Source organism: Cnephaeus nilssonii (assembly GCF_951640355.1).
Source record: "Cnephaeus nilssonii genome assembly, chromosome: 1".
NCBI classification, from domain to species: Eukaryota; Metazoa; Chordata; class Mammalia; order Chiroptera; family Vespertilionidae; genus Cnephaeus; species Cnephaeus nilssonii.
Genome location: NC_137072.1, coordinates 103,916,972 through 104,061,150, shown reverse-complemented (window position 1 = coordinate 104,061,150; position 144,179 = coordinate 103,916,972). Strand labels below are relative to the sequence as shown.

Here is a 144,179-nt window from a genome sequence, read left to right as displayed (position 1 = left end):
GTGTCGATGACGGAAGAGTTTAAGAATTTCCCAGTCCCGCATAAGAGACGTGCTTTGTGGAGTCATTTTGGAGTGTTTGTCCAGGTACAGGCCGTAGAAGCTTTATAGGCTGTGTGAGCTTAGTTGAGTTACTAAACCTTTCTGAGCCTCAGTTTTTCTTCTATAAAATAGGAATGACAATACAACAAACACTCTCATGGTAAGAGGGGGTCTGTACTTGGTTGACTCCAGCTCAGACTCCTTTGCAGGATGCTTGGATTCTTGGAGAGAGATTGACTGAAACCTGTGCTCTTTCCCACTGACCAAGCTGTCTGTGTCTCTTAGCAGGCCCTAGAGCTCAGGGAGAAAATCCTTTCTTCCTTATTGTAGAGCAGGGCTGAGTCAGCTTGGCCTAAAGGGGAAAAAGGCAATCCCATGTAGCTTCCTTATCGGGGGACATATGGGGCCTTTCTGTTGGCTGCAGAGCAAAGCTGATCTTAGCCCCAAAGCAACAGAAGGGGAAGATGAGCTGTGAAGGATGCCTGGCCCATCAGAGCTATGAGCTTTTTTCTGTGTTTCACTTCACTGTCATTGCCTCCACAGCTAGGCTAGGTCTCATTTAAAGTGACAACCTGGTCTCTGATCCCCTGTGGGAACCAAGTGGAAAGGCCTACCTTTATTTGGGATTCAATGGACATAAGGAGCAGAGCCCTCGCTTTCTTGAAGTCACCAGCAAAGAATCATTGGGGGCAGGGACACTGTATAGTGGTGACATGACGAAGAGGACTGAGTGGCAGAACTCAAAGGTCAGTGCCTGAGCTCATGGGAGAAGGCACCCAGAGAACTGAAGTAACAGGAAAACGCTATGGTGAAATAGAGTATTTTCTGCTAAGTAGGCAGGGCCTTGAATATAGTACCTTGGGTTACTGACCCAACACCGACCTTTGATGGAACCCACATCCCTCTATAGCCATTGGCCATAGTCACTGTATTTAACCACTACTGAACTGACAGGGACCAATCCCAAAGGATGTAGCTAGCCTTGGTGCTGAAGCTTCCAATCATTTGTGGAAGAAAGAAAATCCTATTGCTGATGACATAGTAAAGCCCCCAAACTCTTTTATAAAGAAGAGCGAGGATCATTGAGTTGTCCATGATTTTCCCAATAAAATATAGATTTCTTCCTCTTGAGACAATAGAATTCTCATGACCAATCTTTCCGAATTCTAGATTTTGATACTGGAGTTCTTTCAAGAAAACAGAGGGCATCTGATTTTCTGGATGTCCCAGTGTGCCAGGAATTAACTCTTTAGTTGCTGGACACTGGGAAAGTCTCTGAGGTCCCAGAGGAGGGGCCAGGATAGCTGGTAATGAGTAGGTAAACAGAGGACTTGGATCAATGTCTACTTACCAAGGAGCATGAAACTATCCCAATGTTTTAACAACTAGAGCAGCTGGGTACTGATGCACACCAGTTCTACCTATATGCACTATACCTACACATAGCAGAGGTGCCCTCACCCCGATATAATTTCCTGAGGGTTTAGATAGCCAACTGAGGCTCTCAGTCCCCTGAACTTTACTTGGGACTTGGATAGGAAGGACAACCCTGCTTCAGTTCAGGGTACCTCCCATGCTCAGGCAGGTCTTTCCACATACCCTCCTGCATAGATAAGAAAGCTACGTGGGATTGCCCTTTCCCCCTGTATCTTCAAAGCGAGGCAGGTCTGCATGCCCCAATTACCATTTTAGGCTTGTGCTCTGCCTCGCCTAAAAATAAAAGGTTGACTTATTTTTAACTTTAGCTCTTCTCCTTCTGGGCCTGCTTAAATGCTAGTTGATTCGTAGCTGGCAAATGAAACTGTTTTCATGACCACAAAAACCCACCCAAGGTCCTCACCAATTCAACCAACACCCTCCTACTCCAAATCAATGAGGCTGACTCAGTGTCCTACTGACTCACAGCAGTCCCGGCTCTATCAGTCAGCTGGTTCTATAGGTTAAAAGTGGCTCAGGCGGAACCCAAGATCCCAGAGAACCAGAGCAATTGCATATGGCAATGCTGTGAGAGACTCAGTGTGAGTCCTCAGACCTCCTCCCCGCCCCCCCCCTCCCCAGCCCTGCATTGTACTCATGGCCTGGGTCTTCTCAAAGGGTTGAATCTCTCCAGTTTGCACTCTGAAATGGAAGCCTGAGCAATAGTAGGAGGTTCAAGGACAGCTGGAAGCACAGAGCTGAGGTTGCTGCTGAGCCAAAGGCCTTCAATTCCTCATCTGTTACTTGATATCAAATATTTTGGGATATTCAGGCAACCTGATGGTCAGGTGTAGAGAAAATCTGGGTTCTCAACTAAACTCCAATTAGTTGTGAAAGAAAGTAAAGCCTCTGCTGGTGACCTGGAAAGGCTCTGAAGCCCTTTTTTAAAGGAGAGAAAGGATAATTAGGCTGCCCATGATTTCCCCAATAAACCACGTTTCCTTCCTGCTGAGACCTATACAAGTCTCACCACTAATCTTTTTTAATTCTGAGTTTTGATACTGTGGTTCTTTCAAGAGAGCAGAAGGAATCAGATTTTCTTAAAGGAATATCTCCATGGCTTAAGATCAACTTTTAATATCCACTCTAGTGAATCTCCTTGCACAATTAACAACACTCACTCTGCTAACGAAAAAAAAAAATTGATAATCTTCTAATAAAAACAGACAATTCCAAGCTGATGGAACAAACTACTTTATCTTCTCATAATTCTTAATTTTAATAAAATCTGTAAGCTCTGGGAGTAGGGCTTACAAGTGACAAGTGCATGGTTCTTCTTGGGGGAGCAACCGAGCTACAATTTCAAATAACCACCAAACTCCTGTATTTACTCCTTAAAGAGAAAGTTTTTGATATCCCCAAACCACTGTTAAATTGTGATGGTCAATTTTATATTTCAACTTGACTGAGTCATAGTACTCAGATATATAGCCAAACATTGTTTCTGGATGTTTCTGTGATAGGGATTTTTGGACGAGAGTAACATTTAAATCAGTAGGCCAAGAGTCAAGCAGATTGCCCTCTATCATGTGGGTGGGCCTCATCCAATCAATTGAAGGCAGGAATAGAACAAGAGACTGTCTTCCCTAAGCAAGACAGCAGACAGCCTTTACACTTGAACTGTAGCATCAGCTCTTCCCTGGTCTACAGCCTGCAGCCCACCCTGCACAGGTTGGATTTTCCACTTCCATAACCACATGAGCCAATTCCTTAAAGTAAAGCTCCTTCTCTGTGTATATGCATCCCATTGGTCCTGTGTCTCTGGAGAACCTCGACTAATACACAAATGTTCCTCTATGTCCCTGATTTGATTACCTCCTTCTATTCTCTTCTCAACCTTGGCTGAGCAGTGGAATCACCAAGGGAGCTTTAAAAAACACAGATGCCCGGGCCCTTAACTCCAGAGTCTGATTTGATTAGTCTGGGCTGTGGCCTGAGCATCAAGATTGTAAAAGCTTCCCAGCTGATTCTAAAGCATAATCACTGCTGAGAAACATTGTCGAACTTGGTCAAAAGTTCTAAGTAAGAACTGGGCTAAAACACTTTAACTATGCTAAGTTCCTCATCAGCTGATTGGCTCCCTCTCCAGCAATCTTATCTTTATGAGACTCGAGAGTAGGAGTACAATGTGGATGCATTTTTTCTCACCAACCTACTGTGAGAGCTCTTTGTCACCAAGTATGAACCGTGCCACTTTGTATTTACACACAAATTCCTATCTTGAAGAAGAAAAACGTGCTTTTCAATTTCATTTCAAGGCTTTACATTAATTCTTCAATGCTGGCAAGAGCTAGTTAATTTGCATCCATTTGACTCACAAGGAAACTGGGACAAAAAAAGACAATTTCTTTGCATAGAGTGCTTCCTCGCAGCCATAACTGTCCAGTGAAGGAATAAATTGCCTTTTGAGAATTTCTTCCCTTAGCGATGCTTATGAAGTCATGGAACCATGTCTACTGCTATATTTGCACATGAGCAAAATGACGTGCACACAAGGTTATCCATTAAAGCCTGGTTTGTGGAAGTAAAAGACTGGAAACAACCTAAGTGTCTACCACGAGGGACTAGTTAAAAAATTATAGTACATCCTAAAATTACATGCTCTGGAGTCATAAAAAGGAATGAGGCTGCTCTGCGGTATGGAATGATCCAGTCGTTTGCTGGAGGGGCTTGGACACATTTGTGAGGGCAGGTTATTAACATCTCCTCCTAACTCCGCAGCCAGAGACCTCACAGAGTGGCCATGGCCATGGTAGGAGTTACACTGTGGAAATCATAAATGCTACCAATCAGGGCACTTCCTAACCTACGAGAGCTGGTTATTAAACATGTACTAGTGCACCACTGAGAAGATCCTCCAAACCCATTGTCAAGTGAATAGAGCAAGGCACAGCACAGCGTGCCTGGTATGGTAACAACTATGCAAAAATAGGGGGAGTTATAGACAGCTCTAACGACAAGGAAGACTCATAATGTGCTATTTGCAGTCAGATTCACCTGCTATTTTCATTCCAACTTCATACACCCTGATGAGGCCATCATTAAGATGCGCTCAGCTGAAATCCTGAGCTCCATTACCTCCTGGACTTGCAGTAAGGCCCCTCACACCATTGCCAAGTAAAGTTTCTCCAGCACATCAGCAACGCAGACAAAGCCATGAAAGGGATGTTGATTGCTGCTTCAGATGAGTCCGGGACAGGTGATTATCTCTTCCTGAGAACAGGTTATTCCGGATGGGATGCATTGCTACCCAGGATAGAGGTATAGCATATATTGCAGAAGTTTAAAATAACCAGCGTCGTGTGTAAGCAACACAATTCCTTGGTTAATTAAAATGCTGCGAAAAGCAACGAAAGCTGATTTTTGTGCGTCTCCCTCTTCCTGGTTTTCAGCTTCTCTGGCAGTTTTCTGTTGACTTGAAGGACAGTCAGTTCTAAATGATCCAAAATGAGCTCATGTTGCTAGCTTCCTGCACGAGGAGCCTACTGTAAGCTCCAATAACTAATAACGGAGATTAAAAATGGATACAAATTTACAAGGGGGTATTCAAGGTCTTCCCGGCGTGTGAGCCAGGCTCATCTGCTCCTCTGCAGGGGAATTGTGCGCCCCGTGGGAAACTGAAAGATGCCAGGGTCAGGAAAGCAATGCGACTCCTCTGGGAGTTCAGGTGGCAAATAGGAGGGAGAATCTTAACTTTAATGAAGACAGCAAAAATCACATAATTAACACACACTGTTAACACCTCATTAGTCTCCCGGGGCTTCCATTATGCTAAAAATAATCAACACATTTTGCTTAAATAAGCAAATAAATTGCTCTTACAGGTGGTTGTGAAGACTGCCTTGGTCAGAGCAAAATGAGGCCATTTCTCTGCATTTTCTTCAAATGCTTTAAAGCTGGCCTTCTCTTCATTCCGAGGGCAGGATTGTTCAAAACATGTGTGGGACAACGGAGTAGAAATGAGTGTATTAGTGAGAGGAAATGACTGTATGAGTGAGAGGAAATGAGTGTATTACTGAAAGACTGTCTGACTCCGAGCTTGACTCCAAAATCTTACACAGCCCTATTTCACAACCCAGGCCCCTCAGCCAGGGCTGTCTCCTAAATCAGTCTGCCAGGGAACCTTGCTGATTGCCCACAAGTCAAGCTGTGAAGCAGTTTTGTTAGGTGCCTTCTCTTCTCTTCTTCGTGGCATTCTAAGCATTAAAACTTCTCTGTTTATTCCTTCCTTCCATGTAATCTGGGTTTGGCCTGTGATTGCTTTGACCAATGGAATTGGAAGGAAGTGAGGTTTTGGGATTTCTGAGCCCAGGGAACCATTTGCAGTGCCTTGAGCCACCAGAGAAGACATCTGAGTGTCCCTGCTGTAGAACAAGGCCACACAAAATCTTGGAGGGAGAGTGGCCACATGGAGGAACATCTGAGGCTCACATGTCCAGCCCAGTGGCAGCTATCCACATGGGGTTAAACCTAGTGCTTAGGAACTGGGTGGCGGGCTGGTTGGGAAGAGGGATGAAAGTCGTTGCTTAATTATGCTTCACTGGACATCCCCCTAAATTCTGGAGAGTCAGGGAGAGCTCTCTAAGGAGATCCCCTCTCCCTGCCAAGATATACTCAACTTGAAAGTTTTTCTGTTCCTGTCAAAAGCGAGGGCAGACAATGAAACTGCTTCCACCCCTACTGTGAAGAGTGGAGCTTGCTCAGAACAGAGATAGGCAGAAAATAGCCACACAGCTCTGAGGGTGAGGAAGCAAAGCAAAGCATTTTGAGAGCACATTGAAGGAACACGCACACAGACCTGTGTGGTAATAGCTCGGCACTAGCAAAACTAAAGTTATGAAGCTATTGTAGACAAGACACTATATTTTGATTGAGCCCAGAAAACTTAGATTGAATGAATAAATAGTTGGATGATGGGTGGATGGAAGGAAGGATGGATGGATAGAGAATGGGTGGATGGAATGGTGGATGTATGTATGTATGTATGTATGTATGTATGTGTATGTATGTATGTATGTGTATACTGGATAGAGAGAATACAATTATGCCCACAAGCTCTGCTAGAGGGAAACAACCATTTATCATTGTGGGACCAAAAAAAAGGTCTGTGAATGGTACAGAACCAGAACGAGGAGGGATGAGGAGGATCTGGGAGAAACATTTTCCTTAGCTCACCTGGTTAGGGTTTACAGCCCTCCCTTCAGATAAGGAATATAGAAGGTGTTATTGTTATTAGTTTGGGGCCTCTTTCTTTATGCTTAAGTTAACCGTCAGCAGTTAATTCCATGAATGAGCTTAGTCCTCCTGATCTAATCTTCTGTCTTTATAAAATCCCAAATTAAAGAACCTCCTTCGTTTCTTAAAGGACTAAAGATAAATATCCGAACAAGCGTGGAAGGCATTGCTAGCTGCCTACCTAATAGACATTCTCTCCTTCCTTAACAAGGAAAATTCCATTTTGTTAGGGTTGCCATATGTTCAGACAAGAACACTTGCTCCGCCAGGTTCCCATGGGTCTGGGGAAGCTCTGTGATACATTTCTGGCCATGAGACATAAGTTAAAGTCATCTGGGAAATAGGGTACTCTTTCTTCTTCCTTTCTGCTTCCTGCCTCTGAAATGAGATGCCATGTCTGGAGCTGTCACAGCCAACCCACAGCCATGAGGCAACATGTGTGAGGGCAGAAGTCTACACACTGGTGATAATGGAGAGGAAAGATGAGAAGGCCCTGAGCCCTGATGGTATAATGAGCCTCCCTGCCAGCAGTAGAGTTTATTTTTCTATGTTTGCACCATGTGACAAACATCTATATGTTTAAGGAACTTTTTATCATAGTTTCTGTTATTTGCAGCCAAGAGTATTCCTGGCAGTTACTCTTGGGTTGACCCAATTTAAAATTGTAGTCTGGGTTCTAGGGAAAGGAAAAAGCATCCTTTATTGAGCATTATCTGCATAAAGGCCAGTTCCTCACAGGGGATGGATGGCACACTGTATTAGTCTGGGCTACAAATAAAAGAAACCCCTGGCTTGCACTAATGTATAGAACAGATCACATAGTGGGAAGTCCAGAGGTAAAGCTATCGTCACAGAGCCATCACAGCCTCAGGGACTCAGACTCTCTGCTCGGCCAGCCTTGGAGAACCCCATGTGCTAATTGAATTAGATTCATCAGCAACTTTCTTTGGTGACCCTCTGAATCCTGTTGGGTAGCCTTAGATACCTGAACGAACTGTATACCTGTTAGAAAGACAACCAGGGGTTGATAATCACGGGAAGCCCCAAGTGTCCATGGCACACATGTGTAAGGACTTTGCAAAATGTGGAAGCCCCAACATGCAAAATGATGATGACAATTCTGCCAGCTGTGCACCAGCATTGTTTTGAACACTTTCTGGCTACCAGCTGAAAAAGATGGCTTGTTTTCTTGTTCATTCAGCTAACATTCATGGCTTCCAACTGAATAGTCTGATTCATTCATCCTATTTGACTGGTCTCATAACAGGAAGCAATTAAAGTGTCCCAAGGGACCAAGTCGCCCACTTAAAAAAATGGAATATTTGAAAAAACAAACAACCCCTCCCATCTCTTCCTCCCAACAAAGCCACTTTCACTGTACGAAAGGGTGGTGAAAGCCTGGGTTTACTTCAGCACCACCCTTTCGTACAGTGAAAGTGGCTTTGTTTAAATGAAAGGAATTTCCAAAGTCTGGTCAATAACAAGACAATGTCATGAACACTTATTAGAAATAGTCTGCTTCCAGCGGGGGGCTAATGTTCTCAGGACTTTTAAGAACCGGTGCCTCACTGGGAATAGATGTGAAAACTGAGCGGCAGGATCATATGATGTGCATGCAGCTTCACCGGAGTTCCTTTCTCCCCAGAACACTAATCAGCTTGTGCATAATCCACTGTGGCATTCAGTGTGGCATGCGCGGGGGGACTGATTCGTAGTGCTAGGAAGCACCTGCCAGATGTACAGAACTCGTCCAAAACAGAGCAGCACCTGTGTTTTCCTTCTGGGAGCCCTGTCTCTGCCTCCCTCCTCTGCAGTTCTGGGGGTGCTGACCCCACCACGCCTGGCTCTCGGGATAGGCCTATGACAGAACCGCATTCCATCCTCATCACAGAGTAGTTGGGTCAGATACGGGAGCATGACGCACAAAGGTCCTATGAGACTCAGCCTGACACTTCTGTTGGAGGTACTCAGGGTTGTAGAGCTACTGGAATATAAGATTCTGGATTTTTCAGTTATATGAACCGATAAAAATCCCCTTTTTGCTATAATTGGCATGAGTGGCTTTTCTGTCCCTTGCAACTTAAGGAGATCTAATTAATACAGAAGCAAAACATACTAGTATCTTGAGTCTGAAAGAGAAATAGCCAACTGTGATGATATAAAGAAATTCATTTTATATTCACAACTATCTTCCCACCCCCACCCTGAGATCTTTGTGTATTTTCCTAGCTCAATTCAGAAAATGAATTAGCCTCACAAACAAGTCATGAAATTAGAAAAAGTGGTGGTGACAATATGCCAAGCATTTTGCTGGTTACTTTTACACACATTTCTCACTTAAACCTTACACAATTACTGTCTGGTTTTCACAGGGGAGGACCGAGGACCCTCAGGCTGGAGTGGATGACCCGTGTGAGGGGCCTGCGGGTTAGTTGGCCTGAGCTCAGGAGCAGCACTCTCACCACTCTTGATGTCTCCATCAGTGGTCAACTGTCCAGCAGCCGTTGTCTCAGGGTTTGTTTAGGACCTCAACAAGACAACCATCCCAGCAATGAATAAGAAAGCATTCTCTGTTTATTCTAGAATTCTTGCTCCTTAGAGGTCTGATCTCAACCTCTGCAAAACTGAATTTCAAGGACCAACAACACGTGATACAAAATTCCATTTAAATAACCTTAACTGGAAAGAATTTGAACTTGAGGTTATCCTCACACCATGAGGTCAGCCCAACAGCTGCCAGGCAGCCTTGTTACTCTGCTAATGTTTGCAAATGTCTCTGCTTTTCAAATTTATTGAAGTACAATTTATAAGCAACAAAATGCATGATCTCAATTGGGGGAAAAGGAGACATATGCAAAACTTTAGACAATAAAAAAATAATAAATAAATAAATAAATAAATAAATAAATAAATAAATAAAATGCATGATCTTTGACAAAAGCAAATCCTCATGTCGGCATCCCATGTTCAATGTATAAAACACTTCTATCATCCTAGAAAGATTTCTCATGTCCCTTTGGAGCTAATTCTAGCACATACCCTGGCCCCCAGCCAATGCCCCTTCACCTCATCCTAGGAAGCCATTGTTCTGATTTCTATGACAATAGATTAGCTCACCTGTTCTGGAATTTCATGGAATAGTCGTGTAGTATGTATTATTTTGGGTCTGGCTTCTTTCCCTCAGGGCAATGTTGCTGAGATCCACCCATGTTGTTGTATGTAACAGTAGTGTATTCCGTCTTCTGAATAGTATTCAGTTGTGGGACTATAACACAAATGATCTATTTACCTGCTGATGGACAATCTGTGATGTTTCCAGTGGAACTACTAGGAATAGAGCTGTTGTGTATATTCTTGTATAAGTCTTGTGTGGGCATTCATTTTCAGTTCTCTTAAATAAATCCCTGGGAATGAAATTATTGGGTCACATGTTAAGGGTATATTTCACCCTATAAGAAACTTCTGAACAGTTTTCCAAAGTGGTTGAGCCATTCTAAACTCTCACCAGTAACATAAAATCTAGTTACTCTACAACCTCACCAATATTTATATTGTTAATCTTTTTATTATTAGCCAAGCATATTGATGTGCAGTGATATTCAGTTGTGGTTTTGTTTTCCATTATTCTGATGACCAATTTGTTTATTGACAACTTGTATATCTTTATAAAGCATTGGTTAAATTCTTTCATCTGTTTAAAAAATTGCATTATCTTATTATTGTGTTGTAAGAGTTCTTTATATATTCTGAAAATATATTAAAAATATTTTCTCCCAGTCTGTGGTTTGCATTTTCAGTTTTGTAAAATTGTCATTTGAAGAGCAAACATTTTTACTTGTAATAAAGTCCAATTTGTCCATTTTTTCTCTTATGATTTATGCTTTTTGTGTTCAATTAAGCAATTTTTGCCTACTTGGAGATCATAAAGATTTATCCCTTGTACTAGATTACTAAAGTTTTATAATAAATTTTGAAGTCTGGTAGTGTAAGTCCCCTAACTTTTCTCCTAAATTATTTTAGCAATTCTATAAAAAGTCCGCTGGGATTATGACTAGAATTGCATTAAATTTGAGATAATTTGCATCCTAACAATATTGAATTTTATAAAATACCTCTCTATTTATTTAGATCTACTTTAATATTTCCCAGAAACATTTTTACTTTTGTACATTTTATAATTTTAAGTGTATAGGTCTTAAAATCTTTTCCTAAACTTATTACTAAATATTTTATTCTCTTTGGTGTTATTATAAACTAGAGGTCCGGTACACAAAAATTCATGCACTGGATGGGGGTCCCTCAGCCCAGCCTGACCCTCTCACAGTCCAGGAGCCCTCAGGGGATGTCCTACTAATGGCTTAGCCGCAGTCTGGCCTCCTTCTGAGGGAGGCAACCGGCAGATTAGGGGAAGGCAATGCCCCCATCATACCTCTACTGCTGCCACTGCTGGACACCACGGCCTGCCTAAGCCCCAGCTTTGTCCAGAAGGACGTTTGCCCTAATTAGCATATTACCCTTTTATTAGTATAGATAGTATTTATTTCAATTGTTTATGCTAGTATAAATATACAATTGTTATTTACTAACTTTTTACTTTGTGACCTTGTTAAATTTTCTTATTATTTATAGTAGTATTTTTTTAATAGTTCTTAGAATTTTCTATGTAGACAAAGATGGTGTTTATATGATGTTTACTTTCTTCCCACTCAATATTCATGCATTTCATTATTTTTTATTCCTGTCTAACTGCACTGGCTAGCATTGCCAGTACAACATTGAATTGGGGTAGAAAGATAATATATTCTTGCTTTATGCCCAATCTTAAGTGGAAAGCAAGCAATTATTTCTTTATTAAGTATGCTATTACGTGTAGGTTTTTCACAGCTGTCTTTAATAAAATTAAGGAAGTTTCCTACTATTACTAGTTTGCAAAAGTTTTTACCATGAATGGGGGTTGAATTTTAGCAAACACTTTTTCTTCATCTATCAAGATAACCATGTGATTTTTCTTCTTTTTTTTCAGTAATTTTTGTTTTTAAAATTATAGCTATTTTTCATGAAAATATTTATGTTAACATGTAATAAATTTATTGTTCCTTAGAAATAAATTAAACATTTTTCAATTTTAATTTCTAATACAGTAAATTTTTCTTCTTTATTCTGTTAATGTGGTGAGTTGCATAAATGAATTTTCAAATAAATGTTAAACAAATGTTGCATTTTTGAGACAAACTACTTGTTCATGATATATTTTCCATATGATATATTTTCTGGATTTATTTTGCTAACATTTTGTTGAGGAAATTTTCTCTATGTTTATGAGAGACATTGGTCTGTCAATATTTTTGTTATGCTACCCTCAAAATGAGTTGAGAAGAATTTTCTCCTCAATTTTCTGAAAGAGTTTGTAGAAAGTTGGCATTACTTCTTTCTTAAATATCTGATAACTATTTGGTATAAATCACCAGTGAACCCATTTGGGCCTACACTTTTTTTGTGGTAAGGATTATTTAAATTACAAAATTAATTTTAAAAAATGTAGGGCCATTTAAACTATTTTCCTGTGTCAATTTTAATAAATTATGCTTTCCATCTTATCTCAGTTATTGAATTTATAAACATAAATTTGTTTAAAATATTTACTTATCCTCTTGAAAGCTATAAAATATGAGGGTCATGCCCTCTTTCATTTCTTACATTGGTAATTTAGATTTTTAAAGAAGTCTTGCTAGAGCTTTATCAGTTTTATTAATCTTTCCAAATAATCCACTATTAGCTTTTCAAACTTTCTGTAATGTTTATCTGTTCTAAATCTCAGTGTTTTATATTTTAAATTATTATTATTTTTTTCTACTTACATTGGATTTAATTTGCTGTTATTTTTCTAGTTTCTTAACATTTAAACTTTCTTTTTAAAAAATATAGGCACTTAAAGTTATATATTTTCTCCTAATACTGCTTTGGCTGCATCCCACAAATTTTGATATGCTGTTTTCATTATGATTTACTTAGAAATATTTTTCTAATTCCCTTATGGTTTCTTTTTAGACTCATGGATTACTTACTGTGCATTATTTAATTTTCATATATTTGGGGATTTTCTAGATATCTCATTATTGATTTCTATTTTTATTTTATTGAAATCAGATAACATAGCTTGTAGGCTTTAACTTTTTTAAATTTAGTGAAATCAGGATAGACTAGAATATGGTCTATATTGGTGAACATTTCATGAAAATGTAAAAAGAATACATTTTGCAACTATTGGGAAAATATTCCAGTCATGTTGGTTGATAGTGTTGCTCAGATAATCTATGTACTAATTGATATTTTATTTATTTCTTCTATCAATTAATAAGAGGGTCTGTGAAAAATGTACAACTGTGATTATGGATTTATTTCTCTCTGCAGCTTTATATGTTTTTATTTAATGTGCTCTAAAGCTTTGTTATTGTATATGTAAATCTTTAGGATAATTGTCTTCCTAATAAATGTGGCTTTTATCATTGTGAAATGTCCAGTAGCTGTGACTATGTACACACACTACCGCAATAGACTTTGTCTTGATATGTACTTTGTCTGATATTAATATAATCATACTCATCTTATGTTTAACTGCCTGTATGGTAAATATTTTTTCATCCTTTTACTGGCTATGTACCTGTGTTTTATATGTATCTCTTATAGGCAGCCAATAACACTACTGAGCCATCATTTTTAAAAAATGAGTGATGTCACATAGAAATCTGAATCTCTGGCCTCTCTTGAGAAATAGAAGATCTGGGAATAACAGGTTGCATTCCATATGGCAACATCCCATTGAGCAGCTGATGCCCCCTATAGATTTGGCATGCTCTCTCCAGTTCCCACTCTTCTCTATCTTCCAGGCACTGGGGCTGAATTGCCATTTTTCAATGGGCTGTTGTTATTTTCATTGAAGTCAATTATTTCTTTGGGTAAATATCCCCATTACATGGGAAGACAAAATGTAGATAACAGGCTGTCTGTTCAAAGACAAAAAGGAGACAATGTATACCTGGCCCATTTTATTCATTATGTGGCCTGGTTGGCATCCATAGACATTTGAGCTTCACTTTCAGTTGTAGTAAATATTCAAGTTCTGTTTGAGATTATCTAACTCTGAGGATTAGTATTTTAAAAAAGAGACAATGGTTTTAGCCCATGCACAGGCATTTCTTTTACAAATGGCTGTTCTCTCCTTGTAAATGCATTTTTTTAAAAAAAAATTCAAGTTTATACTAGTGTTTATATAATGCATATGTGCTTGTGAATGAAGATTTAACTTTATCCTGGTCCATAACACCCAATCAGAACAATGGTCTAGTTATTAAAATATGTCTCTATGAGTAAAATCAAATAGTTGAGCCAATAGTTAGCTTCCATCTCTTCTGCTCTGGCTTTTGAGGGCAACAGACCAATAAGAAATAAATGTCTGCTTCTCATGTGACAGTTGTGTGGAAAAAGACCAGTGTGAACATTTCTTATGCTGAGACGAACTGAAGGTGGGGGAAACGTTTGCAAAGTTCTGTGCCTCGACCCCCAGCTGGGGGTGCCAGCAGCTCCTGCTCCATCCCCACTGTAAGGAGGACGTCCTGAGACCCAACCCTACTCCTATATTCTCTCCAGGAAGGGCGAGATGTTGCCCTGCACAGCTGGGCCAGGGCCCAGAGCACTGGGAGGAGCTTGCTCGCTTTGTAAGATTGCTCCAACATTCTGTGAAATGAAATTCAGAATATGCTACCAGGGCAATAACACAGAACCTTCCAATCTTCCAGATGCTGCCGTCCTGTGGCTTTACCATCTGGGAGGACGTAGTGGGTGATGGTGGTTTGGAGGCTGTGATGAAGGTGGTCACCCATTCCATTTAGACATCATTTAACAGTGGCCAGAGCCATATTGCATTCATTTTCTGAGACCCACGGCTGCTTTCCTGACAATTTCCTTCCCTGGGCCTAGAATCTGAAGCTTTGGAATCCTGTTAGCACTTACACATCCTAATTCATTTTCCACAATGGAGGCTGAATCATAAGACCTCTCCTTCCTCTGTAGTTTCTTTCAGCAATGATTTTCTATAAACCTAGGAGTAGAGAAGTTTTATCACCTTGTCCCTACATTCTGTTCTCCATATGTTGTGAGGTTTGTGCATTTTTCACACATTCCCTGAGGTTTCTCTGCCCATGTTTTCTGTTTGTTTGGCCATGATGGGGCTGTGCAGGCAAGGGACTGGGCCAAGCTGGCTGAGTGGGGAGAGTATTTCTTCATTATGATGAGGTTGCAGGGTGTGTGTGTGTGAGGGGTCAGCAGGGGGAAGGTGAAGAGGTGGCCAATAGCTTTTCAACTTCTGCAGTGGGAGACAGCAAGAAGATGGGTAGATGTAGGCTGTGGGCTCAACAAATATATACATTTAAAAATATATTTTTATTGATTTCAGAGAGGGAGAGGGAGAGAGAGAAACATCAATGATGAAAGAGAATCATCGATCAGCTGCCTCCTGCACGCCCCACATTGGGGATTGAGCCCACAACCCGGGTATGTGCCCTGACGGTGAATCAAAATGACCTCCTGGTTCATAGGTTGATGCTCAACCACTGAGCCACACTGGCCGTGTTCACCAAATATTTTTAAATAAACATGACTAGAAAGTAGGCTGGAAAAGGCTTCTCTTCTTCCAAGCAGAATGTACTGTGCAGTTATTTTGAGGAAATCAGTACCACCTTGGATATGCTTTTGAGTTACTCATACTGCATCTTGCTTTTGAATGACTTGAGCTTCCTCTCGAAGGTCCAGCCAGGAAGCAGACCTGGAGACAGGGTCAGGGTCCATGAAAACTTAGCCTAGAGGGATTTCACTCTGTGTTTTCCTGAGAATGCTTTGCACACACTCACCTTCTGGTCAGAAAAGGTATTGCTTTTGTGTCCAACCTTTGGTCACTGTTCTCACATGGCCAGCCAACTGGACCTAGTTGAGAAACTCCTGGTTCTGACTGGTGTTCATTACTCTTTGATTCAAACACATTGTCCAGACACTTGAATGGAAGGGTGATGTGAAAGGGACACTTGCCAGAATGTGACGTGGACACAGAATGCAATCTGTCTTTTTCATTGAGGAGCAGTGCCATTAACTCGGATGAAAAGGTGCCTGTAAATTGCTTAATAAGTGCCTGGCACACAAGCAGCACTTAATAAATGTTCGATTTTATTACTTTATTATTATTAATAAGAATGATGCCTTTTTCCTTCCTGCCCACCTTGCCAAAAAGGCTCTCTCCCCCCCGCCCCCCCCCCCCCCCAGATTATCCAAATGTGTTTTGGACAAAATGAGAGGATCCAAGATTGAATTATGCAGTTACCTGGTTCCACTCCCTCCCCCAGGGGTTTCTGGAAGAACCATAGGCAGGTAAGACACTCTTAAAGTCTCCTGGGGCATGTCTGAAGGGCTCTGGTTGGGTAGCCTGTTATGACACAGAACTTAGCCTTTTAGAGAGGCAGCCTGGAACCCTAATTGTTGCTTGTATGTTTTTTCTCTTCATGGTAACCACTTATTTCCTGTGGACTTTCACTCTACTGGTTTTCTGAACACAGTGAGAGGGAAGCTATTTACAACTGGTATCCTACATAATAAAAGGCTAATATGCAAATCAACCGAATGGCTGAACGACCAGTCACTATGATGCGCACTGAACACCAAGGGGCAGATGCTCAATGCAAAAGCTGCCTCCCAGGTGGTCAGTGCACTCCCACAGGGGAAGCGCTGCTCAGCCACAAGCTGGGTTGATTGCTGGCGAGTCCAGCAGCGGTGGTGGGAGCCTTTCCCACCTCCGCAGTAGCGCTAAGGATATCCGACTGATGGTTTAGGACCACTCCCTGCCTAAGCCGTCAGTTGGACATCCTCCAAGGGCTCCCGGACTGCAAGAGGGCACAGGCCGGGCTGAGTGACCCCCCCTCCCCGAGTGCACAAATTTCGTGCACTGGGCCTCTAGTTTCTGTATAAAAGAAGAACAAAGTCCTCTAGCAGAGATTTCTTCTATGTACAGGGTGGGGCAAAAGTGGGTTTACAGTCGTTCATATAGAAAATAATACAATAATGAATAAGTAATATTACAAGAATAAACTCTCTTTTGCATTCTCACAGCTGGAAACCTACTTTTGCCCCACCCTGCAGATATGAGTACATCTGCATCTCCTAATATGGCTGCTTGCCAAGGCTCTCTTAGTTTCCTGTTGTACAGGGTGGGGCAAGAGTTGGTTTAGATGCCAACATTTCTATGTCTCGAGTGCAGGGCAGGCACTGATGTTGCAGAGATAACTACACCTTGTAGACTTACGTGTTGTTTCTAAGTTTTCTTTCCTCTGTAGCCTGGGAGGTAGTAAAGTGTAATGATTGGGAATCAGAGAGTCTTGAGTTGAAATCTTGACTTTGCTATTTCCTAGTTCTGCAACTTTGGGCCCATTACTTATTCCCTGTGAACTTTATTTCCTTGTCTACATAGTGAGCAAATAAATAGCCATTCCACACAATCATTGAAAGCATCGAATAGCATATCATATGAGGACGTGTTTTATAAAGTGTTCAGTTCAAGTTCAGAAAACCCAATCCAAACAACTGAAGCAAAATAAAAATGTATTGACCCTCATAATGAAGAGTTAGAGCTGTAGGCATGGCGAGATCCAGGGGCTCAAACACTGCTGTTGGGTCCAGACTTCACCTTACTTTTATTCTGCTCCCCTCCACATTGACCCTCTCTTCAGACAGGTTCTCCCTTATTGAGGCAAGGTGGCTGCAATATCATCATTCTTTCTCCTCCAGTTTCAAGTCTAGGGGGTAAGAGAGGATTCCTCTCTTCCAACAGTCCCAGCAAACATGTCAGTGCATCTCATTAGCTCTGAATGGATTATCTAGGAACCAATGCAACCCTGACATGAGCCCACCTCGGGAGCAAGGGGTGGAGTCAGTCCCCCCTGCATTGCCTGAAAGTGCAGTGGTTTCCAAGAAGGAAATCGGAGTGCTATTGCCAACGGAAGGGGAATTGGATGTTGCCAGGGTCGGGGTGAATTTCCCCTAGAAGGCCCTAAAGATGAAAGAAAATAATACAATAACGAATTTAACACCAGTTCTAGAAGTCCATATGGAGATCTTTCTTGGACCTTAAAAGAAAGAAAATCAGATTAAACGAAGAAAGCACCACTCCATGCAGTAATCGTGAATTTACATAATTGTTATTATTTCAAGAACTGAATGAAAATATAGAGTAAAAAAAAAATGGATGAAAGGTTCACAATGAGACACCAGAACATTGTGGAGTGGGGCGGGGTGGGAAGTGGCGGCCGGAACTCTGGAAAGTCCATAGCCAAGGACAGACACTCCGCCCAGCTGCAGAATGCAGAGCGGCAGGGGCGGAGCTGAGGAGTTCCCGGGAGCCTGAGGATGGATGGCGGGGCAGAGGGCTGGAGTCCTGAGTTCCCAGAAGTTTCCACGTTATCATCTGGACTGGCTGTCCCGGCCAAAGATCTTTAGTTCAAGTTCTTCCTGCCAAGTAGTGGTTCTCAGACTTGGCCGCTCACTAGAATGACCAGCATTTTAAAAGATGATTCCAGGAAGCGCCTGCTGGCAAGCGATTCACTCAGCCTGGGTGGGGCCAGAGTCTGGGTGTGGAACCAGCTTTCCTGGGGCCAGGACTAGCGTTTGGGCCTCTAGGGGCCCTGTCCATCCCTCCCCAGCTGCACGCCCCACTCTGTAATGGAAGGACCTGTTGACACTGCTGTCTCTCCCCCCCCCTCCCCCTGTCCGCCAGAGTGTGCGTCCCCTGAGGGCAGGAACCCCTGCTGCTTTGGACACCTGCACACCGTGCAGTACCTGGGGTGCTGTGAGCACCCACTAAGCGCTTGCTGAAGGAAGGCTGGAGGACACATAGTCTGTCAGGCCAGCTGCCTTTTCCCACGTGAGCTCTTTTGGGGAAGAAAAGCTGCTGTTTCTGGAAGAGCTCTGTGATTGAGGAAAGATCACAGCCGCAAAGGAAGCAAGGCCGCTGGGGCGGGGATGGGCTCAAGGTTCACGCAGACTCCACACTCCATACCGTCTCTGATAAAGCGACAGCAACGCTGGTGACGATGGTGCCGGTTAGCATGCTGTCCCCATTTCACAGACGCAGATGAAGAAGGGAGGCACAGGGAGCCGCCGGCCCAGGAGCCCATCGCTAGGACGGGCCACAGCTGGGACTCTGCCACCCGTGCGGCCGCACCCGCCTCTCAGCTCTCGCAGGGGGGGCGGCGCAGCTCTGAGAAACACCATGCATGCCTGTCAGGTGCCCACTTCCACCGTGGAAGCGTCCAGCAAAAATGAGTCAACAGCTAAGGAGATCTTGAGAGCGCAAAGGGCCTCTCATTAAAGAAACCATTGTCCACCTTTCCAAACAGGCTATTTTCGGTCTCATTTTTATTCCCCTGCTGCCGCGTGCTGAAGGTCACTGGCTACGTCTGTACAAACCAAAGAGGTCATTGACAAGGAATACTTGGCCGGGAACCCCAGGGCTGGGGAGGGGCTGGGGGAGGAAGGAACAGAGGAGAAGGAGGTGAGGCAACTCCCCAAGGGCCAGCTCGGCCTGCTTTCCCTCCCCAACCACCCAATGACCTTCTTTCCTCAGGGTGACCACTCCCCTGGGCTGGCTTTCCGGCACACCCATAGCCAGCGGGGCTTCGGGAGTCAGTCCACATTCCAGGGACCAGACCAGCTGCGACTGCAGGGCGCTGCTCTCCACTCCTCAGGCGGGGAAACGCTCTTGGAAGGGCTGGAAAGGTGGGTGCCAAGTTGAGGTTCATTTCCTTCTTCTCGGAGTGCGCCTATGAAGAGTTTAAACCGGGGTGGGGCATCAGGCCTCCTCTTGGGAAAGTGTTTGGTCATCTTCTTGAGACAGAAACAGTGGCAGGCTGGCTGCTCCGAGGGGATGAGCGGGGAGCTGGGGAGAGGGGTGAGGAAAGCAAGTGAGAGAAAGAGCTGTTCTCCTTTGGACCTGCCAGGGCCAGACGGAGAGGACCTCAGTGCTAGAAGGGATCAGTCTGGAGGGCGCAAGGCTGCCCTCTCTGGGTGTTGCATGGCTCGGGTGGCGGGAGCTACTGAGAAAAAGCCACCTGCTTGGGGGAGGCGGCTCAGGCTCCCAGCCAGACTCCTTCTAGGAGTGAGGCGAGGCATTATCTTGTCCCCCCAGACCAGATCCTGAAAAACCACTTGGCCACCCACAGTTCAAACGAAGGGGGAGACTGTGTCGGAAGGCTGAGCCTCGTGGGAGCTGGCCTCAAGGGACAGAAGTGGAAGAAACCAGGAGTCAGGGCTTGTCTGGCGTTCAGGACGAATTTGCTTTTTGTTAAGAGAAAAACATCTCCATACCATGTTAATTATTAGCCGAGTGTTCTCGAGAGAGAACAGTCTGTTTTTGCTCTATGCTTTTAAGGAAGAGCTTTCCGGCTGGCAGAGCCCTCCTAAGGGGCAGGACTGCCTCAGAGGGAGGGGTCGGCCCCAGATGATGGAGAGTTGAGGCTGAGGCCTGGCAGGGAGGGTCCCATGGCTGCGGTCACTTCCCGGGCTATGTCACGCCGGGCCATGTCAGAGGTGGTTCTCTGGATGTCACTCTCTGGGCTTTCCCCCTCACCTGCCACTCCTTCTTGGAGCCTTTCCTGGGACCCTCTGCCCACGGCTTCGGTATCAGCTCTCATCTGACGGGCCTGAAATCTCTATCCACGGTCTGTCTCTGATCCCTGAGAAAAGAGCTGCCATTCACTGAGAACTTTCTAGGCCTCCGCTCTGAGCTCAGTGACCCTCGATGAGAGCTGTGCAGGGTGGGGTCTAGGCCAGGGGCCCAGAGCAGACCACACGCTTTCCAGTCTTGTCCTCCACTGTTACTGAATGTGTAACTTTGGACAACACACTCGCCTCTCTGTGCCTCAGTTTCCCCACGCTTCAAAATGGGGATCACAATACCACCTACCCCACAGAGCTCTTGTGAGGCTCACGTGAATTGACACGTGCCAACTGCTTTTAACAGTGCCTGGCACGTGTGTTCAATGTATGTTAGCAATTCTAATGGTCTCTTCCGAGCGTCACAGCAAAGCCCGAAGGGAAGTGTAATTGTCCCTAATTGCGGATTAAGAAAACTGAGGCTCCGAGAGGAGGTGGAGCCCGGCTAGAGTTTGCAGTCCAGCCACTCTGCTAACAGCAACAGCGAAGCCTCGGAGAGCACAGAGCAGAGTCAGTTTCAGACCTAGGCAGGGATCTTCAGAATTTATTATTAGATCTATTATTATTTTTTTTTACTCCTCACCCAAGGACACATTTTTGTTGTGTTTTTGTTTTTTTTTTAATTGATTTTAGTGAGAGAGGAGGGGGTGGGGGGAAACAGCAATGTGAGAGAGAAACATCGATCCGTTCCTTCCCATACTCGCCCTGACTGGGGATCGAATCCGAAGGCTAGGCATGTGCCCTGGCTGGGTATCAAAACCCTTGGTGCCTGGGCCGAGGCTCCAACCAACGGAACCACCTGGCCAGCGCTCAGAATCCATTCTCTTCATCACCCTCCCAGACCACCTTTCTGTAATGGTTGTGGAAAGAACCAATACTCGACCCTGGCGTTGGCTTTTACAATGACGCTTGCTTTGGGGTTGGAGAAGGCCTTTGAAAGTGCAGCTGACCCTCAAACCAGTTTTTGGGAGGCAGCAGTGACCCCTGTGGGCGGACTGAAGCATGTGAAGGGGGCCTGGAATATAGTAACTTATTTAATCCTTCCCGGGACCCTTGGTAGTATTACTGGGCTTATCTTACAAGTAGCTAAGGCAGAGTCAGACCTCCCCGATGATGTCACAGTTGTTGGGATTGGGATTTGAATCTGTGTCTGACTCTAAAAATCCCTGGCTGGGTCCCAGAATCTTTGATGGAGTTTTTTTTTGTTTGTTTTTTTTTTTTTAAAGACAATTCTGGCCCACGGGATCAGAGTTTCTTAGGGTGGAGCGCAGGCCTCTGGTATTTAAGAGCCAGAATCTCATGTGCAGCCAATCCTGAGAACGCTTCCCAGCTGCATTTCCAGGCCTCTATTGAGCGTCCCACCTGGGCACTCACCAGCATCTTCCCCTCTCTCCTCATGGCCTTGGACCACCATCCAGGCACCCAGTCTCTCCTGGGAACTCAGTCATCCTCAACTTCTCCCCTTCTTCCCCTCAGGGTTCCCCACGGTGTCTCCCCAACCTATGCCCCCTCTACCTCCGCTGCCTCCACCTTGGAAAAAGCCTTCATTGTTGCTGCAACAGCTTCCTAACTCATCGCCCTCTGACTATCTTCTCTGTTTCTCCTTCTCTGTGTCTCCATCTCTCCCTCAGCTATTCCCGTTTCTTCTCCCCTAAAGACCAGCCCACATCCTTCCCCTGCCAGACTTAATGAGCTAAAAGCTATCTCATCACCCACTTTTCTGCTTAAAAACTTCCATCCACACAAGCCTCCCAGCTAATATCCACGATCAGCACAGCAAATCCATCCCCTCAATCCCTGGCTCAAAGTTTACTCTTGAGCTTCGACTTCTCCCGGTGGCCCAGGCCATGTTCCAGCCACACTGAATCCCCCCCCCCCCTCCTTTTCTAAACAGTGTCCTTTCACAGCGTGTGAACGTGCCATGCTGTGCCTTCTGCCTGAAATGAGCTTTCAACCTGGCTTGGCTGAAAAACTCCTACTTGTCTTGTAGAACCCAGCTCAAAAATCACCTCCTCCGGGAAGCCTTCCCGGAGTTCCTCAGAGACATGGACACTGCTTCCTCCATCCATCCCTAGCACAGGGTGAAGCTGGAATGATTTGATGACATGTCTGTCCCTCAGTGGACTCCTCATTCAACAATCACCTATTAAAGGTTTCCCACTGCCAGGAGCAGGCCCAGGCGCTCGGGGTACTGACGAGTAAAAGAGAGTTTCTGTCTTCACATCGACTGAACCTGGTTGAGAAGGGGGACAGGGCACTTCAGAGAGAGGGCACCACATGGCAAAGACCCAGAAGGCAGGGGCAGCAAGCCTTAGGGATGCCTGCAAGGGGGGGGGGGGGGGGTGCTTAGAGTGGCAGGGAGGGAGATGCAGACAGGGAGGCGTCTGGAAGGGCCACGAGCTTCCCTCTCATGCGCCCTGAGACTCCCCACCCAGGAAGCTAGGACTTGGGAGAACCATGATCAGATTCGTGGCTCAGAAAGATCCCTACGAGTTAGTTTCTTGAGATTTTCGTGTTTATAAGCACAGTTTCTGGAACACAGTTTCTGGACCTGGCGAAGTAAGGGCTGTCGGTCGGAACGACTGGACAAGGATGTCTCTCGGTGGGGATGGGTTGGATCCAAGGACTTGTGGTCCCTGAGATTCCCTGTCTCTATTGACTAAGCCTCACTCCTCCCCCCCCCTCCCCCGGGGGTGCCCGCAGGTGCCGGAGTCCAGCCATGCTGGCGCTGCTGTGTGCCTGCTGGTTCCTGGTGGCCTGCGCCTCGGGCGCCTGGGTGGGCTCCGATGCCAGCTTCGGGGGCCCCGAGGAGCCGAACCGAGACGTGCGCGCCATAGTGACGGAGACTCGGGAGGAGATGGCCCGGCGGCGGGCGGCCACCATGCTCTACGCGGCCTGCGCCGTGCGGCCGTCCGCCAGTCTGGACGCCGCCCAGCCCCAGGTGAGCGGCCTCGTGCTGTTCCGGCAGCTGGCGCCCGGGGGCCGGCTCGACGCCTACTTCGACCTCAAGGGCTTCCCGACGGAGCCCAACAGCTCCAGCCGCGCCATCCACGTGCACCAGTTCGGGGACACGATGCAGGGCTGCGAGGCCACCGGGCCGCACTACAACCCGCTGGGCGTGCCGCACCCGCAGCACCCGGGCGACTTCGGCAACTTCGCGGTGCGCGGCGGCGGCCTCTGGAAGTACCGGCCCGGCCTGGCCGCCTCGCTCAGCGGCCCGCACTCCATCGTGGGCCGCGCCGTGGTGGTGCACGCGGGCGAGGACGACCTGGGGCTCGGCGGCAACGCGGCCAGCGTGCAGAACGGCAACGCGGGGCGCCGGCTGGCCTGCTGCGTGGTGGGGCTGTGCGGGCCCGAGCACTGGGCGCGCCTGGCGCAGGAGCACCAGCAGCGCAAGGAGAGCAAGAAGCGGCGGCGGGAGAGCAAGGCGGCCTGAGCGCGGCCGCCCGCCCCTCCGTGCCGGTGCCCTGACACCCCTCCAAGCTCCCCGAGATCCCCTCCATGTGCCCCAAGACCCTGCCCCGCCGTGATTTTCTCCCTCTCCTTCCAGAGACATCCTCTACCCTGAGATCTCCAGCCAGGCCTGCTGGGACACCCCCCTCCATGCAGAGGGTACACCCCCCTCCATCCAGAGGGTACACCCCCCTCCATCCAGAGGGTACACCCCCCTCCATCCAGAGGGTAGCCCCCCCCCTTCGGAGCACCCCCACCCTGCGCTCTAAGAACCCCCAGAGGTACGCCCCTCCATCTACCACATACTCCATCTACCCCGAGGGCCTCCTAGACTCCTGAGGTCCTTTTCTACCCTGTCACCCCGGCCCCTCACCCCATGAGCCCCGAGATACCTCTATGCCCTCAGGAGACCCCCCTCTAACTCCCCAGCCCCCTAGATTCCGCCAGGCTCTCGGAGGAGGGGAGGAGGTCTGTCCTGGGGTTGCCTCGAGTCCCCACCTCCCCACCCACCAGCAATGCGTGGCCCTGCCAGCCGCGGTGCCTGCAGGAAGGAGCCTTCGGCTATTTGGGGCACCTCGCCCCCCTGCAGAGAGATGCCCTTTGGGGCGGCCTGGCAATCTTCACGTCGCACATTAAAAACGCAGCAGCTCAGTACTGCATCAGGACCTCGGTTACTTTGTTTGTTTGAGGCTTCTCTCCCGGGCTCAGTTACTATTTGAAAATAGCCAAGATATTTCCCAAACCCCTGCAGGACTTCCCCTTATTCCCCTCGTCCCAATTCTGCCGGCAAGGATTGCTGTGGGAAGGGAGAGAGGAAAATTCCGTTTCCTGGGCTTCATGCCGGAGCCGCGGAACCCAACCGGAGAGAAGAAAATCCGTTTGCAATAGGCTGCCGGCGACACTGGAGCCGCGGCCTGGGCCCTGGGGCTCCTCACACCTGCCTCTCCGTGGGGCATGAGGCCCATTTCCCGGGTGGCTGAGGTCGGGCCAGGGAAGCGGGGTCACTGGGCGAGTGACAGGAGGGTGTGCGGGCAGACGGCATTGTCGGCCTTCGCACAACCAGGACGATGCTCTTCTCCACACAAAGGCACCTGGAAGCAGCGGGGCCCGGAGGCGGGCTGGTTTTCATTCAAAGCGTGGAGTTTCAGCCTCTTTTTGAAAATCACAATCTACACACAGACTAGATCAGTCTTGCGTATCCACCTTCATTTACTGAACAAAAGTTCTCATAATAACTTTTCAACCTCCTGGTGTAGACCCACGCCCTGGCCATGGCGTTTGCACCCCGGTTAGCTGGAGGCAGCTTCTGTGTCTCCCCGACTCTTAAAACAGTGAGCCACGCTGACCTTAGCCAGAAACCCATCCCCGGTGGTTATTTTTACCTCTTACTAGGACTAGCTTGTCATTGAAAGTTCTTCCTTTGAACCCAAGTGACAATTGGGGAGAAAGGCTATTCTTGTCTGGTGACTCTGCTCCACCAACTGGTTCTCACTGGTTTGAAACCTTAACTCGAACTGTACAGGTCAGCACTGAAAGGGGATGAGCAAACCGAGTCTTTAAATATCCTGATCTCAAAGAGATGGGCTCACCTATCCCCACAATTAAAAGTTCCAAGAACGGCCAGGCAGCAATTACAGAGGACTAAAATGCCAGACACGTCATCTTTGACTCTGCTGCCAGATTGTAGGTTAATTCAGGATCACCCAAGGAGGTGTGGGTTTATTTTTCAGGAGGAGACTGGTGCTTTTCACCACTTACCTTCTGTCTACCTCTGTTGGGGCTGCTATCACTCACACACACACACACACACACACACGCACACACACACACACACCACCGTGTAACTTAGAAACAACAGGAATTTATTTTTCACACTCCTGGAGGCTGGAGGTCCAAGATCATGGCACCAGCATGGCCAGGTTAGAGACCTTTTTTGGGGTTCACAGCCAGGGCTCTTTTGCCACATCCTCACATGATGGAAGGTGCAAGGCATCTCTCTGGAACCCTTTGGGCACTAATTTCATTCATGCCTCTCTCTCTCTCTCTCTCTCTCTCTCTCTCTCTCTCTCTCTCTCCTGATTTTGGGATCTCCCAAAGGCTCCACCTCCTACAACCATCATCTTTGAGGGATAGCATGTCAACATGTTTATTTTGGGGGGACACATTCAGACCATAGCACCTTCTGTTCTTAGTTTCTCTCTTCACTACCCTCAGCCCCTCCGACTGAGGAGAGACCCCAGCAGACCTACTCCTTTCTGTTCTGTCCACTAATGGGAGTGGAATGGATACACTATTCCATGGGGCTCCAGAGCCAGGAAACAGAGGAACTAACACAAGGGCCAATTACAGTTCCCTGCCAGGGCGAAGGAACGCATGGAGTGTGATGGCTGATGGCTCGGGCTTGGCTAGAAAAGCCGGTTTGGAACCCCGGCTCTGCCATACTCACACGCTGTGTGACCTGAGCAAGTCACCGCACCTCTCTGGGCCTGGCTTTTCTCATCTGTAAAATAAGGCTATCCTGTTGGGTTGTTGTGAGGGTTAAATCAAGTCTTATTCAGGAAAGCTGTAGAGCATCACATGAAGACCTCAGGATCTACTGAGTGTCTCATTAATAACCCTGGCTACGGTGAGAAAAATAGCTACCCCTCATGGATTGGACTCCCTTGTTAGGTACTGAGTGCCACACCACTGGAAAGATTCAAGTAAAGGGAAGGGTGCCACCTCTGAGGTTGGTTAGAAGAGAACCTCTGCGATCCCAGCTCTTGGGGGGAGGGGATCGGAGATGAGGGACAGATTGTGGGCCAGAAAGGCAGGCCTTTGCTCTTGGCCCAGAACCTGTCACCAAACCTGTCCTTTGGCCCCCACTTGGCCCTGGAGGCTATTTTTAGCCTCTCCCTTTACCGTTCTATTTTGTTAATCTCTTTACATTTGCTGTTTTGACTTCCCAGCCAGCTTGCTAATCAGCTTGCCTATTTGACTCACAGGGTTTGCATTTGTCACTGAGACTTCAACACACACTTGTTTTGATTTCTTTTTGTAAAATTAGAAGCATTTGATGTAATGACTCTACCTAGACACAGCTGGTAAAGTGAGAAGAATGCTCAAGTTTGCACAGTTTAAACACAATGTAGACAATAATTAGAAATGCTATCTTTAGATGTTTAGGATAAGCTTTTTCTCAGAATTGCAGTGAATTTTTCTGAGCTGGGCTTTTCAGTGCATATATATATATATACAGAAATACTAAAAATGTGAGAAAATAGAGCAAATCAGTGAGTACTTGGATCAACTTGAAAGATTGCAGGAAATAAATGAACTGATTTTAGATCTGGCATTTTGGACTGAATGCATAAAATCTTTACATTCTCCTTAATTTTCATGATGAGCACATGAGCTAATAATTTTAGGTGATAGATTTGTAACTGATAAGTTGCTACAATATGGAGAAACGCTCAGCCAATGTTTGGCCTGCAGCGGGGGTGGAGAGAGAAAAATGACCCAAATAATAAAGATAATTAATCATCCGTATAAGGAAAATTACCACATATTTATTTCAGGTAACAAAAATGATACAGACATGATACATGATGATCATAGAATCCAATAAAGCAAAGCCTGTAAATGAATAGAAGTTACTTCTTTTTTTTAAATTAAACTACAAAATAGCAGCCGTTTTGCCTTTTTTTTTAAAAAAAAAAAAAGCCAATTGTTTTAAATTTAATAGGCTACCACTGGCCTTGGCTAAGATTCCCAAAAATGTATCTTCCTGGGCTCACATAGGTTCCAGAAAGTCAGACTTGTCAGTGGTATACAAACATTCGCTGTGCATTCCAAAGCATTCTCATTTAGTAAAGAGGTGATACAAAATGTAAGGCAGCACATCAATATCTATCATTTTAAATTGCCTTCATGCTGTATCAACGTGGTTTGCTTTGTTTTGGTGAGCAATCATATCGAGAGACGGGTCCTTCTTATTCTTTCTGCTCCTCGTTTCTATTTAGATTCACTACTGAGCTCTCTATTGCATCTCTCTGATCTTCACATTTTTCTTTGTTCAGAAAGACATCTGGAAAAAAGGGAATATATTAACCTAGTGAGTTAAGGGGACTCCTCTGCCTTTTTGACATCCTAAGGTACCCTCCATATTATTAAGGAGACTTCCCGAAAGAAAGCAGAGGGAGAAGATGCTCAAAGAGAGACCTCTTTCAAAGAGAAGTGGGGTACCAAGCCAGCCGCAGGGCTGCAGGAAAATGGTCAAGCCAGGAGGAAGTGTCATTTTTTTTTTGGAGGAACAGAAAACCAAGAGGAGCCAAGTCATGCTGTAATTTTAAAGAGACAGGGAAGTAGCTGGTCTTTGAAATTCCTTAAAGAGGAGACTGGACCTTTTATATCCCATGGGGAATTGGGGTGCCCATCCTCAATGCTCCAGTCGGAAGAACACATCCGAAAATGCACCCCAACACATGAATGACAGATACCAGAACCCTTTTTTTTAGAATTTCCCAACGTGATGGTGCTTGGGAGAGAGGGCGCAGAAGAACAAGGACGGGAAAACGAATTTGGCTTATTTAAGGTTGCCAACTGGGCAGAGGTTCCAGCAGGGGTTGAGCTGAGGGCCCCGAGGAGCCCCCCGTGGAGAGGCTTTGGGAATGGCTGTGCCAGCGAAGAAGAAGGGGGGAGGGGGAGGGACAGAGAGGCTTGGAAAGGGAGAGGCGTTAGAGATGAGAAATGCCTGGTTTGCAAAAACCAATCCATTTCCATGGGCCTTAATTAAAAGAACGACAAACACTCATATGTAAAAATCCTCACCTAAAGGCTCCTGGGTACAGAGAGATCGCCAGAAATGCAGCCCGTGTGAACAAGCTTTCATTAAGAGACCTGTCAGCTCTGTTTCATTTATCCAGACTGCTGTGCATTCTGCTGGCATCCAGGCTGGAAAAATAATGGCAGGGCAGACACACTTGAGGAGGTAAACAAAGGTGGGAGCGTTCCAGCTTCGAAATAGGACGGACGATAGAGAAGCCGGGGAGAGGGGAGAGGAGGTGGCATGCTTCTTAACTGGCAAAACAACACACCACCACCACCACCCTCCCCCCAGGGCCACCCTCATCAGTAACATAATATTCTGGCTTTTTAAGGAGAAACCAATTTTTAAAACACCAGACGTGGGGTTCAGTGACAATGCTGTTGATGGCCTACTACTCAAATCTATTCTCAACTCACCTCTGTTTCTCAAGACCTGATTTTGTTTTGGTGTTTACCCTTGTGGGGTCTGCATGTTCAGGGACAGGGCCCCTCCCCAATCTGTGAACCTAAACCCAGGACATACTTTCATCTCCCTTGCCAGGGATTGGTTTAGACATAGGCAATGCTCACCAATGAAATGTGACAAGAACTGAGTGTTTTGCTCTTACACACACACACACACACACACACACACACACACACACAAAAGGGGAAACTTCCTTTTGCCTTTGAGCACAGCTGTGAGAGGTGGTGATGGCTGGAGCTGTTGCAGCCTTCTTGTGAGCTTGAGGAAGCAGCTGACACCGAGGCGGCCAGAACAGGACAACAGGAACCCAGATCCTTGATGACTTTCTTGAATGAGCCAGACCTGGAAGGCCCTACTTCTAAAGTTCCTGTTACGCAGTATAGTTCATTTTTCTATTGCGTAAGTTTCTTAAACAAGAAGTGTGAATTACAGATGGGGAGACCCTGACTGACGCAGGGTTATCTGGTGGGATAGGGGAGAGAAGGCTGCACCCTTTCACGGTGCCTCCTAAACAGACAAAAGGCAACCATCAGTAATGGCCGAAACTCTCTGTAATGCTATGGAACAGAAGAACCATGTTGGGTTGGGAGAGCAGAGGTGGGACAATGCCACAGGTGTGTATGGGGCACGACAACAGGATCGACTCACTGGCTCCAATGCCATCTCATAACACAAAGCCTTTCTAGGCTGACCGCCCGCAGGGGGTTTAGGTGATCGCTCTCTATGACCTCCCTGCCCTGAACCCCAGACGCCCTGGGGCTCACGGCAGTTTCCTGCCCATGATGGAATGTGTTGGCAGTTCACTATAAGCTTTGCTTTCTGGAAAGTCATGAACGGGCGCTAAAGACGTGCACCTGGCCGACCGTGTGTCCCAACCAGAGCTTCTGCGGGGAGATACTGCCCCTCTGATTAGGATTAAACCTGCCTGTGTTTTCCTTTGGTGACTCTGTGCAGCAGGGCTGAGCATTTGCAGGCGATTAAGGCCCAGTGCAGCAGGAAAGTGATGTCTGTGGCTGCTGGGCTGTGCGGGCTCTGCAGCTGTGGAAATGGCCTCCCCGGAGAAGAAGCTGAGGGGCGGGCCTGGGGAGGGGGGAGAGGCTGGAGCACAGAGCGGGAAAGGGGCACTCCAGCCTGGCTGACTTGGGGGGGGGGGGGCAGATGGTGTGTCCAGCTCACCAGGAGCCACAGTGCGCTGACTCGGGCATGCCCCCATTCCACCAGCAGGGGAGACCTCCCGTGAGTGGAAAGAAAGCTGCCGGAGGCTCCCCCTTCACGCACGTGGCAAAGGACTGGGCCTTCTTGTCTGCGCGGTGCCCCTTTGGAATGAGACAGCACTGATCCCTCCGGGCTCCTATGTGGCGGGGAAGTGTCAGGGTGGGCCGGCCACGCTGGTGTAGGTTTCACCCCAGGATTGTGATCATCGGTTTTTAGGGTGAATTTTCAACCTTTCCCACCCAGTGAGCCTCTCTCTTTGTCTGAAGGAGTGATTCTGCTGGTTCTCAGAGTGTTTTGAGCTTTGGGATCTGGTATCGGGTCTTCCTGGGAAAAGAAACTGAGTTCGGCTCCAAGAAAGTCCTGTCCTTGGATGAGCCTCAGTTGTCTGCAGGGCCAGGTGCTGCCGAGAGCAGCTCATTTTGTCCTCAAGGACGGAACCGGCTGGGGCTGACCACGCCCCCGGCCCCACAGGTGGACCTAGTACTTGGTTCCCCAGCCCCCTCACGGGCTGGAAGGGAGTTGTTTTCCTCTCTCTTTCCACTCTAGGGTCACGAGCTCCGTGTCTTGTCTTTAACATCCCTGTTCGTGGGGGCACGGAGGAGGCAGCCTTCACATTCTGTTGGAGGAGGGATGGGTTCGCGGGTTCAGGTGGGGCGGGAAACTGAATGGGCCCCAAGCAGCTGTATCCTGCCCCCAATCCCACACGGCCCTAGGACAGGCTGAATGAGAGAGGCGGCATTTGCAGGTCCCGGCCCTCATCTCACCTCAGAAACAAAACATAAAACAACCCTGGAGTGCCCCTCCTCCGGTCGATTCATCCTGCAGAATCACCGGCTGGAGCGCGGGTCTCCGCAGGGGCTGTGGCTGCCAGACCCGAAGCCCCACCTTCCCAGCCCGCTTAAGCCCCTTCCACCTGCCAGTGGGTGCCAGGACGGAGCCTGCTGCGGGCAGGATGCCAAGAACACACCTGCCGGGAGGTCCTGCGGGGGGGGGGGGGGGCCGCCAGGATGCGGGGGCGCGGCGGGCCCTCTGGACCCGTTATGCTCAATTACACCTTCCTCCCCAGCCGCCTACCCATGACGAAGACGGAGATCTGATTAAAAACCCCATCGGTGTGAAGCCCTCCCATCATTTTGATGGACATTAAACGCTAATAAAAAACAGCTCTCATGGAACAAAATGCCGACAGAGAGACGGATGCCGGGAACCAGCCAGATGGCGGCCACGACGCCGCGCGCCCGGCCCGCCCTGTTGGCAGCGGCGTGGCCTCGGCGGGGAGAGAGGACACCGAGAAGCGTGAGGACCCGCATTTAATGAACCACACTGCGCGGGCACCCCCGGACCCGCATTTAATGAACCACACTGCGCGGGCATCCCCGGGACCCGCATTTAATGAACCACACTGCGCGGGCATCCCCGGGACCCGCATTTAATGAACCACACTGCGCGGGCATCCCCGGGACCCGCATTTAATGAACCACACTGCGCGGGCATCCCCGGGACCCGCATTTAATGAACCACACTGCGCGGGCATCCCCGGACCGTCACCGTGTGCGCAGGAGCCGTGTCTGTCCTCGCCGGCAGGCCGGGAGGGGGTTTAGGGGACAGCGGCTCCGCAGAGCTGTCCTGGCGGCGCATCCTGTCCTGTCCTCGGTGCCGCCCAGGGGTCCTCAGGCCCCGTCCCGCCGCCCTTCACGTGTTCACGGCGCTCCTTGGGCCTCCATCCTCTGGCGGCTCCTGGGCATCTTCCCGGGTGGGCGCTTCGGCGGCTGCTGCCTGGCTGGATGCGGAGGGGTCCTGGCCAGACCTGGGGAGCGGCCGCTCCGAAGGCCCCGCCTCGTCCCTCGGTCCCTCCAGGGGACTCTCCCCGCTGACCCCTGCTGATTCTGCGGCTGCCAGCTCCCCTGTCAGTGTCATGGCTTCCCTTCCAGGCCCGTTGACTTCTTCCTCCACCGCAGGTAACGAGGGTAATGAAGGATGAAAGTGCTTGCGTCGGTGCCCGTGGCTCTGGTTTGCTGGGGAGTTGACAGCCGCCCTCCCGGCGTCCTCCGGCGCTGTCAGCACCTCGGCAGCCGCACAGCTTTCATCTCGCTCTTGCGTCTGAACCTCCCCTGGAACAGAGCGAGGACGGCATCAACCCTCTGGCTGGAAGGCAGCCCTCACCCCCCACCTCCCCCCACCTCCGCCCACTGGCACGGGGCCTCTGAGACAGACAGTGCCCCTGGCCCCCCACCCCCCTCGCTGACACTGGGGGGACACCGGGCCCGAGTTCAAAGAGAAAGCAGCAGGCACTCGGGTGATGACCGTGTCATTGAGGGAGGGAAAGGGAGCACCAGGGCCATTTCGTAACCCATCCTGCCCAGGCCCTCCCTACCTCCCGCTCACTCTCTAGCCTTGGCCCCTTAAGTATTTGAGGACAAAGGTTTTGTGCTCTTTAGAAGGGAAAAGGGATTCTGTCTGCCTGGGGGGGCACAGAAGTGCATTCTCCATCAGCCCCCCAGTCTTTGATGTAGATGCTGAAGTTTCCTCCATTTCAAATAAAACGACTATATGCAAAAGCAGCTTCAAGCTCCCTCTGTCCCCAGCTAAACTGCCCCCGAAACCCCTTCTCTACACAATAGAAATTCTCCAGCTGCAACTGGGTGGAGGCAGGAGAGAGGAGGGTCCCCAAGAGCCGGTGTCAGGCTCCCATTTTCCTACTCACTGGCTTTGTGACCCGAGGACCTGTCTGGCCTCCTTCTCCCAGATACAACATGAGGCAGGACTCTCCGAGGTCCCTTCCCGACCTAACAAGCAAAGGTGGCGCTGCATGATTGGGAGGCAGCTGGGGAGCGAGCTTTTGGGTTCCCAGAAGTCGAGATTTTCTTAGCCCCGGGGACACACAGTGTGAAATGCATGGAAGAGGCTCCTGGGCGGGTGCCTCCAGGGGCGAGGGGCCTGGGAGCACTTCCTGGTCCCCCCAATGGAACCAGAGTAGAATCCCGCTGCCACCGGGCCTGAAATACATGCAGGTGCGCTTCAGGCTGGAACACTGGAGAACCGAGGGTGAACTGTCGGAGGGGTAGAAGGAAGTAGACCTGTCTGACCATGTATTTTCCTGTTAAAACCATCCGCTGGCGTCTTGTGGCTTTTAGGAGACATTTCGATTCCTTTCACGTAGGTCCTTCCCAGGGTCCTACCTGGTCTGCCCTGCTCCGCCCTGCAGCCTCATTTCCCACGGTTCGCTTGCCTATAGTGTCCTTCTGTCCATTCTGCGCTGCCTTTCAGTCTGCCTGCGCCATCTGGTTTCCCCCCTCTCTAAAGGGAATTATACCAGCTCATGCTTATTAGGTGCTTTTCTGTGCAGGCTTGGTGCTCAGCATTTTATATGTTTAACTTATTCTAGAATATATGCAGGTATTTCACCCGACTTGTTTACAGTGCTTGGAACATTCTAAGCATTCAAGAATGTTAAAAAAAAAAAAAAAAAAGCTCTAGTTGGTTTGGCTCAGTGGATAGAGCTTCGGCCCTCTGACTAAGGGCTGCGGGTTCGATTCCAGTCAAAGGCATGTACCTGGGTTGCAGGTTTGATCCCTGGCCCCCTGGTCAGGATGCGTGGGTGAGGCAACCAATTGTGTGTCTCTCTCACATCAATATTTCTTTACTAATCGCTTTTCTCTTGCCAACAGCAACCACTATCATACTTCAGATGCCAAGGATGTGTTTTGCCTGGTCTTTGAACTTCAAATACTGAAATCATACTGTATGTTCTAGTCTGTGTCTGTACTGGCAGATAATAGGTATATGGTGACTTTTTAAGAATTATATGAATTTTTGAGAATTATTTATATAATTTAGAAAGGTTTGGCTCAGTGGATAGAGCATCAGCCTGTGGACTGAAAGGTCCCAGGTTCGATTCTGGTCAAGGGCATGTACTTTGGTTGCGGGCACATCCCTAGTAGGAGGTGTGCAGGAGGCAGCTGATCGATGTTTCTCTCTCATCGATGTTTCTAACTCTCTATCCCTCTCCCTTCCTCTCTGTAAAAAATCAATAAAATATATTTTAAAAAAGGTTACATATTTAAAAGTGCATAAATCTAAATAGATATAATCTAAAAAAATAATGTATTCTAAAACATTTGAATTAAAATATAGCTTAGAATTTCTGCAACATGTACCAATATTATTATATGTATCGTGATCCATTTATATTTTAATATAATACATAAAGGTATTTCTTAAGAATAGAAACAGTTGAAAGAGAGTAAAATAAAAACCAATAACAAAGATCAATGAAACCAAGAGATGATTCCTTGAAAAGATAAACAAGATTGATAAATCTTTAACCAGACTCATCAAGAAAAAAAAGAGGATCCAAATAACTAAAATCAGAAATGGAAGAGAAGTGACAACTGATACCACAGAAATACAAAAGATTATAAGAAAATACTACTAAAAATTATATGCCAACAAATTGGACAATCTGAAAGAAATGGATAAATTCCTAGAAACATACAATATTCTAAGACTGAATAAAAAAGAAACAAAATCTGAACAGACTGATTACAACCAACAAAATCAAGGCAGTAATAAAAAAAAACTCCCAACAAAAGTCCTGGACAAATGCTTTCACAGATGAATTTTATCAAACATTCAAAGAAGAACTAACACCTATACTTCTCAAATTATTCCAAAAATTTAAGAGAAAATTCCCAAGCTCATTTTTATGAGGCCAGTATTATCTTGATTCTAAAACCAGATGAAGATACTACAAAGCAAGAAAATTATCTAATCCATGATGGACATAGATGATAAAATCCTCAATAAAATATTAGCAACCCGAATTTAGCAATAAATTAAAAAGATCATACACCATAATCAAATGGGATTTATCCCTGACATGCAAGGTTGGTTCAATATCTACAAATCAATGCATGTGATACACTGTTATTCTAATAACTATGTATGGTGCCAGGTAGGTACTTAAAATACTGAGGGTATTACTTTGTAAATTACATGATTGTTTAGCCACTATGCTAGACAAGTAAAACTAATATAAAAATATTAAATGTCAACCATTATTGAAAAAATAAAGAATAGAATGTGTTTTGAGCTTCTATTTATTTAATTTAAAAGCTGGGTGTGTTTTTTAAAATATATTTTTATTGATTTCAGAGAGGAAAGGAAAGGAAGAGAGAGATAGAAACATCAGTGATGAGAGGGAATCATTGATTGGTTGCCTCCTGCACATTGGACTAAGCCCACAACCCAGGCACATACCCTTGACCAGAATCGAACCTGGGACTCTTGAGTCCCCATCCGACACTCTATCCACTGAGCCAAACTGGTTAGGGCTGGATGTGTTTTTTGGGCATTTAGTTACTTAAAATAGTATTTAAAGTTTTAAGAAACTTAAAAATTGCTGAACCCTTAGAAATTAACTCTGAGAAACTTTAGAAGAAATGAAATGTTGGTGAGATTAAATGGATCACAAGACTGAAATGAAGCCACTAAGGTGAAGAAGGGTGGGGCACGGTGAAGGAAGAGATGACTGTGGACAGAGTGGTGGCTGTGACAGTCAACGGGCTGGCATCATTGGAGAAGACAATTGTGGGTCTCAGCCAGGGTCTCTTCACACCCCGTGCCTCTCTAGTCCTTCTGATACACATTTGCTTCTCACCTTCAAAAGAAGCCGTTTTCTTTCTGTTTAGCCTTTTTGATATCCACAGAAAAAGTCTCAGGGACAGAAGTTCAACCAATCCACATTGCACTTTCTAAAGCGTGTACTTAGTCACGAACAACTATCACTCTCCTGAGAACTCATTGACCTCAGTAAGTACTGTACCTGAAAATGAGACCATTACTTATACTTACAATGGAACTCATAATGTATAAATGAGTGACTAAAGCAAGCCTTGATTTAAAAAGAGTCCAATCTGTTCAGCCAGGATAATTAGGTTAGTTCCTAATGGGTTCCTTTGCTTCTAGTCCCCTGCTCTAATCCAACCTGTTGGGAGAGGGGCCTTCCCTAAAGCTTTGCTACTCTAAGTGGGGTCCCTGGCCCGGCTGTGGTGCATCAGCTGGGAGCTTGTTCAAATGCAGGCTCCCAGGCCCCACCCCAGACCCACTGGTTCAGAATCTGCATTTTAACGAAATCCCAAGCAATCTGGGTGCACACTGCAGTTTGAGAAACATTGTGAGTTTAAAACACAAACCTGACCGTGCCTTTCCCAGCTGTCAAACCTCCAGCCTGCCACGGCCACAGGAACAAAGCCCAGGCCATTAGCCTGAGATTCAAGGCCTTCAGTGACCCAACATCCATGGACCTTTCTAGCTGAGTCCCAACTCTTCTCCTTATAGCCCTAGGCTCCAGCCACACGGAACCTTCACAGCATCCCAGCCCCACCCGCTGCACCTCTGCTTAGGGGGTCTATGCCTCTGGACCATCACTCCTCTATGTATCCAGTTGGCCACCTCCTCCACGAAGCCCATCTGATTAAATCTGGTCAGAAGTCATCTCCCCAGTGTCCTAATCCCCACGAGGTTGTTTCTGGACCCCAAGAGAACATAGTACTTCTTGTTACCCTTGAATGATTATCCATGTATAGTTAGCTTATAAAAACCACCTGAGGTATCAAATCTTACCTGGTTAATTTTTTAACTTTGCCAATGTGCTATAGTAGGGGCTCAATAAATAGCTTGTTAAATGTTTGAATCTATGGACATATACATTAACTCGTGAATCAGTGAATATATTAGCATATTTAAATACCAGGCACTAATTAATAAAGCAATCTTGAGTTTATTGTGTTTGTTCCCGATTGTATTCAGGTTGCTACCCAAAAAGTTCTTAAAATGGCATTTTCAGGGGGTAAAAAGAGAAAGATTTCTAACTCACATAAACATTTAGCTACATCTGAGGTAGCCCAGGGAAGCAATTACATAATTTTCACACTAACAAATAAAAATTTTATAGCGGTTGTGCAGGGGACATGGGAAACACTGAGTCAAAATGAGCGAGTTTCCAGAACAGAGTGAGAAGCCTTATCCTAGAGGAGTAATAGGTAGTCTTTTCTGCAGCCACACTTCCCACCAGCCTGAGGTGAATAGACTCCTTCTGGAAATCACTCCTATGATGTGACTTCTTCCAGGACACTTAACAGTATATTCTGATGGCCCTGAAAAAATTAATTAACCTTACCAGTGAGAACCTAACCCTTACACCATTTGTAGTGTTTATACCATGGATCAGGTTAATCTCCTCAGCCTTCATTTACATCTAAGTGAGGGGGGTCTAAATTAACGCAGGGGACTTTTGGTCGATGGCGCTTTGCCTTGTAGCATTTCTTTAGGTGACAGTCTGCTCATAACCAACTGTAAGAATCTTTTTGAAAATGGCAAGCCTCTGAGATGAGCAGGGAGAACTTTTAATCTTTGCTTCTTGGGTGCGGGGAGGGGAGCAACACTGTGGTCATCATCAGAGGTCGAAACGCAGCTGCAAAAGGGAATGGATGAGGCAGAAATTCTACTGTTTGGTTCTATTGGGGATTGTTTTCTGAGAAAGGCTAGCTTTTCAGAGCCTCAGGACCTTAACTATACAGGGGCTAGGCTCCAGGAGTGGCTTATGGATCTGCAGCAGATTTACCAAAACACTCCTCCCCTTTGTTTATCCAACAGGTACATAAAAAATATACTCAAGCCATTGACAAAGAAAATTTACTGAAAATGTCACAACTGTTGAGCCAAAACAAGGACCTTGGCTACTTGCCGTGGGAACAAAATCTTCCTTTCATTCAGTGATTCTGGAACGTTAATGCTGAAGTTGTGGGAATTCCATCTTCCCTGTGAGAACAAAGGCATAGCATTGCCATTTTCATACAAGAGAGATTTCTGAACTGGTCCAGAGTAGGAAAATATTATTATAAATAATAGTAATTATTCTGTGCTGTTTTAGCCAACAGAATTAGGATCATTAATACTTATTAGTAACAATACACATATTAATAATGACGAGGCAATCAACGGATACAAATGCATTATGACACAAATAGTGTGGAAAGAGAAATGTATTTTCTCAAAAAAAAAAAAATGAAGAAACAGTAGCTCTTTGAAGGAAAGATTGCTAGGTCCCTAAAAATGTGCTCCACACCCCCTCCATTGGCCCAATGGGGGCATTCGTCTCCTTTTGTTAACTGGTCTCTGATGGGCTTTGTCCTCCGAGCGTGAGCTGCTTTCAGTTGGAATTAATCAGAGATGCCGCAGTGATGAGGAGGCCATCCCAGACATGACAGCCGCGACATAAATGCTTCCTTGTTCCACCGTGCTGGTGCAGGACCGGCTGGAACAATGAGAGCTAATGATGGAACCCGGGAAGCGATCATTGTGAATCAGGCCATTACATATGCCTTCCTGGTGAAAATCAAGCCAGGCTCAGGCTCCCTTTCAGTGTAGCAGCCCGGGTCCCCCTGGGGGTTCAGCAGCCCAGAGCAGACAGAGGGCTTTGCTCTCCATGTGGATATCAGATGCCGGTAGGGGATGACTATCAGCTAAGACATGTTCTGGACTGCACAGCAGGCCACGCTGTGTTTCAGACCAGCCTTGCAAACAGCCACGTGCTGCTGGGCTGGGAAAGACCCAACCTTGCCTTCTGGCCAGCTGGGTAACCCACCCAGGTCAGGGGCTCTCTCCAGGCATTCTCCCTGCATGTGCATGGGGGACCACTCTTGAAATCCCAGACCTGTCCTAGCTCCTATTCTTACTATCCCCCAGCACTATGATGAGTGATTAGCACAGGCTTCAAAACACAGCTGTCCAGATGTGTGAGTGAGCTTGTGGAGCCCATCTGACCCAAAGACTTGTAATAATTAATACATAGTTGCTTCTTTCAGGGTAGTTTGTTATACAGATAGCTGACTGGTTCAGCTGGTTAGTACAGTTTGATGGAAGCACAGTTTTCATATCAGAGAAACCTAAGTAAGATTAGAAAGGCAGGCCAAGTCGCAGAGCTGTGACTTTAAGTGGAAGATAGCTGAGAGTCACTTGAGAGTTCTGAGCAGGGTACGAGCAGGATGGAAATCAGTGCTCCAGAGGCTTCATGTTAAAGCAGCAGGATGAAGATGGGATGAAGTCAGGAGAGTCTGGGAGGCAGGAAACCTAGGATAGAATCCCTGCCAAGGAGGTAAAGTGGGCCTGCACCAAGGCAGAGGTGGTAGGAATGGAGGTACGAGAAACTCTGAAGAAAGGGTTTGGCTAAAGACCAGGAGTGGACGGGGAAGTGGACAGTGGTTAATGATGACTCTAAGGTTTCAAGCCTGGAGAGCTGCTGAGAGGGAGACGACAAAGGAAGGAGGCAGGAAGAGTTGGGGATGTCATACTTGAGGAGTCCAGGGAGTATTTCAGTGGGAAAGATTAAGCTTTGAGAAATGTGGTACTGTGACATTTCTTGTAGAGGGACCCGGGCGTGGGGGCAATTTTGAGAGTATTTTCATAGAGGTGATGGCTGAAGGCATGGTTCTGAGCAAGAGAAAATGGAGAGGAAATGTAGATGTTCATGAAAGAATCTTGACACCGCATGCAAGGTGTATTAGTCAGGTACTGCTGTGTAACAAATTACTTCAAACCTTAGCAGCTTAAGACTCAAGAACCTGGGAGTTTATCTGGGTGGTTCTGGCTAATGGTTTTTCATGAGGTTGAATGCCAAATGTTGTCATCTGAAGGCTTGACTAGGGCTGGAGAAGCTGCCTCCAGGGTGGCCCCTCACATGGCTGATGCTGGTGGCTTCAGCTCCACACCACGTGAATAGCATGGAAGGCTGCTTGAGTACCCTCCTGACATGGCAGCCAGCTTCCTCCAGAGTGAATGATCCAAGACAGAGAGAGAGCAAGGCAGACACTAAATGTCTTTTATGACCTAGCCTGGGGAGTCACATACCATCACTTCTGCTGTATTCTGTGAGTTACACAGATCAAACCTGACACAATGCAAGAGAGGACCACAGTAGGTCATAAATACCAGCAGAAGAGGATCATGTGGGGCCATTTTGGAAGCTGGCAACCACACTGGGAATGGAGGAAGACGACAAGCCAAACTTAGAAAGATGTGAAGGATAGTTGAGTTGGAGAAACAAGGCTGCCACGTGGGAAGAGATCTGCCCTCACACCTGCTGGCTCCTCTGGCACCCTAAATGGTCCCCTTCAGAACACCCTGCCTCCAGAAAGTGCGCCTGGGAGTGGATACAACTTTTTCTCCATGCAACTGATTCCCAGGCCACGTACCATGTGCCAGGCAATGTGCCAAGATTTCCCTGAGGTTGGCACCATTACTTATAGGTAGGAAGACTGAGGCTGAAGTTACTAGCCCAAGTTCTCACAGCCAATACGACATGGGGCTGGAATAGAAACCCAAGCTGTTCAACAAACTGAGCCCTCACTTTTAGCCTCTGCACCACCATCCAGAGAGTGCAGGGGCCTGAGTTTTTTGGCTGGAAACTCCAAACAAGATGAACCCATGGGAGCAACAAGAAAGGATAAGAAAGAAACACAAGGAATGACCCAGCAGTGCCACAGAGATGGACGGGACTGAGGTCCACTGAGCCCTCTTCTGTCCCAGGCACAGGCCAAGCAAGGACCAAGAAATCGAGGTGTGCTTACCGTCCTTGGGGTTCGCTTTGTCCTCAATGGGCTGCTCAGCAAACTTTAGCAGTGGAGACCTGGACCTCTGAGTGGTGGGGAGAGTAGGGTCGCTGAACATTATGGTGTCCTTGCCCCCTGTTGTGGAGAAGGGGAAAATTAGTCCTCAATGGAGTTGCTGCTGCTTTCAACCCCGGACCCTCCCACCCCCGCCACCGCCACCCACAGTGGACTGGCTGGTGAATAAGGCACCTTCTTCAGTTGTAGGTAACACTGGGGAAGGGGCAATGGAGAGCAGGTGCTTTCTCTCGTGTGAGGACAGGGAATAGCTGTCTCTGAGTCCTGAGAGTCTGCTCAGGGGATGGCTGCCCACAAACGCCTGTATGTTAGCTGAAAACTGAGTGGCACTGATCAGGGTGAGATAATAACAATAATAACAATAACAACAGCATCACCATGCTTAGGAGAGCAGGCTTTGGAACTGCCCTACAGTGTTTGTGTTCTGGACTCCATCACTTGCTAGCTGGGTGACTTCAGGCAAGTCACTTAACCTCTCTGAGCCACAGAAGCCTCATCTGTTAAATAAGGACAAATAATAGTACCCACCTCACTAGGTGGTTTTGATGAATTAATTCATGTCAAGCACTTAGGCATTTAGTCAGCACTCGGTAAATGCCACCTATTCCAATTATTACTTTAGAAGGCACTTCCATAGCACTGTCATAGACACTCTATCTGATTTAATTTGATTTGGTCATTAAGATTGAATAATAACTCGGTCATAAGTCAGGTAGTATCAGGTTCCTCAAATTATCATAGCTACTAGTAAACTTTCATTTAGAACATATAGTCCCAGACCAGCCGCAACCTTGGATCAATTTGCATGAACTCCCTAAGTGGACAGAGAAAGTCTGAGGCAAAGAGAAGGAGGAAAGGGAAACCATTACAACTTTGTTCTCAAAGCCAGTTATGGAGCGAGGAGCAGGGAAGTATGGCTTTGAAAATGAGCACCTTGAACACAGACACAAAAGGTGTGGACAGAAAGCGATGCTGCCATGGCAGTGAAGACAGCCCAACAGGCAGGACTGGATCCCAAACTTGGCTCCATGAAGCCTTGGGACCCCCTCAGTGGGAACCACTATGCCAAACCCCAAACCCCAGGGGCCATGTCCCAGCCTATGTTCCAACCTTAGCTGTCTAACTTCACATAAGACTCTTTCTAAAGCCGTTGTTAGTTGTCTCTGGGGCTCAGGTCAGAGGCTCTAAAGTCCTACTATCTTGGTCAGCTTCAGGTTCAACGGAGCACAGAGTGAGATTTGGGTGAAGACTTCCACTGCTTTGGTGAACTAGACTCTACCTTGGAGTTCTCATCTATAAATATAAAAGCCTAATATGCAAAGTATCTCCTCGGGAGTTCAACTGACTGGGAGTTCGATCACTCGCTATGACATGCACTGACCACCAGGGAGTGGCGCAGAACGAAGGGAGGCCCCGGCTGGCAGCCAGCAGCCACTCGGGACCCTACCCATGCATGAATTTCATGCACTGAGCCTCCAGTTTGTTTATAACACTATCTTCCCATGAGGTCCAGTCTTATTAACTTGATTTCCAAGACTATAGTAGAGAGTTTATACATGTTAGGTGCTGAACAAGTATCTGATAAACGTGTGAATAAATGGCAGGTACATGCTTGGGAACCCTGATGTCCTGGAAGCAGGGTGCTTGCTGCTACCACAGGTGGACGGCCTATGTTATTAGAGCCATAGCACTCTGGTTTCTCTGGTATCTGAGGCTCATGCTAGAGAAATAGAAGTCTGATAGGAGCTGACCCTGAGGTTCTCCAGTGGCACAGCTATTCTTCGCATATGGAAAAAACCCAGAAATCTTCAGTCTAGAGAGGTTTCCCAAAGAGAACCATGGGGTATTGTTAAGTGACTCTCAGAATGAAGTCAACGTAATTAGGTCTCCCTTTGAGCTGCAAAGATACCATCTGGAATTACCTTGAGGGCTTAATGGTTACTATGAACCCTCAGCAGATACCTCAGGATGGACTTTTGTTACTGTCCTCAAGTCAGGGAAAGGACTGCAATTCCTAACCCATTTTTTCCCAGTGGGCAGGCTGGCAGCTCCCCAGCCTTAAGGGGACTCAGCAAAAGACACACTCTGCCTCTCTGTGTCCCAACCAGCCTTCCAAGTCCCCTCTGCCTTGGTGGCCAAAGAATCAAAATTTTGGGCCAAATTGGGAGCTGGCGGAGATCCTCAGCCCTTCCTGTCACGAGGAAATGTCTAGGGTGGAATGTCTTGTGGCCCTCTCAAACCACAGGGCATCATCCATTCCACATGGCCCCTCCAAAATGCTGGCACCAGCAACAGTAAACCTCTTCAGGAACCCGAGTAACAAGCGTGTAGAGAAGGGAAACAGAAGCCACCACTCATTAATGTTCAACCAAGGTGGCGCCTGGGGAGAAGATAACTACCTCCCCAGATGCCTGCCTGGGGAGATCATTTCCTAATCTTAAGGCTAAATGCCAAGGTTTGGTCATTCTTGCAAAATATTTGAAGGATTCAAAGATCTTTCTTAGGAGAATCCTGGTTCTATTGTTTCTAACTCAGTCCAGATTGCATCTATAATGACTACATTGAGCTCTAACCTGATGGCCTGCTGTTGCACAGTTTCCCTTTAGTTTGTAGGACTGGAGGATGAGGGACCCACCAACTAGAGTCAAACCACAACTGCTGTAGAAGATTCCATTGAACCGGTGTTTGGACTTCTGGAAGCCCCCCTGATTCCTTCTAACACAACATCCCTCATCTCCTCCTCTAAAATTGGCCAAGAACTTTCAAAATGCACATTTTCCTCCTTAGGCTGATACTTAACATGGAGAAGAGAGAATTAAAATGAAAAGCTCTAAGAGCCAGGCTCCATTCTTGCCATATTTGTTCTGGCTTATCGTGTCTCTTTCTAGAGTATGAACACACACAGGGCACCTCCTTTCCGAGCTCCCCAAGCACCATTCTCCACATAGAGGCCAGCACAGGGCTGGGAGAATGAGGCGGACAAGGAGGGGCTGGGGAGGGCGGACGGTCATTCCTTCCCGAGGGGTGTGGTCAATAGGGCCAACCCACCCTCTGGCTTCCTCACAATAGCCCCATACCTTTTCCACCTCTCAGAGATGGGATACACAGTGTGGAATATGCTTTGCTATCCAGATGATTTCTCCACGGGCTGTGACATTTGTCAGACTTGTCTACTTATCTACTTCAAGGCAAGATCACAAGTTTGCCCTAACTCTATCAAAGAACATCAAGAGCTACATACTGTTGACTGAGAGAGTGGGGAAGGAGGGAGAAGAGAGTCAAAGAAACATCACAGCATGCTCCATGCCCTGCAGTAATTCTGTCTTGTAGCAACGAGTGGTTGGTTCCTTCACTGCTGGCCTTTGGTGTCTCAGAAGAGACTGTTCTGGCTTCTGACTTTCTCTTCTCCAATCCAGCTTGCTTTGTGAACCATTCCTCATCTGACCTACCCTATGGTCTCTCCTCCGAATTGTAGTTCCTAGGACAGGTGGCGCATGAAATGATGAGCGGAACACCTGGGTTCTAACACCAGCCACTGTGGCCTCAGGTATCATCTAACTTCCTGGGCTTCCTTAAGAAACCTTCCTTACCTAAAGTGAGGGGATCGGACTAGCTCAGGAAAGGGGAAAATGTTTTCTCTCACATGTCAACTCTGACCAGGAGGTGGCTTCCTGGAAAGCCAACACGTGAGATCATCAAAGAAGAGCAATGCGATTGATTAGCAATGTCTGCCACTACCATGGGAATGGGTGTGGTGTAATATACACCATGTATCTTAGTATTTGCCATCCTTGAACGTTTTGCTCTCCACTGTCCTTCCAGGGCTAGTATTCAGTGACACCTTACACACCAACATCTTTCTTTATCCCTCAGCACTGAATTATGTGCCATTTCCCTCTTTCACTTCTTGATATACATTCCTCTTGCCTCTGTAATGGGACTGTGGGTTCTTGGAGTGGGTGAGGGGCATCTCTAGAATGGCTGATACAGAACTAAACTCACAAAGTGATGCCCAAAAAGGTATCAACAGGTTGAAGGGCTGATTTACTGGAGGAAACCCTGATAATTTCAAGACGATGGTGAATAAGAGAGTTAGCAACTCTCTGAAACCATTGAGACTCATTTCCCTCCATCTGGCTGAAACATTATACTTTGGCTCCCACTTGGGGAAAGGAAGAGGAAGAGGAAGAAGAGGAGAAGGAAGAGGAAGGATGAAAAGGTAGAAAAAAGAAGAGGACGACCAGGAGGAGGAGGAAGAGGAGGGGGGGAAGAACACCCTGCTTCTTGCTCCATAATTGGAGCCATAAAACAATGAGCAGGCAGAGGGACTGGTCTGATTTATGCTGGAATAGGCCCACCCCTTACTTTCACACAGCTTTGAGAATGATCATAAGGCGCTGCTTCCTTGTAACATCCTTCATCACTGTGCCAGGGCAATGCTATTCCACTGGGAAATTGCCATTCTTTTTTCTTGCCCTCCCACTTTGTATCTACGTGGAGGCCAGAGATGAGAACAAACATGGCCCGGCATAAAATCCATTCAGCCGGGTTCCTCAAAGCTAATTTCACCATTTAATATTTGCTTTGTGCTAATTAAATTCTCCATTTCAATTGACTGTTCTAATCAGGGAAGTGCAAGGATACATAGAGAATGCATTTCTATTTATTTACATGCGGGGCGGATATTTATGCACTAATGATGTTAGCCACAAACACAAAAATGTCGAATAGAACATACTCCCAAATCCTACTGAAACGTTGTAGCTCAGGCCTTCAGGCAGCAAAAGGAAGGAAAGAGACAATTGTTATCGCACAATAGCCATTCGAACCTAGACCAAACATCACCAGAAAGAGAAAATTCTCAGCATTCATTGTTATTCAACTCCCAGCTTTTTACATAAGTTGTAGAAATAAAACATTGTGAAATTTCACTAAGTCATTTGAAGAGGGGGTGGGAAATCCAAACTTCAGTACAAGCACAGAAATAGCAATCTGACTGCACAAATAAACGACAAATGTGCCCGACTGTGTTGAAATTCAATGCAATAAAAGAAAGGCCTTCAAAGAAGATAAGGTTTTAACCGCATCAAAAGGTTTTTGTGCAAAATGGATCATTCAAATCCCCAGGATGGCACTCGCCACTAATTAGTTTTGTTAGGTCTTTTGACATCAAGTTCAAGGAATCGCTGCTCAAAATTCCAATTTATGAAACACACTTCCAGGCAACCTAAGGCAGCAATTCAGATTTACATTAACAAACATGCTGTTGTTCATATCCCTGTGGCAATGTTCATTCCCCGGACATTATAGGGAAGCAACAGATAGGAATCAAGGGTAGAGGAGACTAGCTTGTGTAGAAAGGTTAAGTAACTAAAAATATATGTACAACGTTGCTTCTAGGGGCAGAGGAGGCGATGGGAAATGTTTAAGTACAAGTTTCTGGGACGTGTAAAGGAAAAGGGGGAATAGCTGACTGGGGTCGATGAAGGGGTTATTTTACCAAGACAAGCAGAATAAATACAGCTAATTAATACTGTGTACAACTGTGAAAAAAAAAACCTCCACAGGAAATTTTGATCTTCAAGCTACATTAAAAATGGGATGGGTGAAGAGAGGAGGAGGAGGTTGGTAAGTGCATGGGGGTTAGAATATTTGTTTTTTCTTATTTTCACTTTTAGGGTTTATGATTAAATTGAACAAATCTTTATAAGACACCTATGGTGACAAAAATGAAGCAATTTACTATATTCACAAAGTTTACAAAAAACATATAGCCACATGGAGAGACTGTTTCAGATTTATGTTAGCAAAACTTCATAGTTATGTAGATGAGAACCTGCATATGTATTGTACTTTACTGATTTCCCTCCAAAATGATGGTTTCTAAGTTTAAAGCACTTGTAGATTTCTCAGCACTTATCTTAGAATAAAAAGACATTGAATAGGTAGAATCTTCTTTGCAAATTATGAGAGTGCTTCCTTTTAAAAAAATAAATAAATAAAAAGTTTTATGACGTACTGCTTACCTGGAAGACTCCACAAACCAGAAACTTCCAGAGTTCTTAATTTTTTCTCCAGTTCAGCCACCCGATTCCCTAGGATTCTGGAAAAGGGGAGAATATTGCAGCAGACAGATGTGAGCAGGCTACTTGGGAAACCCACTAGTACACTAATAAAAATGTTTTGAGATTTAAGATACATGCTAAAAATTGAATACACACACACACACACACACTATTGGAAATACATATAAAGTGCATAATTTTTTAAAATATTAAAACGTTGCCATTGAAGTGACTCTTCTCCCAAAAAGGTAGTTTCTCTGAGAAGCTAAACAATTATCCAGCCATTGCCCAAACATCTTACAGAATTTCTATTTAGGAATTGCTCATTGCTAAAAATGACTATGCATTTTGAATACCCTTAGTAGTATCACACCTTGACTCTTTGAAGGTAGATCTGAGTTTTGGAAATAATCAAGTCTAACAAATACCATGCATGAATATACTTGGTAATGTTGCTTTGAGTCAATAAAATAATATCTGCCCTTTTAGAACTAACCTATGTTGGACTGATGTCTTGCTATCTAGCATAATGCCTGGTAGATGCTCAAAAATGTACTTGATTAAATGCTTTTCTCATGGCTTGTAATTATCAATGTAGAGAATCCTATATAATAAAAGGCTAATATGCAAATAGACTAATATGCAGAATGACCTGTCACTATGATGCACACTGACCACCAGGGGGCAGACGTTCAACACAGGAGCTGCCCCCTGGTGGTCAGTGTGCTCCCACAGGGGGAGCGCCGCTCAGCCAGAAGCCGGGCTCATGGCTGGCGAGTGCAGCAGTTGGTGGCAGGAGCCTCTGCTGTCTCCGAGGCAACACTAAGGAGCAGGCATAAGCCATCAGTGGAACAACAACCCCTCCCCCACCTCCCCGCACCCCCTGGGCTCCCTGACTACACGAGGGTGCAGGCAGGGCTGAGGGACCTCCAGTTTAAAGATATAGACATTTCTAAAGAACTCTCAGTGATTGCAAAAATCACTAGAATAATGATATTGCTTCCCAAGGTGACCATTCTGACTCATTGATATGTGAGTTCTGGAATGAGTATTTGAATTAGACTACACTACTTACCCGGAAGTCAAACTTGGTATATATGCATGGAGAGACATAAATGTGGGCATATATTTCCCCTCCTTTACACAAAATTAAATATGTTGGGAAATAATTTGATAGTCATCTAAAACTTCAATCACTTCCCATTGGTCTGGGAATTGAAAAAAGTCTTTATTGGAGAATATTCTTGGCACTGCTGTGCTAAAATGATGCGGAAATATCCCTTAATAGCAAAGTTTCAGTTCTTTTCAACAGGAGAATTCAGAACAGCAGAATTGTTCTCCCAGCTCTTTATATTCCAGAGATAGCTGAGCACACCCACATATACACAGAGACATGAATATGTATATATCTGCACATATATATGGCTTTGAATTCATCCTTATTTTATCTAAATCAACTTACAGCATCTTAATTAATATTCCCTCCGAGTTCATGAAAAACTCTTTGATATTACTACGTGTGGTTTTCTTCATCTGGGTACTTAGAGCTTTTCTTTGCCTCTTTTCCTTAAGTCTTAAATTCTGCATAGTCTTGATCAATTACTTTCAATTTTCACTCCAATTGTTGGGTTTATTCTGCTTTCATGACTCTGACCCTTCAATAAACACCATTATTCGTAATCTCATTTTCAATATTTTCTCAGGCCTTCTGATCCAAGCTCCCTTTTCACCAGCTGATGGGTTTGAGATGCAATCGCAGCCGTGTTCAAGTTGACGCCTGTTTCTTAACGAGATCAGATCATCTGTATGTGGCTGCCTCTTGGAAACAAACAATAAGGCTTAACTCTTCCCTGGACACTGAGGGAGGCCTTCAGGGCAACGTTGGAAGGCGTGGTGGAGAGACATTTGGCTGTATTTTTTCTGATGTTCCCAGAGAATAGCCATGTCTCCCAGAAACGGAGTGAGGTGAATTTGCTGGTGTCCCCAACAATCTACTTCCTAAGTTTGTCAGGGGTGACTGCTTTTATGGCCTGGCACTGGCATCTGATGCAGGGCTGCAGGCAGTAAAATGGACCCAGCGGGAGTTGTGGTAGTAGTAACAGTGTCAATAGCAATAGCAACTGCAATACTGTTAACACAAACAGCAAAACTAACCTTTCCCAAGTCCTGGACATGAATTGGGGTCCATGCTGAACACCTATCAGACTTGCATTGTCTCATCAGACCTGACAAAACCCCTGCAGTGCACATTGTTTTTTTTTTAATCCTTCTTTTACACATGTGGACCCTAAGGAACAGAGAGGTAACCAACTTGCCTAAGGATGCAAAGTTCATCTCAAAAATCTGTCTTTTCACAACACTCAGTGCTCTTACCCACCATACTCTACTCCTCCCATTAGAAAACATAGGCATGGAAGTTAGTTAACTTGACTAAAATCATTTGCAGGACTCAGCTGGTGATGAGTCTGGATTTGAACCTGTCAACCCATGGTCATTGGCACCAATTCCAAGGCCAAAAGGAACCCTTGATTTGGGGTGCAGTGAAGAAGGAAACTTTATTTAGTGCAAACAGCTCAATGGCAATATAGCAGGGCTCTGAGGCTGCCCCAGGTCCTGGACCCTCTTCAGCTCTGCAGCTCTGCTCCACTCACGGAAATAGGATTCTTTAGTCTTCCCTGAAAAGTGTGCTCCCTAATACAATGCTGACTTTATATAGACAGAAGTCCCTGCCCCTGGTCCCTGATTAGTTCACTGCCATGCAAATGAGGATGCCAAATCAATCCTTGGTTTGATTGGTCCAAAGGCACTGTCCTGATTGGTCAGAATAGAGCTGCTCTGATTGGGCAGAGTTGTGCAGCTCTGATTGGCTGCGGAAAGCCTCAGTCCCTTGAAATGGGACGCCAGGAACTCCTTTATAAGGGCTGGCTCAGATGGCAGGAACACAGTGCAGGCAGAAAGACAGTTCAGTGCAGAGGCAGGCATTTTAATGCAGAGGCTTCTCCCCAAAGTGCAGCTTTTGTGGGAGGCCCCTGTGCAAAAATGGCTACTAGATTCCCGTTTTTTTGTTTTTTGTTTTTGTTTTTTAATTTGAGCCTAGTTAGCCACCAGGTGCTCTTCTTAGTCCTCTAGGTTCACAAACCTAAGCCTCAGTTTGCCTCCAAAGTGCATACTGTTAACCAATATCGAGTAATGGCAATAGGAAACAAGATTTCTTGTGTTTGGAGCAAATTCTCATTAAAACTGTTTATATTGAAATATGAATGTAACCACAGCTGACTTGCCAAATATAACCCAAGATGTTTCAAATGACAAAGAGGGACCTCCTGATTGGCTTGACACTGAAAGAATATGGCAGGTGGTCTACTGAACGGCATGATGCGGCCCAGGAAGAGAAAAGGGCTATTTGGGTCTTAATAGCTGGCTGTATTTATAGATAGAGATGGTGGAAGTAAGAGCAGGGTCCATTCAATTCAGTTTGACCAAGTCAACAAACGATTACTGAGGCTGTAGGGGATAATGAAGAGAAGCAGACCCTGTCCTTGTATTTGAGGGACTAAAAGCCTGGTGGGAGACAGACACACAGATGTGTGCAGGCACGTGCAGTGCCAGTGGAAAGCTTTAATAACAGTTGATATTTATCAATCACGTGTTCTGTACCAGATATCACCCTAAGCACTGCACAGTAATTATCTCAATCCCTTGCCACAACCAATGAGGCAGCTCTTACCATCCTAATTTTGTAGATGTGGGAACTAAGTTCCAGGGAGGTCAACTAATACGCCGGGGTGACACAGCTGCTAAGTGAAGGGGCCCGGGAATACACAAGTCCTTCAGTAGAACTGTGCAGCAGAAGCGAAGAGTGAATGAAAGATGAATCCAGAGAGGCTTGTAGGGACCAAGATTTAATTATCTTGTTGCCATATTGACAATGTTAAGACTTATGCACCGGGGAGATATTGAAGGGTATTGAGCATAGAAGTAGCATAATGAGGTTTAGGAAAAGTATTCTTGATGCAGAGTTGAGAAGGGACTGGAAAAAACCAGTTAGAAAGTCGTTGTCCAGGTCGGCGACGATGGTGGCCTGAAACAAGCCAATGGGGATGCAGGGAAGCTAAAGGAATGAGGCAACAAGCAGGAGGCAGGTGAGGAGTGTGCGGCACCTACAACATCTCCATCCGGACATACGGGAGAGAGGGAAGATCTGGGAGTGCAGAGATGAGAGTGTAGCCCGGGGGAGTGGATCTGCTCACCAACAGCATGGGAGAATTCAGAGGAACAGGGGACTAGACTGCCTCCTGTGCAGGGCAAGAAAGGACCAGAGAAGCACTCAGCTTCTCATCACATCAACACTCATCACACCATCACACCTGGAGACGGAGGAGGGCAGCGAGGGCAATGTGGGCCTTGGAAGCCAAGGGGAGAGAGTTCCAGGTGTGATGGTGTGATGAGTGTTGTCTTATTCTAGAAGTGGTCATACTTCTACATGAAAGTTTAGAGGAGGTCACTTAGAGGATGTGCCTGACCCTGGAGAGACATGTTTCAGTGGAGGCAATGAAATCCAGAATCCAAGTGACAGGCTTGAGACAACAGCAGACTATGAAAACATTGAGGCGGTGACTTTAGATGACTCTCCAAGTAGCTGAGCAGGGGATAGGAGACAGCCAGGGCAGTAGCTCAAGGCTAAACAGGCTGGAGAGAGGATTTTTTTTTTTTTTTTTGTAGGATAGGGGAGATTTTAAACAAAATTTGTAATTAGCTACAGTTTGTTTTAAGATGGGGAGATTTCCGCATATGCCCACCTAATAGTCTAGGAAAATCCTCAAGATGTCAGGACTCTGGATTTTCAGTAGCAGTTTCTGATAATAACAACATCAGAGGGGATCTACAAAGACGGAACTGACTCAAGAACTGGCCACCACTGTGCCTCTATCCTTGCTTTCTGGAAAACACAGGGAACAGAAATCCCTGAGGGAGGGTCTTTGGGGAGAGTCGGGACCTGAAGAAGCAGCAAAGGGCTGTGGCTCTCCTCAGACCTGGAGATGATGCTGACTCCCACCTCCACCCAGGCGACCTTCTTTTGAATCTTTGCTCTGATCCATGATAGTTCGTGCTGCTACTAAGATCCTGAGTGTCTAAGCTATTTACCATTGGCCAGGGAAGGGGAAGAGCAGTGAACAGTTTTAGGCACAGCAGGAAGGGTAGCAAAAGGCCAGTGTGTCTTCATAAATTCACCACCACCAACATCCCACCACCCCACACTGGCAAAGTGATGGTTTGTTGAGAAGGCCTGGAGAGCTAAAGGTGGTGTTCCATGAAACAGTACTTTAACATCTGCCTCTTCTATTAATGCTTTGCCATCTGTCTATAAGACAAGTGAACCTCATCTCTTCTGTAGCAATAATCAGACAACTGCCAACTCTTTGGCAACAAATACCTCAAGCAAAATGCCTAGTAATCGGACGTCCTCTCAAAATGTAAAGTCCTGGTTTTGTCATCAATTCTTCAAGATGGCTCCCATTGCACTTTCTCAAGGGGTGGGCGGTAACCGTCAGTCAGTGGGGAAGACACTTCCGGGACAGGGTATCTTTATTCCCACGAATGATGCTCCCCCAAAACCCTCTGCGTGCTGTTATTTTAGTTACAAAACCCTAAATCATGGGGAATAACAGCAAGCAGACAAAATTCACATTCTATTCTTAGCCCACACTCCATTTGTTGTTTAGTTTTTTTACATGCTCCCAAATAAAACATTTATCAAAAGCATGAAACTTAAGACCTTCTTAGTATTAAAAATGGCACATTAGGTACTCTATGTACTGATGTGAAGCAATCTTCAAGATCTATTGTTATGGGCAAAGTGCAGAACAGTGAAAAACTTTAAAAAATATCTATGCTAGCTACTATTTATAAAAAAAAGAGAGAGAATACCTACACAAATATACATGAGCGTTTTTGTATATCTATATAAATGTATTCTGTACTTGCTTATATATGCATGCTTGGGAAGGATCCCTAAGAAATGAGGAATGGCGGTTTCTTCCAGGAAGGGGAACTGGGTGGCTAAGAGACAACAGTAGTTTGGAGATACAGTAAGTCCTAACTTAACGTCCTCAATAGGTTCTTTGACTTTAAGCAAAATGATGTATAAGAAAACCAGTTTTACCATAGGCTGATTGATATAAACATGAGTTACGTGCCTTTTCAACACAGCAACATTATACTGAAATAACACTGAATGAACCGATGTTATTCAAGGACCTGCTATATATTGTTGTTTAATCTTTTATTCTTTTTAAAAAATATATATTTTTATTGATTTCAAGAGAGGAAGGAAGAGGGAGAGACAGAAACATCAATGTTGAGAAAGAATCATTGATGGGCTGCCTCCTGCACGCCCCCTATTGAGGATCAAGCTCACAACCTAGGCATGTGCCTGACAGAGAATCGAACGGTGACCTCCTGGTTTAATGTTCAACCACTGAGTAACACTGGCTGGGCTGTTTAACCTTTTACATGTGAACCACAAAATGGTTCAAAAATATTAACTAGTTAAAAATGAAAAGGTGCATTAAAGCAAAATGCAAATGTCAGTCTTTCTCAAAAGAGGTGGCAACCCATGGGAATCCATAGGGATGCATTAGGAAATCAACCTGTCAGAGAGGCGGGAGTGTCAGGTCAACAGCAAAGTGGAACGCTGCAGGGTTCTGCCTGAGAAAAGAGAACTCGTGCCTGTTCGAGGAGATTCCCATTCCTTCTCCCTCCCCTTAGAAGTATCTGCATTTCAGCCTCTGGCCGTTTCACTCCTTGGTTAAGATTTCTTTAAAAAGAATCTTTGAAATGACTTCTGTCAATAAATTACCCTTGTCATTCTTTGAGATTGCTCAGACTCCCTCCACTGCTCTCTGCCTTCTTTTATATATATGTCTTAATCTCCTGCGCGATCTTCCCTTCCCTTCCATCTCCTCTTTTTCTCTGTTTTGTTTTTACAATACTCTCAATCATTTTCCAGGGCCCAACTCCCTCCCCAATCCCTCCCCTTCTTGCTGGAAGCCCAGCCTTTCGTTGCTGCTCTCTTCTTCCACCCCTTCATTTGGGCTCTGGGTGTAGCTACGTAATTGGCAGGGCCCGGTGCAAAATGAAAATGGGGAGCCCCCTTGCTGAACAATTAAGAATTTCAACATGGAGACAGGAGCGACAGACCCCGTGCAGGGCCCTCCTGAGCACCAAGTGCTGGCAACCACGGGGCGGGGTTTGCAGTGTTTGCTGCTTTAATTTACTGTTTATTCACCATTCTCTGGACACTTTCAGTTTTGCTTCTGTCGTCTCTAATGGCTACTTCAACTTGCTTGATTTTGCCCAACACAGTATGTTTATAATAACCAAATAAGACATTCTGTTTTAATTGTCACTCTTTTTTTGCTATATTTTTTGCTGATCCTGAAGTGCAACGTGTGACTCCTTTGTAGCCACATCTGCCTTTGAGAGGATGCTTGGCTGTTCCTGCCATTCAAAGCCCCTCAAAGGTAAAAATGGCTCCCAAGAGTTACCTCCCCTAAAGGAGACCTGGTGGACAGGTAGGCTGAGTTACCAGGGCAAGTGTACTATCAAAATCACCATTTAATATGCATTGCTCAGGGGGTAGGTCAGGGTAAGCATTCAATAAGCAGTGGTCAGTGTTATTTGCTTGCTTGACCTCAGCAGAAGCGTAGTTCCAGTTTAAGGAGTTTCCTTCCAGATTGAAGGGTTCTCACCAGCTCCCCTTAAGACACATGGTCCCACCAGTCGCCATCACCCCACATCTCTCCTGCCGACCCCCACCCAAAGGCCCAGCCACCTACTTGTTGGTCTGCCTCTGGTGTTGGATGACCATGTTTTTCTCGTGGATCGTCTCCAGCAGGGCCGTCGCCAGAGATTTCAGATCAGAAATGGACTGTGGAGTCGCTGGCAGACTGCACCCGTGATCCTCTGATAGCAGATCCTGGACTAGGTGGGACAGAACAGGGACAACTCAGACTTAAGGTCACCTGGAACCCTGGAATGCAGACCAATGTCAGCTCTTCCTGACGCTGATAACTTGCTTGATTTCCTCTAACTGCTGCTGGGTTGCACTGAAGAGTCCACTTCGAGGTTCAAAAGTACAACAGAATGAAATACAGTGTGTGGGTTAAACAGGAAGGCGGAAGTCCTCATGGATTTTTATCAACAATTTTTAAAAGGAGATCTGTTGCACTTGTCCAGTATTTTATAATTTCAAAGATACATTCCTATTGACTACCTTATTTGAGACTTAAAATGAACAACAACAAAAATCCACCTGGAAAGCAGCATTTATCCTCATTTCATGGACAGGAAAGCAAAGTGCAGATGGATTAAAAGCATTGGCTGAAGGTCACACAGCCACGCTAATGACAATGACTCTAGTCCTGACCCCTTCCTGTACGTCAGAGCTTCCCAGGGTGTGTACCTTTAGTCGTAAGATAACGTGGGAGGCTATTTAAACTACAAAATATATCCTGTATATGCACATTTTTAGAATGGATAGATAGACTAAGGGTTTACACAAAAAGTCAATGATCACTTGTACTCCTACCAGACAGAAAAATAAAACAGTGTAAATCATTTTATGTTTTTGTGTGTGTTTTTTCACATATTAGCATAGTTTAATTATTTTAGCTAACTGAAAACTAAATTTACATATAAAACATAAGATTAACATGATTATTTGTTAAGAGGCTCCATGTTGACTTAATTAATTAAAATAATATGATTTATTAAATTAATATGACTATTGTTGTTTTTTAATCTTCATTGTTGAAAGCATCACATTGGTCCTCCTTTTCCCCTCATTAACCTCTTCCAGTCCGCTCCCGTCCTTCCCTATCCCCAAGCCTTCACCACCCCATTGTCTGTGTCCATGGGTTCACTATATGATTTTGAACACCGTTCCTATATGCCCATACATAGATATACTAATTCATACATTTTTCTTCAAAAATGGGAAAAAAGCTCTGCTCTTTTCCCTTAACTTGATGTCTCATCCTGAGTAACTCCTTAAACAAAACGTAAGAGCTGCTTAGTAGTTCATGTACAGATCTATAATAAATAAATGTCGTTTCCAATGTTTTTCATTATAACTAATGTAGGAAGAACTTTCTTGAAGCAAAATGTCTGCATAGGTCTCTAGTTACCAGTTTAAGGCACCTTGTAATAGGTTGCCCAACACTTATTTGCAACGGTTGCCCAGATTTGCTGCTCGGTGGCGGTGTTTGAGTGTGGCTGGCACGCCCCGCAGCAGTGATAAGACTGATCTCGGCACTCAAACACACTATGCTGTCAAGAGTATCCAAAGCTAAATGTAGATGGGCTACTCCACATTTCTATAGAGTATTGTAGTTTTCTTAAAAAATAAAATAAAAATCTAGCCCTAGCTGGTTTGGCTCAGTGGATAGAGCGTTGGCATGCGAACTGAAGGATCCCAGGTTCGATTCCGGTCAAGGGCACATGCCCAGGTTGCGGGCTCGGTCCCCAGTAGGGGACGTGCAGGAGGCAGCCAATCAATGATTCTCTCTCATCATTGATGTTTCTATCTCTCTCTCCCTCTCCCTCTCCCTTCCTCTCTGAAATCAATAAAAATATTTTTAAAAATCTAGGATGTCCTTTTCTAGTAGAATAAAGAAAAAAGTTGCTTGGAAAAGTGCCTTGGGTGTTAGTTAAGCTGGAGAGTCAGCATTTTTTTTCTACGCCACCCTCGCTCTGATTAAGACTGCCATCTGACTGTTGCTGTCTGCACTGCCAATGACCCGAATGTGGGCCAGCCGCGCATGTTCAACCCGAGGCTTACGATTAAAACTGAGTTCCCAGATCGTAAGCGTCAGAAGCAAGCTCTCTGCTATTTGTTCCCCTGGACGGTTCCTGGAAGACCATTATTTTTCATCGGAATCGACAGGGAGGAGGAACAAAATTGCAATCAATACAAGCTTCCTTGAAAAAGGCACATGCTCCATGATAAAATGATTCCGGCAGCTCCGAGACTTCTATTCAAAGAGGCCAGGAAAAAGGGAAATTCGATGAGGTTGCAACATGTACTCGGAGATGCTAAGCTGGTGATCAGAGAGGGGACAACATTGTTGAAAGAAGAGCACAGGGCCGGGGAAAGGACACAGAAGAGGCCAGTTATTAGGAAAACCTCTACGGCGGAGGTTCTTAAAGCAGGGCCCCCCAACCAAGCATCAGCCTCATCTGGGGACTTTTCAGAAATGCCGATTCCCAGGGCCCACCCCAGACCGACTAAATCTGTGTTCTAAGGAGCCCGCCAGGGAATTCTGTCGCAGGCGGAAGTTTCTAAGAGCCAGCTCGGTTCCCAGTCCACAAAACGAGATGTGATTGACAGCTCTAGCATTCTGGGGTCCGAAGGGTCCCCCCCTGAGAACAAGCCCTACCTTGCTTTGCAGAGAGGACGCCCGTCAGAGCACTGCTGCTGGATCTGCCCTGGCCTTTTGTGTTTTTCCGTCTCTCGAGAGCATTCTAGGGCAGGATTGGGAGAAAAAGAAAAACCTCTGTCAGAAAAGCCAATCATGGAAAGATACCTCGTTACGTTTAGTCACATCCTCCCAGTTCAGCTCCCAAGAACCCTTGGCAAACCCCTGAGGCTGGCCCACCTGTTCAGGTTCCGAGTCCCTGCCAAAGGGGTGGGATTTTATGGTCCCGGGAAGGAGGTTTTTAAAAAGTTGGTGCCTGGCAGAATGACAGTGATTTCCCTCTCCCAAATAGAAAAGGCACTCAATGCATATTTGTTAAAGGATCAAATCTCAGTCTCATGTGTGAAGCCACTGGTTATGAAAACCCTTCCGAACAGGCAAGAGGTGGAGAACAGGTTCACTTCCGTATACCGAGGCCCAGAAGTCGTCGGTGGTATTTGGAAGGATTCCGTGGTTGGGCCGGAAAAAGAGCCACGGCCAATCAGTGATTCCTGCCGTGGACACAGAAAGGGAAGTGCATAGGTGCCACCTAAATGTCATTCCTAGAAGAGACTCTTACAGCGAAATGGATGTGTACTGCCCAGCTAGTGTGGCTCAGTGGTTGAGCATCAGCCTATGAACCAGGAGGTCACTGTTCAATTCCCTGGGTCAGGGAACATGCCCAGGTTGTGGGCTGGATCCCCGGTGGGAGGCATGCAGGATGCAGCTGATCAATGATTCTCTCACATCACTGATGTTTCTATCTCTCTCTCCCTCTCTAAAATCAATAAAAATATGTTTTTTAAAAAAGAACAAGGAACCAAATTATACCTAAATAATTCTGTTAATAAAAAAAATTGATATGTACTATACAGCCGGTGCTTGGCACATAGAAGAGCAGAATACATGTTCTTGAATGCATTCGTGCATATTTCAAAGTTATGTATTAATTATACATCTTTAAAGCTACATTCTTCTTCGGCTGCATGGGTATATATAGATGGGTATAAACTAATGTGTGGCCCCCACAGAACGGAAAAGAGAAACAGCATGGAGATTTCTGAGAAAAAAAAGCCCACGTCAAAAGGCAGGAAAATGAGAAGGCGCTCTCCCCCAAGCATCTAGACTGCTGTAAAACTTCCCCCTCAGCAAGGGAAATCAATCTATTTTCAAAGCAGAGAAACCCAGGAGATTTCTCTAATTATAACACTTACAAGAAACATCTGCAGAAATAGATATTATCAAACTAATGGTGCTGGAATGAGACGAAATAACAGCGGGGAGAACTTAGACACCTTGTCCTTCAGGGTGACGTGAACACTAAGGTCTGGGTTGTGATTTCCTAATCTTTGTTTCTCCGTCGCTCGGAAACCATTTTCTTAGGGGCGATGATGAGACCAATAGCATCTGGTGACGGAACAGTTTCTAGAAAAGCCAGGTAAGGAGCCTGAGGTCGCATGGACCGACCGAGGCTGTCAAGGGGCTGTGTCTGGATTCTGGGGTCTCCGTGTGCCCCGTCCTGATATCAGCAATGAAGGAACTCTCGCAAAAGCTGTTTTGTTGTCTCAGGTTTAATTCTCATCAGTTACCTCGGTGAAAGCTCTTATGGGCCTCTCTCTGGGAGGGCAGGCAGGCACTAACATATCTTTGGCACATAAAAGAGAAGGAAATAGGATGACATTTAGACGTGCAATGGAATCACCAATGCCATCGCGATGGTTCTGCTACCTTGTATTTGGCAATGTTGGATTTCAAGAGGTTGACCTCTTCATGAAGTTGCTTTAATCTCTCTTGAAGGTACCTGGAAAAACAAGTACAACTAGAAAGTGTTTGGGGGCAAAAAAACCAAACAAAACAAAACAAAAAAACCAACACACATACATTCACATAGGAGAGGAGGAAAAAGCACATGCCTCAAGAGCCATCTTTGACATACAATCCTTCTCACCACCGAAGGGAGGGGAGCAAAGTGCGTCTGTGCGACCTCTGCTGAAGTGGCTGCGATCAAGGTCAAATATGCCCAAATCACAGAAAGCCCGCTTCAGAAGAGCCCCGTGCAGAGATCCCCTAAGGGATATCCACACGCTTTTCACATAATTCTCATTAAGATGATTCCACGGGGAAGGCAGGCGGGAAGAAGCCACACCAGACATAACATTGAGTTAGACACATACACACACTGAAATTTGCCTCGGGGAAAAGAGGCAGCTCAGGGAATTTCTCAATTTATTTTCTCATTCTTTTCTCTCTCCTTGATAGCAAGAACAGGCAGCTTTCACTGGCTCCCTGCCCTCTCGCCCAATTGGGTGGGAGGGGAGAGAGGAAGGGGCACGCGTGGGCGTGCAGGTGTGTGGTGCTTCTTTCTGACATTGACTACTAATCTGTGACATTAATATTATTATTTGGGTGGGGGGGTGGGGAGATTGTGATGTTCCTTCCATTGTAAGGCAATTCTCTCAAAGGTGAACAGGGCTGCAAATAACTCCTAGCCCGCAGGCCGGTGGTGAGCTGGCATTCTACCTGCTGGCAGGCGCGGCCCGGCCACTTGCCTGTTCTCCATGCACAGGGCGTCCACGTCAATGATGCGGTTCTCGTGGCCGCCCAGGATGTGGTTTAGCTCCTGGTTGAGCCTCTCCACCTTGTCCTGGTAGGAAGACCGCTCCTCCTTCACGTCCTGAAGCTCATCCACAGAGGCCTGCAGGTCATGCTCCAGAGACTCAATCTGAAACCAAAGGAAGCGCCCTTACTCGAGATGTTCTTCAGGCACCCGCTTGATGGCCGGCGGCGGGGCTTTCTGCGTGGCTGACTGGTTTTTAGAGAGCACATAAGACGACCCGCGTGCTGTAAAGCCCTAAGAGCCACTCACTGGAATACGATCAAAGCTAAAAGGAAGGGGCCGGCGTCCTGCCAGACACTTACTCTGTCTAAGGTGGGAGGGGTGCACCGGCTTGGAGAAACAGCACCGATCCCTTACCAACGGGCAGCGTGCCCTGAAATCAGAGGCTCGGAGAGGCCAAATCCCGACGCTGGGAACAGCAGCCAGTGTCTTACAAACACAGGCGTTTTCAAGCCGCTCTAGGCCCAGAAATCGTGTTCGTGCTCTTCAAAACCAATTAACAAGAGAAGGAAAGCAAGTCTGGGCTCTCTTAGCTGTTCCCTAACTAGGACTCTGTACCCGTTGAGATTTTGCCTAAAAAGCACTGCTCAGCATTTGAGCGGAAACTGGCAAATTAAGGCCAGTTTGTCACGTTTTGTTCTCTCCTTGTCTATCCTGGGTAGGTGGGGGGAGTTTCTTATTGTGTTCAGAACAATGGTATCCAAAGTAACAGAGCAGACCTGCTGGAAGCCAGGAACACAGAGGTGGCTTGGGAACCTCGCAGAGTACCCAGGAAGGAAAAGCACGGGGCTGGCACCCTCCTTCCCCCTCTGACTCGCATCCCAGACACCTCACACCCTCTGGGCGACAGGGACACGGTCCACTCTTCTCTGTGTGGTGTCCAGCTGTGCGAATCCATCTCCTGCTTTGAACGGATGTTAGCAATACCTGTTCCTTCGCTCTCTCCAGCTGCTGAACCAGGTCTTCACGCTCATGGGCTGCAAAGTGCCGCACCCCGATTTCTTCATCTCCAAGCCTCTGTTTGGCAATTGTCATCCTCAAGAGCTGCATTTTCCATCAATAGGAAAGAGAGGGAGAGAGTTAAAATGAGTAGATTAAACAAACAAACAAACAAACAAACCCAAGCACACCAGGCAGAAAGTTTTGAAAGATTTTCAAGAAATGCCGGGGAAAAGCAAAAGACAAAGAAATTTCTTGCCAATATCGTAAGTTTTTAGAAATATACTGTATTTTGTGCATGCATGCACATACACATGTGTGCATGTATGCATGGTACAAGGCTATAGAAACACAGGCCTGGGCATTTGAAGGTGGATGTCCTGTTAGCACAGCCCTGGTAAGGAAACCAACTCTGGGTTTCTTTTAAACTTAGCAGAAATTAAAAAAAAAAAAATGATAGCACACTCTGAGATGAGCATGTTTCCACACTCCTAACAATGAGGCCATATTATCAAGAGCCTTAAAAATGTCCCAACCTAATGATCCAGTAACTTCACTTCTGACAATCTGGGCTAAGAATAATCCCAGACAGGGACTAGCTTTAGGAAAAAGAGAAAAGGCAGATTGCACTGTTATTTATAGAACGGGTAAACAAACTAGAAGAGCCTCTAACAATAGTGGAATTGTTAGCAAACTATAATGCAATCAATCAGTGGGCTCCTTTGTAGCTGTTTTAAATAAGGGTGATGTGAACTATGTGATCCCACTGACATGTTTAGAATGCCATGTTAAGTGGAGAGGGGGAAGCAGATTACTAACTTTCATGCAGTAGGACTAAAATTATACTGAGAACCCATGGGTAAAAGAAAAATATTACCAAATATATCAAAATACTAAAATGTTTAAGTGATGGTGAGACTGTGTATGCTGCTCTTTATTTTGTTTTTAATTTAAAAAATGGTTTCAATGACAGTTTACATTCAGTATTATTTTCTTTTAGTTTCAGGTGTACAGCATAGTGAGTGGTTAGATATTCACATACTTTACAAAGTGTTCCCTCCCCACCATATTTCCAATACCTACCTGGCACCATATATAGTTGTTACAATATTATTTACTATATTCCCTATGCTGTACTTTACATCCCGAGACTATTTTTTAACCACAAATCTATACTTCTCGTACCCTTCGCCTTTTTCACCCAGTCCTCTAAGCCCCCTCCCCTTTCAACCATCAGTCTATAGTCTGTATTGTTTGTTCACTTATAGTGTTCTTTAGATTCCACATATAAGTGAAGTCATATGGCATTTGTCTATCTCTGACTAACCTACTTCACGTAGCATAATACTCTGTAGGTCCATCCATGTTGTCACAAATGGTAAGATTTCATTCTTTTTTTTAATGGCTGAGTGATATTCCATTGTATATATGTACCACTGCTTTTTTATTCACTTATATATTGATGGGCACTTGGGTTGCTTCCAAAGCTTGGCTATTGTAAAATGCATATATTCTTTCAAATCAGTGTTTTGGGTTTCTTCGGATACATTCCCAGAAGTGGAATTACTGGGTTATAAGGCAGTTCCATTTTTTATTTTTTGAGGTAAGTAACTCCATACTGTTTTCCACTGTGGCTACACCAGCCTGCATTTCCACCAACAGTATGTGAGGGTTCCCTTTTCTCCACATCTTTGCCAACACTTTTCCAAACTTTTAAAATAACTATGCATGACTTTCATAACATATGTTTATTTATATGTTTTTAAATCCCTAGGGATATAATTCCAGTCCTCAGAAATGCAATTTTCCCAAGGATCCCCACAGAATGCATAGCTTCCCCACATGGCAAGGCCAAGCTTCACAGGCAGCGCCAAACCTCCAGGTAGAGCAACAATGGGAACTCTGTGAGACCAGAAAGATCCAGTGGTCCCAGAGGACCCTTTATCTTCCCATTAGTGCCAGGCAGGTTGCCATTAGAGTGACTTTTAAAAGTTACGGTACTGCTTCCAGATGCTTCTTCTAAAAAGGTTGTAAGCCTGACACCCCTGCCTCCCTGTAGGGTGTGTGTGGACAGGCTTCATATATGGATGAGATCCTGGGGATAGTTTTTCCCTGTCACACAGATCCCACTCGCCAGCAGTGCCTGCTTGGGACACACTTTTCCCCATTCCTTCCAATGAATCTTGAGGGATTTGTTGCCAGTAGAGGAAATGGCTTTATTTTCAAGTCTCTGAAGGATTTAGGGGCAGGTGAGAGAAAGTTAAAAGGCAAAGTAGAATATTAAGTAGATTGAAATAATAACAAACTTGGAAAAGAAATGATGACTGGAGAAAAGTGAAGAGCATTTTCAAAGGACATCAGCTTGGGCTCCTTATTTAAAAACTACTCAGTTGAACTGGACATACTAGTATATTTATTGTGCACCTACTATGTGCTAAAGCATCATTGGGGTTAGGCAGACAATGTTCCAGGCAGCAGAAGAGCTTATAGAAGACCTGGCAGAGGCTATACACAGACCATGTGTTTGATGGAATCTGATCATAGTCGAGCCACATTAGTCAAGGATTCTGTATTTTCAAATTTGCCCAAATTTACTTGTAACCTCAAAATCAACACCCATGGCACTTCTAAATCCTGCATGGGCATGGGTGAACAAGTGCAGAGTTGCAAAAAATGTGCGTTGTCTATCAGCCTGGCTCCCAACTGAGGTTGAAAGAGGCAATGGTCTGCCCTTGCTTAACTCTTTACACAAGTGTCCTTTCTGTGGTCTATTTAGTGCCACATTTTCCTGCCTTTTTTTCCTGTTTAAAATGGCCCTCATGCATAATGCTGAAGTGCTATCTAATGTTCCTAAGCACAAGAAGGCTGTGATGCGTCTTACAGAGAAAATACATGTGTTAGCTAAGCTTCATTCAAGAGTGAATAGTTGTGAGTTCAATGTTGATGAATCAACAATATGCATTAAATAATATGCATTAAACAGAAACAAAATACACATAAAACAAGATTATGTATTGATCCATTGACAAAAATGTTGTGACCAGAGGTTCACAGAAACCTGTCAACCGATGTTGGCACCAATTCGACGCCCAACAAGAATCCCAATTTGGGATGTGGTGAAGAAGGAAACTTTATTCAGTGCAAAGAGCTCAACTATGATACAACTGGGCTGTGAGAAAGTGCTCTCTCTCCCTGAGCCAGAGGACTTATATAGACAGAACTCCCCAATCCTAGCCCCAATTGGTCCATCCTCATGCAAATGAGGACTCCAAATCCTTGAAGTTTGATTGGTTCAAAAGGCACACTCTGATTGGTCAGTGAAGATGCTAATGGAGATATAGCTGCACAGCTCCGATTAGACAGGAAATGCCTCAGTTCTATTGGTTAAAACAGGATTCCAGGAACTTCTTTGTAAGGGCTGACTCAGATGGCAGGAACACATTGAAGGCAGGCAGTTCAGTGCAAGCAGTGGGCAGTTTAATGCAGACTTCTTGTTAAAGTGTGGCTTGTGTGAGAGTCCCCTATTTACAAATGGCTGCTAGGTTCTGCTTTTAAATTTGAGCCCAGTTAGCCACAGGAGCCCTTTTTGGTAGGTATCTTCTTTCTCAGGTTGACAAACATAATCCTGTATTTTTCCTAGGAGCCATAGCTCTTTATGTGTTACGTTAGCATTTGCAACAACTATAGAGAATACAACTATGGTAAATAATGCGAATCAACTGCATTGGGCCTGGCGGGTATGGGAGTTGGAGCTTATAGCATCAAAGGTTAATTTAACTGAAAGCTGATCTGTGCGAACTCTTTCACGTTACACAGTTGCTTGGCTCAGGACTTGCAGAAGTGGCTATCCAGAAAGAAAAATAGCTAACCAAAGAAAAAAAGCTTTCTCAAATCAAAGGGCGGAGGGACAGGTAGGCTTCTGCCTTTTGCGGTCTGAGGCGGCAGGAGGCCTGTGACAGGACTTGGAAAGTGGGGCTCTTTTCTTGATATATGAAAAGCCAGACTGGCGGCCTGAACTTTAAGTAATAAAACACCACGGTGGTTTTCCATTCACAATCCGCTTCACTGAGCACTTAATTTAGAATCACACAATTATGTTTGCTTAATGCCAATTAATTATTAAACATGTTTACTCAGGTCTGACAGCCATATAAGAGAGTCATCGTTTATATACTGGATGCCTGTTAAGCTTCAATAAATATGTTAACAATCATTTGGTGTTTAATGTGCATACAATATCGGCTATTAAACCTCAGGGCTAGACTGGTTGAAACACTTATTTTTAAAGTGAGGCCCAAGTTGGTGATAGCTGGATCATTAGTTGGATTTGACACTCAAGTGCAATCAGCCGAAGGGGCTCACGGAGGCCACGCAGCCGGAATGGCAGGGCCCAGGAAGAGGTCTGCCTTCCCAGCTGACAGCTCAGAGGCTCTGGAGTCCCCCCTGCCTCGGGGTTCACCTCCTGGCCCCACAGTGTATGAGCTGTGCAACCTCAAACATGTGTCTTGATGTCTCTGAGCCTTAGCATCCTTCACTGTAAAAATACGACAATAGTATAGCTTCTTACTGTTATTAAATAAACATTTAACTTAGGGAATTCAAATATATGTGTTTGGCAAAAAAAAAAGATGGGGTGAGGAGGAAGAGGAGTAAGAGAGAGATAGAGAAGAAAGACTGAGAGAGAAATAAAAGTTTTAAAAATTGGGTGACTTTACCCTCCCCAGCTTTCAGTGTCCCAGACTGAGAGGTGGGCAAAATCATACTGTTCATATTTATACAGAATACCACTGTTCAGCTCTACACATGGCCACGTGCCCTGGACTTTATGGAAAATTTAAGGGTCCATCAGGGGAATTTTGACTAGACACAAGTTCCTGCCTCTCACATGCTGACTTCAGAACCTAATCCTACATGAGAGAAGATGGGATTTCTCTGCGATACTTAGCACAGCCCCTGGAATGGAAAAAGCGCTCCATAATGTGAGCTGCTATTATGACTGTCATCGGAATGATGGTGAGGGTCACCCTCCACATAAGTTTCCCCACAAAGGCCCCCGCTGGAGAAAGCAGAGCCCCCACACCAGCCTTATCTGTAGACCGAAGGCGATGATGATTTTCCCTCTTGGAAAAGGCTAGGAAGCAACTGCTCTGGGTGCTCAATTCCCACAAACATAGGGTCAGAACTGCTCAGCCCGCCTCCCAGCGCCAGCCCTGGACGTGGCTCAGTGCCCTAGGCGTGCGCGCACTGCCATCAGCGGATGCATTCATTTGGTGACTTAGATGGAAATAAACGTTTATGAATGAATTATGGGTGTGAGTCGTCAGCTTATGGATGAGGCGCAGCTGCAGCTGGGATGTGGCTGAAGGGACCTGAAATTGAAGTGGCCAAATGGCTCTTAGGTGCCCATCCCCCAACTGCCCACTGAGTCCAACTCCCCACTCAACCTTGGGTCCTCCTCAAGGCCCCTGGCTCGGAATGACCCCCTCCTTCCCTGATCTCTTCTCAGGCTTCATCCTTCACAGCCTTCCCCATTCTCTCTCCCCTCCTGTCATCTGCCTGAATCCATCTTCGCACCTCCCCCCCCCCCCCCACTCCCCCAAGACAGCGAGGGGCAGCCAGGGGCAGGAACAGGCACTCCTCCCCAGGTGCTATCTGCGCCCAGATCCTGCTTCTGCTGATCTAGTCACCTTCTCAGCAGCCATCAAACCTCACTGGGCCCCAGGGGACTTTTTTAAAAAATAGGAATTACCTTAGTCCAGTGGTCGGCAAACCCATTAGTCAACAGAGCCAAATATCAACAGTACAACGATTGAAATTTCTTTTGAGAGCCGAAAACCGACTTCTGCGCATGGGCCACGAAGTTTCCATCGCACTGTACGTGCGCACCCGCACGTGGTATTTTGTGGAAGAGCCACACTCCAGGGGCCAAAGAGCCGCATGCGGCTTTCGAGACGCAGTTTGCTGACCACTGTCTTAGTCCATTCCGGCGGCTATAACAGAATATCATAGACTCGGGGGCTAACAAACAACATACACTCACTTCACACAGTTCTGGAGGCTGGGAACTCCAACATCAAGGTGCCCCCCGACTTGGTGTCTGGTGAGAGCCTGCTTCCTGGCTCATGGATGGCTGTTTTCTCACGTGGCAGAGGCAACAAAAGTGCTCCCTGGGGTCTCTTTTATGAGCACTAATCCCACGTGCAAGAGCCCTGCCATCAGGATCTAACCTCCCCACCCCCAATGCCATCCCACTGGGATTAGGCTTCAACAGATTATTCAGCCTATAATAAGGCTAAAGTGACCCTGCAGACAGCACAGCTAGGAATGGCTGCCCAGCCCGGACACTGCGCAACTCCAACGCCGGGGCCTCCGTCTTCTCAACAGGAAGATATCAGTCAGTGATTTTCAACCGGTGTGCTGCAAGAATATTTAAAACATGCAACACCCGACTCTGTAGTCAGGGGCAGTGACCTCTTTTCCCCTTCGGTTGTCAAATAAAAAAAATGACAACAGCCAACACAATAATAGCTGCCCGTTGTGAATGAATCAAAATTATACCTATTTTTGGGGTCAGATCAGCAAAAACTTTTTTTTTTTTTTTTTTTTTGGTGTGCCTCAGAATTTCAGCGATTAGTTCATGTGTGCCACAAGAAGAAAAAGGTTGAAAATCGCTGATATAATGCAAGGACCACTGTTGATGTAGCTCTCGCTGTTGACGTAAATGTGTTGTTGATGTAGAGCTTTGAAAGTGAAATCCCCAGTCCTCGTTGTCTGGTTACAGTTCGTATAAAGTGCCTATTTGCCAGGGTGACTGGGAGGGTCAGCGGAGAGAATTGTTGAAGGATGCAGATGCTAGCCCTTCCTCACCCCCAATCCTGTACACGGATGCAAATAGCTCACCTAGGAAGAGGTCAGCACCGAAAGGCACTTATTAAACATGCGTCGGGCAGTGCTGTGCTGGGCAGCTTAATAAACAAGGCCCTGACTAGCTTTACTTTTCCTGTTGCTTTTCTTCACACTCTCTCCCGCTACCCCTGACTTCTGAGATACCCTCGATAAAACTGAACACGAGAGATTAAAAGGCCCCACGTGGGCAACTCTGTTGTGTATACCAGAGACCACATTTCTAGTCCAGTTCCAGCTTTAAACAGAAGCATTTGTCACTTAAAAAAAAAAAAAAAAAAAACACCACACAAAAACACCCCCAAAACAACACAGACCCAGCAGTTTTCACTTTCTCTCTCCCGGGCTCTGGAGATCACCGTGCACACACTCATTAGTGTGTATCGATGTTGCCCAGCTAATGAGCACCCAATTTGGGCCAAACAACATGCTAGAAGTTTCCTTCACATGATGCTTTCAGTGGCTTTTCACTGCACTGGAATAAATGCCTCTGCCCTTTGGAGGCTAATGAGCTGCTCCCGGCCCACCTCCAACCCCATTGCTAACGCTCCCTTGTTCTGTTCTCCAGCCACCCTGTGCTTCAAATACACCAGGCTCCTGCCTGTCCCTGGGCCTTTGCACTTCCTCTGCCCTTGGACTAGCCAGCCCACATGTCTGTCCAGAGTCCATCCTTTTGTCTCCTTCAGGTCCCAGGTTAAATGCCACCTCCTCAGAGAAGTCTTCCTTGGACACCATCCTGGAAGCTCTTTACCTGCAAGTTACTCTTCCTCGCACCGCCCTGCCCCGCTGTCTTCCTCGCACTCACAGACATGGCCGCCTTCACCTGCGTGTGTGCTCCCCACTGTCAGCTGCCCACAGCAGGAGCCTGGCCTGTCATCTGCACTGAAATAGCTCGGCACTCAGAGCAGTGTCTGGCTCTCCCAGGGGCCTCAAGTGCTCCTTAAATTAGGGACCTCTCATTTGATGCTTCCCACAACTCCAGGAGGCAGACACTGTCCTCCCTTCTCTACAGCTGAGAAGCCCCCGGGGGCTGACACAGGGCTCTGAAGCCAGGTCTCCTCACCCGGGACCTGCTCAGCTCAGGAGCAGCCGTCACCCAAGGTTTCAGTCTTAACACTCAGAGCAAACACGCGCACATAACTACCCGCCAGGCCCTGTCCTGGGTGCTTACACATGTTAACCCATGTAAGTCCAACACCTTACAAGGTGCTGCTACTATCCTCAATTTCAGGTGAGAAACTGAGACACACAGACAGAGTAACTTGCCCACATCGGACCTTACCAATGTCCGGGCCAGGCATGGAACCCTGGCCGTGTAGGGTTCTAGAGTTTCTGCTATGCTGCCTCCCTCCACAACAACAACAATACTGCACAGCGCCCCCACCGTGGAGTGTGTTCTGTGCTTTGTGTAACTTCTGCTATTTCATCCTCACAAAAGGCTCACTGGCCCCAAGCTGGGCCTCTACCACCCCAAGCTCTGCCTACAGGGTCTCCTCACCTCTTCCCTGGGTTATTTGACCACCTCCCACCACGGTTCCTTCAGAGCTGCACATGATTAGATAGATACTCCTTCCCAATATAAACAGTGCCCCCTTTTCGCGCCCGCCCTCCCTCCCCCACCCCAGTTCTGCCAGGCTGCATGCTACACAGTCTGTGTTTTACTAAGCACTGAGTTAGCACCTTCTGACACAATACGTCATGCAGCAGTGCCCCTTCTCTGAGGGGGGGGGGGGTACGTTCCAAAACCACTAGGGGGTGCCTGATACTTCGGATAGTACCAAACTCTACATGTACCATGGTTTTTCCTATACACACAGACCTCTCCACTTAAAGGAAGCAGTGTACAGCTTCTCTTTGACATACCCAAATTGCTAGCATCATACTCTTGTCATTTGAGGCCATTAGTAAGTCAACTACAGGTGACTTAAGCACAAGCACTGTGACATCAGGATCTGATAGCCGAGATGGCTACTAAGTGCCTGATGGGCGGGGAGTGTATGTGATGCAGAGACGCTGGACAAAGGGGGTGATTCATGTCCCTGTGGGATGGAGTGGGATGGCTGGAGATTTCACCCCGATACTCAGAACCACCCTCAATTAAAAATTTATTGTTTATTTCTGGAATTATCTATTTAATGTTTTTGGACCATAGCTGACCACAGGTAACTGAAACTGTGGAAAGCAGAATCGCAGATAAGGAGGGACTACTGTACTTCATCAAACATAAGTCTCTATCAACATGAGACCCGCCATTACGCACCTCTAAAAAGAATACAAAGTGTCAATCATAGCTACATGATACCACTGACTAGGTCAGAGGTGTTCACATGTGAAAACTATGCATTTCAGAATCTGGGAAATATGATTGTGGGGAAGCACGGGACTTGGTTGGAAAGTCAGTAAGGAGGAATCTCTGAAAAATCCCTTGCCAAAAGTGGCAGGCCATGTCTTGACTTTTCCAAACAAGTGAGCCCCCGGGTGTTTTACTGGAATCTTTATATTTAGACTTCAAACGTCCTTGGTTAAAGGACACTACAAATGCATGTGTCTTCTCAAGGATGCTTACCCTGTTATTAGTATCTAATAGCTAATTTTAGTTCAAGCTGTTACTACAATAAAAGCCTAAGGAGGCAGGCAAACGGGGCTGTCTGGTTCCTTTAGCCAGGCAGTCCCTTAGCCCTCTCTTTCACAGAAACGTGTGTCAGAGTAATCATTCACCCGTCACTCAGGGTCTGCTGGTCAGTCCTGGCATATGATATCAAAATTTATTTGCTTATTGTCTATCAGTATCCACTAGAATGGGAGCCCCATGAAAGCAGGGACTCACTCACTACTGTCCTATCCCCAGAGCATGTAGTCAGGTTCCTGATAAATATGTGTTGAAATGAACTGAATCACCTGCCATAAGACAAGTACTACTATCTCCACTATACCAATGAAAACAACTAAGGCACAGAGAAGTCAAGCAACTGACACAAGATCACACAGCTAGGAAAGCCCTTGAACGACCATCAGACAATTCAGTACACACTGCTCCCAGAACCACAATCTTTAGTGTCCCACCAAATAGTGTGAAAGCTGCTTCAGTTTCTCTTTACTTTAGTAGACTTTGGGCATGGTTGCTATAAGATCAGTCTTGGGCAGAGATCTCTTTCAGAACCAGTTCTCTACTAAGAAGTATAATTACAATATATGGTCAGTGGGATTAAAGTCCTAAAGTGTGCTGTGTTGGTCACATGGGCCATCCATGCTACAAGCTCATATAAGCCAGGGCAGGCTCAAAGTTGGTCTCTGAAACCAAATGCAACTAACTCATTTGCCAATAAAACATTAGGGAATGCTGAACCAGCCCGGCTGCTCACTGACCCAGCTGAGCACTACCTGTAGTTCACAGTCAAGATCCCAGTTCGAGTGAGATATGATGGGGCTGGAGCGAGGGAAGGGCCCTTATCCCTCATTTCAGTTCTCTGTAATTAATTTCTGTAATGTGCCAAGGTGAGAGCTTTCCATTAGAGCACCCTCTTCATTGGGATTTCAGCAGGACGGGACATCTCTGAGCTTTAAGCATCAAGAGAAACGGTTTACAAAGAGCTTCCTGGCCCTTCGTCCAGGACCATGACAAACACCCACAGCCCAGCTCTTTTTCTTCCTTTCTTAGTGAAGTCTACTTTAATTAGTCAACTGCATGCTCACTGGTCTGTCTTGACTGGCTCGTGGCTTTGACTTAATTGGTTTGCTCGCTGGATCTATCCAAAAGTCCCACGTCAGTAGAGGTATGGTCACAGAAGGGCTCCATTGTTTTATGGTGCCAACACCAGATAAAACAGAGGCACTGAAAGACGTCAGCTGGTGCATCATAAAGCTCATTATTAAGGGCGAAACCCGGGGTTTATGGAATGTCACAAACAGCTCCATTTAAGCTGGCAGCGGGGCCCGGGCAGTGTCAATGCATGCCCCTGTCAGAAGCACTGCTCCCTGAACCCTCTTGCTTTGGAAAACCTCGCACTGCCCTATCGTTCTTCTGCACTAACGTGCCAGACTCTGCAAAATGAAGAAAAACGAAAGCCAATGGACAAGAAGACCAGCTGCTGGCTGTCTCCACAGGAACATGAGCTGCGGCTCCTGGAGTATCTTGTAGGTGCTTATCCCACTAGGGGCACACAAAATGCAAGGAAGCTTCCAGAACTCTGCCCCAAAGCAGTAAAGCTGGTGCTGGCAAAGTCGGGAGTGGTGATGAGGAGGGCTGAGTTCTGGGGGGTCATCTGCCGGGCTTCTCGTCCCGGTCTCTGTCTCCGTGGGAAGGCACACACCCAGTCCACTGGAAACAGTTGATCCACGGGAAGGAAGACCTGGAAAGATTTCTGGTGGAAATCAAGAGGATTCTAAGCTGATCTGGGCCTGTGTCGTGCTAAACACACCAGCAACATTTACCCTTGTGGAGTGCTTACTGGGTGCCAGGCACTATGCTACACACTTTCCAAACACTTAATATTGAATGCACACACACACACACACACACACACACACACACACTCATTAAACCTCATTTTCTGGCTCTCTCTTTTTCCCCAGCACTAACCACTGTCTAATGGTTAGATCTCACTTGTCTATTTTATTTTCTTACTGTCTGTCTTCCCAACTAGAACATAAGCTCTGTGAGAACAAGTACCTGGTCTTTGTTATTTCTTATGTTTCCTTAAATCTTAGAACATGAATCAACACATAACAAGTCCCCAATCATGTGTTGATGAGTGAATGATGAAACCTGAGAACAATTCCATCAGAGGAAACTGAGGCCTTGAGAGAACACTGACTTGCCCAAGGCCACAGAGACTGTAACTGACAGAGCTAGAACCTAAACCTGTCTCTAAACATTTCCAAAGATGGACCTATTGGACTATAGAGTGAGTCCTCAAGGTCATCAATAGGTTCTTGGACACTGACTTTAAGTGAAATGACGTATAGCGAAACTAATTTTATCATAGATTAATTGATATAAATAAGAGTCAGGTTCCTACAGCCTATTTCTGGTCACAGAAACATCACCAAATTTATAAATAAAGACCCAAAGTATTGAAATAAACATGAACTATACGTATATTTAAGAAAGATTAACAGAAACAAGTGAAGGCAATTCTTTTCCAGCCCACTGATTCCAGTTCAGGGTCACAGGTGGCCAGAGCCTCTCCTAGCTGCTCAGAGTGCAAGACAGGACCCACCTGGACAGGATGCCCTTCCATCTCAGGGGGCATCATCACCCCCCATACCCACTGGACAGTGTAGACTCTCATGTGCACATCTTTAGCATGTGGGAGGAAACTGAGTGCCCAGAGAAAAGCCATGTAGACATGGTGAGAACATGCAAACTCCATGTGTACAGTGGCCAGGAATCAATTTTTTTTCCTCATTAATTTTATAATAAAATGAAGTTGAACGGAACACTATTCAAAGACCTGCTGTCCTACACTGCGCCACTTGGCAGAACCAGGGCGGGCTGGAGCTGGCTCTTTCTGGAGTGGCCAATCTTTCCAACTCCAAGGTCAGTGAGTTCACTGGGGAGCCTGACATTTGTCATGGCATCAGCAGTTACATGGTGGAAATTAGCAAAGAGAAACCAGCCAGGCTTCCTCTTTCGGAGACCCAGCTGGCCCACCCGCTCACCTTTGGATATTTGTGATTCAGATGTGCTCTGCTAGCTTTGATGATTGACTCTTACTAATCCTTATACTCTCCGCATCTTCCTTCTTCCTCCAGGTCCCCTTCCCCTGATCCGGCGCTTTTCCCAATGCCCAGACGAGGAAGCTGGCAGACCCCGGGCCAGGAAGGGGAGCAGCCATTCCTCAGTGGGTTGCTTTCAGAACTGAGGCCCTGCATGGGCCGCTGGATCTTTCCACATCATTAATTATTAATTGGTCCTTATTCCTTATAGACTGACACACTGAGTTTCCCAGGGTGATTTGGTGGGGGTACGGGGGGTGTCTTCCTAGCCCCACAGGCCTCCTCTTCCATCATTAACCTTTCAGAACTAGAATTACCAAGGCAGGGGAGGGTATCTAGTAGATTTCCCATCTCACACCTTTCATCTGGTTTGGATTGGGGTGTATGTCCATCTGGGTGCCCCAGGAAATTCTTGGGCACTGTTCAGAGGGACGGCAGGGGGTGTTTGATCATAGGACCCCCATTGTCCCAGAACCCTGCCCCCAACCCCACAGGAGTGCTAAGCTGTTTGTAAGCCAGGGTGGCAACAAATCTTTCAAGAGGCTGTTTGAAAATGCTTTATGGCACATGGGGTTACAGGCTCTAGCTGAACAAATGGGAAAATTAGTCTACCTTAAAATATCCAAGGCAAGTCATTTCCTATCACCTTGTTTCTTAAATGTACTTAACACCCACAAGCTGGGCTTCCCAAATATGGATGAGGGTCATCAGTTAAAATGGCAGCTCGGAGATAAAAATCTTCCACTTTAATGGCCGCTCATAAAAGGATTCCGTCAGCCCTCTGTTTGGAAAGTGGGGAGTTGGGACCAACAGCAGCAGTCATTAAGTCTTCTAGAATTTAACAGGCTTCAGCTCTTCAGCTGGCCAATGAGCAGGACCTTACCCACGTCCACCACAAACCCTCTGCTCTCCACGGGCCTTCCCCAGGTCTCACACCTTGGGTTTGCCTTGTCTTGTTTTGTTTTTCTCTGATGAAACAAACGATTTGCTTTTCTGGCTCCTTTCTCCAAATTTCTAAACTGTTCCTCGCCCCATGAAGAGAGTTACTATTGACAACCTGCGTGACAGTGAGTCCACTTATTTTCTTGTATTCTTTTTCCTTTCTTGAACCCTTTTGCTCTTCTTTTCATTCCCTTTATTCGTTCATTTCATTCATTCACTCATTCATTTATTCCATTCCATTCCTTCATAAGGATTTATCAAATAATGCCTACTGATTAGGAATCAAGAATGTTAATTCCTAGGGATACAGTAGTATACTAGTCAGGAATCTGGCCTGCAAAGAGCTTAGTTACTCATGGGAATACCACACAAGTGTAAGCAGAGGGGAGAGAGCAAGGCATTGTGGGCAAGCCCAGGACGGGCCCCTAAGAGGTAGAGAAGGCTGCATTTGACGTATGACCTGAAAGATGAGCAGGAGTTAGCAAGGGAAGTAAAGGGGAAGAGTGTACCAGACAAGCAAACAATAGGTGCAAAGAAAGACCCCGAGGCACGAGGCAGTTCAGCTTAGCAAAGGCACTGAATTCGTGCTGAAGGGTGGAAGGATGAGGAGATTAGCGGTTAGAGATGTGGCTGGAGAAGTCAGCAAGGGCTAAATAATGGAAGGTCTAGCACACGATGGCAAGAAAGTGGAACTGGATCCAGAGAGCCATGGGAAGGTTGGAGCAGAGAGAGACATAATGAATAAAATGACAATAATGAAGGATTAACTGATTCTCTTATCACACGGTCACAGCCACCTTTGAACAGGGGCCTCTGAGTTCCTCAAGATGCCTGGTGTCCTTATCAAATGAGTAAATGTGGCCTTAAAGTTGGTGACTGGGGGTGGGAGGAAGGGGAGGATGGCCATGACTCACAGGGGCCTGACAAGAAACCAGCCCTGGAACTTTCGATGCCAATGAGAATAAATGAAATCCCTGGGGCTCCCCGCAATTGGCCCTTTTTGAGGGGGGAGGCTGGACACTAAGATGCAGGGTCTGTTGAACATTATAACATCCTCCCTGCACATTTTGGCAGGCGAATTAGTTCACAGGCCATGAATTTGAGTCCCTAAATTCTAAACCTTGGCTGGGGAAGCAAAGTTTGATAAATGTGTCCAGCTCCTGGAATAAAGACCCAGAGCACAAGCAAACCATGAAGTTCAGCCTGTGTCACAGCCAGAGAAGCTCCAGTCCACACAACACACACACACAACTCAGATACACTGACACACACTCATGCACATACACACAAACACACACTTGCACATGCACACACACATACTCACACACATACATTCACACATACACATACACTCTCTCTCACACACACACACACTCATGCACACACACCCTCCCTTTCTTTCCTTCAAATATCAGTTGCTAACATCAATTCCTAACATATCTCCTGCCTAAAAGGTGATACAATTGACCAAAAAGTGACCAAAATATGATGCACACTTAGGAAAGTTGGAGATGGGGTAGCTCAAAAAGAAAAAAATCAGTCATCAAGAAGAACCATGAATCCAAACATCACATTATAAAATGTTTCAGTCTTTTGTGGGTTTATAGTATCTCCAAAACTCCTGTCCTATTTTTGTGGGCTTACAGGAAACCACTGCACACGCTTGAGAAAGTGACAGAGAAGGGCTGGCCTTGAATTACTGGCCGCACACCTGGGTTACAGAGCTCAAATCCTTTTCATGATGCATAAAGCCACACCAGATGCCTGGTTAGCATGTTCCTGGCTCATTAGAACCTTTCTTTGGTGTTCTTTTCCACCCCCTAGTTCAAGACCGGAATTAGGAGAGCCTAGTTTTCAAATACATGCTAAATCTAAGAGGTATGAAAAGTGTTAGAGGCAGATGAAGTAGAGAAGAGGCTATGTAAAGAAGATTTCCCACAGGTGGAGACTCAAGACAGCAGCACCCTGAAATCCTGTCTGATCTTTTGTTGTGGAAAGAGTTCTTGGGGCAGCAGACACTTACATGCATTAAAAAAAAAAAAAAAAAGTGAACAACATTCAAAATGGTGCCTTGCCGTAACCAACAACTCCCAGGAACTAGGCCCATCATCACAATCTGTCAAGAAAGCACCTCCTGGTCCCCCTCTCGGCATCTCCGCCCCCCCCGCCCCCCCCACCGTGTCATTTCCGTGAGTGACATTCCAATGGTCATCTCTGTTGAGAGCGCTGCCTCCGGCAGGGAGTTAAAAATAAATCTATCTCGGCAAAATGGGGACTTGTTCATGGGGACGGAATTAAACTTCAGCACTTCTTCCTTTTCTCAATTGTACTTTTGTTCCTAGCTTTAGCTGGGAGAGAGTGCACACATTTAGTTGGGAGTTTATGAGTTCATATTTTATAATTAACGTTGCCAACAGGGGAGTTTGATTAATACCGAGCGGTGGATTTTGAGCAATGTTCCATACAAATTGCCAAATTTAGCAATAAAATAAATTGGTTATGTGCACATAATTAGTAGGATGACTACTTAAAATTCAAACCCGAATGTGAATAATTCCAAATCATCTGAGCCACAAATCCATTATTTGTATAGAAGGGGGAAAGTATAGCATTTGGCTTTTATTTTGCCCTCAACCACAATGTTATTCATCATCAGGCTGAACATAATGAAACTTCTACAATGAGTTGGACAATATTTTAGAGCAACCCCAAAACACACACAGACGAGTGCGCAGGCACACACAAAGGGAATGCCATAAAGATAAGAAGAAATACTCCACTGTGAATTTTCACTGCAAATGTAAAAATCGATGACAAACTTTTTCAGCAAATGCTGCATTACATGTTCCTGATGCGCTGTCCATAAACCTCCGGAGCACAATTACTCAGCAGAGCCTTTCCCTTTAAATATTCACGGTACCTTATTGTCACCCTGGACTTCTCCGAGCCTTTGCTGCAGTTCTTTAATTTCTTCTCCCAGGTGTTTATTTCGGTCCTGAGAGTCTCTCAATAGTTGTACAAGGTTAGCCTGGAAATATCAACACATTAGGAGATACAATCAGAAACGGAGGCGTGGACAAATGTGAGGCTTTATTAGGCTCGGGGAGGTTGGTGTGCAAGCCCAGCTGAGCCACACAAAGCCCATCAGAGTCAAGGCATGTATGAATGCAGCAAGTGTGCGCATTAGGCCCCGACGCTGCCTGGAGGAAATGAAGTTGGCCCTGAACCTCCATTTGGGGATGTTCTTTGTTTCCAGAATAGCTCACAGGTAAGTAATAAAAAAGTTGGTTGTATTCGATTTTTTTTTTTTTTTTTAAGTAAGAGCTCTTCACTAAACATCTTGCAAGTGGACATCGAGTTCAATTCTAAAATCTGGGTCAACAATATAGGAAAAGCTCCATTTCCTTGTTTAGATTGTTTCCCCTGCCTCCCTTTCGAATAGATCTTGTTTCATGAACTTTCCTTTGCTACCTCGATGCCCAGAATTTTGATCACATCATGTGCCAGAGTTTCAAAAGTCAGGGTCCAGAGATAATTCACGTCTCCTGGGCTGGTTTTCCCACCTCCTTATTCCCAAACAAGGACAATCACCTGCCAGTCCCATCTTCATGACGTCATCCCTTCCTTAAGATCTGCACCCTGCTCGGACCCAGATCCCTCAGCCCGAGAGGGAGGTTGTTCAACAGCCAGCCTCACCTCTCAATCCCGCTTCATCTCACACCATGACTGCCCTTTCCCCGCCACATGTGGGCACCTTTCACCACGTTCCCACCCTTCTCCAGGTTCCCCAAATTTGGAATTGTTTGCTCTCCCAGCTCTGGACACGCTTTCATCCACTCAAGCCTGTAATTTATCATTCCACTGAGCCTCATGTGGCTTCCTGCTCTGTGGTACTGTTTTGCATTTTGCTAGCTGTCACTTGTTCCAATTCTCCCCTTGCTATTGCATTCTAATCTAACATTACCAAGAAGACTGCAAGCTATGGAGAGGCAGAGATTCCGTTCTCTGCTTCCTCAGCTATAGGAAGCCTGTGCTCCACCTAATGTTTTAAAGACTGGTGATGGCCCAGCCGGTGTGGCTCAGTGATTGAGCATTGACCTTTGAACCAGGAGGTCACGGTTTGATTCTGGTCAGGGCACATGCCTGGATTGCAGGCTCAATCCTCAGTGTGGGGCGTGCAGGAGGAAGCTGAGCAATGATTCTCTCTCATCATTTATGTTTCTCTCTCTCTCTTCCTCTCTGAAATCAATATATATATATATATATATATATATATATATATATATATATAATATATATATATATATACAATATATATATATATAGTTACAATGAATAAAAGAGGGAAGGAAACAAGCAACCAGAATATGACTCCTGGAAAGGAATCGATTGGAAATCATCACACAGGCATTTTGAAGATTACCTCATACAGTCCCTTCATTTATAGCTGAAGAAACTCAGGTCCAGAGCCATTAGGACCCTAGTGTAACTGTTGTGGCTACATCTCCCAAGACTTCAATGCTACCATATTGGGGAATACTCAGGTATGTTAGGTACTCAAAAGAGAATAAAGGTGAAAGAATGCAAAATTAAACCTAGGCTCATCATTGACTCCTCACTTTATCTCATCTCCCATATCCCATCTTTTGTCTCTACACTCAAGGTATCCCCCACCCAAGTCAGTTTCCCTTCAAGCTCCTAGCTGTTCCCCATACATACCAGGCATGACCCCAGCTCAGCCCTGTTGCACTATTCTCTCTCACTGGAATGCTCTTCCTCCAGAATACCTCTTGGCTCACACCCTCACCTTTTTCAGGCCCTTGTTTAAAGTTCATGGTATCAAGGGGGCCCACCTAAACCACTTCATCTAATACTGCAACCTGCCCACCTCCACCCTGAACTCCCAAGCCCATTCCCTTACACTACTTTTTCTTTTCTTCACAGCACTTGTCATCTTTTTTACAAAAAAACACACACACACGTTTTTATTGATTTGAGAGAGAGAGAGGAATAGAGAGACACGAATGAGAGAGAAACATTGATCAGCTGCTTCCTGCGCACCCCCTACTGAGGCTTGAGCTCACAACCCAGGCATATGCCCTGATCGGGAATCGAACCAGTGCCCTCTTTGTTCATGGCTCAACTCTCAACCACTGAGCCACTCCAGCCAGGCAGCACTTGAGCTTCCTTTCTGGTTTATTGCTTACTACTTATTTCCTGTCTCCTTCTCCCTACTAAAATGGAAGTTACATGAAGGGCAAGGAACTTTGTTTTAGTTATTGATCTGCCTCAGCACCTACTAGATACTCCATGAATATTTTTCTTAATAAGAGACAAGATGCTGAGCCGGGAAGTTGTGATCTCAGCCTGGAAGGGAGCTGGAATGATGACAACAATGACCAGCACTGAAACCAGCACCGGCATGGGCCCTTGCATAAAAAAGCCCACTCATCCCCACGGGCTGGACTTAACCAATCCCTGGCTTCTTCTCACTTATTTGTGGATGTTACTCAATAATGTGATCTCATGTTTTTACTGTGTATTTGCAAAGCTCTTATCTTGTCATCGTTGCATTCCAATCCTCCCAGATTCTGTTCTCAGCAGATAAAAATTTGGTGAAGGATGAGAAGAACACAGAGAATCAAGGGACATTGTAATCAACAAGCTATTTTTGGAAATTTCTCAATGGAATCAGAAAGAGTAAGTTGGACCCCAGTCCTTCCACTTACTGGGCTGGGTGACCCTGGGTGAGTTTCTTAACCTCTTGAGTGTCCCCATCTGTAAAACAGAGTCACCATATATACTTCATGTGGGGCCTTGATATTAAAATTGAGCAATAAAGACAGGACACCTACCGCAGTTCTTGGCATAGATAAGGTGCTGGTTAACAGCTGGTTGCCTTCCCCTTGATTATGGTCCTTCCACTTGCCCCAACTCAACCACACAGGGGAAGATCTGGCCAAATGCCTCCTTGGGCACAGTTGCCTCCTTTGTGATCCTGGCTATTCACTGTTCCTTACTTATATATTTATTTATATAACAAATATTAATTGAGCACCACCTACCATGTGTCAGGCACTGTTTTAGACTCAGAAGTTTCAGCAGTAAGCAATACATCTAACCCCTTGCCCTTGTAAGCATGCATTTTAACAGATTATATTATACTAGAGGCCCTGTGCATGGGTGGGGTCCCTCGGCCTGGCCGGTGATAGGGGCCAATCGGGGCCATCTTTCCCAGTCCCAATCGGGGCCAATTGGGGCTGGCCGGCCGGGGGTGAGGGACTGCAGAAGGTTGGCCAGCCGCAGGAGGTTGGCTGTGGGAGCGCACTGACTACCAGGGGGCAGCTCCTGAGTTGAGCGTCTGCTCCCTGGTGGTCAGTGCATGTCATAGCGACCAGTTGACCGGTTGTTTGGTCGTTCAGTCGTTTGATAGCTTAAACTTATATATATATATAGACATATTATATTATATTATATTATATTATATTATATTATATTATATTATATTATATTATGTCATGTCATGTCATGTCATATCATATCATATCATATTAAAATAAATAATGACCAGTAGTTGGATGGTTAGCGCTATGGAAAACAATTGAGCAAGCAAAGGGAACTGAGTGTGCAGGAGAAAGAGCCACAGAGGCCTCACTGGGAAGGGCACATTTCAACCAAGACTTGGAAAAGGGGAGAGAGTGAGCAAGACCCTTGTGGTAATCCCGGGGGAAGTTCCAGCTACTAGCTTCCCTCTCTTCCTCTCCCCATCACATGGAAAACTTTCACTTGGGAGAGCAGTTCACCCCAGAGACTAATGAAGTGGACAGAGGATTCAGTTCTTGAATTTTTTTCCAGTTTCCCTCTCCCTCCTGCAGGTCTTCTTCCTCAGCACAAACTGTCACAGGTGGGCAGCCTCTGCTTTTCCTCCACGCAACTCCAAAACATTTGCCAGACATGTGCTCAGCAAGTGTAATTCCTTTCCACCAGAGCGGGGGACATGCCCAGAGGAGGGGGAGGAGCCCAGGGCTGAAGGCAGCCTCCCAGGACCCGCTGCTGCCTGCACATGGTCAGGCATCTCAGTACCCCATCTGCAGGACACACAGCAAAATCCACCTTCACAGCACCTGCCTTTTCTTCAGCGGCAGAAGAGATGCCCAGAGAGACATGCTTGTAACAGTAATAGTGAAAACTTCAAAAAGACAAACAGTGCCCCAAAAACTGCAATGCCCTAACCTTCCCTGTTTGAATCAATAATGGCTTGCGCCCCTCACGTGGGTGGATGTTCACCCACCAGCATCACCGCAGTATCTAAGTCAGTACAACTCCATGTGTCTGTCCATGGTGAAAGGCCGTGGACCTCTACTCCGTCTCCACCTCTACTCCGTCACAAACCAGTACTGTTGCAAAATACAATAGAAATCAACTACTAGGAAAATGAATTTAAGACTTCAAGACTCCAAGTGTTTGTTAGATTCAAAAATCCTGCTGTCTGCCCGGCCAGCATGGCTTAGTGGTTGAGCGTCGACCTATGAACCAGGAGATCACGGTTCTATTCCCAGTCAGGGCACATGCTGGGGATGCAGGCTCCATCCCCAGTGTGGGGCGGGCAGGAGGCAGCCAACCAATGATTCTCTCTTATCATTGATGTTTCTATTTCTCTTTCCCTCTCCCTTCCTCTCTGAAATAAATAAAAATATATTTTAAAAAACCCTGCTGTCAGATTGCTGTCAAAGTTTCTAAACACTTCCTCTTCATTTCTGCACTGAGCTTGTCCAGCAACAGCAGCCTGAACTGGGCACTGGTCATTGGACATCACTTTGAACAGCACTGAGCTCAGCGACGCTCCCCAGGATTTAGACCTCAGAACAGGGCGGGCACCTGGTATATACCTCCAATGATACATAAAGCAGAGAATAGGGCTGCTTCAGGGAACAGCGATTCAGAGTCCCAGTGATGTGACTGTCAAACATGATTTTCTCTGCAGCCTGGCTCAAAAGAAATCTACCAAAATAAAATCAGTCGCATCTACAGTGGCTGCAAAACAATAGTCAATCAAGTGAGTTCACAGTAAATCTACACCAGCTTTAAAACTGACCCCTGGGGTAGGCTGGGGTGGGGAGGTGTCCTGCGTTAGGGCAGGTGACTTGTAATTTTCTTCTGTGTCTCACAGGCTGGAGTACTTGTCAGCACACAATTCTTTCCTATTCATCAGGCCTTCCACCTCCGCTCCAAAACAATAACTCTGAAAACCAGAAAATGACTATTCTGATACAGTGCCTAACACCTTAAAGAACAAGAAGAAAGACAAGAGAAGTTGTACATTTCAAAGCACTCAAAATAGAGGAGAAAAGTTCACACCATTCTTTTGACCAAAAATAATGCCCGTGACTCACACACATTCACTGTAACAACCCATCCAGCGAACACGGGGCGCCTGCTTGTAATTTATCAGCCATGCGGAGCGTGTTGTCTCCATGTTATCGGGAAGGACTCTGTGACCATGGGTTTAGAACAGCAGCACTGGGTGCGGGAAATGTCAGGGGAAGGTGGCAGACGCTGGGAAGGATTTCACAGGGAAAGAAAACAAAGCCGAGAGATTATTTTTCTCTAAACCTCTGGGGCAGGTGGGAGCATGAATAGCAGAACATGAAAAGGCTGAAAGAGAAGCCTATTTTCAATATTCAGATCTAGCCAAGGCCGACAGGAAAAGTTGACATTTTAGCTCTGATCATAGCGGAATGCTGAATACGGTGGAACACATTGCAGAATCCATATGTATTGAAGTCCCTCTTTTTGGCTAGAAGTTGATCTATTAAAATAGGGATGCGGAAGGGAGGGGAGAGAGAGTTGATGAAAATCCAGCCAGGAGGCCCGAGGCTGAGAGGGTATCATGGCTCTCCATTCCGACACACCTTCCTTTGTCAGAGGAAGAGCTCAACCCGCAACTACCCCTGACGTTTGCAGAAGCTTTTCCGGGGCCAGCCCCCACTGTGGGAACGGTGGGGCTCACAGAAATTCTCTCTGCTCAGAGGTGAAGACGACACCCCTGACAGTTGTTGGGAAGGCAGAGCCCTGGGACCAGAGAGGCCAGTGAGCATCTCACCCCAGCGCTCCCTCCGCTCTGCTGCAGAAGTTCCCACCGGGGGCAGATGCGTCCTGTGAGCAGTGAGAGTCTCTCCAACTCTCCCCAAGTCCTATTGCATCCTGTGAACTCCAGCCACATGAAATATTCATAAAATCATATGCTTTTTCTTCTGTTCATAGCACTCCTGTTAGTTAAACTTGCAGGCCCCTATTCACAGAACCTAGGACGGCAGAGGATAAAAACAACATTCCTGCCTCTACCGCTGTTTCAATTCCCTTAGAAATGCCACGACATGTGCCAGAACCGTTTACACTCTAGATGCAATACGTTCTTTAAACTTACAAAAAGCGACGGGAGAGTTGTAAAAAATGATGCCCCATGCTTGGCAAGGACGATCACTGCTAGGGCCTCCTGTTTCCAATGATCAAGTAATCATCACTGGCCCCGAGGAGGGGGTTTCAGGATGCGAGTTGGAGGAGACAGCCCTGAATCTCTGAGACGGGAGAAAAGGATCCATATACACCATTTTTCTCCCCGATGTCAGAATGAAAAGATGGTTACGAGCGGGTCAGAATATGTCACTCCAAAATATGCCACTTTGTCGTACAGATTACTTTGAGCTGAAGAAATTGAGAATCAACAGATACGGAGAGCTCTCCTTCCTCCCCTTTCCTGCCTGAAAGCAGGGCATACATTTCCTTTTGTGAGCGTGTCCCATCGGTGCCAGTACCAGGAAGAGGAGAGCGACTCTTATCACCAGAGACTGAGAGTGGGCACCATAAACAACCCTAACTAAAATAACCCTCGTCTCCGGTTAGTTTCCGCATATATTTCCTAGTCACTTACCCACAATTTATCATCCCTTGAAGCCCAAACCCCATCCTTTTGTTAGAATGGTATATAAGCCCCCACCCAAGTCTAACCAGTTCGTTGAGTTTCCCTTTTCTCTAAATTCCCTTCCATATCAACTATTCATAAAATCATGCTTTTTTTCTCCTGTTAATCACTCTCCTGTTAGTTAAATGTGCAGGCCCCATTCACGGAACCTAAGAGGATAGAGGATATAAAACATGAAGAGAAAGTGATGACAAGTTTAAGATTAACCTTCCAACCTGGCGCTAGCCCAGACCCTGGGAAAGCCAGGTGTCTTCACCCGAGCCCTTAAATAATTCAGGCCAGTGACCAGGAAGGGGGAGGGCAGCATTCCAGGAGCGATCCCTCAATCATCTTGAATCTTGCTAATTTATTAGATGAACAGCATTTCAGGTAACCTAGCCATGGAAAAGCTCCTCTACACTGTAGAGTAAACGAGGATGCATTACCAGGGAGCCCTGTATCTTATTTCTCAATTTGCTAATATAGCAAAACTGGAAATCAAACATGTGAGGGAAAAGTCAGAGAGAGACCGGTAAAACCTTGACCTAGGCACTTCCTCAAGAAGAGTAAGGAGCCCAGCCAGTGTGGCTCAGTGGTAGAGCATTGACTTATGAACCAGGAGGTCATGGTTGGATTCCCGGTCAGGGCACATGCCCAGGTTGTGGGCTCAATCCTCAGTGGGGGGCTTGCTGGAGGCAGCCAATCAATGATTCTTTCTCATCATTGACGTTTCTATCTCTCTCTCGCTTTCTCCCTTCCTCTCTGAAATCAATAAAAATATATTTTTAAAAAAGAAGAAGAGTAAGGAAAAAAGAGCATGAGAAAGAAAGAGACCAGATTTAGAAAATGCTGCTCAACTACATGGTGTTAAAAAGTTTGATACTCTGGACCCCTTACCCTACACCTTCCATAGGGGAACATACTACATAAAACAAGAATATGTAAAAAAAAAAAAAAAAAGTTTGATGAAACATCAAGCTTACTTGAGAGGTGTGATTGATAGCAAATTTAATTGCAATTTCTACTCGGCTGCTTTGGTGTACGGCGCCTCCTGTGTTAATAGTAATAGAGCGAAACTTGTTCTGCTGAGCAAGGGCCCCCTGTTCACAGCAACTGCCAAGGTGATGACCTCGGCTACAGCGACAGCTTCCTGATTTACAGAAAACAACCACCCGAGAGATTATTCCATACATAGTTGTTGGCTGGGCAAGGAGCCCTCAGCAGCCTCCTCCCACCTCATAGAAAGATCTCGGACATAATCTCAAAACACACACTTGCCAACGAATGCATTTCCAGCCCATGGGCAAACGCTCTTCAGTAGGTTTGGGAGGTGGCTACGTAAATAAATATTTGCTTAATCTTGCTCATGATTCTGCATTTGCCAGTGGCGCCCTTAACAGCTCCCAAGTTCTTTAGACGCATTGAGCCTAAATTTCCTCACCTACCAATTGGAGGTGCTTGCACCTTCCTTACAATATTGCTGTCAGGATTCAAAGGGGTTAGAGCAAGAGGCATTAGGGCTCGGAAGGAAGTTGCCGTAATATTTTGGGAGATATCCCACAGGCTGGACCCTGGATGTTTCCCCAGGTTCCCTGGTGTGACAGGAAAGCCGTACTTACTGTTCAAAGTGTTATGAAAGGAACATCTCAAAGCACTCGAGACCTTTGAAGGGAGTTTTCGGTTCTGAGCATCAAACCGGGACTCAGACGCAAAGCTGCTCTGCCTCGCAGTCACCGGGGACTGAAATAAGATTGACTAAGAAGACTGCTACTGAACTGAAAGGCTCCCTCCCACCCCACAGAGGGCCCTCTCTGCTCTGATTTCTCCAGGGTTGTCATCCTAGCGTATGTCACCGTCTAAATAAGCCATCACTTTTTAAGGGAAGAAAGCAAAGGCTCCCCCCTAGACCCAGAGGAAGCCTCCCGTGGCATATCTGCACAAAATCAAAACCGGAAAAGACAACAATGCATCTGGTTACTCACTCCAGGAGGAATTTGCGTGGGGAGAGTGGGCTGCCGTGACTGCCCCAAATCCCACTTTATAAGAAGATTAACCCAAGATCATTTACATTCCCCTTTGTCTCCTTTGGAGAGGCTGCTTGTTTAGCAAAAGACAAATATTTAGAATCATCTGAGATCTTCCGGTGATCTCTCGCTGCAGTGCGAAGAGGTGCCCCATGCACGGTTCTGCCTGGAGTACCAGGAAGAAATTTCCATTTCAATATGGCACGGGAAGCTATTAGTGCATCGCTGCTGTCGCGTCTTCTTCACAGCTTCTTTAACGGATGATTTACCATTGGAAATTGAGTTGTTTTCAAAAGTATTCTAAGTTCCAAAAGAAAGCCTTGACAACTGTTTCTAGCACCACAATCATGAAAGTTCTGGTCTGTCCTCTGAGGAGGAGACAAAAAAAGCAGGAAAAAAGGCCCTAGTGAGTTTGGCTCAGAGAATAGAGCGTTGGCCTGCAGACTAAAGGGTCCCAGGTTCGATTCCGGTCAAGGGCACATGCCTGGGTTGTGGGTTCGATCCTCAGTAAGGGGGTACAGGAGGCAGCTGATCAATGATTCTTTCTCATCATTGATGTTTCTATCTCTCTCTCCCTCTCCTTTCCTCTCTGAAATTAATAAAAGTATATATTTTTTAAATAGCAGGGAAAAAAGTATGGCCAGATATTGCTGGCCGCAGGAAAGAATAGTGGGTTAGGCAGCAACTCTTAGGTTAATTTCTGGTTCTCCACCACTCTGAAGCAGAGGGCTTCGAGTAAAGCATTTAATCTGTGGACTTTCAGAATGGGTTGAATTAAATATTGATTATGCTTCCTCTCCACTCAAATATTCTAAGAATCAAATGTAGAACAAAAACACCTGAACTCAAACCCTGAACCACAAGTTAGGAGATCTGGGTTCTAGTGCTGCTCTTTTAACCTGTAGTGTGACCTTGGACAAGTTACATGAAAAATTAAAGATAGCCAATCCACTTTTTCACTCACCATGGAGCACTCACCAAGTACAAGGAAGTCAGCATTATCATACCAGTTCTTCATAAGAACTTTATAAATATGTGTCATTATTATGTTCATTTTGAAGAGAAGGAAATTGAGTCTCAGAAAGGTTACACAAGATCACCCAGTCAGCAAGTAGTTGGCTTAAATTTGAATCCATGATGCCCATAATGTGCCCTTGAGACTTCATGAAAGACATCCTTGCCAGTGTGACCTCAGAAGATAGATTACATCCATCCATCCATTTATCCATCCATCTATTCATCCAGCCATGCATACATAGTCTCTGAAAAGCTACTACAAAGCACTACAAAGCACAAACGTTTTCTACTTATATCTAAGAAGAACCCTCAATTCATTTAGAGCAGCAGCTATTAAATGCAGTGCAAGAAACCCCAAGGATCCATGGACAGGAAGCAGACAGTCAATGAATCTAGGAAATTGAAGGCAAATATTTTTGTGGGCATCTATGTGCCGCATTTCTAGAACAAAGGCCCATGGTTTTCATCATTTTCCCAAAGATATCTCTGCTTCTCAAGAATGTAAGAACCACTGGCACCTGTGAACATGTGCATGTGTGCGTGTGTGTGTGTGTGTGTGTGTGTGTGTGTGTGTGTGTGTGTGTGTGTCTTGGCCATACTATTCACACAGCATCAAAAATTACAAGGTAATGAACCCAAGACGTTTATATGCAATACCAGGTATATGATCAATGAACAAAAACAGGATGTTTAGTTAGCTGTGACAGTTATGAAAAGACCAAACAAACCTGTTCTTATTTGCATCCACAAGTTTCAAAGCCCTGCTCTGGTATAGAGAATTCCCATAACATGGAATACACAGCATTAACATCACATCATCCGGGCTCCCCTCAAGCCCATAAAAGGCGATAATTCAGGGTATGTCAGCATAAAACAATTGTGAAGTTAAGAAAAGTTCTAACAAAGGTATCTTTGGAAAAAGTAATATATGTGTATGTATGTATGTAACTGTATTAAAAGAAATTTGATGTATAATATTCCTGGACATAATCCTATGAAAATGTTACCTGTCCCCAAATTAATCTATAAATTTAACAAGCCCTGAATCAAAATACCAATAGGTATGTATTTGGAGAGGGAGGCAGAGGAATCAGAGGAACACATGATAAAATGTTTGTTATCTTCCTGAAAAAGAAGAGCAAAGGGAAGGAGATGAGCCCAGATAGATATTAAAAGTATTATAAAGTAAAACCAGAATAATGTGGTAGGACCACAGGACTATATAGAAGCTCAAAGGAACAGAACAGAAAGTCCAGAAACAGATCCATGTATTTATACAAGGATTTATTCATTGATAAAAGTGGGCATCTAAAAGCCACAGGGAAAAATTGAATTTGTCAGTAAACAATGTTGGCTACCATTTAGGAGAAAAGAACATAAATGGCTTGTGAGTGTTGCTGGTAAGATGGCTTTTAAAAGTCCCAAGTGCTAGGTGTCCACCGATAGATGAATGGATAAAGAAGATGTGATGCATATGCACAATGGGATATCACTCAGGAATACGAAAAAATTGAAATCTTACCATTTGCAACAACATTGATGGACATAGAGGGTATTATGCTAAGTGAAATAACTCAGAACGAGAAAGACAAATACCATATGGTTTCACTTATATGTGCAATCTAAAACAAAACAAAATAAAACAAATGAACAAACAAAACAAAAGAAAAACAAACCCACAGAAACAGAACAAACTGATGATTGTCAGAGGGGAGGAGATTGGGGAGATGGGTAAAAGGTGAAGGGGAATAAGAGGTACAAACTTCTAGTTATAAAATAAATAAGTCCTGGGAAGTAATATACAGCACAGGGAATCTATATAATAAAAACCCAGTGGTCGTAACGCCATAACAACCAAAGAACGGTCACCAGGAGGCGCACGGATGGGTCCCGCGGTGCCGGCGGGACTTGATGCTGGGTCCCATGGTGCACCGGGTCTGGGTCTCATGCGATTTCACACACTGGGCCTCTAGTGTAGTCAATAATATCACAATCCCTAGCCAGTTTGGCTCAAGGGATAGAGTGTCAGCCCATGGACTGAAGGGTCCTGGGTTCGATTTTGGTCAAGGGCACATACCTCGGTTGCAGGCTCAATCCCCGGCCCTGGTTGGGGTGCTTGTGGGAAGCAACCAATCAATGTGTCTCCCTCACATCAATGTTTCTCTCTCTGTGTCTCTCTCCCTCCTTTCTACTCTCTCTAAAAATCAATGGAAAAATATCCTTGGGTGAGGATCAACAACAATAATAATAATATCATAATAACTTTGTATGGTGACAGATGGGTCCTAGACTTATTGTGGTGATCGCATTGTAAGGTATACAATGTTGAATCACTATGTTGTACACTTGAAGCTAATATAATATTGTATGCTAACAATACTAAAGTATGAATAAAATAAAATACAAAATTGAAACAAAAGCCTGAAGTGGCAGAAAATAAACAGTAAAACATTACCACCCATGGAACAGTAAGCTAATGTGCTATAGCCATGAACCTTCAACTTACGGTTTCCCAACAAGAAAGGGAATGCGGTCAATTCCTTGGAAGAAGGAATGGGGTGCACTCCGCCACCCTGTTGGACTTCACTCGGTTCCCTTCACCCTTCACCCCACCTCAATCCCTCTCTGCAGTAGAACTGCCCTACTACCCACTCCCCTCCGTAGGACAAAAGGATCCTGGAAAGTAAAAGATATCTCTGCACATCGTGGGATTCCCTGATCTCCATAACTGTTGAAGGCACCAATGCATACAATTTGAGAGTTATCCAAGATCAGGAGTAAGTCTCACCTGTTTCCTCTTTTCAGGGGGAAGTGACGGATCTCCATCCTACAAAGAAACAAATGCTACATTTTAGGTTTTTTTTCATGTGCTTAGAATCAAGGAACTGAACCAAACTATGAACTAGATTCAGACCCTCCCAAGTCCCACCCCCTGCAACCAGTAATGTGCTGAACCAAGTTCAGATATACTTTCAAAAAATTAACTACAAATTCAACCAGACTTATTTTGGAAAAACCTCTGAGGGATCAGTTCCATTTAAGACCAAACCTATATATTTTCCAAAACTGTGCAAACCAACCCAACCCCCCAAAAAAACCTGCATTTATCAAAATTATTTTTGAGCAGAGCCAATCTTATGTAATATTTCATTTGGTTTGAGTTGAGTTCCTCTTTACATCCAAAGGAACAGCAATGGATACACATATACACACTTGAGTTTTCTCTATGAACAGAATAATATGGGGAGGGGGAAGAAAAGATATGCTCAAAATAAAAGAAAATTAACTGAGAACTTCCAGTCCTATTAGACTTTTTGTCTTAAAAGAATTCAATTTCTCTCCTTGTAGGTCATCCGGGACTACAGATATCTCAGGTGAATGAGTAAATGCTCAATAATGAGTACATTTTTATCTGATGCTGTCCACATATAGGTCAACAGTACTTTAACCCGAGGAATCTTTCTACTCTATTTCTGTGCCAGGACAGTTCAATGAGCCCAGCACAAACGGTTAAATATTAGCAATAGTGTCAACACTTTAAAAAGAGGCTGCATACATGAGTAAAAAAGAAGCAGGAATGCTCTTGGTATCCTCCATTTCCATATAATTTATACCCTTAAAAATCTTGCCATATAAAGCCCTAAAGAAAACCTCAATGCTCATGATAAGAGAAATGTTTAAAAAATGAAAATATTACTATGCAACTATGTTTAAAAATGAGCTATATTTGTATGTATGGCCTAGAGAGATGTCCAAAATAAGGTGTGAGTGAAAAGAGCAAGTTTTAGAACAACATTTATACCATGCTATCCAACAGAACTCTGCATGTTAAAATGCCCCCTTTCTATCTTAACCAAGGAACAGGAATGCCACGGTGACGTCATACGTACGATCAGCTCTCGGTATTTCTTCTTCAGGGACTGGTGGCGTTCTCGGAGCTGGTTGGCCATGAGTTTGTACTGGTCCCTTTCTTGCTGGCATGTGTCCAGCTCCTTGGAGAGGATCAGCAGAGCCTCCTTTTTGCTCTCCAGCTTCCTTTTGCACACCAGGTACTGCAAAAGAAGTCCAAGCGACTGGTCAGGATCTCAACAGGACCTCAACATTTACCACGCCCTGCAGGCTTGTTTTGTTCTTTGTTTTGTTTTGTTCTGTTGCTTGTTTTGTTTTTAGAGAACATATACCCAGACATTTGTCAGTAACTGACGTAGGCACCTAAAGGCTGGGACAGTACCTAACCTATCCCTCAGGACAGAACCCAAGCTTTGGATGCTCATGTACTTTGGCAAACTGGGTCAGATAAAATCATTTCATTACAAACAAGTAAAACAGTAGAATACTTTTTAAAAAATTACATAGCTAAACAGATAGATAGCTGGACCCCAATAATTTCATTTAAAGGGATTTCTATATCCAGATAAGATTATGTAAAATTTTGTTAAAATTTTACAAAATGATATACAAAGAAAAACTTAATAAGACATTTGTATATTACCAACAATTGTCTCTTGGCAGCAAAATTATTTTCATGTTTTTAAATTTTTATTCTTTTAAAAATATATATATATTTCTTGATTTCAGAGAGAAAGGGAGAGGGAAAGATAGAAACATCAATTAGGAGAGAGAATCATTGATGGGCTGCCTCCTGCACACCCCCTACTGGGGACTGAGCCCGCAACCCTTGTATGTGCCCTGACCAGGATTGAACCATAACCTCCTGGTTCATAGGTGGACGCTCAACCATGAGCCATGCTGGTCGGGCTAACATTTTTATTCTTTAAGCTTTTCTATGCTTTCTAAAATTTCTAGACTAAACTCGTACGGTGTCTATAATTTAAAAAACACAAAAATATTATTTAAAATAATTTAATTGAACCATAAATCGTTGCAATAGATTGCACCTGTCCACACAACACAGCAGACATTTTCTCACCTGAGAATTTTGGTTCACATATTTGACCAAGATATGCACAACTTCTGTGATTCCAGCCCCCCCTCCCCCCAGAGACCAATTTTACGAACTAAGTACTTTAGCCACATTTGGAATTATCCCCAAATAGACGTGTGTACCTTGTGGAAACTTTTGTCCCTCCTTCTCCCCGCACTGTGAACCACCCCCCAAGTGACAACCACCCAGCACATGGGACAGCGTGAGCCCTGACCAGGACTCCTTTACTTTCATTGGCTATACCGCACCATCTGGTGTTATTCACATACGTGAAATGTGGCACTAAGTACCTTTTGAATTTGCCCCGTAAAAGACCAAATTCAGAGCATTCATGAAAACAATTTATAGTTTCATTATACACTCTGACATGAGCACTTTGTCATTGCGGACGCTCACACAAAGCAGAGAGAATCAGCACTCCCGAAACATTTGAGTCAATGCTCTTTTATGGACAAAAAGCATTACTCATATAGAGAGCTTGCTCAGAACTGACTTTGTTAAGTTCAATTTCAAATAAATGAAAGGGGAAAAAGAGAGTTTTGTGCATTAGCACAATCTTTTTTTCCTTAAAAAAAAAAAAAAAAAAGTAATTGCTTGGCTTCCAAAACAAAGGGGAGAGAAAAGCCATTCTGAGACGGATTTGAGTTCTAAGAGAGGACACTTCCACCTTGGATGAATCTTATTCCTGGCAGTAATGAGGTTGGAATCCTGCCTCAAAATGTCCTGGATTTTAAGACTTTGACATCCTCTTCATGGAGGCAAAATGGTTCTGTTGCCACAGTGATTTCTCAAGAGTAAAATCCCCAACGAGTAAATATCAAAGGCGAGTGGCTCAGAAACCTAAGCTGCAATGTCCTAAGGGAGGTATTGAGATTTCACAGGAAAAAAATACCGTTTACACACAATTGAACAGACCTGCCCTTGTGCCTTTGGTTCTTTCCCCGCAATCAGCAGCGGTGGTTGTCAGTGCTATTAGTATTGGTGGCACCACAACAGCCACCTTTGTCCCTTCGATTTATCAGATCCAAATCTGAGGCCCCAAAGATACCCAGTGTCTTCCGACTTCGGGGAAGAAAATCCCAGTGGCGTGGAGACATGGTAAGGAGCGGTAGGCAGGATGAGTTGTAACATCCGGTCTATGAAGAGGAACAGGCCCTCGCCACCACTGTTGGCAAAGTGGAAATTCAAGTTCCCTGACTTGAACTGCAATCAGTTAGGGTCCGAGAGAGAAAATGTTTCTCTCTCAGGGCCTGGTTGTAATGGGCCCCGGAAGCTGTGATGCCCACCCTTCCCTTGGGTCTACGGTACCTGGCAGAAAACAGGCAGAGGCCTGTGCTCAGACCCAGTGGCCAGGATCTGAGGAGCAGGACCATTGCAGTTCAGTTCCCCTCGGAGCACAGAACACAGGACAATTACGACTCCACTAAAGGGTAAAAAAGCAAATGCATTCTGTGTAGATGATGAAGTCACACCAATGAAAGGGTGGTCTTTACAAATCCAGGGCTGGATTGCTCTTTCCTCTGCTTACTATGGTCTACAGCAGTGAAATTCAAAAATTGTAGTCCACGTCAATCATTTTTACCAGTAGAAGCTTAGGCTGAAACCTCATTTCTAAAGCAGCTCAGAGTGATGCTACTCTGGCGAAGGTGGGACGCTTCCCCTGATGAGGCCTCATCAACAAGGAGCCCTGGAAAAGACTGCCCTGCACCATCTCAGGATGCTCGTGAACATGTAGATCCCCGGGCCCAGCCCAGACCCACTGAATCCGAGTCGGGTGACTGGCTCAGGAAGCCACACTGTTAGCACATGGTACAGGTGATTCTCACTCCCATCTACACTTTGAAAACCCAGGCTCAGGAGGTTCCAGCTTTATGGTGTCTCAAAAGTTAGAACCAGCTACAATCGTCTGGAAGGACCGAGAGGCCAGCTGCAGTCCACCAGTTCAGGGCCAAGGAATGGTCTCAGCATTGTTCTGGGGTGTCTGTGCCACCTTCCGTAGCACAGAGGGGTTTTAAACAAGTATAAGCATTTCCCTCATAACCAGTGACGTTGATGTACCCCTATGTTCATTGCAGCATTATTTGTAATAGCCAAGACATGGAAACAACCGAAGTGTCATCAAGGGATGAAAGGATAAAGAAGGTGTGGTTCGTGTACACAGTGGAATGCTACTCAGCCATAAAAAAGACGACACGTTGCCATTTGCGACAACATGGACAGATCTTGAGGGTATTACGCTAAGTGAAATAAATGAGATGAAAAAGGACAAAGTCATATGATTTCACACTGAGACTATGAAATAAAAAAGTAACAATGAACTGACAAAACAAACAAAAACAAATCAAAGATATTGACAACAGAATGGTGGTTATCAGAGGGACAGGTGTGTGGGGGAGGGAGAAATGGGCAAGGGGTCAAATATATGATAACAGAAGGAAACTAGACTTTAGGTGGTGAAGCCACAAGGGTATACAGATCTCGAATTATAATGTTGTACACCTGAAATTTATATGTTGTTATTAACCAATGTTACCTCAAATTTAATTATTTTTAAATGCCCAAGTATAAGTACAGACTATATTTCACTGCATCTGGCCAAAGAACCCTACGTATGCAGAGTCTCAATGAAATAACAACGGGAGCCCCTGGGAGGAATGTGTTGGTAGGGTATTGGGGACAGGGATGGGACTTCTCACTCTCATTCTAAAATGATGATAGTTTAGTCCCTGTAATGACAGTTGTTAAAATGTCCCATTTCCTATCTCTCTAATTGGACAGAAACAACCAAAAAATCTGGAAGGAAAGAAAAAGGCCCTAAAGATCCTCTTGTTGGAGCTCTAACCAATCAGCAAACTCATGGATTTACTCCTCGGCCTTAGACGGGACCTATCACAACACAGAAAGCGAGACCAGCTAGTGCTTGGGATGTTTTGGCTCCTCGGAGAGGATGAATACGGTAAGCGTAGATGATGGAGAAGGTGGATGGAGAGCAGTAACCACCAGGCAGAGCCCAGAGGCTTCCATCCAGATGTAGGTCTAAAGATGAGCTAATCCTGAACCACTGGGACCCCAGGAAAGCCACCGAACACAAGTACAAAACCAACACACACTGCCTGGGCCTCAGTTTCCACATTTGGAGTATGAAGGGGTGTACCCAGGGTGACCTCCACTTTGAGAAACCCACAATTTCAACACCACATCCAATATGATTGGGGTGAACAGTGTCAGGGAAAACACTGGGGGGTGAGGGGCTCCAGTCCAGGAGGTATGACTCACTCCAAGCACCCAGAGACCGCCTGGTCTAGGACAGAGCCTGCTCAGTGAGTTCGAAAGATCATCCACGACAGTGGCAATGCCAGAATCTCAACACAGCAGGGCCTTCAGCAACCTTGTTGGAAGGGGTGCTAGACCTGTGTTTGCAAGAGCAGTACATGATAGAGTGAGAAAAGACTAAACGTCTATGTGGTCAACATTAGTGCCTCTCTCCAATATTTCCAGTTCTCCTCTACTTCCAGACACGTGGAGGGCCTGTCCTTCCCCATGGGTTTGAAGTAAGGCAAAGCCATGTAATTTTCTTTATCCAAGAAAATGGGGCTGGAAGGAACATGAGAAACTTCCAGGGTGGAAGCACTTAAGAGTCAAGGTAAGAATCCCCAAGCTTTCTCCTCTCCTGTTTCAACAGCTGTGGAAGTGTGTTGTTATGGAGGTGCCAAAAGAACAAATCAGCCTGGAGCCAACACACAGGCAACTTCCCTGGAGAGTCATTTGGGTCCCCAGAGAAATCTGTGTGATCATGAAATAAACGTTTGTAGTGTTAAGTTTCAGAGATCAGGGGTGTTTGTTACCAGAGCATAACTTAGCCCATCCTGACTGGTACAGACCATATCAAATAGTGGGAGAGTGGGAGATTGGCGGAGGTTATATTTACTCTTGCTCTGTGCTTCTGCTGAGTCACCACAATGGTGCTCAGGATGAACATTTTCACTATTACTATCATTATTTTAAAAAAAACCACCACCAAAGTTTTGTGACAAATGCTTTTTATGTATGATCGATCGATCACCTTTCGTCCTGACAACATAATGAGACCACTATTTATTATTATTTTTGTTTTCTAAATGAGAATGTGGACCTTAATTTATAGAGTTTAAGTAATGTGCCCAGGGATTGGCAGACCCAGAATGCAAACCCAGGTCTTTGTAGAGCCAAGCCTGTGAAACCCCAATTCCAACACCAATCAGAAAGGATATATGCACTCCTATGTTCATAGTGGCACAATTCACCATAGCTAAGATTTGGAAACAGCCTAAGTGCCCATCAGCAGATGAGTAGATTAAAAAACTGTGGTACATCTACCCAATGGAATACTATGCTGCTGTAAAAAAAGAAGGAATTCTTACCATTTGCAACAGCATGGATGGAACTGGAAAGCATTATGCTAAGCGAAATAAGCCAGTCAGAGAAAGATAAATATCACATGATCTCACTCATTTGTGGAATATAATGAACAACATAAACTGATGAACAAAAACAGATCCAGAGACAGAGAAGCATCGGTCACACCTCTCCCCCTTACCCCCATCCTCAGAGGGAAGGTAGGGGAGGGTGGAGGGTAAGGGAGGGAGATCAACCAAAGGACTTGTATGCATGCATATAAGCCTAACCAATGGACATAGACACCAGGGGGGTGAGGGCATGAGTGGGCGCTGGGGGGGGGGCAATGGGGTGATAAGGACCCCTATGTAATACCTTAATCAATAAAGGAAAAAATTGGGGGGAAAAAGAAACCCCAATTCCTGACAAACTAAGCATTCTATGCCCGCCCCCCAAAGAAACTCAGAATATTCCTGGAGTTGGTTACTACACGGAGTTGGTCGTCCCAGCACAAAGAAGCTAAGGAAGGGCCCTTTTGAATGTGGCTATTTTTTAGACCTAGAACAAATGGGTAAAACCGTTATAGTTTCACCCACCCCGCCTCTCTCTAAAACCAGTGGGCCTGCCTCTCCTTTCCTCAGATTCAAGGCCTGAAAGAAGAAGGGGAAAAAACCCACAAAAGAACCCGCAAGCATCTGCACCCTCTGCTCCTTGTGAGGCAGCCAAGCAGAAGCAATGGGTTTCCATCTACTTATGTAAGAAATGGGGTAAGAGCAGAGGGCCTCGCAGAGGAACCATAGAGCTTTCCTCAAAAGCAGCATGGTCTTGATGGGGGCTTTTCTATAAGCGATAGTGGGTCTCCATTATTCATTCAACAAATATTTCCTGGGTGTCTTCTATGTGTTAGGCACTGAGCCAAGCATTGGTCTCCTAAAGGGATAAAGGTTCCTGTTGATTTTGAAAAGGAAAAACATGGGACCCAGAGAACATTTTACTTCCACAATCCCTTACGGGGTTGTTTTTTTTGAAACCCCCCAATTTCTAAAAACTGCAACCATGTTCATACCCTGTTAATGACTTCAGTGGGTGTGAGGGTGTTTATGGTCCTTAGGCCACTGAGTATGAATATGCACATATTTGCTGAAGGCGAATCAATGTGTTTGAGTACGGGCCACTGCCCATGACTTTACTGGGGATGATACAAGATACACAGTACGCTATCGCATTTCCTTTCCGCCACCCAACATTCCTGATCGGAAACATTTGGGGCCCAAGCATTCTGGACAGGGAACCCAACTTTTATTTGAAAGTCACCCTTGCAAATCCTACATAGTTTCAATGACATATGTGTGACTAAAATAAAATCTTTCTCAAACAGTAATTGCCCAAAACCTAAGCATGTATTAGATGTCTACTTCTTTACGTAGTCTAGGAAAAACTAAAAGTACATGCAGTAAATGTTAGGCTGCTGTCATGCTGAACTGCTATCCCACAGCCTCCTAATTTCTTTATCCTTTAGCTGAGCATGAATGCTGGGGCTGGGCAAACCTCACAGATAACCCAAGTGACTCACAAAGAACAAGGCTCCTGGCTGCCAACAGTCCATGACAGTGTTTTTCAAATTGTGGGTCATGATACATTAATCTGGATGGTAAAATGAATCCAGTTGCAATCCTCATTTTCTTTTTTTTAACATTAAAATTTTTTTTAAAATTTAGAAAGAGGAAGGAAGGGAAAGGGAGAGAGAAACATCAGCCCTGGCTAGTTTGGCTAAATGGGTAGAGCATCAGCCTGGGGTCTGAAAGGTCCTAGGGTTTGATTCCGGTCAAGGGCATGTACCTCAGTTGCAGGTTCTGGGCCCTCGTCAGGATGCATGCAGGAGGCAACCAATTGATGTGTCTCTCTCACATCAATGTTTCCCTTTGTCACGCCCTCTCTCTTCCACTCTCTCTAAAAATCAATGGAAAAATATCCTCAGGTGAGGATTAACAAAGAGAGAGAGGCGGGGGGGGGGGGGGGGGGTGGGGAGAAAGAGAGAAAAAGAGAGAAACATCAATTTGTTGTTCCACTTATTCATGCATTCATTGGTTGATTCTTGTATTTGCCCTGACCGAGGATTGAACCTACAACCTTGGTGTATCAGGTGCTCAGAGAGGTTCGGTGACTTGCCCAAGGTCACACAGCTAGGAAGTGGCAGAGGCAAGATTTGAACCCGGGTCTGCCCGACAGTACCTGCTGCACCAGATGCTTTTCCCTGTGTTTATTCCACTCAGGTCTTCAGAGGACACTCTAACCAACTGAGCTAATCCCAGGGCCACTCTCATTTTCTTAAAAAAAAAAGAAGATACACAATAGACCAGAAAATATCAGCATGAATCCCATACAGTAAAGGTAAGTATTGTCTCATGGAACTTTTTTTGAATATGTGTATGAGAATAAACACACCTATATGCCTATTTTCACGCATTTATTGCCTACTGCCATTGAAAAAGTTTGAAAACTACTATTCTATAATAAGCCACTCTGCACATGTATTCATTCAGTCAACAACTATTTAGTGAAAGGCACCAAGAGAGGCAAAAGTGAGGCTGGGGGATGGGGGTGGGGCAGGGAGGAAAAGCTACAGGGAGGAAAGGATGCTTGGGAATGATTTTTGAGTGATGGGTAAGTATAAAAGGCACAAAACAAAGGCCACTATGAAATGGAAATAATTAGCTGGTTCTTTGGGACTGAGGCACCACCCTGATTCATTAATACCTGCTCTGCCCAACTCCCCCTGAAGTGACTGTGAGCTTGAAATGAAAGGTGATATGCTAAAATTTGGCTTTGTAAACTTTTCCAAAATTACAAGTATTATTTTTTCTAGCATTTAAAGCTTATAAAACACTGTCGCTGACACTCTCTCACTTGACAGTCAACACTATATGACAAGCGGGACAAAAACGTTTTCCCATTTTCCAGACAAAATAGTGGAGCTTGTCTTCCTCAGAGGCACATAACTAACAACTGTCAGCTCAAACTAGGGCTCCTCACCACCAACCCCAGGCTCTTCTCACTATTCCGTATTGATACCAAATACATTATTAGCCATTCCACATATTACCTCTCTTGAGTCCAATCATATTTTGAACAAGACACTCTTAGAGATAATTGTGTGACTACTGAAAGCAATGCATTTTAGTTCATAGCATTTCCAGGCCCTGTTTGGAAAACTGGCAGCCCCGTCGGGCCTTTACAGCCCTATTCCATCGGCAGGGGCTGAGGTGCAAGAGGTCCCCCGTGGATCCTCTCATCGATCGGCCACCTCCACATCCCTGAGAGTCTGGCTAGCTGAGTGTTGGACGACAGGCTCATCACATGGGGTCTTTGCCAGCTGATTCCCAGGTTTGAGACACTTTATTTTTCAAAGGGAACTTGCATGCAGAAGTTGTGACTCAGGCCCTAGGTCTCGTGTCTTGGCTAACTCTAATCCTAGCTCCACCTCACTTCCATCAAGGGAATCTTGTTCAGTCCAATGGCCCTCACGGTCATCTCTTTGCTGATTCCTCCCAGATCGATTCCATCAGCCCAGCCCTCTCACCTGCGCGTCTTACTCTGACATCCAACTGTGTGCTTCCATCTGAACAGCTGAGAGGCATCTTTTTTTTAAAAAATGTATTTTTATTGATTTAAGAGAGGAAGGAAAAGGGAGAGAGAGATAGAAACATCCATGATGAGAGAGAATCATGAATCAGCTGCCTCCTGCACGCCCCACACTGGGGATCAAGCCCGCAACCTGGGCATGTGCCCTGACTGGGAATCGAACCCTGACCTCCTGGTTCATAGGTCGACGCTCAACCACTGAACTACGCCGGCTGGGCTGAGAGGCATCTTACACTCAACCCTTGCCCTCCCTTGAACCTCTCCTTCCCAAATCTTCCCTCTTGGGAAATGGTACAAACCATGTTTGGTTTTCTGTAAAAACCTTGGAGTCATCCTTGTCTCTTCTCTCTCTCCCAGCCCTCATCTAATTTGTCAGCAAAGCCTATGGGCATTACCTTCACAAGATATATTGGATTAGAATACTTCTCACCCACTTCCAGCACAATCACCCTCATTCAAGCCACCATCGTCTCTTGATTGGGCCTCCTGCTTCTACCTCCTACCTCTACCACCTACGGTCTATTTTCCATGTAGTAACAAGAAAGAAGCTTTTAAAATGATAACAGATGGCAACTTGTGGTAGCTCAAAATGCCCCGTGGCCACCCACCACATTTAAAACAAAACCCAGTCCTTCCACTTGCCCTTGCTCACCACTCTCCACCCTCACTGACCTCCTTGCTAGTCTTTGACCCATCAAGCCCACTCAGGGCCTTTGCACTGCTGTTCCGAACCTCTGCTTGGGTTGTGTGGCTTGTTCCCTGCCTTTGTTCAAATCTCTGTTGTAATGTCTTCTTCTCAGGAAGCTCGTCCCTCAGACTCTCATTCCCCTTAGGTTTTCCTTCATAGCACTTACCACTTCACTTTGAGTGATAGAATTAATTATTGGTTTATTTTCAGTATCTCCCTCCCTATGGCAGCAAGGGCTTTGCTTTTTCCTTCCACATCCCCAGTGCTGAGAACAATGCATGATACATAGCTGGTGACCTATTTAAAATGAATGAGAAATCTTCATACATCATCTTATTATAGCCTCAACAGACCCAAGACACGTGGTATTGTCCCATTTTACAGACTCTCAAACTCACTGCTACTGAAGACTGTAGGAATCATCTAAGCCAGGACCCTTATTCTACAGATGAGAACATCGGGACTCAGAATGGTAGACTGACTTATCCAAGGTTGGCTGGTAGAATCCAGAGCTAAAACCTAAACTGAGGATTCTTCTCATTCCAAGTTCAGTATTCTTTCCGTCCTCCCTAAGTAAGGTGCACATTCCTGCTAGGGAGACATTCATGCCTAGAGACTTACAATAGTGCCTGGCACATTTTTTATAGTAATCATAATTTTTAACCCTTTGCACTCGTTTGCTTTTTTTCTCAATTCCTTTATTCTAATGCTAACCGTGTCGAGTCACACTCGACATCCGAGTGCAAAAGGTTAATGTAATAAAATAGATAATAAGTAGCCTGATCATCATCCTACCTAATAAAAGGGAAGTATGCAAATAACCATCACTCCGCTACGCCCACGATTGGGCCGGCGGCAGGCTGGGGACGGGACTTGGGGCGGCCAATTGGGCTGACAGGATGAGCGGGGTGCGGGGACCCACGAGTCCCCGCCCCCCGTTCCTCCCACAGGCCCCAACGGCAGGCACTGCAGGAGGACCGATGGAGCCGGTGGAAGGCACCGGTGGTGGAACTCGGGGTGGCCGATTGCGTGGCTGCCAGCACCAGTTTTCCACCACCAGCAGTTTTCCTCTGGCCACCCGCCGATCAGAGCGCCTCCCGATCGGAGTTCCTCTCGGGGTGGCCGATCGCACTGGCGGGAGGCGCTCCGATCGGCGGGTGGCCAGAGGAAAACTGCTGCTGGCGGAAAACTGGTGCCGGCAGCCAGGTGAAGGAAGGTCTATTGCATGAAACTTCGTGCAACGGGCTTCTAGTTTACTAATATTATCATAATACCATAAGGAGATACAAAGCTCCCAGAACAGAGAAAAGCAGTTGGGAGTCGTGGTTGAGAACATGGCAGAGGCACTGAAATGCCTGAGTTCAACCTTGGCTTTGCCACTCACTAGCTATGTGATCAATTACTTAGCTTCTCCGAGACTCGGTTTCCCCATTTGTTAAGTGGTATAATTAGAGCACCTTCCCAGGGCTGATTGAGAATGAAAAGAAGTCATTCACATATGTAAAACATTGAAAATAGTAAGTGCTGTGTGCATATTGTTATTACCACCCTTTTTACCACTAGGAGAGTGATCTCAGCTTGGCAAACAAGTTATTCAAAGACCTGGACAAAGATGTGCACATTTGAAAGGAATCCCGAAAAACAAGTAGAGGGATTCTTTGTGTTTGGCGATGAGGGAAGTTGTGACAGGTGGCGGTGAAAAGAAAACAATGCTTCTGGCAGGGAACAGCCACAGCAAAGCACAAAGGTGAGACCCCAGAAGACACACTGTGGGAACAGTGAGCACTGTGCCGGGCTGGCCTCGGTGGAGGGTGTGAATCAAAGCTGCGTGTGATAGAGCCGGGAAGAGATAGACGGTGGCCAGGTCAGAAAGGGCCTGGGAGGAGTTCAGGCTTTATTCTTCCAGCAAGTCGGAGTCTCAAGGGTCTTAGACTTGGGGAGTGACATTAAGAGTCTTTTTAGAAAGACAATTTCATCTTAACAGCATTGCGAAGGGGAGACTGTCCATGATGTGACCGCTGCCTGTCCCCACATTGGACCTGGGCCAGAATGGAGGTTGTTTTCTGCAAACCCTTCTTAGAGATTGTCTGATGGTAAGCGATGCTCATTCTGACATAAGTCAGCACCACTCCCCTATCTTCTGCCACGTGCTGGTTCCTGAAACTGGTTGTTGTCCTGACTTGATCAAGCATGTGAAGTAACTTCCCACACCAGAGACCATCTTCCCTCCCCCTTACCCATATCATTCTTGGTGACTGCCAAGCATGCATAGTGATCCACTTTTATCTTGCAGCCGCCCCAAGACATGCTTGGTATGTGAGTTTCCCTTAATGAAGTCCATTGATTACTAGACTGGAATGGCCAGCCTCTTTCTTCGGTACTTCCCATCCTCCGCTTATGGGAGTAGATTTTCAGTCTCAGGGCTCCTACCTACATCTATGTGTACTGACAGTCATGTGGTGTAAACTCTCTTGGACTATGTACAGCTTGGGTAGAATTTGTTGCCAAGCTCACATGAGAGGGGAAGGTGGTTCAGCACCCCCACCCGCCTTGCAGACAAACCTCTGGGTCCTGCAGTAGGAACCGATCTGCCAAGCCTATGAAGCATCACTGGCTGTGCTGTTTTTAATGAGGGGTCTGTTATCTCCTTGTCTAACACGATATTGTTGGGCAGGTTGTTACCAGATGCATGCATGGGCTTAGCCTCAGCCAAGGCAGCTGGTATCAGAATCACATTAGTGGGTAAGTGGGTAAGTGGGCCACGTGGCCACCCAACCACACCCCAAAGGGCTGAGCTGAGCAGGGCAAATCACAGAAAAGAGTCTCACTTTCTGGTCATTCAGGTGGGACCAAGGGATGCACACTCGGTTCTCCTTATGCCTTTGTTTTCACTCTTCAGTCAAGGTGCAGAGATGCTTGTCAAATTCATATGCAGTAGGGGCCAGAGATATTTGCTCACCTCTCTAACCCCAGACAAGGAGGGTTGGGGTTTGTTTTTAGGACAGAGGAAGGATTTTTTGAATGTCTACTATGTGCCAGGCACTGTTAGGAACTATAATAATGAGACCTTTATTTGATTATAACAGGAAATGCCACAGTCACTACTTAGTGAACATATTAAATGCATGTGGCTACCCTATGGAACAGGTTGTATGATTAGCCCTGTTTTAGAGATGAGGACACTGAAACTCAAAGAGGTCAATTTGTCCTTCATCCCAAAGGTTATATGCAGCAGAGCCAGGCCATTCTCTGCATATACCAATTAGGACCCTTGGGTTATAAGCAACAGTAATTGGCACAGCAATCTATTGGGAGGATATTGGCACTCATAGAATTGGCAGGAGGAAAGAGAGGTCAACTTAGAAACAGGTAGGCAGCACGGTGACTCTGGAGGCTGGAGGCAGGACCAGGGGCCACCAAGTCTCAGGGAAGAAAGTTCAGGTCAGAGGCCACGACATGGGGCAGAACTGAACTCCACTGTGTCTCAGACCTTTGCTCTCTCTGCTCAAGGGTGTCTCCAACTGGCCCAAAGCAGATCATTGCCATCCTTTGCCTTGGGAGAGGAGAGGACACCCAGATCATGTCCCTCTGATCTGTCCCTCCAGATTGTAACCGTGGAACACCCTCCCAATTGGAGTGCAGTTGAGAAAGAGAAATCAGTGCTGGGAAGAGAACAATAAATGTTCACCACAGTAACCTAGGCAGGCCCATTCTATTGAGTTTTCTTAACCTTGCTGAGGTTCCCCTTCTAGTGATTCATGAATAAAGGTGGAAAAAGAAACAGCGGCTATTTAATAACAATTCTTTTTATTTTAATCGATCTCAGCATCTCTATTAACCACACAGAGAAACACAGAGACAGTGAAGTTTACACGGCTGCACCTACCGACTAGAGAAAGGCAAAGACCAGACACCAGCTAGACTAAGTAATCAGTGGCGTTTAAATGGAATAATCTTGATAAAATATGTCCAGCTTTTGGCATATATACTAGATATCGTGAAATATTTTTATTATCCTCTCAGAAACAGTTTTCTTTTGAATTGCATTCCAATTATATTTTTAAAGCAGAGCTCATAACTCATTTGTCGATGTTAATTCACGCCCGCCCGCAAACACCATGAAGGTAGCCTTGTGCTTATCATCTTAAGAACCCCAAATCACAATTCTCACTACTGAGTGGCTTTTATCTACCCGTTTACTGTTATCTGCAATAAAGCAAGTCATAATTGCTACAAAGGAGATCATAATAATTAAATGACTATCTGACATACTACATTACTATCTGGATGGCTTTACAACCAGATAACTGCAGGGAGAGATAAAGGTAGCGGGATGTCAGGGAGGCGACCTCTCCGCCCAGTGACCCTCTCCATCAAACAATGACTCGTGGTCCTTGGGGACTGGTACTGATGGGATCAGGCTGGCTCTCATTAACCGCTGCAAGAACGTGGCCTGCCAACTCAGAAAGGTTTCTCCGTGTGACAATGAACACATGTGGCTGAAGGGTTCATGTTCGGGAGTAATTTACAAGCTTATCAACTGCAGACTCACTCTTGGAGGTATTTCTTCCCTTGGCCCCCCTCTACTTTCTACTCTGTTACTCCCTCTTCCTACCCCACTCTTTCCCGATCCAGGAATACCTGCTCCCCCAGCCAATAAGCATCTCCAGGGAAACAGGATTCAACAACCAGCGTAACTTCTCCAACCTCACCTACATCACTCCCTTCATTCCTAGCACCCCTGCTTTGCCTGACCCAGTGATCTCTGGCCGGGGCCATCATGACAGCCTCCTCTTGCCTCCCTGCCTGCCTAGTCCAGGTACCAGAATCTCTGAAAACCATCCCTCTTCTTTTAAAATGCCTCCATTAAGGAGACTGGCAACTAAGAGCCCTTTAGTCTGTGCCCTCAGTCCACCTCTCGGACTTTGGCTGCCCACCGTGTCGCCGTTTGTCCCACATACAGCTACCCCACACTCAATCCCCCTCCCCTCTCTTTCTTGTCATGTCCTGGATCCAGATCACAAGTCCCTGTCTGGGAAGCCCTCTGCCACCGTTGGGGCAGAGCAAGAGCTAGCTCCCAGTGGCCCCAAGGCATTCTGGGTACACCTTGATTAGAGTACCATACACTGCATCACCACCACCTGCCCACCGGTCTGCCTCCCCACTGCCCGAGGCCTCTCTGCAGCCAAGGTCATCCACCTTTGCGTATCCAGAGCCGAGCACAGCTCCTGGCCAGAGTGAGTGCTCAACCAATAGTTGAGGAATAAATTTCAGTTTTCACTAAACATCATGTTTAGAAGATGAAAAGTCCAGATACATAAACTCCATGTCTATGGAGAGGTCACGAGGTAACTCCTATAGGATCGTCCAATGGCATTTGCCTTGAACATCATTTTTATCCCTTACAATGAGCACTTCCCTACATTACATGGCCATATACTCAATTTGCCACCTTCATTTTTCTGAAGTCTTGCAGATTCACCACTCTGGATGGCATAGAGGACAGTCACTTGGAGATGCAGGTATACTTAACCTGGCCAGACTGAGCCGAGGCATCTGTAGCATAAAATGCCATGTGAAGCTAACCACACGCTGGCGTGCATTGCACTGAAGTCCTCCGGCCCCCAGCAATCCCTGCCCCACAACACAACTGGCCAGTGCCTTCGGGATGCATCTTTCCTGCCTGTGTCCACACCTCAGTCTCCAACTGCACAGCTTCCCGGGCATTTCCACAGCCCTTGTCTGAATCTGTGTCCGCCTCTGTAATTTTTAGATAACACTTCAGCAATTTCAAGTGGGTAACTTAGTGATTCTAATGCCATTCTCTAAGATATATTATTTTTTAATAATCTATCTTTCTCGGAGTCATCTTGGTGGGTTCCCCTCTCCAGTATTACTTTCGACAGGCAAACTTTGATTATTTGAATGCCCCAGGGGATGTGCTGAAATTTAAGTTAAGTGAGATTTCAGGTAATTGGAAGAGTTTATAATGTGAACCACAGTAGCTGGGGGGTATGTGGGATTCACTGACAGTTTTGGTTAACTGGAGTTTTGAATAGGGAAGGTTTGCCTGAATATCTATTTCAATCCTTCATTCCTGCTATTTCTCCTTTCCTCCCTCTCCCCATCTTCTCAGTCTCCTCTACGCTCTACAAAGAGCGGCACCTGCTCTTTTCAGGCCTGTAAAGAGGAGGAGGAAACGCAAGGGGAAAAGGTTGGCTTTCCTTCTAGTTGGCCATAACCAGGCTAGGAAGCCCCATCTCATTTGCTGAAGAGAGCATATATTTTTAAAAATCATTGCCGCCCAGAGTGAGTTTGCTGTCTTTTCACTGTAAGGCTGATCCGACCTTGCCTCGGGCCGAGATACTGATGGTGGGGCGAGCAATTCTGGTTTGTTTCAGAGATCAGGTGTTCAAGATGGAGCACTAAAATTACCCAGGCACCTGGGGCTCTCAGGTTGCCAGGGGCCTGGGATACACTGGATGCAGGCTACACCTCACGTCACCAATTCTCACGTCTGCAATGACATTATGTAACAGTCATGTGTGGCATGTAATGGCAGATTTGCTGGTCTTTTCATTACATTGTAATCCCATTCAGTTGCAGAGGGCTTTTCTTGTGTGCTGGGTAAAAAGCCAGCAAGGCATCGACAACTTTTGGTCAAACTGTCTTTAAAAGCTGTCAAAATGCTGTGGCTCATTTTGCCCTTGTCTCAAAGAGAAATCATAAAAAGGCCCTAAAACCCCACTATCAGTGAGCTACAGCACCCTCTTGCACATCTACCCGCTCTTAGCCTCTCCTGTCTGCCTCAAACACCGCGAGGCAGAGAAGACCTGGGACAGTACCTGCACTCTATAGATGGGGGCCTGAGAGACTTACCGGGTGGCATCTGCCGAACTAGAAATGACTCCTGGACTGTCCTTCAACAAAAGGTGTTCAGAAGATACAGAAACAAAGGCACACTAACAGAAGCAACTGGGTGTAGAGTAAAATGTGGGTTTCACTGCCATCACCTTCCACTGGGTGTGAAGCCACTCACCCCCTCTGCGCTGTTCCCCTGTTATAAGTGATCACATGATAACCATCGTCATTTGGGGGCTATTCGGTGCTCAAAGATGACTTAGCGTTTCACATCCATAAATCATTAATCCTCATCACAACCCCAAATGGTAAACTTACTATTTCCTTTTACAGATCAGGAAACCAAGGCTCAAAGAGGTGAAAAAATAAAACATGCAGCTTGTGAGGACAGAGGTGGGATTTGAATCTAGGCCTGTCCCATGCCCTTTCTGCCAGTGCCCTGCCTCTCTCACGGAAGAGTCTAAGGATTCTGTAAGAAGTTGCATATAAAAGAACACACACAAATAATAAATCCTAAAGGCACCAATCTCATTACCACAGTAATGAAAAGAACTGTGTCAGTCCTATCCAAAGAAAGAAAATCTCCATTCCTAAGTTTGCCAGCAGACCCTGCCTTCCTGACAAATGTCTTCCCTTGCTGGGATGAATAGTTCCATGAAAGGGCCAGAGCGCTCAAGGGGAAGATTCAACTCAAGAAGCAGCACTTGTGGGAATACTTGTGGGCTCCCACCTCTCAAATACTCAAGTCAGGTGCAGATACTCTAAGCAAGGAGATGTTCAACCCAGTCTGCCCCAAAAGGCAGTCATCTGCAGACTAGAGATCTTGAAATCAGCCATGCAAATCCATCACCACGTTAATTAGCCAAGTAAATAGAGCTCTTATCGCCATAGGCCAAGATTCTCATCAGTCTCAATCATTACAGCTTCCCCAATGGTTCTCTTCGGAAGAGAACAGCAGAGTCACCGCTAAAGGGCCACGTGGGCCCAAATTTCCGCCTGCGGGATGAAGGTCTCCCCCCTGAAGCTGGCGGCTGGGAGCTGTTTTTTTCCCCTCTCTCTCCACTTTGCTCATATTTTTCTGAGCACCGTTAATTTGCTCCCGCACTTCATCTTCGTCATTCTTACTTTCTCCACCAACTCCAGGCAATACTGATTAGTGAGAAATTTTCCTCAACAAGAACTGTCAGTTCAGAACTCAGCCCCACAGCAAAAAGTCAGGTGGAGATTCATTCCAGAACACGGGTGGGTGTGCAAACCTGGTGATTCAAATCCCCCGAGACTTCCGAGGACAGACTGAACTGTAAACACTTCTTAAGGTGGGAACTCTGTCCAGGTCTGTTTCTCTGACTGATAACTGTGCACATGAGTTGATTATGTTAGCGAGAGGCTCCCGTGGGTGGCCTGAGTTAATTATGGCTTTCAGGGAGGATGGCAAAAATCCTCATTGGCTACACATCGCCAATGGACCTCAAGGCAATATTGGGCATGGTTTTACTTGCTTTCTTTGACAGTCCATTTGTCTACAACCACCACTACTTCCGTCATCACCATTCACCAGGATAGCATTTAAATGCCAATAAAATAGGTTGCTCCATTTTACTCTTCCCCAACTACAGAATTAAGAACTGACACTTTAAAAATTCCTTGGGAGAGGGCACACAGACATCACTGCTGCAGCTAATGTCAATGTTTGGGCATTTCTCTTTCAGTAAAGAGAACTCAGTAATAATCAGGATCACTACAGATAAGTGGAAGTGTTAAGTATATGAGCAGGCTGACCCTCCAAAAGGAGATGAAATTTCAGAAGCAGAGAGACCTAAAAGGATAGGGAGGGCAATGGAGGTTCCAAGTAAGACCCTGAGCTCAGAAGTCTAACGTTCCTGGAGTCCAGTCCCTGCCCTGCCACATCTTGCTTAACTGCCTTGAGCAAATTAATCCATCTCCTGCTGAGCCCAAGACCCCTGATCTGGAAAATGAGGACCATGGTTATATCTATATCATAGGGTGTGTGAGAAGATTAAAGGAAATAATAAAACAAGGTGTCTAGCCCAAGTAACTGGCATGTAGCTGGCATTTCCTAAGAGGTATCTTCATCATTGTCATCACCATCACCATCCATAACCATCATCTTCATAGATTCATCAGGATGGGGTGCTGTCCACTTTGTGTGGGAGGGGACGAACACTAGTTACAAGTCCTACTGAGGAAAGTCCCACCAAGCCTCATGGGCCTAGATTCCAGATGTGACCATGGACGCATCAGCCAAAAAACAGATGGTAGACTCTTCTACCTTTGACTGTGTACCGTCACTGCTACAGGGACTTTACACACTTGATCCTCACAATGAGACCCTATGACATAGGTCCTATTACGATCCCTACGTACATATAAAGTACTGGAAGCAGAGGGGTCCTGTGGGACTTCTAGGACGTTTCCTTAAGGAGAGGGCACACGCTTTTTCATGTCTCCCTCCTTCCTGCAATCTATTGGTCCACAAAACGGAAAGCCTCACTCTTGGAATGGAGTGGCCGACCAGAGACACTGAAGGTACCTGGAATCCGGACAAACTGTGAGCCGCCCCATTGGCCCTGCACTGCCTACCTCAAAGTTAGAGTTCTTGAGAGAGACACAGATAACTCTATCACATTTCAACCACTGTTGTTTTTAATATCACATTAAAATGAATCCTAAATAATATACCAATATCCCCAAACAACTGATATGGAGGAAATTTGGCATCTTATAATGCAAGCTATGTACTTGAGTTCATATTAGAAGCCTATGTCACCACCGACAAGTGACATCAAATATCTATGACACAAAAGTGTAGAAGTATATATTAAAGTATTAAATAGAGTTTAAATGAGAGAATATGTTCATTCTGGCTCCATAATTCAAAATATATACTTCCTAAAAATGAGCATTTCAGGTTGGTTGGTCCATCCATCCATCCATCCATCCACCCATTGAGGCTGTGGTAGAGTAGAAAAACACAGGCTTTGGAATCAGGAAAGCCTGAGGTTCAAATCCCAGCTCCTGCATTGCTCACATATTCCCTTTCGTTTACTTGCCATCTCTTAGCCATACTGACCACAGCCATAAAATGGTGTAACTCTCACTGCCTCCCAAGGCTATTGTGAGGAATAAATGAAATTACACATATAAAGCATCCAGCACAGGACACAGCACATTAAAAAAATGGCTCAATAAAATGTTTTCTTTTTCCTTAAAATATGCGCCTGAACTGAACATTATATGAAAAATGCTTCATGTTGTGCCTGGCATACAAGTGCTTAAGAAATGGAAACAGTGTAAGACAAACTTTACTGCTATTAGTAGTAACAATAATACTAAGAGTAGTAGCAGCAATCAGAATAATATAGTAATAGTGGTAGTGAAATAATCAAAATCTAAACCAAGAGGGTGGAATCCGGGAAGGTTCCCAAATGTGCATGGCTAACGCCTACATAATCACGACTTCACTGCTCAACATCGGGTAGGAGAGTATTTCTGGAAGACACATGGAATTTCTCTCCTGTCAGTGCCTTCACGGATGATTCCAGTAACCAAGACGGCTATTAGCTTAGCTCTCCAATGTCACCTAAAAGAACCTTTCTCTAAACCCAGGTGTTTAAATTGTCCAGTGAATTTCCCTCCTCTTTTAAAAATGAATTTTTAAATTAATTGATTTCAGAGAGAGATAAAGGAAGAGAAAAAAAACATCAATTTGTTGTTCTACCTATTCATGCATTCATTGTTTGATTCTTGTATGTGCCCAATGGAGGATCGAACCCACAACCTTGGCATATCAGGACGATGCTCTAACCAACTAAGCTACCTGGCCAGGGCCTAAAAATTAATTTAAAAAATATATTTTTTATTGATTTCAGAGAGGAAGGGAGAGGGGGGAGAGAGATAGAAACATCAATTATGAGAAAGAATCATTGATCTGCTGCCTCCTGTATGCCCCACACTGTGGATTGAGCCTGCAACCTGGGCATATGACCTGACAAGGAATTGACCGTGACCTCCTGGTTCATAGGTTGATGCTCAATTACTGAGCCACGTCAGCAGGGCTAAAAGTGAATTTTTTAGAAAGAAGTTAAGGGAGGACCCAAATTAACAAAATCAGAAATGAAAGAGGCAAAATAACAACAGACCCCACAAAAATACCAAGGATTGTAAAAAAAATCTATGAACAAATCTACTCCAACAAACTAGACAACCTAGAAGAAATGGACATATTCCTAAGGAAATATGACCTTCCAAAACTCAATCACAAAGAATCTAAAAATCTCAATAGGCCAATAACTATGGAGAAAATTGAAGCAGTAATCAAAAAGCTTCCAGCAAACCAAAGCCCGGGGCCAGACAGCTTCACAAGGGAGTTTTACCAAACATTCAAAGAACTAAAACCTATCCTCCTCAGACTATTCCAAAAAATTCAAGAGGAAGGAACACTTCCAAGCTCATTCTATGAAGCTAGCATTACCCTAATCCCAAAACCAGATAAAAACAACACAAAGAAAGAGAATTACAGGCCAATATCCCTCATGAACATAGATGCCAACATACTCAAAAAAATTCTAGCAAATTGGATCCAACAGTACATCAGAAAGATCATACACCATGACCAAGTAGGATTTATCCCAGGGATGCAAGGATGGTACAATATCCACAAATCAATAAACGTGATACATCACATAAACAAACTGAGAGATAAAAATCACATAGTCATATCAATTGATGCAGAAAAAGCATTCAACAAAATCCAACACCCTTTCTTGATAAAAACCCTCAGCAAAGTGAGAATAGAGGGATCATACCTCAACATAATAAAAGCCTTATATGACAAACCTACAGCCAACATCATACTCAATAGGCAAAAACTAAAACCATGTCACCTAAGAACAGGAACAAGACAGGGATGCCCACTTCCACTCCTGTTCGACATAGCACTGGAAGTGCTAGCCATAGCAATTAGATAAGAAGAGGAAATAAAAGGCATCCAAATTGGAAAAGAAGAGGTAAAACTGTCATTATTCACAGATGACATGATACGGTACATAGAAAACTCTAAAGACGCTATCACAAAATAATTGGACTTAGTAAATGAATTCAGCAATGTAGTAGGATACAAAATTAATGCCCAGAAATCGATGGCATTTTTATACAACTTACAGAAAGAGAGATTTTTTTTAAGAAAATCTATTTTACCATTGCAACAAAAAATTAAGATACCTAGGAATAAACTTAACTAGGGAGGTAAAAGACCTGTACTCACCAAACTACAAGATGTTGAAAAAAGACATAGAAGGAAGACATAAGCAAATGGAAGAATATACCATGTTCATGGATTGAATCAACAACATTAAAATGTCCAAAGAACTCTATAGATTAAATGTATTACCCATTAAAATACTAATGGCATATTTCACAGACATAGAACAAACTCTCCAAAAATTCACATGGATTAAAAAAAGACCATAAATAGCCGCAGCAATCCTGAGAAAGAAGAACAAAGTAGGAGGGATCTCAATACCAGATATCAAGCTATATTACAAAGCCACTGTCCTCACAACTGCCTGGTACTGGCACAAGAACAGACATATAGACCAATGGAATAGAATAGAAAACCGAGAAATTGACCCAAACTACTATGCTCAATTAATATTTGACAAAGGAGGCAAGAGCATACAATGGATTCAAGACAGTCTCTTCAATAAATGGTGTTGGGAAAATTAGACAGATACATGCAAAAAAATGAAACTAGACCACCAACTTACACCATACACAAAAATAAACTCAAAATGGATAAAGAACTTAAACATAAGACGGGACATCATAAAAGTCTTAGAGGAATCCACAGGCAACAAAATCTCAGACATATGCCGAAGCAATATCTTCACCGATACAGCTCCTAGGGCAATGGAAACTAAAGAGAAATAAACAAATGGGACCACATCAAAATAAAAAGCTTCTGCACAGCAAAAGAAACCATCAACAAAATAAGAAGAAAGCCCACTGCATGGGAGAACATATTTGCCAATGTTATCTCTGATAAGGGTTTAATTTCCAACATTTACAGGGAACTCATACAATTTAACAAAAGGAAGATAAACAACCCAATCAAAAATAGGCAACAGACCTAAATAGATACTTTTAGAAAGAGGACATATAGAAGGCCAAGAGACATATGAAAACATGCTCAAAGTCACTAATCATCCAAGAGATGCAAAGCAAAATGACAATAAGGTACCATCTCACACCTGTCAGAATGGCTATCATCAACAAATCAACAAATGACAAGTGCTGGCAAGGATACGAAGATAAAGGAACCCTCGTGCACTGCTGGTGGGAATGAAGACTGGTGCAGCCACTGTGGAGAACAGTATGGAGTTTCCTCAAAAAACTAAAAACGGAACTCCCATCTGACCCAGTGATCCCACTTCTAGGACTATATCCCAAGAAACTAGAAACACCGATCAGAAAGGATATATGCACCCATATGTCATAGCAGCACAATTTACAATAGCTAAGATTTGGAAACAGCCTGAATGCCCATCAGCAGATGAGTGGATTAGAAAACTGTGGTACATCCACACAATGGAATACCATGCTGCTGTATAAAGGAAGGAACTCCTACCATTTGCAACAGCATAGATGGACCTGGAGAGCATTATGCTAAGTGAAATAAGTCAGTTAGAGAAAGATAAATATCACATGATCTCACTCATTTGTGGAATATGATGAAAAACAAAAACTGATGAACAAAAACAGATCCAGAGACAGAGAAGCATGGATCAGACTGTTAAATCTCAGAAAGAAGGCAGGGGGTGGGTGGTGGTAAGGGGGAGAGATCAACCAAAGGACTTGTATGCATGCATATAAGCATAACCAATGGACACAGACACTAGGGGGGGGTGAGGGCACGAGCTGGGGGATGGGAGGGCAATGAGGGGATAAGGACACATATGTAATACCTTAATCAATAAAGAATAAAAAAATAAGAAAAAGATGAAGTTAACGAATGGGAAGAAGTCACACCCTAAATTTGCTGTCCTGTAAAAACCTTTGTACCATGTGTGAGGCTGCAGGATGCCCTGTTCAGCACACGGAGTGGTCAGCAGGAAGTTCACCATGACACACGTGCACTCAAAGAAGCAAGCGAGCCAGGGAGGGCACAAGCAGGCCTTGCACACACACACACACACACACACACACACACACACACACACACACACAAACACACACACACAAAACAGGAAAATCTCCAGTCACTGGGCCTGCACCCTGTTGCAGAGCTAAATAGAACTCTGATCAGATGACTGGGCCTCCTGATGGTGGGGAACAATACAATCAGTATTTCTAAGACATGCTCAAAGCCCAACAAATGGCTAGCTTGTCAATACTTGGACTCTATGCTGCCATTATGACTGATGATTGTGAGGATAATGACAATGAGCTAGCGACATGGAGGCTGTTCACTCCTTATTGCTGAGTAGGCAAGAGAATAAAAACAGCATACACTGACAGAGTCAGAATATGGTTACCTGGGGGAGGGGTGACTGGGAAAGGACATGCAGAACCTCTGGGGAGCTGGGAATGCTCTGGATCTGGATCTAGGCGGTGGTTACACGGACGCACACACGTGTAAAACAGCATTGAGCTTTCACTGTGTTCAGTGACAGTACGTATGTGAGCCTCCATACAAATAAAAACATAAAATGGCTTATGATATAAACTCAGTTTTAGAAATAAAGCCATGAGAAAATGAAAGATTATGCACAAAAATATTAACAGCAGTCAGCTCTGAGTACTGAAATAATTTTTCCCTTTTAAATGTATCTATAGTTTCTACATTTAGGGGGTGCAGTGAATTCATATTACTTGGATGTTTCAAATTAAATCCACTATGACCCAAGACTTTATCATCTCCAGGTACTACCTTTGGCTACTCACTTTTCTTCCCCAACCTGTCCCCATTCACAGATTCAGTCCATCACAGGCAGGGTCCTCACAGCTACCTAAGGAACCCCTGTGCTGGGGGTGAAGCAGGAGGGAGCGTGGCAGTGGGTGAATCCTTGGCACTGTTAGACTCTCTCACAACGGGGCTGGGTCACCCCGGTCTGCCTACAAAGGCAGAGGTGGTGTCCTGATGGTTCTTCAAGATATGGTCTCATCCACAGGTCTCCCGACACCACTTTCGCTCAACTTCCAGCCCATATAGAAGTCTGGGCAGGAATCTGAAACTGGACCCCAAAAGTCTCTCTTTCAGCTCAAGGTCTCGGGTTTAGAGCTGGGCTGGCTGATGTGAGTGGCAGAGGGTCTGCACCCAAGGCTCCCGGCGGGAAACACACCTATCTGACTTGAAGTTAAAAGGCTGAGCTCCATACACTCGCTTCTTGCCCAGAGACCATAAAGGAGGGCGCTGACTTTCCATGTATTTGCTTATTAGGTGAGGACCCTACCCCTGCTCATCCTAACTGGCAAGGAGGTCATGGGGATTAGATTAGGAATGCAGAGGAAGGTGGCAATATCCTGCTGCACTTTGCATTCCAACTTTTAGCAAAGTGCCTGGGACATAGTCTTCAGTATCAGGGGAAGAAAGTCAAAGGTAAGGAGTTGTCTTTATTATTTCTCATGAAGAGACAATGAGCATAGGAATCAAAGAAATTACACAATTTCTTTGCACAGAGTCAACGCGGGGTGGTAGATGACCTTGGAGCAAGGTAGTTCAGAGCACAGTTCAGGGCTGGCATGTGCCAGACCCACATAATACAGATCAGAGCCCATCATAAAAAGCAGCTCTTTACAACCAAACGACTTCCCACCCGAAGCTTCTGCCTGACTCTTTCCAAGCAATATATCTGATGCCATAAAATTCCAGTTTGGAAGAAAAGAAGGAAAAGAAGGGAGGGAGGGAAGCAAGGAGAGAGGAATGGCCTTCTAGTAAATTCATAAATCCCTTAGAACGTATTAAAAGGAGATCTGACTTACTACCTTGAAAAGATCTCAATCTTTTGAAACTCAGAAGATCTGTGAGATCAAATGGATGTAAGAAGACTTTGGAGAAAGAAACAGAGGAGAATGGTGTTCTGACCAAAATAAATAGATACCATTGTTTTCAACTCAAGCGTTAACTGAGAACTCAATAGGTTTGTCATCCCTTTTAAATTCGTTCACTACACACAGGACTGTGCACTGGGCACAGTGGGCGATTCACAGATGAATCAGCCCTTTCCTGCTTGGAGTAACTCTCAGCTGGAGGCGAGGCAGAACATAAATGATTTCAGCATACGGCGGCCAGGGAGACACAGGTCACGGAGGCGTGCTTCGATGCTATGGGATCGCAGAAGGCAAGGGAGCTTTCAGTTGGGGGGCAAGGTGGTCATGACTAAGCAAGCATTCCAGACAGAGGGCACAACCTGAGCCAAGGCCAAGTACGTGGAAACCCAAGGTGGTCCCGTCTGCCAGGAGCATGGAACATGTGAAAAGGAGAAATACAAAACAAGGTTGGAACGTTTGGTTCAGATGAAAGTAAGAAAGGCCTTCGATGACAACAGAGTCTGAACCAAAGTGAGAGCCAACAGGAATGATGGAAGTCTTTGAACAAGGAAGGGTCAGGTCCGGAGTTTTATGGGCAGGCTGGGAAGGTAGAGGGAGATGCAGGAGGCAGGAAGCTGATTGAGGCACCTGCAAGAACCCAGGGGGAGAGGGATAACTGTTAGCTGTGTCTTTTCCTGAGCATTGCCTTCCGCTTAAGAGGAGGCTTGTTCAAGACTCCAACAAACAAGGAAAGTGAAGTAGTCAGCAGATGGCTAACAACCAGAGAGGGGTGCAAATGGGAAGGGCAGATCCATCGGGGCAGAAGATTGGATTGGGGGACAGCAAGAGGGGTGTGATAAAAGGTGAATAAGGGGAGAGCAGAAGAGACCGGGGGGGGGGGGGGGGGGGGCGGGATCGATTGAGTAGCTACAACCGTGCTGAAAGGTCTGGCAACAAAGGAGACTGTCGGGAAAGAAGAGAAGGTGAGCGAGTGACCCTGACAGAACTCACCAGGCTGGAGCAAATTAAAAAGCAAATTGGACCTGGCTAGGAGAAGGGAGTCCCATGCCTGCCACCTCCAATATTGCCTTGGTCATGGGTCTGCAGATGGCAGAGCCAGCAGATCCGTCAATCTGTGCCCCATCAATATGAATTTTCAATGGCATCATCTTGACAGCCGGCAGCTGACACATCACCTCTCTCTGCAGAAGCATCTTTGAAGACCTGGAAGGGTTTTCTTAAAGCCCAGGCAAGGCAAGGATAGGACCACCACCTCGGCTGTAGTGGGTTGGTGACTTTAAACCCCATTTTCACATCACCCCATTGTATCCTCATCTTAAATGAGACACACAAGGCAGATACTGTTATCCTCACTGGATAAAGTCCAGAGAAACTGGAGCCTGGAGAAGTCAGGAGATTTTCCCACGACCATGTAGCTGCCTAGTGGTACAGCTTGATGACATGTGACCCACTGAAGCCTGAGCCAGGATCCTTTCCTTCTCTCTAAAATCAGAGAGAGAGAGAGAGAGAGAGAGAGAGAGAGAGAGAGAGAGACAGAGAGAGAGACAGAGAGACAGAGAGACAGAGAGAGACAGAGAAAGAGAAAACATCACACTGGGATCAAACCTGAAACCCAGGTATGTGCCCTGACCGGAATCCAAATGACAACCCTTCAGTGCATGGAATGATGCTCTAACCAACTAAGCCACACAGGCTAGGGCTGAAGCTCATCATTCTAGAATTCCTCTTTCCTACCCAACACAGGTGGTCACAGTCCGGTCTCTGAGGAGCTCAGTAACTTGTGCTGGACTTAAGATGCACACACAGGGAAGGTGCTTTCCTTTCTTAGGGAGCATGTAAGTGCTGTGTGAGCAGTTGGAACCTTGCCTGTAAAGGGGAACAGGATGAAGAGCTCACTTCAACCTTGGGAGACTTTGTGAGGGGTGTGGGCTTCTAGTCCACCTCAGGGAAGAAGTGGAAGGCACACCTGCACGAGGCCAGGGCGTGAAAATAAGATGGAAGCCAGAAAGCATGACAGATCAGTTTGGCTGGAACAGCTCATTTATGAGCGGAGCAGTGAGACATAGGCTAGGAAGGTCAAGGCCAGTTTGAGGAGGGCTTTGAATGCCAGTAATGGGGAGCCATGGGAGGCTTCTGAACAAGAGAACCTGGTGACAGTGTTTTGTTTTCTTAAGGTGACCCTATAGGTTAGTTGTGTAGAAGGCAGACGGGCTTGAAGAAGATCTGGAACCCTGCACATAATTAGGATGTGTGGTGATTCAAAACCTGATTTTCTGAAAGTCAGTCCCATAGGACACTTAACCATTGCTCACGGCTATTTGCCAATTCTTCATCAGATCAAACACTGCTGCTTCTAGCCCTTATATAATAACACAGTAGCTTTTTAAACTTTTAATAATCTAGTTAATATTCTATCAAGCATCACTGTTTCAACAAGTACTCTTTTTCAGTGTCTCTTAATAGCTGAGTATTGTAATTATTTTCCTCAGATGTTTTGTTTTCTCTTAATTTTGTATTTCTTAAATTATAATGATTACACTTTGTGCTGAACATATTAAAATAAATACTTTGAAATAATTTCTTTTAAAAAAAGATGTGTGTTACAATAAAATAGCATAACATAATGAAAACAGAGTAGAATAGGAGAGGTGAAATGAAAATGGGAAGATTTCAAAATAAAAAATTAACCAAAGGTTTGTGTTCCTTAGGGACCGAGTGTCCCCTACCACTGGTGCCACGTTACCTGATGGGCGAGAGATGCAGATTCTCCACTAAGCAAAGTCCTCCGCCATGAGGTACCCAAGGCCCCAGTGTGGTCTTATTGTTGGAAAACCAGGCAGTGAGAAAGAAATGTCATTTGCTCTAGTCATTTTCATTCAAGGGCTAGCCAAAGTCTTCTTCTAATCTTCAGCCAATTATTTTACTCAATGTGAGAGTCAGTAAATTAATTTTTAACATAGTAAGAGTATAAGTTGTCAATTTTAGAAGCACATGTGCGAATTCCCCTGCACGGGAGAGAACATGAATCCTATCAGATAAAAATAGCAGTTGTGCTCACTTTCCCCTACATGCTAATTTTAATAAACTTACTCCGAAATCATCTGCCTCTGTGAGGAGAGCTGTTCATCAAAAATGCGCCCAGTAAGCACTAAGCTTGCTCATCGGAGTTCTAGCGCTCCCAGGAGACTGAACAATGCAGAGTTCTAAACGGAACTCCTCCTCCTCTCAGCAGACTCCGCCTTCTGTTGGACCCAGCATCCCCACTCTCTAGCCACCCAATCAGGGGTCATCTTGGACTCTCTATTTCATATTCCAATCCAGTTGGCTATGAATCATGAAGGGGTCATCCTTTAAATTCTTTCTTATTGCCATCCCTTTTTTTCTATTCCCACTGATGCTGTATCCACGTCATTCATTCAAGCACCCAAGCATTCATATAGTCTACATGTATTGAGCACCTACAAAGGGCAAGGTACACCACTAAATGTTAAGGTCACAAATGAATAACATGTGGTCACTACTTTCAAGGAGTTCTAGATCTTTTGGATCCAGTAGCAAGAGAGACAAGTCAAGGGTTAGTTCAAAAACCATGTAAGTGGAATGATCTAGATGCAATAGGAATATTTGGGAATGTTGATGGGGACAGAAAAACTAGATTATTGATCTCTCATCTTATCCTTCCCTGATTCCTGGCTAAGTTACCAAATTAGTCTTTATTTGTCAAATGAAGGCTTGCTGATGATAAAGGCTTAGTGATTATTGAGTTCAGTGAAAACAACTCTTTCCCAAGTATTCCCATCAACTTGTATTCCAGCTAGAACAGCATACAGTGCCTCTCTGCTACTAGCCACCCTTCTGTCTTGCTTTGGAAGTCTTTCACCGTCTGGCCCATCCTGGCTAGCCAACCTTAATGTCTGCTATACCTCAACCCACTGGTTTCTGTCTTTATCTGGAGGATTTCCTCAGAGGTCAACCACCAGCCCAGTGTCACACCTGTTTCCTGTCATGACTGCCCATACCCTCTTCAAACCAAAGGGAAGGACACAGTTCAAGTTCCACTTCTTCTAAGAAGCTTTCTCCCATTTCATAAAGCCTCACCAAATGCCTACATATGTGTCTAAGATGTATTATTCACTGTTGCATACCGTTTTTTCATTTAATAACATTATTAGTATAAGTAATACTTTGAAATATTAACTGATACCCTATCTATCAATCCATCTTGCCTCTATTTCCTGAAACCCCCATGCTGTTTCTCCCCACATACTCCTGTCCCTTTTTAGAAGTTCAAGGAAAGGGAGAGGCATGACTCCCTTTTTAGAAGCCAGACATTCTGACTTTGTGTTCCAAAGAGGGGAGTGCCCAGCAGAACACAGGAAACAAAGTGACTGGCTTTTCCGTTTTGAGAGCCTGGTCCTGAAGACATCAGGGCATAGACGAGTCTCCCCACTAGCTCCCTTCCCCATGATCCCTCCACACACACAAAAGACTAAAAAAGATTTCTAAGTTGGAAAAGGGGAAAAATCAGAGTGCAAGAAAGGATAAACACTGAGCTTTGCCCAGTCAGTGTGGGGTGGGGAGAAGGGAGTGAGGCCTGGGGGACTGAGGTGGGGGCATGGCTAGTTATGATGGAAACCTGATGAGTTGAGGAACTGGACAGGTAAAGAGTAAAGTCTCTATAGTGATAGCTGTCTTGAATATCCTTTTCTCCCTTTAAAAGAAAATAGATTTCTCTATGTAAATTAGGGGCATAATTTACATAGAGAAAAATTCACCCTTTTTAGATGTACCGTTCTATAAATTTTCATAAACCTGTACAGTCTTGTAGCCATTCCCACAATCAAGGCAGAGAATATGGCCATCATTCCCCAAAGTTCCTGCGTGTTCCTCTGTAGTTGATCCACTCACCCCTCTCCCAGGCTCCAGCAAAGATCAATTTGGTTTTTGTCTTTTTTGTTCTACCTTTTAAAGGATTTCATATAAATGGAATCTTACAGTAGGAACATTTGAATCTCTGGCTTCTTTCAGTTACCAAGTGTTTTTAAGAATCATCAACTTTTTTCATGGATCAGTAGTCTGTTCCACCTTAACACTGAGCAGGATTCTGTTAAAGGATGGAGCACAGTTCATCTGCTCACCCATTAATTGGGATTATTTCCAGTTTTCAGCAATTATAAATAAGACCTCTCTAAGCATTCACATACAAGTTTTTGTCTGAACATGTGTCTTCATTTCTCCTGGGTCAATACCTAGGAGTAGGATTGCTGGGTTGTTTGGTTAAGTGTATGTATGACTTGATGAGAAACTGCAAAACTGTTTTCAAAAGTGGGTATACCCTTTTCTATTCCTCCAGCCATGTCTGGGACTTCCCATGTGCCTCATGCTTGTCAGCACTTGGTTTGTCCATTTTTCATGTTGTTTTTCCATTCTAATAGGTGTGTCTCGGCATCTTGTGGTTTTCATTTACATTTCCCTAATGGCTGATGATGCTGAATATCTGTTCATATGCTTATTTGCCAGGCAAATCTCTTGCTGAGTGCACCTTCTGTTAACGCTTCTGCCCATTTTTAAAATCGGTTGTTTGTTTTTTTATTATTGAGTTGTGAGAGTTCTTTATATATTCTGGATATATGCTACGTGTTCTGCACACATTTTCTTCGAGTCTTTGGCTTGTCTTTACAGGATCTTTTAAAAAATAGAAGTTTTTAATTTCGGTAAAGTCCAATTTATCCTTTTTTTTTTTTCTCTTATCCTTGGGGATTTCTGTGTCCTATATGCCCTTCTTACTTTTTAACCTCCCAAATTTTGAAAGATCATCTTAGATAATGATAAGAGTAACTGTCCCTAATTTAAGTTAGGCATGTCCAGCTAAAGACTGCCATCCCTAGGCTCCCTTGCAGCTAGCAATGGCCACATGGCTATGCTCAGACCAATGGGATGTGAGCAGAAGTGATTTGTACAGCTCTGAAGACATCCTTAATTAAAGAAAAGTCCTTTGTTCTGAACTCTCCGCACTCTCTTTCTCTCTCTCCCTGTCCTCCCCATGGGCTGGGACAAAACCACAGCAACAACCCAGCTTTAACCATACAGTTGAGGACCAACCCCTAAGACACAGTGAAGTAACAAGATGTGAGAAAACCTTGAGTTCTCAAATGACCCATGAAGCAGGACTGCTCTCCCAGCCTGGGCCACCACATTGTGACATGAAAGTCATCCACATATATACCTGATTTAAAATAATATGTTGGGGGGTGAGTTGCGGGGGATAGGTATCTTTGGTATAGTGGCCTAGACTTTACCCTAATAAAAATACCCTTCCTTCCTCAGACTATTCCAAAAAATTCAAGTGGAAGGAACACTTCCAAGCTCCTTCTATGAAGCCAGCATCACCCTAATACCAAAACCAGATAAAGACAACACAATGAAAGAGAATTACAGACCAATATCCCTCATGAACATAGATGCCAAAATCCTCAACAAAATTCTAGCAAATCGGCTCCAGCAGTACATCAGAAAGATCATACACCATGACCAAGTAGGATTTATCCCAGGAATGCAAGGATGGTACAATATCCGCAAATCAATAAACGTGATACATCACATAAACAAATTGAAAGATAAAAATCACATAGTCATATCAATTGATGCAGAAAAAGCATTTGACAAAATCCAACACCCTTTCTTGATAAAAACTCTCAACAAGGTGGGAATAGATGGCTCATACCTCAACATAATAAAAGCTATATATGATAAACCCACAGCAAACATCATACTCAATGGACAAAAACTAAAAACATTTCCCCTAAGAACAGGAACAAAACAGGGATGCCCACTCTCACCACTCCTGTTTGACATAGTACTGGAAGTATTAGCCATTGCAATTAGACAAGAAGAAGAAATAAAAGGCATCCAAATTGGAAAAGAACAAGTAAAGCTGTCTTTATTTGCAGACGACATGATATTGTACATAAAAAATCCGAAAGACTCCGTCAAAAAACTAATAGATTTAATAAATGAATTCGGCAATGTAGCAGGATACAAAATTAACGCCAAGAAATCTATGGCCTTTCTATACACCAATAGTGAACTTACAGACAGAGAGACTAAAAAGGCAATCCCATTTACCATCGCGCCAAAAAAATTAAGATACCTAGGAATAAACTTAACTAAGGAGGTAAAAGACCTATACACGGAAAACTACAGGACACTGAAAAAAGAGATAGAGGAAGACGTAAACAGATGGAAGAACATACCATGTTCATGGATTGGTAGAAATAACATCATTAAAATGTCCATACTACCCAAAGCAATCTATAGATTCAATGCACTCCCCATTAAAATACCAACGGCATATTTCACAGACCTTGAAAGAACTCTCCAAAAATTCATCTGGAATAAAAAAAGACCCCGAATAGCCACAGCAATCCTGAGAAAGAAGAATAAAGTAGGAGGGATCTCAATACCAGATTTCAAGCTGTATTACAAAGCCACTGTTCTCAAAACAGCCTGGTACTGGCACAAGAACAGACATATAGATCAATGGAACAGAATAGAGAATCCAGATATCGACCCAAACCACTATGCTCAATTAATATTTGACAAAGGAGGCATGAACATACAATGGAATAAAGACAGTCTCTTCAATAAATGGTGTTGGGAAAATTGGACAGATACATGCAAAAAAATGAAGCTTGATCACCAACTTACGCCATACACAAAAATAAACTCAAAATGGATACAGGACTTAAACATAAGACGGGAAACCATAAAAATACTAGAGCAATCCACAGGCAGCAAAATCTCAGACATATGCCAAAAGAAATTCTTCACTGACACTGCTCCTAGGGCAGTGGAAGCTAAAGAGAAAATTAACAAATGGGACTACATAAAAATAAAAAGCTTTTTCACAGCAAAAGAAACCATCAACAAAACAACAAGAAGGCCCACTACATGGGAGAACATATTTGCAAATGGCATCACTGATAAAGGTTTAATCTCCAACATCTACAGGCAGCTTATGCAACTTAATAAAAGGAAGATAAATGATCCAATAAAAAAATGGGCAACAGACCTAAATAGAATCTTTTCAAAAGAAGACAGAAGGAAGGCCAAGAGACACATGAAAACATGCTCAACGTCACTAATTATCCGAGAGATGCAAATCAAAACAACAATGCGGTACCATCTTACACCTGTCAGAATGGCTATCATCAACAAATCAACAAACGACAAGTGTTGGCGAGGATGCGGAGAAAAAGGAACCCTCGTGCACTGCTGGTGGGAATGCAGATTGGTGCAGCCACTGTGGAGAACAGTATGGAGTTTCCTCAAAAAACTGAAAATGGAACTCCCATTTGACCCAGTAATCCCACTCCTGGGAATATATCCGAAGAAACTAGAAACACCAATCAGAAAGGATATATGCACCCCTATGTTCATAGCAGCACAATTCACCATAGCTAAGATTTGGAAACAGCCTAGGTGCCCGTCAGCAGATGACTGGATCAGAAAACTGTGGTACATCTACACAATGGAATACTATGCTGCCATAAAAAAGAAGGAATTCTCATCATTTGCAGCAACCTGGATGGAATTGGAGAACATTATGTTAAGTGAAATAAGTCAGTCAATGAAAGAAAAATACCACATGATCTCACTCATTTATGGATAATAAAGAACATTATAAAATTGAACAAAAAGATAGATACAGAGACAGTAAAGCATCAAACAGACTGTCAAATTACAGGGGGAAGGTTAGGGAGAGATGGGGGAGATAAGAGATCAATCAAAGGACTTGTATGCATGCATATAAGCATAACCAATGGACGCAAAACTCTGGGGGGTGAGGGCATATATGGGAGTGGGGTGGGGGGGGCAATGGCAAGATATGTACACATATAATACCTTAATAAAAAAAATTGGAAAAAAAAAAAAGAAAAAAAAAATACCCTTCTTTCTTAGGAACTACAAAGTAACCCCATTATCTCAGAACCCTGCCTGGTATTGTGTGGTGCATCTATGTAGACAAGGGCACAATAATTTTCCAAAGGTTTTCAGCTCAGGAGTAATTTGGGGGCAACAGAATATGACCTTGGGCAAGAGCTCAAAGTCCCCCATGCCCAGAACAGTGAAGGCACTACACCAACTTGTTCTTCGTTCACCCAAAGCCATGTGGGTGTGGTACAGACAAAGGGCCAGAGAGGCCCAAGAGGGAACAAGGGAGGACACCACAGTGACATCCAGTGACCAATAATCAGAAACTAGACTGAAATGAGGAGAGTGTGGCTCAACAAAAATAGCCCTCCCACTGGTTGATTGGTTGAGCATTGCCCCGTCATCCCATGCATCGAGAGGTTCAATTCTGGGTCAGGCATGCCTGGGTTTTGGACTCCCCCAGTAAGGGATGTGCAGGAGGCAGCCAATCAATGTCTTTCTTTCTTTCTCTCTCTCTCTCTCTCTCTCTCTCTCTCTCTCTCTCTCTCTCTCTCCCCCTCCCTCCCTCCCTCCTTCCCTCCCTCTCCCTGCATCTCTCTCTAAAATAAATAAAAACATATTTTTAAAAATAGCCCTTCACCCCATTACCACTGCCAATGACTGAGCACTACTTGAGCCCCCTAGAACTTAAATACAAGTTCAAGGAAAGGGAGAGGCATGACTCCAATCCAGATTACATTTCCACCACCCTCACAGTGTGAATTTGTAATCAAAATTAAGGTGTTATAGCAAAATAAAGAAGTTTTCATTTTGTGAACACCTGAATTTGTGTCCTGAGGTTCATGCTTATTGTACCAGTGATCCCTAAACACTTTCTACCAGGCGGAAAGCTAAGCACTAACAGGGTTATTTAATTTGAGCCTCACAATTATAGCACCTATGAGGTAAGTACTTTATTATCCTATTTAAAGATGAGAGAACGAGGCTCAGAGAAGTTGCACAGCGTGGTGATTCTCTCAACATCCAGTCCCCTTCTTCTGGCAAACAGCCTCGAATGTCTCAGCCCTCTCTCAGTCCATGTGGTCTGAGCAGGGCCCCAGGCACAACTCCAGGCCTAAGACAATCACATCACTACACTCCTGAGTGATTTCTCCCGGGGAAGGCAAATTATCTAAGTGAGTTCAAATGGAGTGACTCCTGGGACTTTATAGGATCTACGACATAAGAGTTTCTGGCTTCTCCTCTGGACTTGAACTTGAGAGGCTGGGAGGCTGAGACTGAAGGTGGTAAGCAAGCAGACCCAAAGATGGAGAGGAAGCATCTGCTTGAGCGCCGAATCCAGCTGTGCCCAAAGTCACGCCTATTGTAGTCACATCAGCTGTGTTAGTTGGCTAAGGCTGCCACAACAAAGTGCCAAAAGCTGGTGTCTTGAAACAACAGAAGCGAATTCTCTGATATTCTTGGGAGTTGGAAGTCCAAAATCAAGGTGTCAGCAGGGCCATGCTCCTTCATAAAGCTCGAGGGGGGAATTCTTTCTTGCCTCTTCCTGGTTTCTGGTAGTGGCCAGCGATCGTGGCATTCTTTGGCTTTGAGTTGCGTAACTCCAGTCTCTTACCTGTTATCACATGGCCTTCTTTTCTCTGTGACTTCACCTTGTCTTCCCTTTGTGCAATTTTGTGTCACATTTCCCTCTTCTTATTATAAGAATGTTGGTCGTTGGATTAGGAGCCCACTCTAATGACCTCACCTTAACTTGATTACATCTTCAAAGACTCTATTTCCAAATAAGGTGACATTCACAGATACATATCTTCTTGGGGACACAATTTGACCCACAACATCAGCCAAAAAAATTCCCTCTAATATGAACCACTTTGGGTTGGGTTTTTGATCATTTGCATCAAGAAACAGCTAGAGTCCTGGCCAGGTGGCTCAGCTGGTTGGAAAGTCATCCCATATACCATAAGGTTGCGGGTTCAATTCCTGGTCAGGGCACATACCTAAGCTGTGAGTTTCATCACGGGTTGGGACGTATACGGGAGGCAACTAATCAATGTTGTGCTCTCATATCGATGTTCCTCTTCCTCTCACCTTTCCTCTCTCAAATCAATAAACACATCCTCAGGTGAGAATAAAAAGAAAAAGAAAGAGGTAGAGCCAAAACTCACCACCCCAGATCTCAGTCAACAACTGAGACAGATAGCTATGCCCTTAATCACAGAGCCAGACTCTACGCCTCTTCAAAACTCCTCTCTTCAAAGTCAGTGGCTATCCTTGGGGCAGAGGCCCAGGGTTAACTGTCTTCCATCTGCCTACCAGTCACTGCATACAACACAGTCAAGGAACACAAGAGTGATTGCTATCTAATTAATTAACCAAAATTTATTAGCCATGGTTTATCATAGGGCAGTAGGCTGAAAGATGGCCAGGATTTTTATCTAGGAAATAAAAAGTTATTGATTGCCCGCACAGCTGCCTTTCAAGATCTTCCCTTGATTTTGAGAGATCACCTCAGGTGGTGATAAGGAGAACATGTCCCCCTCCCCAGACATTTAATTTTCAAAATAGACTATCAGCCATGCCCCTTTCACACGCATGGCCACGTTTACTCCAGGGCCTGTGAGAAGGCTGTCATTTCAGCTTGTTATACTGAAAAGATGAAAGTAAAACTGATGTCTGTAGAATCATTTTAAATGAAAACTGCTTCCTAGAGGCAAGCTAAGGAAGCAAACTGATTGAAAGAGAGCACAGGCTCTGGGCAGGCAGGGTACTGGCATGCAGACCCCGCGTGAGAGGGAGACACCAGACTTCTGCAGAAATAGGTGTGTGTCAAAAAGCCGTCTTCATATGAGCTCCCTCTGGGTGTGTCTCAGTCTTCCCACAGCCTTTCCCCTTGTAGCTCTATGGCTCAACTCTCTCTTCTCTTATAAGGAAGGACATCGCTCAGATTAAGGCCCACTGTAAATCTAGGATATCATCCTGAGATCCTAAACTTGATTATATCTGCAAAGACCCTATTTCCAAATAAGTTCACCTTCATGGGGGGTGGAAGGGGAGGGACAGCAGTTAGATGTATCCATTGGAGGGCGGGGAGGGAGATTTCAATCCACTACAGATCTGCGGTGAGACTCAAAATATTGCATTTTCCCCAAAATACAAAATGACTCTTTGCACTCTTTGCTCCTAAAATGACTCTGATGCAGGTGATCTATAGACCATAGTCTGCAAAACATTTAATCCAGTTGCTGAGGATTCAAAAATGAACAAGACATGGACCCCTCCTTTGGAGAACCTACTGTCTAGTGCAGCGCTCGCCAACCTTTCAGACCTCACAGACCACCAGTGGTCCGCAGGCCACCGGTTGGCGACCGCAGGTCTAGGGGAAGATACAGACAGATGCACAGATGATTAAAATACACAGTGTGGCCTAGTGATGCCAAGCTCCGGAGTCAGAAAAACCAGGGATCCAACTCTGCACCTCTGGCTGTGAGGCTCCAAGCAAGTTCTAAGCCTGTCTGAGCCACAGTCTCCTCATCCATGAAATCAGAAATAATTTCTCCCTCACACCACTATGAGAACGGGCCATGTAAAATGCTTACGATCAAAGATGGACCCAAATCGTCATTAGCTATTGTGAAGGCAGGAAGCATTTTGCATTCATTTTCACATCCCCCAGCCCATCCATATCCTAAACCTTTAATAAATGCTTGTGGAAGGGAAGAAAGCGTAAGTCTGGGATAGGCAAGACATGTCCTGGATCTCAACTTATTCTGCAAGCATTTTCTGAGCACCTTCTGTGTATGGTGCTCCATGTAGGCCACTGGAAGAAAGCCAAATAAAACACACAGCCTAGCAGGGGGGCACTAGATTACAACGCAGTACACCTCCTTCCTTTGGTTTTCCAAACTTCATATTCCATTCTTTTGTATTTTCTTAGGATTAGAAGAGTTTGGGAAGGCCCCTCCCAAACTATACCATATGCTCCAGGAGTCCTGTGATGGCAAGAAGGGTCCTCTCTTCGCCACTGAATCCCAAGGACCTGGCAATGAACCTGACTCCTACGAGGCCTCCGGTGAGCATCTGTGGGGGTGGTGACTATTCTGCTGCTATTTCAGAGTCCAACACTGGACTTCTATGAAGAACCACCTCCAGCCTCCTGGACTGCTGGGTCTGATTCTTTTTTTTTTTTTCTTTCTTTTTTTAAAAAATATATTTTACTGATTTTTTACAGAGAGGAAGTGAGAGGGATAAAGTTAGAAACATCTATGAGAAACATCGATCAGCTGCCTCTTGCACACCCCCCACTGGGGAATGTGCCCGCAACCAAGGTACATGCCCTTGACCGGAAATCGAACCCGGGACCCCTGAGTCCGCAGGCCGACGCTCTATCCCCAGAGCCACACCGGTCAGGCCTGGGTCTGATTCTTGATGGGCCAAGAGAACAGATGCCCAGAGGATCTATTCCTTGACATAAAGCCTGAAAAGTTGGGGGAGATGGGGACAGGCTGCAATACAATGTATCATAATTCTGTACAGTTCGGAGTTTCCAATGACTAGACCAAGAGTAAACAAATTAAACTGCGGAAGAAGCTCTGACATCTCCTTCCTCTTCGGAACTGCAATGCTTTGCACGCATGAGACTTTAAGGACTGTTCCCGGCTGACTTGGAGGCCCAGATGTTTAGAAGGGAAAGTCATGGCGCTGCCTGTGTGCACGGGAATAAGGAAAAGAAGCCCCTGCGCCTCGGGGACGGAGGCTAATTCTCAGGAGGGAGAGAAGAGCACGTTTCTGGCGGATGGTCAGCCTGCCTAGGTGACAAGGGTGACTGCATCACTGGACCAGCAACCTGTGGGAAGGAGACCTCAGCAAGCCCTCTCAGCGGGAGAGGTCAGGTAGCCCCTCTCGAGTCAAAAGCTCTTAGGGTGGACGGAGGAGGAAATTGGATAAGAGTCCAAAAACACTGACCCAGCGGTGATTATGACAAAACAGCGGGGCGTGGTGTTCTCTGCTCCCACAAACCCAGTGACTCTGCACCTGTTTCATTTAGTGGGCCCACAGTCCACCCATGTGGACTTAATGGAGTGATGCATGGATGGAGGCTAACGAGGACCCTGAACTCCCCCACCCAAAGCTCCATTGCAGGTAATGCCACCTGGCCCAGGGTTGCCCCAGGGCCCGGATTTCCCTGGCACCACCTTCCCACTTCAGCACCGGGCGTCCAATCGCTGGGCTCCAAAACAGTGGCTACTAGGAAGGCAGGTGGGGCTTGGCGCCCTCTCCTCCCTCCCGGATCCGGGCTCCACGCTCCAATCCGGGGCCCAGCCCAGCGGAGGGAAGGCCCCTCCCCAAGGGCTGTCACCAGATGGCGGGGAGCAAAGTGGCCCCGGGCTAGACCGGGAAGAGCGGAGGAGCGGAGGGGCAGCGCACCTGGCGGGGCGCGCAGGGCCGGGCGCGGGGGCCTCCGGTGCACGTCCCCCCCCCGCTCCGTGCGCGCGTCCCCGCCCGGCTCGGCCATCCCGGGGGGCACGGCCCGGGACTGGGGGCCGCTCGCCCGGCCCTTCCCGCCTGGCCGGCGCCGCGGCCTCACCTCGCTCACCAGCCCCTGCCAGTCGCTCTCGGTCCGGTCGCCGTTCATGGCCTCCTGCTGCAGGCGCGGGCGGGCTACACCGGCGCCGTCCTCCGCCTCCTCCTCCTCCTGCGCCGCCGCCTCCGCCTCCACCTCCGCCTCCACCTTCCGCACCGCCGCCGCCGTCGCCACCGCCCGGCCCCGCGAGGGCCTGGAGCCTCGAGCCGCTGCGCCGCCGCCTCCTGCGGCCGCCCGCGCTGTCGCCTCCACGTCAGCCTCGGCGGGAGGAAGGGGAGGAGGAGCCGGGCCCGGGCGGCCGCAGCCACAGCCCCGCCGGCCCGCCCGGCGCAGCCCGGACCCCGCCGGCCGCCCCCGGCCCGCCCCGGGCTCTAGGGAAGGGGCGGCCGGGTCTTTGCCCGGAGGTAACCCCTGACCCCAGCACTACCGCTCTGCAGAGCAGGAGGAGGGCTGGGCCGGCACCTGTGTGTCTCCCACAAGAAGCGCATCCCCCAACCCTGCCCTTTCCCCACCACCATCAGGCCCCTGCTGTGGACTGGAAGCCCCACCCGGGCTGGGCTCTGCTCTCTGATGTAAAGCACATTCTACAAGGAGTTGTCGAACATCTGAATGAATGAACCACGTGTTCTATATTTAACATTGTTTTCCAAGCTACTAAGGTTTATTTGTATTTATTTCTTAAATGACCAGCTGTCATAAATAGAAAGAACATGTAACAGTGAACAGTAAAGTGATATTGAATTCTAAATAGGTCCAGAAGCTCAGCGTGATGCTTAACACTTGGCAGGAGAGGGGTTAAGACGCATCCCCGACAAACTGAGACTTCCCCTAAGAGGAAGGACTGCAAGCCGATGGCAGGGCAGGTGAGTCTCACAGGAGTTTGGCATTCGAGGTGCTTTCCCTGCGCCACCTAAACCCCTCTCTCGGACCATCCCCAACAATGAGCCTTCCATACCTGCACAGCCCTGCCTGCCTGTGGAGATGAGCAGGTAGGTTGAGAGAAGCTGTGAACCCATTTTACAGGTGTAAAGCACCACAGCCAATATTTATTTACTAGAGGCCCGGTGCATGAAATTCGTGCACAGGTGGGGGGTTCCCTCAGCCCGACCTGCACCCTCTCCAATCCGGGAGCCCTCAGGGGATGTCCTACTGATGGCTTAGGCCCACTCCCCGTGGTTCTCTGCTCTCTGTGGGGCCTGCCTGCTCCACACCACCGCGATGGGCAAGCAGGCCCTGCTGTCTGCTGTCAATCTGCACGGCCGGACCCGCCTGCTGCACTGCCCACCCTGGCTCCCCGGGCCCTGCAGCAGCCACAGCCACTGCAGGTCTGGCCCTGCCTCTCTCTCCAGCCCTTGAAGCAGCCTCAGCGGCTGCTGACCACACCCTCCCCCAGCGCGGAGGCCCCTGCCACCCCGCCCCCAACACTGTGTGCACAACCTTCTCCTGTCCCGTTACACCATCCTGGTTAATTAGCATATTTCTCTATTTTATAGATAGATAGATAGATAGATAGATAGATTACTTTTAGCCCCTATTGATCCTGTATCAACCCTATGAGGTAGATTTTATCCCCATTTATCAGATGGGGAAGCAGAGATTCAACTAGGACCATGGTCGGCAAACTGCAGTTTGCGAGCCACATGCGGCTCTTTGGCCCCTTGAGTGTGGCTCTTCCACAAAATACCACGGCCTGGGCGAGTCTATTTTGAAGAAGTGGCGATAGAAGAAGTTTAAGTTTAAAAAATTTGGCTCTCAAAAGAAATTTCAGTCATTGTACTGTTGATATTTGGCTCTGTTGACTAATGAGTTTGCCGACCCCTGAACTAGGACATCTGGCTCCAATAGGCCCCATTCGGCATCTTGGAAATCTACAAATGAAGTATCACCCCTGGGAGTTGCAAAGATTGGGACTCTAATGTTGGCCTTGTTTTGTTGATGTGGTAGATTGTTTGCAAAATGGCGTGAATAATTTCCTGCCTGTGTCTCAGCCAATGTCTGTAACTTTGACCCTTGGCTCAGCCATGTGACTTGCTTTGGCTGATGCAATGTTTGCAAATGTGCTACACAAAGAGGCCTGCAAACACCTGTGCAGTCAGACTTATCCTTGCTTCTGTCCTTGGGAACCTCTGATCCCCACCATAGAAACAAGCCCAGAAAAGCCGGCTGGGTGATGAGGGACTCCGGGCCAACTCAGCTTCCACATATGTGAGCGAGGCCATTGACTCCCAGCTGCCGTGGATGAGACCAGCAGAAGAACTGCCCAGCTGAGCTCTGCCCCATTTGCTGCCCCACAGGTCACAGGCTACATAAACTGATGTGGGTTTAAACCAGTGATGTTTGGGAGGGTTTGCTATAGATCAACACATAACCGATACAAATGGTGACAGCAGCTGAAGAGCCTGGATGGCCTGCCTAGCAGCACTTAAAAAGCAACAGCCCCTGGCATCCCCACCTGTTGGGTCCTCATCTAAAGAAGATTCTACACCAGATTCTGGCAGGCCAAGGACTAGGAGACTGCCAGTCAGCGCCTTTATTCTGTGCCTGTTGTATACAAATCCTATCCTCACCCTGGGTTCAATAGCATTGCAGACCACAGTCCCTGTCCTGGGGCCTGTGGGGTTTGCAATCCTTACCATCGAGGTTTTGCTCTAGGGCAGTGGTCGGCAAACTGCGGCTCGAGAGCCGCGGCCGCTCTGTTGACTAATGAGTTTGCCAACCACTGCCTTAGGGAAAAACACTTAAAAAACATTTTAATAATGTACTAATGTCTTTAACCTGAAGTCAAAACTTCTGGGTAAGGGTAATGCCTTACGCAGTGGTCGGCAAACTCATTAGTCAACAGAGCGGCAAACCGCTGCTCGAGAGCCACATGCGGCTCGCGAGCCGCAGTTTGCCGACCACTGCTCTAAGGAATAAAAAGTGAGAAAAAGGGACTAGAATGCGGCTCGGGCTTCTGACCATGCTGGGCCACCTAATCTCTTCTCTTTTTAATCCAAGGAAGTGGAAAGAAGGTCATCCCTGAGCTGAACATCTAGGGTTAACTCAGCGCCAAGCTCCTGTTCTTAAACAGCCTGATGTCTCATGCTAAGAAGCAGGTACTGTCTGCCAATATATTGCCCTCTGGCAAACCATCTGGTTTCCTTCTGACCTGTCGATGAAATAGACTGTAGGAAGAGTGGACATAACTTGGTCCATCTGCCTTCCGCTGCCTCCTGCTCTGCGCCTTGCTTTCAGCTGGCATTCAGGTGGGAAAGCAGCCTGCCCCTTCCAGTTACCACGTTTAGCTGAGGCTTTCAATACCGCTGCTCCTTGGCGACGGTCACTGATATTTCAGGCCGTCAGCTGCCAAGGACCTTACATGAGAGGCCACGTACCTCTGTGCGAAGTCATTTCTCCAATTTGCTTTCCTTCTCTGAAGTAAGTCAGCCAGTATTTAAGGTACTTTAAAATAAAATTAGGGCCCAGCCTGCGTGGCTCAGTGGTTGAGCGTCGACCTTTGAACCAGGAGGTCAGGGTTCAATTCCCAGTCAGGGCATATGCCTATGTTGTGGGCTCAATCCCCAGTGCGGGGCATGCGGGAGGCAGCTGATCCATGATTCTCTCTTATCAGCGATGTTTCTATCTCTCTCTCTCTCCCTTCCTCTCTGAAATCAATAAAAATATCTATTTTTAAAATAAATATGAAATTGGGGAGGAAAATCAAAGAGTGGCAGGCCTCTTCCCTCCCCAGCCTGTGGAGAAATGTCCAGCTCAGCTGAACAGCATCTCCAGGAGCTGGGTTCTCCTTAGAGGTTTCATGCCCCACCTGCCAGCTCGAACCTGCCTCGCTTCTGAGATGCGATGAAATCACAAACCAAGGCAGTATTGCTGCGAGCGATTCTTTTTTATCTCTTTTCATTTATGGAGCCTGACATTGAGTAATAATAATAATTAAATGCCATTTAAGCTTTTAGGCACCTATACCAGAAGGCCTCTAGACACCTCATCAAGAGCAGCCCAGGCTGACGAAAACAAAGCTAATTATATTGTTGGTTAGCTTTTTTCTTAAAAAAAAAAAAGTGAAAAATAAGGAAAACTGCTGACCAACTCTCCTTACCTCTGGTGAAAGCAGTACATTATTAAATGCTTCATCCGACAGTCCATTTGCACAGAACCAGTTTAAAACCAGCTGCCCTTGACTTGAATTTCCCTCCTGGAATTAAGTATTAACACGTGACTGTAGCCTCTATTTTCTTCCTCTCTTTGTTTTAAAGTTAAATTTCATTGTATTTGCTATAGAAAGAAGCTTATAAAATCTCCCATGACCTAGGTAAATTGTTATAAATATTTTAGCTAATTTCTCACATTTTTTCCTATGCATTTATTTAGGGGGAGGGGGATGTTGATTTTTACTTTGTTGTGTTTATTCTCTATTTTTCTACCCTTTTGTAAATGTAAAATAAAAGTGCTATTAATAACAATTACGTATTTTGAAAGCCCACATCAGGAGTGTTTATTTCTTCTTTATTTTTCAAATACAGTTGACATTCAATATTATTTTGTATTAGTTTTAGGTGTACAGCATAGTGGTTAGCCAGATACTTTACAAAGTGATCCCCCTGATATTTCCAGTACCTAACTGGCCCCATCCATAGTTATTACAATATTATGGACTATCTTCCCTATGCTATATTTTACATCCCTGTGACTATTCTGTAACTACTGATTTGTACTTCTTAATCCATCACCTTTTTTACCCCACCCCCCAACCCCTCTCCCCTCTGGCAACCATCAGTCTGTTCTCTGTATCTATGAATCTGTTTCTGTTTTGCTTGTTCATTTATTTTTTAGCCTCTATTTTCATGTTCCCTTAGCTCCCTGAGAAATCTCTAGGGACCTAATTTTTCCATATAGATTCGTAGCCCTGGGGCCAGTTTTATTTATTTATTTCTATGCACCTATAGTGGTAGAAGAAAGTGCTTGGATGCTTTTGAATGACGCTTTTCACTTTCAAACACTGGAGAGGAGTTTAGATGTGGAAACTCCAAAAATAGCTTGATCTAAGAAATTAAACCAGCAGATAGTGATGACAACAAACGAAAACAAAAAAGAAATCTCTGGAGAGACTGGGAAAGGGCGACGTGAACTTTTTGTTACAAACCCGAGCCTCTCGTTGCAGGTTTTCTACTGATGTGCAGGTTGACTCTGGCCAAGTCTCAACAGCCCCAGACACATGGGGGGAAAACCCTAAAGCATTTGACACAACTTCTCTCGACAGTATTTTCAGTTCAAATTCTGGCTGCCCAAGCAAAAATGCCAGAGTTCTCATTAAAGGAAACGAAGCAAGTCTGCAGGAGAGGTTTTGGGCTCGGTTTTTCTCTGAACCATGCAACTGGGCAGTATTCACGGCCACTCCTTCCCCAGGTCACTTTTCTCCTGCCTGAATGAAGAAACCAAGGCTGATGGGCCTGGGAAGAAAATGATTCATAATGACCGTGGTTTATAGTGGTAGATACAGATTTTTTTTTAATTAGCTCCATGAGAGTCAAGGTCCCCAATTCTCGCTCTTGTCAAGGAAGGGCTGTTTTGACAGGTCCTGGCAGGAGCCCCCCCTGGGCGGGTTGCTAAATGCCTTCCTTTGTTCGTGATCTCATCTGGGGGCAGGGGACTGCAGGTGGCACGGTGCACTGCGGTCACGGTCATGCTTCCTGCAGAGCCCTGAGACCTGAGGTCCCCTGGGCCACTGGCCTCAATTCTATAAAAGATAAACCTCCTCTCTTCCCTCTACTTGGGGACACTCTGCAAAGGGCCTCATCCATTTTTCTACCAGGGCTGGCAGCCAGACAACAGACAGGCAGGGGATCCTGGCCAGGTTCCTGACTCAGAGCATCCTCTGTCTCTTAGCCCCCTGAGCGCCTGGGCCCTCACTCTGCCTGCACTAAGCCCTCCCTGCCCAGCAACAAACAATCAGTTGCTGGCTGCTCCCCCGCTGCCCCGCTGGCTGCCAATCAGCCCAGCCACAGGGGGTGGAAGTAAGTTCCACTCCCCGCTGAACCACCAGGAGGTGCTCAAAATGACTGAGTGGGGCTGATGACGGCCTGGCAGGCTGGGGACCCGCAATTGTCATCCTGAGGGGGCCCAGGCTTGGGCGTGATTGGCTGGGGTGTTGTGGGGCAAGGGGTGGGGACTAGGGGGAGCAGAGGGGCAGATCCTTCTACTGATGGAAGAGTTCCAGGAGGGGAAACCTACAGGAAAGGGCGATCTGCCTGCGGAGGCCAGAGAGGAAGGAAAGACAAAGGGGGATGGGGCCCAGGGCTCCTGATGAGAAGCCAGAAAATGGGAAACCAGGGGTGGGTGGGAGAAAGACAATTCGGGCTCCTGGGGGAGTGGAGTGAGCAGTGGCCCAAGGAAGGAGTTAAATGGAAGAGAGACAGGGAAAGTCTCTCGCCTCTCAGATTATTCAAATTTATTGTACTTATTGATAATGAATTTCATTTCTTCTGCATGGGGGGGATATGATTCAGCACAAATTTGATGTAAATTTATGGTAATGTAGATGCAGAGAGGCTGTAGGCGGGAGCTGCCGGCGGGCAGGTTGCGTGGCCCTCCCAGAGGCGAGGTTACCGCTCTCTGGACTTGGGGAGCCGGAAATAGAAGCAACCGCCTTGGGGGCCACTGGCCTCAACTTCAGGCCAAGAGCGGGGCTGACCCTGTCGCTCTGGAAGGGGTAAAAAAAGAAGTCTGATGGCCGTCTACAGTAGAATCACCTACGTTGTCCTCCTGTTTGATTTTTGTCTTGTGGTGGGGGTGGGGGGGAGCAATTTTTATCCAGTGGAGAGGGTCAGGGGAGAAAGAAGAAGAAAATTACCACTAGCTAGAACCTACTGTGTACACGGAAGTGGCTAGAGAAGTGACAGAAATGTTGTTTTCCCCTCTGCACTATGAAAGAATAATAGGGCTTGGGGAGGGAAAAAAAAAACCACTGAAAAAAACAAAGAAAACAATTTGCTAGAGAGGGTGAAAAGGTGGCATTGCATATAAATGGCCGGAGCTGGTAAAATATTTATTGTCCATTAGGCTGTCCTTCACAGCACTGAAGGCTGATTTTTATCTTCTCCCCTCAAACCAGGTCACGGCATTTATCTAAAGATGCGCCTCTCCCAGCGGGTCTCAGCCTCTCCAGCCTGGCCATGACCATGACAGTGACAGCAAAGAGGACCGTTCAGAGTGTGGGGGTAGCCTCTCTGGACCAGGCCTCCCTCTGCAACTGGAATTGTAGTGACACAGGAGATTCAAGACAGCAGAGACCCGCCAGACCAAGGGTCTCACTGTCCCTTCATCCCATTAGACAGACATTCTCGCTTTCTGCCAAAGCTGCGATTCCTTTCAATGTCCAAACGGTTGTGGGCCCCCCGAGCTGCTGCATGCGGCTTGCCTGGTCTGGAGGAAGACAAAGAGGTGGTTAGCTGCAGCCCACAGCCTGGGTTTGAAACAGGCATGTTTGAGCGAGTGTTTCAAAGGATGGCAGTGATCTGCTCATTTTTATTACATTCGTGGGGCAGAATTTGTCAGCCCTTGGTGACACCCATTATAATGCTTTGACCTCATTCAGTCACCAAAGGGCAGATTTCTCTTTGTTCTCTAACAGAAACACAACATGGCAAGTAAACGTGAGTTCTAAAACGAGACTGTCACTAGGGGTATTTATGAGCCTATCATGTCCCCGCTGTTGCACTGAGAAGCTCACCTTTGGAGAAAGAGGCATATGTGTGCCCCTTATAGGCCCACATGTGACACAGTGGTTGCCATTTATTAACCCTGTTTATTCCCATGAGACAGGAGAAGTAATCTTAAAGTAATATAAGAGAGTCTTAGGAGGCTCTCCTTTAACATATAGGGTCATGTCTCACTTGACAAACAATTGTGTTTTTATTTTTAAATTTAAATAATTTTTTTTCAAATCCTCACCCTATTGATTTTAGAGAGAGGGGAAGGGAGAGAGAGAGAAACATCAATTGGTTGCCTCCTGTATACGCCCCAACTGGGGATCAAACCTACAACCTAGATAGGTGCCCTGACCCGTAATGGGACCCACAACCTTTTGGTGAAGAGGATGACACTCCAACCAACTGAGCCAAAGCACAACAAACATTTCTTGAGCATTTGTACGCTGAGCTAGGCCATGGGGATGACAGCCAGGCTTGGACCTGGCTCTGTCCTTGAGGCTCTTAGTCCAGCAGCCTCAAGCAGCTGAGCTCTACAGGAACACAGAGAGATGCTCCAGGACTGGCCTTTTCAGCTAGAACCGTGGTCGGCAAACTGCGGCTCGCGAGCCACATGAGACTCTTTGGCCCCTTGAGTGTGGCTCTTCCACAAAATACCACATGCGGGCGCGCACGTACAGTGCGATTGAAACTTCGTGGCCCATGCGCAGAAATCGGTTTTCGGCTCTCAAAAGAAATTTCAATTGTTGTACTATTGATATTTGGCTCTGTTGACTAATGAGTTTGCCGACCACTGAGCTAGGATATCACACAGGTTTCAAGGGCCAGGAATTAACCGTGGAAACTGGATCCATTTGGTACACTTAAAATGGTTAAAATGGCCAATGTTATGTTATATATATTTTCCCATAATAAAAAAAATAGTAAAAGAAAAAACTTTGAGGAAAATAACCTCAGAAAATGAAAAACCAGGTAGGTCCATGTAGAAAGCTGGGACGGGGCAAGGTCAAAGACACAGAGGCACAGAAAGCACATGTTGGCGAGTTTACTCACAAATCCCAGAGCGTTTAAAAAAGAGGAAGCAATGACCCCTTTCCACAGTGAAGGGAGGAGTCATTGGGCAAGAACTTTAGAAAGGGGGCCTAGGTAGAAGCAGGGGGTGTGCAAGCTGGGACGTCTCCACCTCTCTGTGCTTATCCTCATCTATACAAAGAGCAGATTGGGCCCGATGACCTTGAAGATCGGTGACTATGAAATAAAAGCAGAATTTTCCATTTGAATGGAACTCTGTACAAAAGGTTAGTGAAGGTGATATTCATATTATCCAAGAGAGCTTACAGTGCCATAGAGCATTGGAAGTATGAGGAATCTTAACAGTGTAGACCCTTATTATACAAGAGAAGAATCAGAGGCCCAGAGTGGTAAAGGTCACAGAGCTTGTTAGGGACAAAGCTGTGGCGAGAGCCCAGACTTTGGATTCCCCATGCCCTGCCTCTTTCACAATGCTTACAGGCTGGCAATATTTGAGGTTCCTAAGAGCAGAATTCTGGTTATCTATTGCTAGTCAATAAACTGCCCCAAACCAGTGGCTTAAATATTAATTTATCACTGTCTCTTGTGGTTTTGTGGATTGACTGGGCTCAGGTGGAATCTCTTAGGTAGAAGTCAGATGGAGGCTGGGACTGCAATCCTCTGAAGACTTGGCTGGGCTAGATGTCCAAGTTGGCTCACTCACATGGCTAGTAGTCGATGCTGGCTATCGGCTGGGAACTCAGATGACTGTCCACTGGAGCACCTACTCATGTCTCTCCGTATTGGGCTTCCCACAGTGTGGCCCCTGGGTCCCCAGAGGGAGCTGCCCAAGGACAAGTGCTTCAAGGGAATGGAAGTGTGTCTCAGTCCATTCTGGTTGCTATAACAAAACACCATGAACTGAGTAACTTAAAATCAACAGAAATGTATTTCTCACAGTTCTGGAGGCTGGGAAGTTCAAGGTCACGATGCAGGCAGACTCAGTGTCCAGTGAGAACCCACTTCCAAATGGCCATGTTCTCCCTGTGATCTCACAAAATGGAAGGTGAGCTCTCTGGGGTCTCTTTGATAAAGACATAAATCCGAGTCCCAAAGGCAGAGTATGCATGACCTAATCACCCCCCCAAGACCCCATCACCTAATACTATCACCTTGGGGTTAGAATTTCAACATATGGATTTTGAGGGGACAGAGACATTCGGACCACAGTGAAGTGGAAGTTGCCAGTCCTCTTAAAAGTGAGTTCTGGAATTGACATAGAGTCACTTCTACCATATCCTTTCCGTCACAGCTCCTCCTAAGCCAGCCAGATTCAAGAGGGTAGATAAATAGACTCCACTTCTAGATGGAGTTGAAATGGAGTCACATGCAGGGAGAGGAAAATTTAATGGTTCCCAGCTTTGGAGACAAGCTACCATAGCAGCACTTCTGATTTTTACCACCAATTATCCTTTGGGTGCCCTGTTTGGAAAAAGGATACTAGGCAGGTATTAACCAAGGCTGACATTTTTTATCTTACTGGAAACAAAATCAATTGAATTCAGGCCTCAGTACAAGTGTTGGTTTGTTTATTTGTTTGTTTGTTTGTTTGTTTGTTTGTTTGTTTGTTTTAAAACCTACCAAATTGGGGATCACTTAAGCCAAACCATGACATAGCAAGTCCCTAAAGAAATACTTGAATGAGGAATGCATGGGGACATCTAGTGTGAATAGAAAGGTGGAATCAAGAGTGCTAGGCATTGAAATACTGAAAGACCCTCATCTCCCTTTATTATGAAAAGCAGGGAAATAGAAAGGAGTATCTCAGCTCTGCTAAAAATAAACTCCTTGAGGGCAGGGATTATGCCACATTCATTTCTGTATTCCTAATGCCTGGGCTAGTGCCTAGTAGGTTGTAGGTGCTTAATTAATGCTTAATAAATTGAGCTCCACTGAAGTACCATTCTTCTCAATTATAATGTAAACTAGCATTTATTGTCATATGCCAGGCATTTTTCTAAGCACTTGACATGTGTCATCTCATCTAATCTTCACAAAACTGTATAATTATCTGTAATTATCACAGGCCTGATATTCAGCAGGTAAAAGTCAGGAAAGCCTGATTGATTGTTGATATTAAAATGCTTCCATGTAGGTTGGTAATTAACAGCTTCTCTGTATCCCTTGAATGAGCCCCTCACTTCACACCTCTTCCCCACTGAACACCCCAGCCCAGGAGAGACCCAGGTGGGCACTATCATGGGTAGAGAGCCCTGAGTGCTTCCTCCACAGTGGTCATGCGTCACCCTGGCCTGATTGGACCAACTCTAAAGGAGTAGACAGAACCCTGGCTAATGTGTTGATGGCACCTCAGCAGATACATGCTCGGTGCCTGTCTAGCCACCAAGACTGGAATGAATCTTTAAGAAGGAATGAACCTAGAGTCACCCTCCAGTGGCCACGGGTGGGTTCGTCAGCCTCTGTAGCGCACCTAATGGGCTGTTAAATATCTTGAATATCACTCCTGATTATCTACATGTTAGAGAAAAGGAAGTTGAGAATTTTAGAGTTTTTAAATGACTTAACCAAAGTCACATAGCCAGTGAGGGGTGGATCCAGGAGCTGTGCACTGCCTCCGAGATCCATGCACTCTGCTATTGCGCGATCCTCTATGTTAGTTGGCTCAGGCTGCTGTAACCAAGGACCACAGGCTGGGTGCTTCAAACAACAGAAATGTATCGCCACACAGCTCAAGAGGCTAGAACTGTGAAATAGAAATGGGCTGTGTTGGTTTTCTCTGAAGGCTGTGAGGGAAGGGTCTGTTCCAGGCTTCTCTCCTTGGCTTGTAGATGCCCATCTTTTCCCTGTGTCTTCCTTCTATGTGCGTCTGTTTCTGCCCAAATGTCTCCTTTTTATAAGGACACCGGTCATATTGGATTAGCCCTCCCTCCCCCACTCCGGTATGACCTCATCTTAACTAATTACATCTGCAATGATGCAATCATCCTATTTCCAAATAAAGTCACATTCTGCAGTACTAGGGGGGAGAGAGGGAAGGGGCACACAATTCAACCCATAACAGCTGTTTTCTTTTCAATGAGACTTCCCGCATCTCTGCATAACAAACTTAACTGGGCATCTACATAAATTATCTGGGTCCACTAGCTTCTTGATGCATGCTTAACCATCCCTAACCATCCCCCCCAAACCACCCAGCACACCCACTTCAATCAGAAGTTGTTTGAATTGGTGCTACTCAGCAACATTTGCCCTCCCCCCCATGCAATCCATATCTTTCTATTGTGCCAATAGCATGGATTGTCCCAAAACATTTTGGTATCTAGTGGAAGGCACTGAGATGAGGTGTTTTTACTCATTTTATTCCTTTTTCGTGCTCCTTCAATGTCCTTAAGCTTGCTGACTGCCTGGCACATGAGGTCAGCTCTTGTGCCTTCAGTAGTTCAGGGAACTCTGCAGCTCAACAGATCCTGAAACTGCTGATCATGTACGGTGCCTCCTTTCTGAGTTCCAAGGAGATACCTCAAAGGTCTTTCCCAGCAAGTGCTATGGGAAGCATGGCCTTTGGGACTCTTCTCTCACC

General features: G+C 45.5%; 2 protein-coding genes across 2 annotated transcripts; one reads left to right on the top strand and one right to left on the bottom strand.

The window, feature by feature from the left end:
• The first annotated feature begins 19,441 nt into the window (after positions 1-19,441).
• Positions 19,442-27,530, top strand: SOD3 (superoxide dismutase 3). The gene is made up of 2 exons (XM_079772312.1): positions 19,442-19,563; positions 23,203-27,530. Exon 2 carries the CDS (start codon positions 23,219-23,221, stop codon positions 23,933-23,935), a length of 717 nt encoding a protein of 238 aa, XP_079628438.1. The 5' UTR covers positions 19,442-19,563; positions 23,203-23,218; the 3' UTR covers positions 23,936-27,530.
• Positions 27,531-31,811: 4,281 nt separating this feature from the next.
• Positions 31,812-132,274, bottom strand: CCDC149 (coiled-coil domain containing 149). The gene is made up of 12 exons (XM_079773641.1): positions 131,868-132,274; positions 91,658-91,819; positions 90,556-90,594; positions 77,686-77,793; positions 61,191-61,307; positions 60,196-60,368; positions 59,375-59,447; positions 57,629-57,713; positions 55,028-55,172; positions 47,151-47,227; positions 41,068-41,184; positions 31,812-32,550 (listed from the first exon to the last, which is right to left on the bottom strand). Exons 1-12 carry the CDS (start codon positions 131,913-131,915, stop codon positions 32,132-32,134), a joined length of 1,563 nt encoding a protein of 520 aa, XP_079629767.1. The 5' UTR covers positions 131,916-132,274; the 3' UTR covers positions 31,812-32,131.
• Between the last annotated feature and the right edge of the window lie 11,905 nt (positions 132,275-144,179).

Coding starts and splice junctions, on each gene's coding strand:
- SOD3 (XM_079772312.1), top strand. CDS start 23,219: ATGCTGGCGCTGCTGTGTGCCTGCTGGTTCCTGGTGGCCTGCGCCTCG.
- CCDC149 (XM_079773641.1), bottom strand. CDS start 131,915: ATGAACGGCGACCGGACCGAGAGCGACTGGCAGGGGCTGGTGAGCGAG. Junction 90,595..91,657: donor AGAAATACCGAGAGCTGATC/GTACGTATGACG, acceptor GTTTCTTTGTAG/GATGGAGATCCGTCACTTCC. Junction 61,308..77,685: donor AAGTCCAGGGTGACAATAAG/GTACCGTGAATA, acceptor TGGAAAATGCAG/CTCTTGAGGATGACAATTGC.